Here is a 133,900-nt window from a genome sequence, read left to right on the forward strand (position 1 = left end):
CACCCGGGACCTGCGGTTGCATCTGGGCGCTAGCAAGGATTACCTGAAGTGTTTCGCGGACGCGGACTGGGCAGGCGATGTCAGCGACAGGAAATCCAACTCAGGATATCTTGTATATTTCGGTGGAGGATTGATTTCATGGGCCGCTGTGTAGCGTTATCATCAACCAAAGTTGAATTCGTCGCTCTAGCTGAAGCCTGTCAGGAGTTACTGTGGTTGAAGAAATTACTGGACGATTTTGGTGAGAACAGTGTACCGATCAAGATCTTTGAGGATACCCAAAGCTGTATACACCAACTGGAGAACGAAAGAGTGGAGAAACGCTCAAAACATGGCGATACAAAACACTCCTTCACGAAAGATTTGAAGAAAAACGGAGTAAGCGATGTAGAATATTGCCCTACGGCTGGACAAATAGCCGATATGATGACGAAAATCAAATTACAAACCTTCAGAGACGCATCTGGATTGAAATTGATCAAGAAAACTACGCTTGAGGAGGAGTGTTAAAACATGTGCATCGTATTAACCTTGCAATCCAGAATACTGAAGTTATTAATCATAGTAGTCATTATACATGTTTGTCAGAAATAAATTCATTCCTTCCATTACCGTTAACCTAGCTACACGTATTTTCCTTAATTCTAAGAATTTCTGTAATAAGGGTTGTTTGCAGATTAGAAGGAAATTCTCGGCCTATCTTGATGCATGGAAAATTCCTTGCCTGAATCGCCCAAGAAACCGTTCTTCTATCGTAGTACGCAGTTGCAAAGAAATGATATTTCAAATGGCAGTCACAGTAGAAAGTTTCTGCCAGGAATCGTTCAAGAATTTTCTTTTTTAAACACGAAACTGGGCTATAACCGTAGTGCAGTAAATACAACCTCTTCCCAATTCAACGAAATCTGGTTTTATTTCGTAGATTAGAACAGATTGTAGGTCTAGCCGACAGTGTTTCGTTGAAAGTGGTAATAAACCACAAACGTTTAAACAAGAGCAGTTTTTTTTGTTGGAGTATACACGTGTAACCGTTTGTTACAAATCTTTAGTTTTATTTTAATTCGTGCTTTTGTCCTGGAAACTGTCACGTCTCTAGTGTTAAAGGTTGTTATGTTAGTATAGGATTGGTAGAGAAGCGATAATAAATGTCAGTAAATTGAAATAGTTAAAATCATGTAATTGTAATAGTCAGTTAATTTTTAACTGTCCAGGGTATAAAAAAAACAAAGATTACAAGCCAGAGGGTGAAGTTGTATGCAAGCTGTGGGCAGGGCATAAACGATCAGTGGGTCAGCAGGCGTATTACTGTAAATAGGTGGCAAGTAAATTTTGGTATACCCTCATAGGACCTTTTTCCGTGTCTTGGCTGGTAGGGCGCGCCCCTCCAGCAAGCACACGATTCGGCCTGGTAACGGAAGTCTGCTACGCCTAAACCGTAAAGGAGACCAGAATTACCTCTGACCATACTGGTCCTAAGGAGGTTCGTAGCTCGGGCAAATCCTCTAAAAGTCAATGAGCTTTTCCCCTCTCGGCACGGTCATTCCGGTACCGTCCTGGACCGTGTCGATTGCCGTCAAGGAGGAGCAAAACCGTATAGTTGCCGATAAACTTACCACCTATCCTGTCAGCAGCATCAGCAGGCCCGGATTAAGGATTGTGGGGGCCCGGGGCCCGAGCGGATGTGGAGGCCCCTAGGAGAGATGGCCAAAAATTTTTTGCCTTATTTTTGAACAGTACTTGAGCAATATGAAAAATAAAGCTAATGTTAGTAATTAAAAAAAGGTTTCTGTGGGGGGGCCTAAAATGTAAGGGCCCGGGGCCCGGGCCCCCCGCCCCCCCTTAGATCCGGCCCTGGGCATCAGCGAGCGCTCGCGGGACCTCAGCAGATCGTCGGCCGCCAAGAAGGTGAAGCAGTAGTACCGGTACGTGAAAGCTTGTAAATTCCACACACCCATACCCACAATAGAAGTAGAGCTAAATAAACTTATTCCACCCTCAACCCCACAATAGACTAGCTTGTTAATAAAATCCTAGGTTTTCTGTTCAAATCAATCTTTTAATAACTCTGCACATCTTGTTCGCGTAGCCCCTCAGCTTACCCAGTAGCAAGCCGACCCTGAGACTCAGTTCGAGGGGTCTCCTGTTACTGTGAGATTGTCCGGTTCAATAAATAGTTACACACGTTTAGGAGAAGAAACGGATTTCGCAAAGCTAGGAATCAAGCGACTTTCTTACGACGACGACAGTTATGAAATGTTGAAAAACGAATCGAAGCAACCTATGGCTTGTAAACTAGAATGTCATTGGAAATAAATTTTCACTTTTAGTCCCTGGTCCAACTTTCATCGTGGAATCCGAACCGCAATCTTGCTTCTTCGCAGCTTCGTTCAGAAGTTTCCGCTTGGCAAGGTCAAGGGTTAGTTCGTCGTCCCAACGGCTTTCGAGAACGATTATCAGGGTGTCGTGCGAGCTTGGCAAGCTTCTCGGGATCATCGATACCATGAGATTTTCCTCCATCTGCTGTTCGGCATTTTCCAGGCTACTGATAAACTTCTGAATGCTGAAGATGTGCTCCGCCATATCCTCCCATTCCGAAAAACGTTTGTAGCAGATCCGCTTCAACAACGAGATCTTCGTCGTGAGACTTACCTTTTGGTGAAAAAAAAAAATCTCGCAAGCCGGTAACCTGTTGTAGGTTGCAGTGGGATTGAAAACCGTCTGGTTTAGTTGACAAATTAACAGCGACTAAAGAAAATTTATTTGACTTTTTTAGTCACAGTGATTGCTTTGATCAATTTGAGTTTATTCTAGGTTGCTCCGTTACACGTTACGCTTGACCAAGACGAAAGGCTGGGATCTGCTTGAAACTATAGCCGGGTTGAACGTGGATGTCGCGAACGTTAGCTTCATAAATACCCACCTAAAGAAGGAACGGTGCTGAGTCCAGCGATGTGTTGGTTAGAAAAATGTTCGGATACAATTGTAAGAGCTGCATTTCATATTTTTCAGCATATTTATTATTTTTAATTATTTTATCTAGGCATATCAAAGCACACTACTGCAAAAACTACTCATTTTCAAATTTTTACATTCCTTCATACAATCATTCAGACCTGTGTTCAGACTGCAAATACGCTTTGCCCGTTAATAGTGAATTCTTTCATCACATTCCCTCACACACAGTACAAGTAATCTTTGGCATCCTAATGACTTAAAAGCAGTACCGCGGCTACTGTTCATTTCAGAACACCCTGTATACACTAAATTCTGTTTTTACGCGATGGATGCGTTCGCGCAAAAAAAGATCGTGTAAAAAAAGTTCGCGTAACTTCGAGAATTCGCGCAAAAAAAATCCAAAGGAAATTTTTTTTACGCGATTTGCCCTCCGCAAATGACTAAAATCGCGTAAAAAAAAGTCGCGTGACTTCGAGAAAATCGCGTAAAAAAAGTCGTGCAAAATAAAATCGCGTAAAAAAAAGTCGTGTAAAAAAAGAATTCAGTGTACTCTCACTAAACTAGCCCGAACGGAAAACCTGCACAGGCAGAGCAGAACGCGCACTTAATTTTCCATTTCACCTTTCACTTTTGCATCCAGAGCCAGTGCCAGAATGTCGTAAATTGACTTATGTGCGGTCCTGCGCCAAGAAACCCAGAAGCACACATTATAAGAAAGGCATTGTTTAATCTCAACGTAGCGAATATTTACAATTAATTAGCGAGTGTCGTTTGGCCGTTCATTCTACTATAGGAATAACCATGCGGCCTGAGACATTTAGTATTGCATTGCACTTATTTGAACTATGGCATTTATACCTAACATTAAACATATGAACCGTACGTACGCGCGCGTACCAAAAGATCCAAGAAGTCTGTGACTGGTGCGCGCCACCGTTTTATGTGTGGTTTCTAAGGTAGCGCTGATGTCGTCGCAACCGTCCGGATTGCTGTGGTTGTTCCTGACGGCGGCGGTGGAGGAACCGGCGACACCGAGGCCGCCGATGACGATGATGAGGAAGATGACGACGAGGTCGAAGACGAAGGAGATGCGAACGAAATTTGGTTGATCGGAGGAGCGGCGTGAGGATGATGCTGGTGATGGTGGTGGCCACTTGAAGAGGACCCGAGTCCTCCGGTTGGGCCATTGGCCGCCGTTGTCATGCTGGTAATACTTTGCACGATCAGGTTCAGACAGTCCAGGCTCGATCCATTGGCTGCGCTCGCCGGTGTGTGGCCTGTGCGGGGAACAGAGAGAGAAGACATAAGATATGGAATGCGTACGAGACCGATTTAGAACTAATCACTCCGAGGGGATCTCTCTGGGATAGATTAGCTGCGAGATTTGTTATTGTTTTATTTTTGGTAAATTATTAGTATGGCGGTATGATGAAGAGTTTTGTTTCGGTAATAATTTAGTCGAGATCCCCTAGCAATGATATATAAGTCAGGGTAAAATTAGAACTTTTAAACGTACAGAAATATCCGCTCTTATGAGATCATACCCGTTCATAACTAATCCAATTATTCGCTTTTTCAACAATTATAAACCCCATACAAATCACTACTGGGCTAGAGGAGATCACACACACGGCAAATCCCGACCGAGATAAATCAAGGCACGGATGAGTTCCTAATTTTCTAATTTGGAACAAAATCAACTCGCTTACCGCTTGCCTCCCACTCAAGTCACCCGAAAGTCGAAACGATTGGGGTAAATGAAGGTAAAATGGACAACCTGAGCGATTTTGGTCGTTTCTAGTTTCTTGTGTTGAAAATCTTACCCCCACTTCCCCTACATATAGTTTTAATGACATCACATCACATGTGTACACGATCACCTCTCGTGGTCGTCATCACCGCCGACTACTTCGATGATGATGGGCACCATTATGCATCACGAGATTTTCGCCGTTCGAAGTAGGTAACTAATGTTGGCACATCATTTAGTGACGAAATTTGCTATACTTTCTCGGACGGATCAAGATGCCCATGCCATGGCATGGCCAGCTTGGTTGATGTGAGTAGAGACTAAGGCACTGTGGACTTGCTTTATTTTTTTATGATTCTCCCTTGGATTCTCCTTGAACATTATGAACAGCTAATAATGCTACACTCAAGAAAGGTGTTCACACTACGCCGACATGATATAGCTTGACGTTTATGTTGGCGAGCTAAAAAACAATAACATTGCGCGTAAACTTAGGCTGCGGCCAGAGTGGACGCGTCACGCGACGCGACGCGGTGCGGCGCGTTTTTGACGCGTCTTCCAACGCGGCTTGATAGCCACAGTGAACGCGGTGCAAAGCGTCTGTTCGTAAAGCAAACTGAAAAGTTTTCATAATTTCCGCCACCTTTGCACATAAATACTGACCATAACTATTTTATTTATATAGATTATTTTATTAAACTCACCATAATTATTTTATCTTTCGAATTACAACAAACGGTGAGAAGTTTTGATAAGATTTTTTAGATATTGGAACACTTCACACCATCAATGTACAATTTCTAACTCTGGTTGCAGAGACAGTTTGTGACAGGTTCGCCTTGACAACCAGTAGCACACAATCAAAGTGAGTTATCTCCTCGCTATCGGTTTAAAAGCCATAACATTTCAACAGTTTTCTAGAGTTATCTGATGAAAGATTTCCAGGAGATATGTGATTATTGTGCTCAACCTAAAATTAAAAATGAACCATTTATCTTAATTTACCTTCAACTGCTATTTCTTTCAGATGATTCAGAAGAGGTATACATTTGGGATAATGGTGATTTCCTAACCTCAAATCTACCCGCCCTACAGGTACAAATTTTGAAATTTTATGAACAAGTGAGCTTGCAGTCAGAGCTACCACAGGGTTGTATACGTAAAAAATGGCACCCCTTCGTTTATTTTTAAACAGCAATGCAATGAAACAAGTTGGTAACTCAAAAATAGTATATTTTTATTTTGAAACTATTTTTTAAGCTTACAGCCCTAGTAGAATACTTTGAGATAGTAAAATAATCGAGGGGTGCCAACCGTTTTTGTGCATGAAACATGGGTAGGGGTAATGTGAAAGCTCTGCTTGTAATGGATGTAGAATGACAGAGATTTCGATTATTTCTGTTAAGTCTTTAGTCGTAAATTTGAAGGAATTACTTATTTTGATTCGCAAAATATGTGAAAAGTGAGGTTACGAGACGCCACCGGATAATAAACATGTGATATTATTCATGTTAATATATTTTACATTCACATTTGAATACATTTGAAAAACAATTTCGTAAAATTAGCGCCATGATTTTGTAAAAACGGACGAAATCCACACAAAAATACAAAATTATCCGCGCGAACCGCATGACTTCCGCATCAAAAACAGTGCATGCACTGTTTTGTCGTGCGTCGCGCGGCTAAACGCTTTCCGCTTCGCATCGTTCCGCGCGCACTCTGGCATGTTATGATTGTTTTCCCTGTATTCTAATGAACGGAGTTCTGCCGCGCGTCGACGCGCGACCTGTCAAATGCCGCATTGCACCGCGCCGCGCCGCGTGACGCGTCCACTCTGGCTGGCACCTTAGAGTCTGGTTCGCAGATAGGGAACTCAAAGTGAATTACGAGCAGAGTGGGCAGATTGTTGAAGACAATTTCGAAGAAACTCTGGTGGCATTCTATAAAGAACATTCCGTGAACATTCCGTAACATGATTGCATTCGTGCGAATATCTCAAGGAGCTTCCCTAGATTTTGTCAAGTTCACTGGAAAGTCCTCCTGAAGTTTCCCGAGAATTAGTGTAAGTGCCCTCCAGACATTCTTCCAGGAGTTCCCCAAGAATTGCTCTAGGAGTTCTCAGCCAATTTCTCCAGTAGTGTCCGAGATTTTCTACTGGAGTTCCCAGCGAGTTTTCCAGGATTTCCCACGGGAGAAGTTTCCAGAGAATTCTTTCACATGAATCTAGATAATACTTCCATGAGTTTCCCTGGTATACCTCCAGGAATTCACCGGAAGTCCCTCCAGCGAAGCTACACGGGAGTTTTCTCATGAGTTCTCCACCAATTTCTTAAGAATTTCTCCAAGAATTCCCCGGTAATTAATCAAGCATTTTAATAGGAATTCTTTCAATAGCAATTCTATCAATATTTATAATTTCTCGAAAATTCCTTCAGAAGAGCTTTGGGAATTGCTCCAGGAGTACCACGGAAATCCTTCCAGGAGTTCCCAGGGAATGCCTACAGGAGTTCCTCGGGTATCCCTTCAGGAGTTCATTGGCAAATTCTCTATGAGTTCCACAGAAATTGTTTTACAATTCCTCCAGGAGTTAATTCAAGGGATTCTTCTAGAAGTTTCCTGAGAATTCATCCAGAAGTTCAGCGGAAATTCCTCCAGAAGTCTCCCAGAAATTCATCCAAGAGACCACCGGGACTTCCTCCAGGAGATACTCGGAAATTCCTCCAGGAGTTTCTAGAAACTCCCCCAGGAGCTGTTCGGAAATTCCCCATAAGTTTTCCCCATGAGTTCCCCCGGAAATCCTTCCAGGAGTTCCCCCGGAAATCCTTCCAGGAGTTCCCCCGGAAATCCTTCCAGGAGTTCCCCCGGAAATCCTTCCAGGAGTTCCCCCGGAAATCCTTCCAGGAGTTCCCCCGGAAATCCTTCCAGGAGTTCCCCCGGAAATCCTTCCAGGAGTTCCCCCGGAAATCCTTCCAGGAGTTCCCCCGGAAATCCTTCCAGGAGTACCCCCGGAAATCCTTCCAGGAGTTCCCCCGGAAGTCCTTCCAGGAGTTCCCCCGGAAATCCTTCCAGGAGTTCCCCCGGAAATCCTTCCAGGAGTTCCCCCGGAAATCCTTCCAGGAGTTCCCCGGAAATCCTTCCAGGAGTTCCCCGGAAATCCTTCCAGGAGTTCCCCGGAAATCCTTCCAGGAGTTCCCCGGAAATCCTTCCAGGAGTTCCCCGGAAATCCTTCCAGGAGTTCCCCGGAAATCCTTCCAGGAGTTCCCCGGAAATCCTTCCAGGAGTTCCCCGGAAATCCTTCCAGGAGTTCCCCGGAAATCCTTCCAGGAGTTCCCCGGAAATCCTTCCAGGAGTTCCCCGGAAATCCTTCCAGGAGTTCCCCGGAAATCCTTCCAGGAGTTCCCCGGAAATCCTTCCAGGAGTTCCCCGGAAATCCTTCCAGGAGTTCCCCGGAAATCCTTCCAGGAGTTCCCCGGAAATCCTTCCAGGAGTTCCCCGGAAATCCTTCCAGGAGTTCCCCGGAAATCCTTCCAGGAGTTCCCCGGAAATCCTTCCAGGAGTTCCCCGGAAATCCTTCCAGGAGTTCCCCGGAAATCCTTCCAGGAGTTCCCCGGAAATCCTTCCAGGAGTTCCCCGGAAATCCTTCCAGGAGTTCCCCGGAAATCCTTCCAGGAGTTCCCCGGGAATCCCTTTAGGAGTTCCTCGGGAATTTCTCTAGGCAATTTCTTCAGGAGTTCTCTGGGTTTTCCTGGAGTTCTCCAGGTATTCCTCCAGGAGATACTCGGGATTTTTTTTCAGGAATTCCTCTAGAATATCTCCAGGAGTTCTTCAAGAATTTCTCCAGAAGTTCCCCGGGAGTACCTTCAGAAATTTCGCTGAAATTCCTCCAGAAATTCAACAGGAGTTCCTCAGTTATATCTCAAACAGATTCTCGGATATTATTCTAACAGTTACTCGAAAATTTCTCCAAAAGTTCCTTCATTAATTTCTCGAGAATTCCTGTAGGAGTTACCCAGAAATCCGACAAGAAGTTCCCTGGGAATTCCTCCAAGTTCCTTCGGAATTCCTCCTGGCTTTCTTTAGAAACTCCTAGAGAAATTTTCGAGGAACTCTTAAAAGAATTCTCGAGGAACTCGTGGTGGAATTCTGAAGGAATATATATTACTACTCTAATTTCTAGAAGATTAAGGATTTTTATTTACTCGTGCATTATTTCTTCATGAGCTAATATATTTTTATAATATTCACAAAATGTTCGTAAGAAATCATAGCTGAGCTCTTTTAGAAATAACAGAGAATTTTCTTAATGATTCCCTGCAACATTTTCTGTAGTAGAACATAAAGGAATTTTTGAAGGCATCACTAAAGGAATTCCTAGAGCTATCCCTGGAATAATTCCCGGACCAATCCTTAAGGAATTCCTGGAGAAATCCCTGGAGGAATTCCTGAACAAATCCTTGGAGGAATTCCTGCATGAAGGAAACCCTGAAGGAATTCCAGGAGAAATTCCTGGAGGAATCCCTGAAGGGATTTCTGAAAGTATACCTAGAGAAATTCCAGGAGCAATTCCTGGAAGAATTGCTCCCTGACTGAATTCCTTGCTGGCGAATTCCTAGAGGAATTTCTGCAGAAATTCATGGAAAAATCATGGAGGAATGTCTGGAGGAACTTCTGAAAAAAGTCCTGGCGGAATCCCTAGAGAAATTCTGGAGAAATTCTAAAAGTAATTCCAAGAGGAATTCTTGGAGGAAATCCAGAAGGAATTTCTGGAGGATTTTCTGGAGAAATTCTGGAGCAATCCCTGGAAGAATTTCTGGAGATATCACTGGATGAATTTCTGTAGAAATGCTTGGAGGAATCTCTGGATAAATCTTCAGAGGAATTCCTGGAATAAATGTCTGGAGAAATTCCTAGACAAAACGCTAGAGTAGCCGTTTGAGGAATTCCAAGCGAAATCACTGAGGGAATTCCTGGGAAGTGTAGAATTAGCAGTAGTTAAACTACACAGAAATTAAAACTAAAAAAAGGAATCGCTGAAAGAAATCCTGGAACATCTTCTGAAGGAATCCTTAGAGAATCACTAAAGCAACTTCAAATTGTTGAATGTATCTTTTTGCCAGTGGGGCGCTGACCAACTAAACTGAAATGTAAAACCCACCTCTATTATCATTCACCTTGTACTTTGCTATTGGTCAGTATAATACAGAACACGTTTGTAAGCGCACGTCACGATTTTGCTATGCTCTCCGAATTACTATTTCTCCACGCAATTATTGTTTCCCTGTGCTAAACTCTGCTGGGTGGCCAATTCCGTCTCACAGGAATCCCGGGCGGAATTCCTGGGGAAATTCCTGGAGGAATCTTTAAGGAAATTCTCGGAGGAATCCCTGAAGGAAACCTTAGAGCAATACCTGCAGGAATTCCCTTGAGGAATCACTGGAAGAACTCCTGGAGGAATATCTAGTGGAATTCCAGAAGGAATTCCTGAGGGAATCCCAGGAGGAGTTTCTGAAGAAAACCTACGAGGAAGTACTGAAGAAATCGCAGAATGAGTTCTTGGAGAAATCCTGAAGTAATCCTAAGATGATTCCGTGGAGGAATTCCTAGAGGAATCCCTGCAGCAGTTCCAGGAGGAATTCCAGAAAAATACCCATGAGGAATTTCGATAGTAATCCAATGGCGAATTCCTTAGTAAACCCCAGGAAAGCTTTCTTAATGAATTCGTGGTAATTTCTGGACGAACTTTTAAAGAAATCCTGGTATGGACTTTTGAAGGATTTTTACAGAAGATTTTAAGAATTCCTGAATTGATTTTCAAATGATCTCTGGTAAAATTTTCTAAAAGAATTCATAGAAAAAAAAATCTTGCAGAAATACTACGAATGGATTATTAGATTATTATTGATATTCTCATTAACTATTGGATTTTAGCGGAATTCTTGAAGGAATACATGGCGAAATACCTGAAGAAATCTCTGAAAGAATGCCTGTAAAAATACCTTAACTCGGGTGAAATTCTTTTGGGAACCCTTGGAAAAAATCCTGAAAGAATCCTCGAAAAAAGCACTGGAACAATAACTGGAGGAACCTCTAAAGATATCCCAGGAGAAGTTCTGAAGAAGCACCTTCAGGAAAAACTCAAGACAGAAATTCCGAATGCATTCTTGGAGAAAATCCAAAAAAAAAAAAAGAATCCCTGACAAATATTTTCAACTACTTGACGAATTATAAAAATACCCGGAAAAACTTCGAAAACAAATCCTGGACAATTCGGCACCAACATTTCAAAAGGGCGTAACTGCTTTTGCAACCAATGCCTTATCACAGAGCTGTGGGTCGTATTTCATTCATCTCACGCAATTCACATCCATTAATCGAAAGAGGAGGATTTTATCTTTCTATTTGTGCTAGTGGATTGCTCGAGAGGGATGGGATACGCTCCACAGCTTTGTGAGAAGGCATTGGTTGTAAATGTAATTACGCCCTTTTGAAATGTTGGTGCCGAATTATCAACAAAATTCCTGCAAATATTTTCAAGGGATCATCTGAAGAAATTTCTGAAAGAACTCTTGGAAAAAATCAAAAACAAATCCAAGAGAATTCTCAATTCTCAAAAATTTCTGAACTTCTGAAGCATTTGCTGCGCGAATTTCTGGAGAAATTCCTGTTGTAACTCCTGGAAAAAATATCCCAGGAACTTGTGGAAAGCTTCGTCAAAGAGAACATGAAAGAATTCTCGAAGGAACTTCTGAAGAAATTCTGGTTGGAACTCATGAAAAAAATTCCGAAAATGTCACACAAATGTCTGAAAAAAAAATGCGATTGGCTGCAATCCTTGACCAAAATCCTTCTTGGCATGTTCATGGGTGAGTTCCCGCAAGAACATTCAATGAATTTGCCGTAGGTGCCGAGGTTTTTCCACAGTCATTCCTGGATGAAATCCCAATGGACTCCTGGACAATTCTCAAAAGAATTCATTGAAAAAATTCCGAAACAACTCCTGAACTCCTGAAAGAATTTTTGAAGAAATTCGTGAAAAAATATTCTATGAACTTTTACTGACTTCTTCAAGATCTTATGGAAAAAATCCCTATGAAACTCCTGAAGGGATCGCGGAAGTAACATATAACGAATCCCCGAGATTGTTAGAACTTCTGGAAGAAGCCACGAAGGCATATATTGTGGAATTTTTTTTTATAATTTTATTAACGAGATTTTCAGCCTGAAAACTCCTGAAAGAATTCCCAAATAAATCCGTGGAAGAATGCCTTAACCCTCGAGTGATCGCGCTGTTGTATTTTGTACAACACGTTGAAAAAATCTCGCTTTTTGTACTCAGCATTAGCGTGGTGCTGACGGTAGTGGCCAACCGCGCGAGTTCCGGAAGGTTAAGATTATCTGGATAAATTGCTGAAAGAACTGAAGGGAAGAAATCCGAAAGATATCAATATGTAAATTCCTGCACAAACACCTGGAGAAATTTCTATGGAAACTCGTGGAGGATTGACCAAAAAATCATTTGAAAAACTTTTAGAAATCCTTAAGGAATTCTCAAAAGAACTTCCGGAGAAATATCTAAAAAGACTTCCTTAAGAACTCTCAGCAAAACTCCTGGTGAAATTGACGAGAGACCTTGTGGAGAAATTCCAGAAAAAGTTCCTAGAAAATCATTGAATAAATTTCTGCAGAAATTCCCAGGTAATCCAAGAATCCATGAAATAATTTTAGAATATTCTCACGTAAGATATCTTGAAAGAATATCTTTAAGAATTCTCGAAGGACCTCCAGAAGAAATGAACGAAACACTCCTGAATAAAAAAAAAATACGATTACACTCCTAGAGAAATTCCCTCAGACAAGTTTTTAAAGGTTTTTATAAAAGAATCACGCAAGAATTCAAGGAGGAATCCTAGAAGGATTTGTTGGAGAAAATGGAATTTTCGAAAAAACTTCTGGCGAAATTCCCAAAAAAAAAACTTCTCAAAAACACTGCAGAAATTTCCGAATCTACTCCTGAAAGTACTATTGTAGGAATTTTTGAATATACTTTTGGAGTAACTCTCAAAGGAAAAGAAAGAATTGTAGAGTAATTCTCGAAGACGCTTCTGAAGAAATTTCCAATGGAAGCCTTAAAGTAATTCCTAGAGAAATTCATGGAAAATACAGGAAGGCTCTTGAAGAATTTCTGACGAAATTCTTCAAAGAACTCGAATATGTTTAGCAAAATTATGATGGAACTTCTGAACTGAACACACTTCCAAATAGGTATACTCCTGGAGTTTCCGACACAAATTTTGGAGATTTTTTAAAAGAACTCCTGGAGAAACTTCCACTTGAACTTCTGGAAGAACGAATTACGCCTGGACGAATCGGCTTCTTAAACGGTGTTGAGATAATTCGATATTCTGAATCTGCATGTCAAACTGAGCCGAAATCCAAATTTTCATGAATTTTGGTGCCCGGAAACCTATTTAAACATCATTTTGAAGTTTGTATGGGAGCGATTTGTCGAATCACCCCTCGTCGCAGTTTGTACTGGGTGGATCTGTCAAACAGTTGTCCAGCTGTCGAAAGGTGATTTCAAAAAATCTTTTTGAAATTGATTTAAGGTATCAAAATAAAGTTCTATAAATCTGAAAAAAAATCATTGTGGCTCAGAAAAAGGTGCTCTTTCATATAAAATTAAAAAAAACATTACATTTTTCAAAATTTCAAAACCTAATTCACGAAATACCAAAAATTCGCCAAAGAAATAATGGTGAAGTTGCCTTTTGGATGGATAGTCATAGTCACTTCTGGAGCTTTCTCACAAGAAAATCCCAAAGGAACTCATAGCGGAACTCACACAGGGTTTTGGAGGAATTTTCAAAAAAACTCATGGAGAAATTTCCTCGATAGCTTTGAAGAAAATTTCTCCATGAGCAACGAAAAGAGTCTTGGAGGATTCACCGTGGAAACTCCTGGTTGAATTCTAGAAGAAATTTTTGGAGGATTTTACAAAAGATTTCCCAAAGAAACTCCTGGAAAACGGAACGTCCAAAAGTTCTCGGAATAACAGGTGGAGGAATTCCTAAGGAGTTTTTTACATAACTCATTGAGAAATTCTCTAAATAATCTACTGGGAGAAAATTCCTGTAATTTTGTGGAAATCATGGAAATCCCGTGTCAGTAGTCCACAAACAAGTACTATTGTTTTCTTCTACAATCTTATAACAACTTTCACAAGTTCAAAGATGTTGTTCACTAGCCCTACAGAAATATTTGGGGAGGTTCCGTCAATTTTCAAACAAGCTTAACAGTCTCGTATATTTTTCGAAATAAATTATTTTTTGCTTTAAAATTCTGGCAAATTTACTTAATCTTCAAATTGTTTACATAAATTCATAGAATCCTCAAAATCATTGCTCTGATGATGAAACACCGCGGAGCAAAGAAGACGCGTGAAAATTTTGAAAACGCAACCGCTCGCGCGCACAGCCTGCTAGAAATCGCCCGATGTAGGGCGACAGAGGTTGAATTTGCTCGAAGTAGCTGCATCCTGCCCTTACTCGTTTGTTGACAGATGGGTAAGAGCAGGATGCAGCATCTTCGAGCAAGTTCAACCTACGTCGCTGAACAGAGCTACAGTTTTTAACCACTCTGATACAGCCGATTCTTTTTTGGCACGGGTCGTATTTTTGCTATAACTCAGCCAATTTAGATAATTTTTTTAATGAAATTTTGTACACAGGGAGGCACGGTGAGTACTATCCGTGGACATAAATTCCAGTCAATATACTGCAAATTTTATCTGCTGGTATTCAGCAAACTTTGCTGATTTTTTTTTGTTGATTGCATTCAGCAATTAGAATTTATTGAGTATCAGCAATGATTTTTCAATTTGCTGAGCCATCCAGCAATGTTGACAGTTGATCAGCAACGTTGTGATGAAATTCAGCAAAAATCCAATTTATTTAGCTGATTTTTTTTTGTGCTGGAAGCATTTTAAAAAATTGGTGTGTAGATTCAATAGTAGCAAAAATACGACCCGTGCAAAAAAAGCATCGGGTGTAATCTTAATCAGGTGGTATTATTTTCTCTCTGACAGCTATAACTTTTTAAGGAGCACGTGACAACTTGAACAATCTAAGGCAGCTCCATTAACGCTAATCTTTAACCCTCCCTCCCCCTCCGTAACGCCTTTTTTGTATGAAATTCCTATTTTTTGTAGGCACTTAACGCTTGGCCAACCTCCACCCTTCCCCTCCTAGAGCATTACGTAATTAGTGGACGGCGCCTGAAGGAAAACTTTTCCGTTTAGCTTCCCGGAAAAGCTTGACTTAAACCCTTAATAAAGGTGTAAATGCAACGCTACATTTTAACGCAAACAGGATTTTTCATCCCATTTTCGGTACTACTTTTTTCAATTCTTTCGGGAGTTTTTCTGAGATTTCTTCAGGAGTTCTATTCCAGGTTGATCCAGGAGTTCTTTCAGGGATTACTCCAGGAGTTTTTTTCTCAAGAAGTTCCTCTGATCTAGTCTGGTCCCCGAAGTTCATTCTGGGATTACAACGGTTTATAGCTCATCCTAAGATTCCTCCAGGATATTTTCTGAACTTTCTTCTCAGAGTTCTCCAAGAGTACATTCCAGGCTTCCTCCTGGGTTCTTTGCGTGATTCCTTGGGGAGTTATATTTCCATGAATTCTTTCTTCCCGAAAGTTTTTTCAGGTTTACAGGAACTTCTTCTAGGACTCCTCCAAGAGATCCTTCAGACTATTGTGTCTTGGGTCTCTTCCGGGATTTCATCAGCCTTTTACTGCAGTAGATCTTCCTTCAGAGTTCCTCTGTAAATTCCATCCGAGGTTCCTCCAGGAATTCTATCTGAGATTTCTACAGGAATAGGCTCCTAAAGCCCTATCTAGATTCTTGGTTTAAACCACTAAATATAATCCAAGAGTGCACATTTACTCATATTTTGACTTTTTTATAGACTGTGATTGAAAATATACAATTTTTGAAACTTTTGTCTCGCCCCTAGCTTATAACTAGGGACAATGGAAATTCGCGATTTCGCGGAAGCCGCGAAATCCGCGAAATTGGGCTATGGCTGCGAAATTTGAACGATTCCGCGAAATGCCGCGAAAATTGGTTAAATTGTTAAAATACTATACAAATTTCCAACAATTACAAATATTTTAGCAAAATTGACTGATAACTTTTGACAGTGTAAAGTTTTTTACGAGTTTATTGCATTTTTAATATATATTCGTTTCATTTTTTTTTCTAATTTGCTACTTTTTTCAGTGAATTTATGATTACTCCTCACAAAACCAAGTAAATTATTCATATAACATGCAAATTTGGAGTTTTCTTTGACAAAACGTTCAAAAATATAGGACCGCGAAATTGTCGCGAAATTCACAATAGTAGTCCGCGAAATTTAAGAAATTTTGCCGCGAATTTCCATTGTCCCGAGTGATTTTTATTTCACCGTGTAACTAGAACTATGAACCATTTCAATTATTTCGAATTTTCTCATTATTCCTTCGTTTTTCGAGCTCGAGTGTAGTACAATTACGATTAGAATGATCGAGCCCGATGATGAGAGTCCGAATCTTGGTTTCGAATAGAGTTCTTGAAGGAATCGGGGTGGGATTTCTAGAGGTATCACGGAAAGAACTTGTAGAGGAATTCCAGATTATTCTTAATAGAAACTCCTGGAAGAATCTCAGAAGGAACTTGTGCAGGAAAACTAAATAAGCTTCGAAAAATCTGATAAGGAGCTACCAAAGTATAGTATCTATCTACAGGTAGTTGCATCTGAAAGACTGTAATCTATACCAGCTGGTAGTAGTGTTCTATCTACAGGTCTTAGCTAACGTCTATCTAATACACTTTCGCTGGTATAAATACTGGTGAGCATTGGACCACACGGCAGAGACTGCATAAGGTGCAGTATCATAACGTCCGACGCCATAATGTTCCAGAACTTTATGGCGTATTTTTTCGGGGCATAACGTCCGAACATGCAGATACGCCACGAAATCCAAGGAAAGAAGGCACGCATCCAATCTTTAAGACGTTATTTCGCAAAAAGAAACAACTTAACGACCGGGACAGTATGGCCTCGGACGTTGTGATCCGGCCCCACTGCATAAGCCTTGCACTTATTAACTTCCTCACTCTTCTTCATTTGCAAAATAAAAAAAAAAAACTGAGGAATTCAAGAAAAAAGCTTCGGGAAAAACCCGGAAGGAATTCCTGGAGGAGTCCTATAAAGAGCTGCTGTAGGAATCTAGCAATCGGCTATAGCTATAGCAAGTCACATTTTGAATTCAATCACAATACTCTTTTCTTTTCCTTCACAAATAACTGTAAGGACTTGGCTGGCGCTATTATTGATAAGAAATTACTGTGCTACTAAAAGTTTATTATTATTATTTTTTTCAGACACTTACCTGTAATTGGAGAGTACCGATCGCTATCCTTACTGAGCTGATGTAACCGTTCGCGCAGGTAACTGTTGGAGCAGCAGTTCTGAAAGTTCGATATCCAAAAGATAACAAAAGCAAGGTAAGTTAAGATCATTTTGACACAATCACAAATATATATACGTTGTCATGGATACACATTGTTGTCGTCGTTGTGACCCATGTTGCTCGATCGTTGGAGTAGTGCCTAAAAATAACGAACCGGGCAGAACCGGCTGCAACAAAATTGCCTCTAATGTACATGCTTTCCATGAGATTGTGAGAACGCGGTTCAAAAACTCTCGAATAAGCGAGAAACTTTTCTTCAGTCAGCTCCACGAAACCTCAGCTTTGGAGGGGAGACATTTTTACGGCACTTCTATATCGTCAATTAAAAAGATGACATTCGGCAATAAAATAAAATGAAGTCGTAACTTTTGAAGATGCTTTCCGTCGTCGTTGCCGCGCCGTTGTAAGTTTGGTGTCGCTTGTTGCGGTGGGAAGCGTGTGCGGGATTGCGATTTAGAAAAGTAAGGGGTCGCGTACAAATAGATCTACACTTCAAAAAAGGTACGAACGGGCTATTTTTGGAACATGGTGGCATCGTAATCCGCGTTAACCTGACTGTACGCGATTTGCCGAGGATTTGGAGAATAGTGCAAGATTGAGGTAGAACAAGCTACTTATTCTAGTTTTTGAAATGGTATTTTTTAAAAACCATGGTGTCCTCCGATCTGATGCGTGAACGCTTTCTATGTTTACATTTACATGCAGTTCCCATGGCAATAAAATGTTCAATATCGAACGCACGACTGCTTCGTCGTTTGCATATTTTTGCAATTTACCATGCGTCTCCATTGCACGATGCGATATGACACAGAGTATTGCAGGATGATTTTAACATTTCTTAGCAAAATTCTTGAACATTTCCATACCACAGTAAATGTCCAGCTTGTTCCAAAATTTATCAGCAGAGCAAAGAATTTGCTTCCCGTCAGATTAGATTTCCCGCTCATCTCAAAGCCGCGCAATGCACGCATACTTCAAAAGTTCAAAGAGTTTTACGCCGTCTGCGGCGTCGGAGGCGGCAGCAGCGGCGCAAACTTGCCGCTAACTGTAAGGTCCAATTAAACTAAACGTTTTTCCGCGCCGCGCACGCATCCGATGGAACACGCACGCGGTCGACCGACCGACCGACCGACCCGAACTAATGAGTAAGTGCTAATTGCATTAAACAGTGCCAGAGGGCGTGTCGCAGCAACAGCACAGGAGCAGCAGCCTACTATGAATCCTATACTGTTGCACAATTCTCGCAAGTTTTATGATCCTTTCAACACGCAATCCCATTTGCTTGATCCCGTCGCGCCTCCACGGATTTTATGTAACCGACCGACGACCATCGTCACTTGGCCCCCGCCTGCTCCGTGTGACTTCAAAAGAGAATCTTTTCTGAATGGGGACCCGTCCGTCCGTCACCATGGTGACAACTTCTTACATATATGCTTGACGCTTTCTTTTCGGAGTGGAGGGGTTGCTTGGATCCACTGGCTCTGATGGGCGATCACGCCGAGCTAGTAGCGGTGCGCTACACTGCATTTGATTAATTAGGAAATTAGAACTACACTGAATGCAATTAATTAGTGGGAAGTTAGGTTCTCTGGGTGCTCGTTTTGGCTTGATGTCTTTGAACTGGACTGGAGCGAAATTGTACATAGCAGTTGTAACGTCGCTTCTTGTCGGGGCCGGTGATATGCCGCGTGGCTGTTTGCGCGTCAAAAATTACACCGAATGAGACTTGGTTTCTGTACATAGAGCAGCCAACAAGTTATCTCAATTAGGTAGCATTGCTGCTTCAATCTTAATCGGTTCAGAATTGAATCCCAGTTTTTAATCATATTTTTTTACATCTCAATTTTTGGAACCAAACAAGATGATTTACTGTCCCTTAGGGGTAAATATTTTGACAGTGGTATACGCAAACGAAACCGTCATCGTTTATGGTCCAATTTCCCGCCTACTGTGGTACAAATTAACCCCGTGGGAGCAGAAAACACACATTTGGTTTACACTTTGGGGAGTTGAATTATTTCCTTTTCTAAGAAGCGACATATTTTTCCTCGTGAGTAACATGTATGCAATTGCACATTAATTATGAGAAATCTTTCCGTATCGTTCCGGAATGGAACACTTCCGACGCAAGCTCTATTGATTCTGAGGATGAGGAGTTACATATTTCAGATAACATATTCATGCTCAAATATCTGTTTAAAAAGACAGATGCCTACGACAAATTACGTACTCATTATTATGGTATGTATAAGTATATTTAATCCTCCTTTCACGCCTTCTGCCTTTACGCCAATTCTGTCTGCGTCCACTTTTTCCAAGTCCAAAATTTCAAACAGATTTTTTCTAACAATGCAATTTTGAGTAAAATTTGAAAAGCAATCTAGTGATACCCGGATAAAAATTAACCATAAGGTATTTGGTTAAAAATCATTCCTGTACCATACAGTGTACAAGCTACAATAAAGTGTATTGTAATGGAATGGTTCTCTAAAAGCTGTACACATTGTAGCTACTATACATTTACATCCGATCTTTATGTAACAATATATTGTACTGTTTTTCTTACGTTTGAACCATTCACTATTCCGAAATATTATTTTTACGGCATTTTTAATTATTTATTCAGTTTTAAATTTTTCCGTGCTTTGTTTTGTTGATGTTCGTGACTTTTTTGTTGCAAAGGAAAAGAAAGAGAAAAAAGAGGATAAGTTGAAACATCTATTTAAAGTCAATAAAATGTTTATATAAATGGTAAACCAGGTGTCCTAAGAACTGCAGATCCAAGAGATTTGGCGGGCTAGGTATGTAGAGTGCGATGAGAGGAATACGAATGTAGATGCAGGTCAGATTACCGTAAATCAGTGATGACTTTCTGTATTTGCATTTAGGGGAGTTTTCTCCCCTTCTCTCATGTGAACTTGTTCTTCTACCACAACCGAATCAAATGCGATTTATCTTTGACGTAGAGCCACAGAGAACAGACGACCATGCTCGAACAAAATTGCTTGAAAATCTTGTGTAAAGAAAAAACCAGCTCAGTAGCGACATCGACGGTGACTTTCCCACTCAAAAACTTGTTTCGACACCATGATGGCGCTTTCTGAAGAAATATTTCACTAGCGCACCTTTAAATTTTCCTACTCAGATTCTGAGCTGTGTTTGCTTAAATAACAAGATGTTTATGATTATTTCACTAATCCAGTAACAAAATTTGAGTAACATATTGGTAATTAGTTTCATTATTTGCAATAAGAAAAAAAAATAATAAGAATTCAATTATTGTTTTCCAAGTAAAACCAACCCATTCTCTTGGTGGAACTATACTAGGGTGCACGCTTGGTGACACTAGCGCCAAAAGATTAAACAACGGCAAATTTGTACCCCGATTCGAAATTTGACAGCGCCACGTAATGGCCACATTCCCAGTTATTTCAAAACAACCGTTGCAATGCTTTACACAATAGCACTACACGAGCTTGGACGTCTGTTCTCTGTGGTAGAGCCATTGTTACGGGTATAAACCCGTAACACCATCTGTAACATATGGACTGGACTGGACACTGAAACGACTTCTGATATAACTTCGTCTGCGGGTTCGCTTTTTAACCTAACTTATATTTGAATCGAACTTGACTGTTTTCTTATGAGTTGTTATGTATTTCAAACTTTAGTCAAACTGGAGCCTCAATATTACAATAACGGTTAAGCACGCTGTAATGATACTTATGTACTCGTCACCCACTTCATGCAACTACATTAGTGGTCTAATAACACTTATCGCGCTCGGCATAGTTCCATCATGCCGCTCAAAGTGTTGCCACAAATAATGCTTAGTTTGCAAAACCCAGTTATCTGACTGGTGGGACATGGGAGCCTAAGCTTCAACTGTTAATGCAATCAGAGACTAGACTAGGCTAGAAAGCAACAGAAGAGAACCATTCCAAAACCATTTGATAAAATGTATAGCCAGTAGTGAAATTACAATTAAAAACAATATATTTATGGTACATTTTATTGTTTGAAACTATACATTTACCATGCAATGTACGGTATATTAAAACCCACGTATCAGCATTTCGAACAAATCATTTACAATAAAATGTATGGTTTTGCAAAAATATATATTGGAGAAAAATATTTTTTTTGTATTGTTACGATACTTAACAACCTGTATAATATATTGAAAAAATCTTATTTACAATTCACTATATGGTGTCTACATTAGCTTTTTCGGAATTCGCACTCCGTTCATAGGGGCTACCGATCGATAGAATTTGTGATGAAAACAGAACAATACATAGGCAGTTGGGTGCCTGAAACTTTTGCCAGTCTTGGTAAGGTGGCATGAACTACCAACCAAGCCGATCTGTTTAAAAGCACAGGTCGCACGGCAGAAGTTTCACGCATTCGATGTATTCGTTCAATACATGGCCTACTTGCCTAATTTCACCTTCTATAAAAATTTTCACACTTGTTCGCTACCTAGCGAATTCTATCATATCTATAATTTCATTATCCACTTTGATCTCTACTCCTACTCATAGTATAATGAGTAGAAAGAGACCGATATAGCCACAAAATCATCAAGTTATTAATAGAATACGGTCGATAAATCAGTATATGATAATCTAAGACCTGTAGTACACATGGTCAAATATTTGACCAGGAAAGAACTCAAGAAACAACATCAGTTTGACACTAATGAAAATTCGATCGAGTCAAACAAGATATTTGAGTATTGGTTTCTTTTTGGAAAAATATTTCACCCTGTGTACTAACAGCTTAACAATGGCCTTCTATTATCTGTTAGATTCTAAGGTTACTGCGCCAACATCCCCTCCCTTTAACCACCTTTAACAGAGAATCCTTCCTATTTCAATGGTTCGTCTACCGGCTTCGAATCTGGGAATTGGTATGGCCTTTTTTAGTAAATCGGCTACTTGTTGACGATTACCAACGGGTTATCAATCCGATTATACTTTCTTCGACTTTCTCACGTACGAAATAATGACAGATGTTTTTGTGTATACTCCATGGAGAATAACCGGCTTCTTTCCCAGCTATAGGTGGATCGCAACTTTGTTGATGATCTTCTCGGATACTCCAGATAGCTCCTGTCGTCGTCCTTGCTACCAAATCCTGCTGCCGATACGGCCATGTATTCGGCTTCAGTTGTTGTTGACAAGGCCACTGTTCATCTGCGTGCTTGCTGTAGATGAACTGCAGATCTCCGCTAATTTGATTCACGTGATACAAATGTACGGGCGCGTACCTTGCGCCAGGAACTGGAGACCTCCTATCAACTAACAGAACCGGACCTTCTGTATCTGCCTTCGTGGTTCAGCGGTACAAGGGCTCATATGCTTTGTTAACCTTTGGTCACAGAGAACAGACGTTTAAGCTCGAACAAAAACACGTCGAAATCGTGTGTAAAGGATTTGAGTGCACCTCAACGCCACCAACGGAGACTGCCCCACATATAAAGTCGATTTGAACCCACGATGGCAGTGTTCATCGTTAAAATACACTAGCCCACAAAACGACATGAGCGCCAAACGGCCAAAAACGGCGAGCACTGGAAACAAAAATGACAATACAACAATGTAAGTGATGGGACGCTAGCGCCGCGCAACGGGAGCATAACCACATACTCTGAAATGACCGTTACAAAGTTTTACACAAGGCAGAAAGCGAAGATAGACGTCTGTTCTCTGTGCTTTGGTTGAGGCAATATAAATATGTAGATGCGACAGGTCGGGAAGTTTTCCTGTGAACTTCTCCTCGGGGGTGACTGGTAGACTTTTTGTCGGTGAATGGTTAACGACGTAGGACGTAGTTGCAGCTTCCTGCGCTTAGAATCGCTATCAAAAAGGCTTTTCTGCAGTCCTTGCCAACCTTCACGTCCTGCAGGATTGCTGCCTTGACTACGTCCGCCGTAAGTTTCATACCCGACGACTCCAATCACAGGATCATCGATTGATACTGCTGCATCAGCATACTTTCCAGCCAAGTATCGTACACTCAAAATCCGACCTCAGAAAACTGATGACTCATCGTAAACAGATTGTTCACATAGGGAATCGCGCCACTTGGGCGGTGGCTTCTATATTCGTCTGTTTTCCACTATAACTCAGTCAAGTTTGAACCAATTGCCACAACTTTTGGAATGTGGTGAGATAGGTATAGTATCTACCCGTGTACAACATTTCAACCCTACTCTTCTTGACTTTTGAGTCGTCTGGCAGAAGATTTCTTCATCCAGCTCAGCGCGGACCAATCGAATTCCGACCAGTCTCCATAACAGATTCATTTTCCGAGTGGATCCGTTGTGCTCGTAGGTATCACGTAAACTTTTCCAAGCATCTTGAGCACTTTTGACGTTCCGCACCAGTCCATAGATCTTGGGATCGATACTCAAGAACTTCCCGCACCGGTAGCGATCTCCTTGATACAGCTTGCGAACCATTTCCTTGATCTCCGGAATCGTCTTGATGTCCGTTTCCTACTTCGGGGTTGACTATTCTTGATACAATTCTTGGTATTAAAAAAATCTTGAAGTCCACGTTGAAAAAAAATCTCTCTGTCAAACAAAGTGTGGTTGGTGAGCGAGTACACTATTTTACCACTCTTGACAGATGAATTTTGGCTTATTGTTTGGCTCTGTTTATCCCTATTTGTGTTTCGAGAGTATTTGTTTGCCCGGTACCCTTTGGTTAAAACTGAACTGCCTATAGTGGTCAAATATTTGACATTGGTCAAATTGTGAAACCCTAGCTTTCACAGTTAAAATAAAAATGTAATTTTAAATTTATTTTCATGCACATATTTGGAGCATGAAAATAAACGCAAAATTCAGTTGCACTTTATATTTACACGGCTTGAAAAGGAAAACAAGACGTGTAAATTTAAACGCCGTTGATTTTTACACGAACCGCAGCACGCGGTTCAGCGACGTATTGTTTTGTTTCATTTCTCGTTTGTTCCCACATTGAGGATGTTTCACCTCCCCCGCTCGGTACCACAGAGATCAGCAAAGTGATGCACAACACCGTATAGGATTAGAACAATTTAATAATTTATTTCACTTCAAAATATCGTCACATTTCGGGATCAAACACACGAAAAACCTTGTTTTCTCCGCCGAATCTCATCCAGGGCCATCGAACAATTAATTTGAATGCGGTGGGGACTTTTTTGTGCTGCCTCGAAGTGTGTTTGTGCTGCTGCTGGAGTTTGATGTGTGGGAATACCAAGATCGACTTCACTTCCTGGGAATCCTTTTGAAATCGATCTGCGGGAGGAATAAAATGAAATAAATTATAGAAATTTGCCTTTTGCGTTGATTTTTCTTCCTCCCCGCAGTTGAAGAATTTAAGCCACTGAGTCCAAGAAACTGAACTTTTGTGGCATGATTTTTCTCTTACCTCGATTGAAGAATTGCTCAGTGTAATCGATGATCTTATTCCTCCCTTATTTCTCTCACTCTTACATTCTACATATTTGAAAACCTCCAATTTTGAGCTCACAAATGAACGACAGGAAGGAAGCTGCAGTCTACATAAAAATAGCTCCGCCATGACTGCTTGACCAATGTTAGCTTGACTGATGTTTATGTTCAATCATGTAAAATTCAATCGATTTACGCTTAAATATAAACGTTTATTAATTTATTTCAACATGAATGGTTTAATAATACATTGCAATTGAAACTAAATCAATAAACATGCCATTTTAGATTGAAATACATGTTCCAGTTATGTGCATTTATTTTAATGTAAAACTCAACTAAACGGTAGATTCAACTAGTGTATTTTTCAATTTAGCTCACTTTACAGCTCGTTTAAATTTAATTAATTTTTGCTGTGTTATCAACTGCTACGGCCCATAATCTATTGGAACTAAATAGTAAGAACGACTACATTCTCGGTTAGGTTAGGAAGAGAATGATTTTTTATTTAACCCTTATGTGACCGACAGGGTACCCGGGCACCCAGCGCCCATTTAAAAAGCACGGTGTAGAGAGAAGCAAAAAGTTTGTCGGACACATAACGGTTAAGCTAATCTAATAATAGCTTCCCAGACAACCAGTAATCGTATACGATGATGCATAAGATAATAAAGTTAAGGCCATATGCGTACATGCCTCAATTTAGGCGCACGTAAAATGTACGCATATCGCCTCCACTTTAACACCTTATGCAACGTCTTATACGATCACTGGTTGACTGGGTTACTAAGATCTATCAGATTCTAAGCCTAAGGTTACTGCGCCAACAGACATAACAATTTCTGTTGTCAAGTAGCAACACTGTTAAAGTAGAATTAGACATGTACATTCGAATGTCTATGTTACGTCCTGGAGTTCGGGGTATCCGGGAGACATAGCAGTCTTTTCAACTCCCAGGCGTAGTGAAATAACACACACATAAAAACGTAACTTTATTTACATAAAAGACTACATTACAAAAACGACACGTTACTACACGGAGGCTACAATTCTTCTAATCTCATATCTAAGATTGTGCATCGACCGAAGCATAACGAAATGCTATCGCACGCAGAACGGCGAGAGCATGAGAGCCAATAATCCAGTGGTTCTCAACAGTCTACAATATATTAGACTTTTCAGCATTTTTAAGTGGTACAGATCGTGAACGAAAATTCGATTTAAATGGTTCTAAATTAAATTAGAGCCCACTGAATCAAATTTCAACCATCGCGCAAGGCAATGTCGCAAATTGCATTTGCTGCGATAATTCAGCCATTGTGATCTTTGTCCCTATTTGAGCAGAATATGATAAAGATCGTACACTACGAGTTTAGAGATGAAGCCTTGCATTGCAACCCCCTATCTAAATGGTCCAATCTGAGGTGTGCGGACAAACAATACAAACAATTGCAATCATCCTTCCCCACATTGACCTGCATTCTGACGTAGCAGGCGCCATCAATCAAGCTCAAGCTCAAGCTCTATGGAGATTTATTTCAAATTGCACGCACAAACTACTCCACACAAAGTTCAAACAGATGAATAACAGCAAAAGTTACACTCAAACGTATATATTGAGCTGATTTGGTCTTGTATGGGCTTGGACAATAATTTGCAATTATTGGGCAAGTTTTACACATAATTTTCAAATAACTAAATGTTAGAAAAACATGTTCGTATCTGATGGCAAAGTTTGTGAGTCATTTAACGTTTTACTTGTTTTAGCGTGACTAAGTAAACCGAACTTGTATCCAGGCACACTCTGATCATTTTGGAGGTTTGGCAGCAGCCTGGCTGCTGTCAAATTTCAGTCCGCAATCCTCAGGGTCCAACATCTTAATCAGTGATGTAGCTGTTTGGAATGCGATCAGGGTTTTGATAAATTGTCCCTCTGTTATTGGCTATTTCCGGTCAAAATTAGTTTTAGGCGGAATTACTTACTAGCTTCCAACGTTTCAGCCCTTGGTTTGGGCCTTCCTTAGAAAGGTCTAAAATTGGGTTTATTCATTATGAGGGGCTTATGTTTTGTGTTGTTTTTTTTTTTTTTTAAATACTCACTATAGGCGTACCGCTAGCGTTTCATCGCCCTTTGCTGGGCTGTGGGCTGTCGGAATGGGGTTTGTGCTAGGTTTTGTGGTTTGTCTGCAAGTTTTGTTTCTGTTATCTTTTACGTGTTGTGGTTCATTTGTGTTATTTGTCAGGAGTTTACTCTGATTTTTGATGATGGTGGGTAGATTTTGAGGGTGATTTTTGGCAGAAAAAATCACCCTCAAAATCTACCCATCACCATCCAAAATCAGGTAAACTCCTAACAAACAACACGAATGAATCACAATACGTAAAAGATAACAACAAACCACAAAACGAATTCCGACAGCCCACAGCCCAGCAAAGGACGATGAAACGGTAGCGGTACGCCTATAGTGAGTAATTCTTGTAAAAAAACACAAACCATAATCCCAACATAATATATAAATCCAGTTTCAGACCTCCCTGAGGAAGGCCCAAACCAAGGGCGAAACGTTGGAAGCTATTAAGTAATTCCGCCTAAAACTAATTTTGACCGGAAATAGCCAATAACAGAGGGACAATTTATGCAGTGAGCATGAGTATATATTGTCATTTTGAAAATGCCACTCAATATTGACTCAATCAAATCAATCTGAAGTACCATTTCGATTACAAACTTAACGACATCGTTAAATGTTTGGCCCCGAAACTGTCATAAAATTAGTCCTCTTAAAAGTAACCTTCTGGAACGTACACAGCGTTTTAGAAAGCACAACACTATCCCACAAATATCTTACTCGTCGTACACAGCATGAGTTAGGTGAACTTTCAGACGCCAGTTGTCGCGCGTCCTGAAAGGTTAAAGTCGGTGACAACTATGAAGTGTTCTGTGGAGCAAAACAAGGCAAGTTTATGACCTGCAATAAACAAGAAACGAAAACTATTACCGCAAAACAATTATTCACCATTTGGGTGATGTTTTAATTTTTGCTACCACTTTATTGCCACGTGGTAGTCATGGAGTTCTCACAGCTATCTGCAGTCTAGACAGGTTGGAAAATTCTGTGGTGGTAAGTGACCTTTGAAAACCTGGCCGTATTGAATGACGACACAGCAAGCTAAACCAAATCAGACGTCTGTCAACGCTGCCTGAGTAGCTTAACTAGACGTACGTATCTTCGTTACCGTGACAAACCCCACAAGACGCGCAAGTGTAATCGAACACCCGCTTTTGGCTGGATGGTTGCCCAGCTACGCCATCTGGGATCTTCTCTCAGTAGGCATATATGCATGCACAAATGTAGCAAGAAAAACATGATACATGTTCCGGACGGAAAACAGGCAATCCGTCTTGCGTATCCTCAACAGGCGAACGATCTGTGACAGTAAGAGTTTATGATTTGCTCGCTCTGCGACCCGAATCCCGATGATGCGATGGCAAATAAGCGCAGTTGGCGTTGAATTTCTTTACCATTCGTTGATCGCCGCACCGCCTGCTGATGTTCTTCCAGGGCGGGGGAAGCCATCGATCACAATTAAGAAGCGATATCCTCTCCGTGTGTCTCTCAATCCAAGTAAGCTCTTGCGGATATGGATCAAAAGCATCAGGCCTTGCGCATCTTATATACTGTTGGTATGCTGTCGCAATCGAACAAATTGGACACGCGCGACCGGCAATGACACTCCGTGGACATTCCGAGTGGGTGCGGAGGTGCGGGCGTAGAAGGCGAAAATTGACGGCTGTCCAAAAAGTCAAAATGTGCTCAAAATTACAACAAAATTAAACATGCTCTGATTCCGCTTTTTCGCCAACCGCGCACTCTGCAGCATCCAGCCAGCGCAGCGCCGTCACCATCATCATCGCCCGCAAGGGGTTAATTTTGGAAGTTTGGTCGTTCGAGAGGACATGGCAGCGATGGGACGCGAACGCGAAGCGGTCGGCGACGAAACATTTGCAAGTACACGTTCTTTAATGAATTTTAATTGCATGTCTCAATAAATTTTTCCGCCCATGCGAAACAGCTTATGGTGGATCGGATCTCAGCAACCAGCTGTAGTAGATTGGTCTCTTCAAATTGTTAATGCGAAAAACGCATATTCTGCGATCGCCTGCTACTGTTGCACTGTGGGTCACGAATCAACATTTGGTGTCATTATTTATTTGGCCTTGCCTTTTTTTAAAGAATCGCGAAACAACCGTTGCTACTACAAAACGAGAATATCCACGATTTTCTCGGGGAGGAACTGGTGTCATATTGCATCTTAGCAGGCCGCGCTGAGGGCATACCACTTGATCTTCAATGATGACAACGTTACACTAGATTAATGATAGTTAGCCTTGGAAATTACACTACCACCGTACGTGAATTGAATTTCTCGTGGACAATTCGCCGGCTCTGTCAGCGTCGGGATACTTCACTAGATCCTAATTAGGATCTCCTTGGTTGTAGCTTGAGGTACTGCTCCTGGGCTCCTGTGTCCCTTCCAAGAACCGCAGGACGCGTTTAGCAGCGGTCCGGTCATTTGGGCCAAGCATGGTCGCAGCAGCCTAGTTATGATTGCCATGAACTGTAGCCCTCCAACAAGACAACGGCACTCGGTAGTATCTTTCAACGGCGCACTTGTATCTTCGGTCTTCGCAGGTCGAACGTCCACAGGAGACATGGTCGTAGCCAGAGGGTGGCAGGGGGGGGGGGGGGGTGCGTGCCCCTCCCCCTGGCCGCCAGATCTTTTTTTTAAATCGAACCAATTCAAAGATTATCAATAACTCGGAGTTCCAGAATATCTAAAAAAAATAAAACTGTCCTAATAATTAAGGTTTTTATCCACATCAAACCTTTTTTACTAGAAATCCACAGGAAATTTCGCCAAATATTTCTCCAAGAGAACCACTTCAATCTTACCATAGAATACCAAAAAACCAAGTAACAAGCTTGGTTGAATGGCAAAATTTTGTGGTGTTTATTCACGGAATACAAAAACAGCATGTCAAATTTTCCAGATATGCCGGAAACGGTTAAGGTAGGGTAAAGAAGGACTTTGTAGAACCATATACTGCTATAGAATGCAGTTATGTTCTACTCCTACACGAATTTGCACTAGTATTCAATTCAAACGCATATAATTCTAAGAGCAAAATACCTGGGATTCGAATTCCTTCAAGGACCTTCAGAAATTCCTTTATGCATTTATTAAGGAACTGAATTTATTCTTCAGGGATTCTTTCAAAAATTCCACAAGGGACTTCTCCAGGAGCATCTCCTTCGTGAATTCTTCCAAAGGCATCTTGCAGGGTTCCGATGTTGATTGTTTCAGGGTTTGTTTCAAAAAAAAAATGCTTCAAGAATTCCTCCCACGATTCCTTCAGAAATTTTTACAGATACTTCTGCAAGGATGCATCGACGAATTCCTCCTGGATGTTTTCCTTCAGTGATTCCATCATGGATTGCTCCAGATTTTTTTTCAAGAATTTCTCTTTTGTTTTCATCAGACATTCCTCCGGGAATTTCTCCTGGGATATCTATAGAGGTTCCTCCAGTGATTGTTCCAGTGCTTTTTTCGAGAATTCCTCCAGGAATTTCTCCAGGGATTCCCAAAGAAATGTCAACAGAAATTCTTTTAGGCATTTCTGCAAGTGTTCCTTCAGAGATTTCTTCGGGGATTTCTCCATATATTCCTTCAAAAATTCCACTAGAGATTACTCCAATAATTCAATCTGGAATAATTCGAAGTATTTCAGCAGGAATATCTTCCAGAAACCCTTTCAGGAAATTCTACCAGAGATTAGCTAAAAACTAATCCAGGAGTTCCTTAAAACATTGTACAAAACATTCTTTTGTGAATCCATCCAAAGATTCCAACAATAATTCGTCCAAAAATTATTGCATACATGGATTCCATCATATTTTTCTTCCTACCTCCAAGGATTCCCCCAGGAACTCTTTTTAGAATTCCTTAAGGAGTTTCTCTTGGAATTCTTTCAGGAACTCCTCCAGGAATTATTTCAGTACTTTCTCCAAGGACTGTTTAGGGATTCTCTCAGGAATAGCTCGAGGAATTGCTTTCGGTATTCCTCCTAGGGTTTCTTCAGGAACTGCCGTAGGCATTCCCCCATGTACTTTTATTAGAATTTTCAGGATTTCTCCGAGGACTCCATCTGCAATTTCCTCAGGAATTCTTCCTGGGATTCCTCCAGGAATTTCTCAAGGGTTTCCTCCACGGATTTCTTCAGAGATTATTACAGGAATTATTCCAGGGATTTCTCTGGGAATTTCTGCAGGAATTCCCCTAAAAATTCATCCAGGGATTCCTTCAGAAATGCCTCTAGAGATTACTCCAGAAATTCTTCCAGGAATTCTTCTAGAGATTACTCCATAAGCATTTCTAGAGGTTCCTTCGTTAATCCCTACAGGCATTTCTCTGGAATATCCTCCAGGGATTTCTCCAAGAATTTCTGCAAGGCTTAACTCGGAAATTTCTTCTGTGATTCTTTCTGGAACAACTGATTTAAAAAAAACCTCCAAAGATTCTCCGAGGAACTCTTCTTAGGATTCGTTCAGAAATTTCTCCTTGTATTTTTTAAGGAACTAGGGGAAATTACCTATTCTCGGTAGTTTTGTTCTCTTCGTCTTTGGGGTTTTTTCGAAACCTATTGAACTCAGAGTTGGTCTCAAATCCTTCCTAACTAAGCTGAATTATATGGCCAAGTTTCAGGCCATTTGGCTGACAAAAACCCCCCATGACGAAGAGAACAAACCTGCCGATAATACCCATTGTCACCCTACTTCAGGAATTAATTCAGTACTTCCTTCAGGAACTGTTTTTGGATTCCATTAGGAATTCCTCATGAAATAGCTTCCGGGATTCCTTCTGGAGTTTCTCCAGGAACTCTTGTAAGGATTTCTCTAGAATTCCTCCACGAATTTCTTCAGGAATTCCTCTAGGATTTTTTCCAGAGATTCCTCTGGGAATTACTGCAGGGATTTCTCTTAATTTTCCTCCAGGAATTCATCTAGAGATTACTCCAGAAATTCCACCATTCCTTCAGGACTTCCTCCAGGCATTCCTTCAATAATTGTTTCCGGGACTCTTCCAAGAATTTCACCAGGAATTCCTACAGAAATATATCCTGGAAATCTTCAAGTGAATTTTTGCCGAGACTCCTACAGGAATTTCTTCTAAGATTTCTCTAGGGATTCCTCCAAGAATTCCACCAAGAATTCTCCTAGGTATTCTTCCAGGTAATTTTCCAGGCATTTTTCCCGGGATTCCTCCTTGAATTCTTGCAGAGATTTTTTCCAGATTTTTTTCAGCGATTCCACCAGATATTCCTTCAGAAATTGCTTCAGGGACTCATCCCGGAGTTTCTTCTGGGATATTTCCAGAAATTCATGCAGGCATTCCTCCAGGGTTTCATCCTGGAATTCCTCCAGGGTCTCCTCGAGGAATTCCACTCGGAATATCTTCAGGGATACCTCCAGGAATTTCACCAGGAGCTAATCAAGGAATTCCATTATGAATTATGTCAGCAATTCATCTAGGAAATTATCCAAGAAATCCTCAAAAAGTTTTTCCAGGATTTTCTCTAGGAATACGTTCTAGATTTTTTTCAGAAATTCCTCTAAGAATTCTTCCAGATTTTCCTCCAGGAATTGCTGCAGGGATGCCGCTAGGAATTTTGCTAAAAAATCCTCCAGGAACTTCTCCAGGGATCTCCAAGGATTTCTCCACGAAATTTTCCTATGATTTATCTAGGGATTCCTACAGAAATTCCTTCGAGGATTTCTCCAGGAGTTTTTCCAGAAATTTCTCTAGAAATTCCTCCAGGAATTTCTCAGGGATTTTTTTCAAAAACTCATCCAGTAATTGTTGCAAGAATTCCTCCAATGATTCCTCCAGCAATCCCCAAAGGAAAACCTCTAGAAATTCCTCCAGGATTTTATCCAGGAATTTCTCCAGGAAATCCTCCAGGAAATTCTCCAGAAATTACCCCAAGAATTCCTCCAGCAATTTCTCTAGGAATTGATCCAAGAATTGCTCGGGAACATCCTTCAGAAATTATGTAAGCAATTGCTTCAGGAATGTTTCCTGAATCTTCTAGAATTTTTTTCAGAAATTCTCCCAGGAAATTCTCCAGGAATACCCTCAGGATTTTTTCAGGGATTCCTCCCGGCATTTCTCCAGGGATTCTTCTGAGACTCCTTTATGAATTGCTTCAGGGATTCCTCCAGAGATTTCATAACAAATTTCTTCAATGGTTCCCCCAGAGATTCCTTCAGAAATTCCTTCGAGGATTTTTCCAGAAATTCCTACAGAAATTCCGCTAGAAATTCCTCCAGAGTTTTTGCAAGGGTTTTTACCAGGAATAGAAAAATATTAGAAATCTCCTAGATTTCCTCTAGAGATTTCTCTCTAGTAATTCTTTCAAGAATTCCTCTGGAGAATCCTCCAGGAATTTCATCATGGCTTCCTTTAGCAATTCCCACAGGAATACCTCAAGGAATTCCCCCAGTTATTCCTCCAGGATTTTATCCTGGAATTTCTACACAATATTTTTCAAGGATTCCCCCAGGGATTTTTTCAGGAATTCCTTCAGAAATTCCTGCATGAATTTCCTAAGGCTAAGGGATTTTTCAGAAATAGAAATAGAAATCTCTCAGAATTCCTCTGCAGATTACTCTAGAAATTCATCCAATAATTCTTTCAAGAATTCCTCTAGAGATTCCTCCAGAAATTTCACCGGGAACTTCTCCAAGAACTTCTCCAGGAGTTCTTCCAGGAAATACCCCAGGAATTTCTTCACGAATTCGTCTAGGAATTTATACAGGAATTGCTCCTGGACATCTTCCAGAAATTATGTTAGCAATTCCTCCAGGAATTTCTTCAGAAAATCCTCTAGGGGTTTCTTCATAGATTCTTCCAGGAAATTTTCCAGCAATACTTTCAGGAATTTATCAGGCATTCTTCCAGGAATTCCTCCAGTGATTTCTTCACAAATTTCTCCAGGGATATTCCCAGAGATTCCTCTAGGGAATCCTCCAGAAATTTCTCCAAGGGTTCTTTTAGGAATTCCTCCTGAAATTTCTCAAGGGATTTTTTTCAGAAATTTCTCAAACAATTTCTCCCAGAACTTCTTTGGAGTTTGCTCCGGGAATTCCTCCATAATTTTTTTCCAGGAATTGCTCCAAGAATTCATCCAATAAATTTCTCCGAGAATTCCTGCTGGGTCTTTCCAGGAATTACGCCAGGAATTTGTTCAGAAGTTTCTCTAGGCATTCCTCCAGGATTCTCTCTAGAGATTTTCTCAGTAATTGCTTCAGGAAATCCTCCAGCAATTCATTCGGAGATTTCTCCAAGAATTCCTCCAAGGATTTCTTCTAAAATTTCTCCAAGATTTCCTCTAGGAATTCCTCAAGAGTTTTTTTTTCTGAAATTTTTCTAGAGATTCCTCCCAGAATTCCTCCTCTCCAGAACTTCCTTCAAGGAATCCTCCAGAAAGTTCATCTAGGATTTCTTCTAGGTTTTCTTATTGAGATCAGAGACGAACCAATCAAGGGCTGAAAGTCTCTTAAATAAAGACAAATCAATCAATCAGTTATTGAGATCTTTTCAGATATTTGTCTAGGTTTTCCTCCCATTTAAACAGGAATTCCTTCAGGTAGACTTTCAGAAATTCTTCCAGGGATTCCTCCAGGAATTCCTCCAGGGGTTCTAAAAAACTTTTGCGGGTTTTCAGCGACTTTTTTGGACTTTCAGCTTTTTTTGAGGTTTTTTGGCTTGGCAAAACTAGTGTCGCTCCCCCTGGTAGAATCACTTGGCATGATAAGGAACCTCGCGATGCAGGCGACTTGCTCCGCCAAAGCTCCACTCCTCAATGAGGTAGCATCACACTGCTCACCTCGTCATGGTCATGATGCTTGCTGTCACCGGTACTTGCTAGGGGAAGGACACCCAAGGGGAATGTCACTAATCTTTATTCACAATCCACATAGACATTGGTTCGTTTCCGATTTCTTGAATTCGTATCTCAGTAACACCCTTGCGACTCTAACACCAACACCGAGCAGATTGTCGAAGTCCTGAAATGCTCCGTTTCATCAGCATAATCAACGAGTACGATCCTCATTCCGGAAGCACTGACGATGACAAGGACGCATTCTACGTTCATCCACTACACCAAGAACATCATTGGAGACCTACACGCTGAGGTAGACCAGGACGAGGAATTCAAACTGACGATAGGCAAGTTCATCATCCACTAGCTGAATAACGAAAACGGCCTACTACTCATCGATTTCGCCGCCTCCAAGAGCATGTCCATACGTAGCCCCTTTTTCCAACATAACCTTCCTAATCGGTACATGCCCGGATCATTTCTCGTCGTCTATCACCTAAAGTAAATGAATTCGTGGGAAGTGACCATGCCGGTTTCATCAACGGTCGGTCGATACCAGGCCGGATATTCACCGTACGGCAAATTCTTCAGAAATGCCTTGAATACCGGATTCCAACGCATCACCTGTTCATCGATTAAGCTTCACTCACACTGACACGAACAATTCTACCTGAATCCGGAGGCGTGCTGCTTACAAAGTTTCTCGTTCTTCAGCAAAGCTGCTAGATACCTTGATAAAGTGATCTTCACGCAAATCCAACCTCTCCTATGTTTGAAATTAATATCACTTACTTCATGGTGTCGCAAATTGCTCAAAGATCAAACGACGACCATTTGAGAATGTCATCCGAACAAAACATGTAGACCACAGTCCGCAGTGTCCGCTCGCAGTCAGTGATAAAATTGCTACAATAATGTGTGATGACATCTTGGATGACATTTTAGCCGAGAAGCTTGCCCCGTGCCGAATAGAGAGCAGTTCAATATCGAATCACGACGCGAAAGGCGGTCGCCTCACCACGCCATTACCTATTGCGTTACCGACTCGACTCGATTGTAGCCATCAGCAGATTTAGTCTGACTTGAACATGTTCATAAAAGTGTCACCATTTATTTGTTTATTTTCGGCAGACGCTACGTAAAAGATGTTGAAAATTAATATTAAAAAGTGATACTTTTAGCAGGCTAGGAATACAAAGTTGAGCGATCTCACGTGAAATCCACGGGCCCAGTGAGTTAATCAAAGTAACCTCTGCCGGTGGGTGATGGATTGTAACGAGCAGACCGCACGCATACTGCGATGATTCGATGCGATGAGCGGAATGCGATAATCCACATTCCGCGCCTGACACCACCGATGATGGGAGTAGATGGGTGGCGGCAGGAAAATTATGTCCGCGCCTGCTTTGTGTGAGCGGATACAAGCGTGAGTTGTGATTCGCGCAAAAAATACGACAAATTTAGACACCTTTTTTTTGCAGGTTTGTAAATTCTCGTCTTCTCCCTAGGGCAAGGCCTACTTGGCTGCATTTGAGGCGAAAAACGCGTTGCTAATGGGGGAAATGTCACTGTCTTTCTTTCTGGCAAGAGACCTAAAGTGAAATATGGCTATGCCTTGCAAGGTTTGCTGATCTTCCTTGAAAACATTATAGGGATCCGTACCGAACTACCTGAGCGTGGTTTACAACAAAACTTGGAATTGTCATGGCCTTCTTGTGGCGATTTTTCCACTGCTAACAGCTAACTAAAACTGATAGATTAAAATGACTTTTCAGATGATTAACAAATTATGACCCAATTAAATCGAATTAATCATTCATTTTCGGATGACGTGATGCTTTGATCTTTTCAGCAAAATACACCTTACTTTTTGGGACCCGACCGACTGTGTTGCCAGCATCTGCGGCACTCAGCGCCAGCACTCAAGCCGAAATGGTGGCGACCTGTCAAAAAACACGGCCCCGATGTTCACACAATCTCGTAGTTTTATGATCCTCTGCCTGCTGCCGCCTCGACGATCAGAAATATTATTACTAATGCTTGATCCATTTTTATGATTCATCCCATTTGATCCCCTTTCCGCGACGACGTGACACTTTTGTAGGTTTGACGTTTCATAGGCGGCCATTTTTGCAGCGTTGGCTGGCTGTGTCTCGCCCCTCGGGGTATTTTAATCCAGAAATGTGCGTTGATATTTTACGATTGCGGCACACGGATGGCTTCTTCAAACAATAAATTAATAGTCGTCGCCATAAAATAGCATAAACGTGAGCTCGGCCAAACGGTTAAGCCGAGCCAAAGCCGTGGAAAATATTTCGAAAACAAATAAGAGTTTTCCGTTGTCACGATCCCGGGAGTGTGGATTAAGCGAGCGTGCGCCATTTTTAAATAAGGGAGTTTTGTATTATGTTTTGTTTGAAGAGCCTACTACGTTACCCAGGTTCTATTTCCCTTTTTAATAAACGACTAGTTTATGAATTCCGGAGCCCTTTTTTTCATACACTCAACGGTGGGTATCAATCTTTGACACGTAACCGTCAAAAATCAGTTTTCCCGCCCGCTAGCTGCGATCGCAAACAGATGAGCGAAGAATCGAGGGAGATCGGTAGCAGCGCTATAGTTGTCACCTCAAATTTCAAGTGTTGTAGCCTCAGAAGCGCTTGAAATGATGAGGGAAACGACACAAAAAAAAACAGAACGAAGGCGCGGAAGGGAGTAGAACGGGAACCGCTGGCTGCCGAAGATACAAATAGCTGCCTGTCCAACGGATACATGATTTTGTAATATGCGATCTTAAATGCCACCCTAAATCTTATGTTAAGTGGTCCGTATTATGGGTGACACTCTGCACTTTTTTCGTTTTGGTGCGTGTTTCGTTTTTCCAAACTTTACGACTTTTTCCTCACGGCTTCTGTTGGTGTCGCGGTCGCCTCGCTGCTTCGTTGTTGAGGTGAGGACAAATATTTTGAACGGTTTCAAGACGTCGGATCGGTGTATTTCCACCCTCGCCGCATTTCCAGCTTGTTCGGAGCTCCTGAGGGAGCAATTTCTCCTCCTTAAGTGGATGGTGTGTGAGTACAGGAGAATGTAACATAATGCCACTATTAGAGCTAAGTGATCTTTAATAGCTGACAGCCTACTTGAGTATAGGTTTTGAAGTGCAAATGTGGTACAAAGTATTGAAAGAACATCAGATAAGTTTAGACTGGAAAAGCAAGTTAGCATGAGCAGCAAGTCGCGTAAATTTATAGGTGGTACAGTCCTATACCGCTTTATGAGGGTTGCCTACTTTCCATCCGTTACCACAGCACCAAAGCACCAAAGCGAAGACCACTTTATCAAATAGACTTGCAGCACTGCTGGAAATCGGGAGTCACTGTTAGCAGCGCCACCACGGATGAAGGTGGCACTATTCATGATAGTGTGTGTAAATTTTCATACTCGCACCAATACACTCTTACACTTTTATACAAAGGTACCACCTTAGCTCAACAGGCGGCGGTGCCGTTGGTGACGCATGCCGGTAGTATGGGAAAATAACAGAGTTCCATGTCTTCTTGATAAAGTAGTTTTCGACCAAAGATAAGATTGGCGCAATTCTCCATCAGTGGAGGATTTGTTTTGGCCACGTCCTTGCGACATGTGAGGAATGGGAAACGAATATTAATTGGATACCCCAGAAAGGTGTAGAGATCTCTACGTCCTATCAGCTTAGGTATCACGGGTATTTGGGTGTTACCGTATTACCCCGCTAATACGACACCTACTGTTGTCGAATAACCGGGGTAAACTTTAAATTCGCCAAACTTGTCACCCTACACCACCTTTTTTTTTTTCTGTTCGGGTGAGCCACTGCGACCAGTATTTAGATCTTTTGTGGCATTACCCGTATTACACCACCTTGCTCATTGAATTTGTTTTTGTTTTGATGTCCGAATTTGTTATGAAACATAATTTCAACAGATATTGCGGTGCTGCGATTGAAAGACTCGTTCTTTCTACGATTGTTGCCTTTCTCAGTTTATTCCGGTTGGTCTCCAGGCAGTTTGGGTGCCGAATAGCACCAACTCAGAACTTCCGGAATTAGCGGCTGTAAGAGGAGCTGCTGCCGGTGCGAGTATAAATGCAACATCAAACTGTTTTGCATTTACAGTGTACATCGCTGTGACATTTGAACACTTTTCAAATCGACATATGTTGAATAAGCGGGGTACGAATCAAAAAGTGTCCTATTAAAACGTGTCGAACCAGCGGGGTAAGACGATAGTTGAAGGATACGTTTGGTCAACGTTTAGGCATCAATGTTTTAAAAAACGGAGGAACAAACTCACCAAATTATACGAATTTCAGTGCTCTTGTTGACTTCCATTTGCATCCCTCGGACATCCAGCACCAATGTCGTCCTTAATTAATTGGAAATAACGCGAAAATGAAGATACCCGGTACCTTAATAAGAATAAGACAAAATCTGATAATCTGGGTAATTGCGAATTACCCTATTCAACACTACGTATCCGTACTAAAATCGTCATGTAACACCGAAAGTCACTTTACAAGCACTTTTCCAGGTAAAATTCACCCTAGGCGATTCATTCGGCAGACCATATTCAAAACAACTCGGAACAAATAAAAGATGTAACAGACGGTTTTAAAACGTGTACCGTAAACCGGGGTCAAATTGATCTCCGGGTCGAAATTGATCAGACATTTTTCCATTGGATAACGTTTACTTTAAATAGTTTTGATGCAAATATCGTTTAGTATCTGTTTCCAACAGAACAATACATAAAAAGAAACTATGTAAAACATGCTCCACCTAACTGAAAAACGTCTGATCAATTTCGACCCGAGGATCAATTTGACCCCGGTTTACGGTACCCTCCGCACAGCCTACCATGATCCTTGGAACTTATAAATTTCAGTCGGCAGTCCGAAAGGCCGCTTGGAGGGCCTCGGTCAGCACTCACCTTAACTGCTCCAAAATCGATACCCCAAGATTTTCCACTAGTAAATTGAATTAACATATTTTTCCTATAATAATTTGTAATATTACTTCATTTAAAAACTAGCAATATAACACTACAATTCAATTTTACAATTTGCAACTAGCTGAAAGCACGCGTCTGGTTCAGAAGAAAATTTTCTTCGATTTGAATTTCTGCTCGCAAGCTTTGATCGCGAGTCGCACGTTGGCATGGTAACCGTGGACGACGTCGCCACGCCAAGATACCCGAGCAAAACATCTATGTAGTTGGAGCTACTGTTGGCAACATTCTCCGAGCCCAAAGACGAGCTGATCTTGCTAACAGGCCTCATGAACGACGATTTTGTAGTCTTGACGGACACAGTTCTAACATTTCCATCTGGACCCTAGAAAACCTTGTCTACAACTCCTTTTGGCCAGCATCCTCGGTGTAAATATTCATCCACTATCATTACAACATCGCCGACATGATACTCGTGGTAGCTTCGGTTGTCTGGCCACTGGCGGCTTCTGATTAACTCCGGTCTGTAGGATGACAACCATTTGCGCCAGAAACGATCTGCGTAAATTTGATCACTCTTGTAGGCTCCATATTCCGCTCGTTGAAATCGCGATCGAACTGTATCGAGTTGTTTCTTCCCAATAGCAGCATGTTCGGAGTTGGTGGTTCAGCCACAGAGAACAGACATTTAAGCTCGAACAAAATTACGTCGAAATCGTGTGTAAAGGATTTAAGTGTACCTCAACGCCACCAACGGAGACTGCCCCACATAGAAAGTCGATTTGACCCCACGATGGCAGTGTTCATCGTTAAAATATACTAGCCCACAAAGCGACACGAGCGCCAAACGGCCAAAAACGTCGAGCACTGGAAACAAAAATGACAACACAACAATGTAAGTGATGGGACGCTAGCGCCACGCAACGGGAGCATAACCACATACTTTAATATGACCGTTACAAAGTTTTACACAAGGCAGAAAGCAAAGATAGACGTCTGTTCTCTGTGGTTCAGCATCAAGAGGATCGTCTGAAACGTGCGTGTTGCTTTGGTGTTGCTCGATTATTGGACCGAGGGGGAATTTCTTTCGTATAAATAACCTCCAGAGCATATTCGGTTTCGGTTCTGTATTGAGAGATTATAAATTTCCTTTAAGATAAGTTTTAAACGAAAGAAGAAAATCTGCTTGTACAGATACCCGACAGGTGGGTCCTCAGGTTATGTGGGGTCGACACTAAAACCTCTTCCTCTCTCTTCCTTACCTTCGTGGTACGCCCGTTAGGGATGACTTCGGGAAGGGGGATGACTTCGTACAATGAGTACATTCTAATGGTAAGCGTTCCACCTGCTACCGCCTTAAGTTCTTCGCTCTCCCCGGAGGCTCGGACCCTGGCTAGTATTTAGACTACCCGTTGGGCTCAAGCTCCTGGATGGGGAGGGGGAGCCAACTCAACTAGCTGTTGTTCAGCTCGCCATTTTCTCTGTAGTTCAAGCACAGACAACAGACATTTAAGCTCGAACAAAAATATGTCGAAATCGTGTGTAAACGATTTAAGGGAACCTCAACGCCATCAACGGAGACTGCCCCACATATAAAGTCGATTTCACCCCACGATGGCAGTGTCCAACGATAAATTACACTAGCCCACAAAGCGACACGAGCGCCAAACGGCCAAAAATGGCGAGTACTGGAAACAAAAATGACAACACAACAATGTAAGTGATGGGACGCTAGCGCCACGCAACGGGAGCATAACCACATACTCTGATATCACCGTTACAAAGTTTTACACAAGGCAGAAAGCGAAGATAGACGTCTGTTCTCTGTGGTTCAAGGACGATTTGAGATACCGTGGAAGAAACGGCATCCCACTTGTCCTCCCCCGTACACATCCTTTCAACAATGTTGTCAGGAGTGATATCTCTACCGCATACCTCCTGCATACTCGACCTTTGCTCCACGAAGCGTGGGCATTCAAAGAGCACAAGCTCCGCGGTCTCGTCGCAGTCTGCACACTCCGGATACGTAGGAGAGTCTGCATGTCCGAATCTGTGACAGAAATTGTGTCAAGTGAAAATTCACCTCGCCATGGGGCCTGTTGGCGAATTCACACCACCGCGCCTTTACTGCCTTCTTTGAACCACCCTAATGTCTGACGGCACCGAACTACAATCGAGACGGTCATCTGCACTGGGTGGTATTGAACACAACACGGAGTGACAGTCTTCACTGTCATGCGGTGAGTCAACGAAAAACGTACCTAAATGATATGTCAATTGTCATATAGTGTAGAAATGCTAAGACTCGCCAAGATTAAGTGCATTTATTTTGTGCAAATTTACTACAGATTATTGCTTAAACAAAGTGAATTCCTTATTATTCTTACAAGGTAAACTACGCTCTAGAACTGTTTCGAATTTGTATAAACTTATAGATATTATTTACGTAGATACGTTGAAATCCAACACCAATAGTTCTATAACCTAAAAGTCGCATACACAGAAATTACATCTGCTACTACTGCAAAGGTAAATCTAGCATTATCTAAAATTCATGCAAACTTAAATCTAGTTCTACTAACTATAGTACGGCAGGTTAAACAGTCGACTGTTGCGACTAAGTACGGAACGTGTTTTGCACAAAACAATCGATGCCCAGGACACAATACGAGTAGATTTGACTTGACTTGACACGGAGGGAAACGATACAGCAAATTGGGACTAAACGTAAGTTTATTTACAAAAGAACATGAAACAAGTACTTATAACTATTATTATCTACACACACATGAATTCACACGTTAAAATTGTATAATTTCTCAGGATAATAATAATTCATCCGGATTGTAACCAAACCATAAGCTGCGGTTGTTTCATTTCCGGTATTATTATTGCGGAACCTCCTGAATCTGTTGGCAATTTCCAACAATTTATTATTATCGTTTAACACGCAAACTACAGTCATGTCGAGTCGAACTCTACGATCAAATCGGTCCGGCAAACCGAACCAAGTGGTTGGTGCGAAAAATAGTGCAAATAGTGGGGTGCAAGTGGTGGTTACGGGTGATCCAGAGGAGTCCCATCCCGGACGGACATGCCAAGTGTGCCGAGGAATGGACACGGACGAGATGGTTCAATGTGACGACTGCCAGAAGTGGCATCACTTCCAGTGTGTGGGAGTAACGCAGCAGATCGAAAATTTCCCGTGGAGTTGTGCCAAATGTGGAATAGCAAAAGGTGTCCAGGAATCAATTTCAACTGCAGGTGCTCATCAAGGAAGTGGCGGTGTATCGGTGCGGTTGTCGGAAGTCGACTTGAATTCGTTACCAGTATTACCACACCAGCAGGTCGAAACGCAGCCGCAGACTAGCAGAGTAACAGATGGGACCATTCAAAAGAAGGATGTGAATAAAACTCCATTCGTGACTTCCTTGAGATGGGTAGTCAATACTAGCAGAGAGCCGTCTAGAAATGCTTCGAGAGCTTCTTCGGTATCGTCAAGTCACTCCTCGCAAGCGCTCGCTAAGTTGAAACTACAAAAGTTGGAGGAGTTGAGGACTATTGAACGGCGTGAAGCAGAACAGCAACGAGCACTCGTAGCTGATGAAGCGAAGAAGGAAAAGGCTTATCTGGATCAGAAGTATCATCTACTAGAGCAAGCCATGTCTGAAAGCGGTTCTTCTAGGGACGATTCAGTGAGCAGAACTGAACACTGGGTAGCAAGCACGAGCCAGCCGAGACTGCTGAACACCGGGGATCAACTTGACCTAAACCAGCGCTTTGGTAAGATACAACTTGCTCACACGACCAGTGTAAGGGTCGGTAGTAGCCGCTCCTCGCTACCAGAACCAAACCCACCGGATCCATTCCCAGTGCCGGAGTCCTTGCTAACTTACTCCGTGGATCCACCAGCCACGGACGGTAGGATGCAGCCATTGACAGTAGGATCGGTAAATCCAGTTCTACAAGGCAACCAAACTGAACCGGTCACTTCTATGGAAGCCCAGCGCCGAGTTTCGATTGCGCAAACTCCTCACTCCGGAGCATATGGAGTGTTTCAGTCCAGTCGGTCGCTGGATGCAACACGCTCGGCACCGCATTCTGCACTGCGAGTTCAACCACGCAATTCAGTTTCCCGAAACCCTGAAGCGAATCAGCCTTGTCAATTTTCTCAAGGTGTTTCAACTCCGGAGTATCAACAGTTTGCTCCACATCCGATCCAATCACGAGTTCATCTTCCGAATGCTCCCCATTCTTCTACCATGCGAGCCAGTCGTGTCTACGACCATGAGGAAGATATGGACCCATGCCCGATTTCTCGAAAGCAACTGGCTGCCCGACAAGCGATTACGAAAGATCTACCTGCATTTTCTGGGAACCCAGAGGAATGGCCTCTGTTCTTCTCAACCTTCAACAGCACGACAACATTGTGTGGCTTTACCAACGAGGAGAATATTGTTCGCTTGCAGAGAAGCTTGAAGGGCCGAGCATATGAGGCAGTAAAAAGTAGGCTGTTACACCCGGCAAACGTGAATGGGGTCATATCAACACTGAAGATGCTCTTTGGACAGCCTGAGTTAATCGTACATACTATGATGTCCAAAATCAACTCTCTTCCGTCATTAAGAGAGGACAAATTGGAAGCCCTAGTGGATTTCGCCGTTAGCGTCGAAAACTTCTGCGCGACAGCGGATGCGTGTGGATTAGAGGAATACCTTTACAATATTTCCTTTCTTCACCAACTCGTCAGCAAGCTGCCACCATCGATAAAATTGAACTGGGCGCAATATAGGCGAACACTTCCAACGGTTAACTTGTCCTCCTTTAGCAACTGGTTGTACTCACTTGCTGAAGCTGCTAGCGCCATCACCATCCCGAACGTGACCTTCGAATCCAAGACAGTACGTAGCGACTCACGCACAACAAAAAGAAACAATCCGTATGTGAATGCCCACTCTGAAGAAGCCTCTTCGGGGTTTCACTCTGCAGCCCCATCCAACGTGGAAACTGCGACTGGCCGCTGCCCAGTTTGTGAAGAAAGCTGCACATCGATTGCCAAGTGTAAAGGCTTCCTGGAACTCTCTCGAGATGCCCGCTGGGCAACTGTTCGAGATTTGGGGCTATGCCGCAGATGTCTTCGGCAACATAAGGGATGGTGTCAAGCAAAACAATGCGGGAAGAATGGCTGTGAGCTCAAACATCACGAGTTACTGCACAACGAACAGAAAGGCGTACAGCTGCCGTCGACTACTTCTTCGAAAAATCCAAACGAAGCCTCGCCGGCTCAGGGCCAATACTCCACTCCACATCCAGTGCCAAGCTCGTCCGAACACGGGTGTCACGCTCATCAGGTTACTTCTAGCCAAGTGTTATTCCGCTATCTACCCATTGTGCTACATGGAAAGTATCATTCGATTCAGACGTTCGCTTTTCTTGATGACGGATCGGAACTCACATTGCTAGACAACGAATTAGCGGATGAACTGCAGCTTGAAGGAGAGCCGATGCCATTATGTCTGCACTGGACGGGAGGAGCGAAACGTCGAGAAGAAGAATCAAGGAGCGTCAAACTAGAAGTGTCTGCAAAGCATAATGAATCGAAAACGTACTCTATAACGGGTGTACGAACAGTAGCGGAACTGCTCCTTCCTTCGCAAACGCTGAATCTCGAAGAGTTATCCCAACGATACCCGCACCTAAAGGGTTTGCCAATCAGTTCTTATCAGAATGTTCGGCCGAGGATTCTCATTGGCATGAAGGACCAGCACCTCAGCTTAGTCCAAAAGAGCCGCGAGGGTGCTCTGCATCAACCGATCGCCGTGAAAACACGTCTTGGGTGGACAGTTTGCGGAGGAGGAAATCAAGACAACTCTGCTAATCTTGCTCACTCAGTATTCCACGTATGCGCTTGCGATTCGTTGTCGGATGTCAACCTGCATCAAAAAATGAAGGAATATTTTGCAGTAGATAGCCTGGGAGTAGCTCAGCCGTTGAAGACACTTCGCTCTACCGAGGAGGAGCGAGCCATCTCTCTTCTGGAAGCTCGCACGGTTTTCAAGGGGGACCGTTACGAAACCGGTCTACTATGGCGATATGACAACCCACGTCTGCCTGACAGCCTTCCAATGGCACTCCAGCGACTTCAGTGCCTTAAAAAGCGAGTGGACAAGAACCCGAAACTCGCCGAGGCCCTCAATCAAAAAATCTCCGATCTCGTCGTGAAGGGGTACGCTAGAAAGCTAAATGAAGAAGAGCTGAACCAAAAATATCCAAGGATATGGTACCTTCCAATATTTCCTGTTACGAACATAAACAAACCTGGAAAGATTCGAATGGTCTGGGACGCAGCTGCGACCACACACGGTGTATCTCTGAACTCTGCCTTACTCAAGGGACCCGATCAGCTTTCTGAACTCTTCGCCATACTGGTCCAGTTCCGTGAAGGCCGTATCGCGTTATCCGGAGACGTACGTGAGATGTTCCTGCAAGTGCTTATGCGCGCAGAGGATCAGCAATGCCAGCGTTTTCTATGGTACGACCAGGATGGAACCCTGCATGTCTACGTTCTGCAGGTGATGAGTTTCGGAGCATGCTGTTCTCCTTCTAGCGCACACTACGTCAAAAATTTGAATGCCAAACGGTTCCAGGGCGATTATCCCGCGGCCGCTGAAGTGATTATAAAGCGCCATTACGTCGATGACATGCTGGTGAGTGTAGCCACAGAAGAGGAAGCGATCAAACTCGCCCAGCAAGTGAAACAAGTGCACGCAGAAGGCGGTTTCGAGATCCGTAATTGGATAAGTAACTCCAAACGTGTCGTACAGGCCTTACAAGAAGCTGGAACGGAAGAAAAAAATCTCGACATGTCGTCGGAAATAGCCACGGAAAAGGTCCTTGGAATGTGGTGGTGCACAGAGTCGGATACCTTCACCTACAAGGTTGGATGGGATCGTTACGGTCGAGCGTTGCTGGAAGGTCGACATCGTCCAACAAAAAGGGAAATGTTGCGCATCCTTATGTCCATGTTCGACCCACTTGGGCTTATTGCGCAGTTTCTTATGTACCTAAAAATCCTTCTGCAAGAAGTCTGGCGTTCTGGGATAGACTGGGATGATCAAATTGATGATGTTCTGTACAAAAAATGGCAAACGTGGCTAGAAGTGTTGCCGCAAGTCGAGCGGATAAGTATTTCTCGAAGCTACTTTCGTCAACAAACTGCTGCAAACGGAGACGTCCAACTTCACACATTTGTTGATGCGAGTGCGAATGGAATTGCCGCTGCCTGCTACCTACGTTTCACCCATGGCAATATCGTGGAATGTAGCTTAGTGGCAGCTAAAACTAGGGTAGCACCATTGAAATTTCTTTCCATCCCAAGGCTGGAACTCCAAGCAGCTTTGATTGGCGCAAGGCTGGCCAGATCGGTATTCGACGCTCTCACGATTCCTATATCTCGTCGGATATATTGGTCTGACTCACAAGATGTGCTGTTTTGGATCAAATCCGACCACCGCCGCTACTCGCAATTTGTTGCATTTCGAGTTAGCGAGATCCTGGATACGACCGAGATGCACGAATGGATGTACGTTCCCACCAAGCAAAACGTAGCCGACGATGGAACCAAATGGCAAGGGCTGCCAGACCTGACTTCTCAGTCTCGGTGGTTCATTGGACCCTACTTCCTGTATTGCTCAGAAGAGGATTGGCCCCGATCGCCACAGAGCAGTCATACTGCCGAGCTAGAACTCCGTCCGAGTGTAATGTCTCATTTTATTGCACCGACTTCTGTGATTTGCGTCGACGAATACTCATGTTGGGATCGGATTGTCAAGGTCGTTGCTTTGCTTCACCGCTTTCCAAGCAACTGCAAACTGAAACTTCTGAAGAAACCAACAATAGTCGGTCCCGTTTCAAGCCAAGAACTCAAGGTTGCTGAATCATATCTCTTTCGTCAAGCTCAACAAGAAACATTTCCGGACGAAGTAGCACATCTCAGAAGATTTCAGGATACCAGTGAATCATCTGTAACAGCAGTTCCCAAATCGAGTCCACTTCACCAGAAATCTCCATGGTTAGACCACTACGGGGTAATGAGAATGCGTGGCCGAATCGCTGCTTGCGACTACGCAACCGAAGACGCAAAATATCCAATAATACTTCCCCGTGACCACCATACCACACGATTGATTGTTGCACACTACCACCACAAGCTCCACCATCAGAACCACGAAACCGTGATCAACGAAATTCGCCAAAAATTTAGCATTCCGCAACTTCGTTCGACGTATACTAAAGTGAGAAACAACTGTCAACGCTGCAAAAATGACCGTGCCGTTCCACGTGCACCAATAATGGCCGACCTACCCTTAGCACGCCTGGATGCATTCACTCGCCCATTCACGCATGTTGGTGTCGACTTCTTCGGGCCATACGAAGTCGTCGTCGGCCGTCGAATAGAAAAGCGCTGGGGGTTACTGGCCACTTGTCTCACGATTCGAGCAATCCACATCGAGGTTGTGCACTCCCTCAGCACAAACTCATGTATCATGGCTCTACGCAATTTCATTTCACGGAGAGGTAAGCCGCAAACCTTCTACAGTGACCGCGGCACTAATTTCGTCGGTGCGAATCGGGTACTTGAGGAAATAGATAGTATCATTAAAGAAGAGGAGCTGATGAAAGAGTTCGTGGACACCGATACTAGTTGGACGTTCCTGCCGCCAGCATCACCGCACATGGGCGGTAGCTGGGAACGCTTAATCGGTAGCGTAAAAAAGAACTTGATGGCAATTCTGCCAGCTAGGAAGCTGACGGACGAAGTTTTGCGTAACCTTCTAACAGAAATCGAAAGTACTGTCAACTCGAGACCGTTAACACATGTTCCTGTGGACGACGATTCAGCCCCCGCCTTGACCCCGAACCACTTCCTGTTGAGGTCAACCAATGGGTCCAAGCCGTTGAGTAATGCTGATGACAGTGGTAGTGTCCTTCGTCAGACCTGGTTGCTTTCCCAGGTCCAAGCCAACCGGTTCTGGAAACGGTGGGTTACAGATTACCTTCCAGAGATAACCCGCCGCACAAAATGGTTCGTGCACACCAAACCGATAGAGATCAACGACATAGTGGTGATAGTTGACCCTAAGTCTCCACGAAACTGCTGGCCCAGGGGCAGAATTATCAACATCCATCTCGGAAAGGATGGCCAACCGAGATCAGCCACGGTGAGGACTACATCCGGAATCTATGAGCGACCAACAACCAAGTTGGCCGTGTTAGATATACGGCGCGAAACTAAGTAAGCTGGCCAGATAGCCCGCGTACCTGGGGGGAGTGTTGGCGAATTCACACCACCGCGCCTTTACTGCCTTCTTTGAACCACCCTAATGTCTGACGGCACCGAACTACAATCGAGACGGTCATCTGCACTGGGTGGTATTGAACACAACACGGAGTGACAGTCTTCACTGTCACGCGGTGAGTCAACGAAAAACGTACCTAAATGATATGTCAATTGTCATATAGTGTAGAAATGCTAAGACTCGCCAAGATTAAGTGCATTTATTTTGTGCAAATTTACTACAGATTATTGCTTAAACAAAGTGAATTCCTTATTATTCTTACAAGGTAAACTACGCTCTAGAACTGTTTCGAATTTGTATAAACTTATAGATATTATTTACGTAGATACGTTGAAATCCAACACCAATAGTTCTATAACCTAAAAGTCGCATACACAGAAATTACATCTGCTACTACTGCAAAGGTAAATCTAGCATTATCTAAAATTCATGCAAACTTAAATCTAGTTCTACTAACTATAGTACGGCAGGTTAAACAGTCGACTGTTGCGACTAAGTACGGAACGTGTTTTGCACAAAACAATCGATGCCCAGGACACAATACGAGTAGATTTGACTTGACTTGACACGGAGGGAAACGATACAGCAAATTGGGACTAAACGTAAGTTTATTTACAAAAGAACATGAAACAAGTACTTATAACTATTATTATCTACACACACATGAATTCACACGTTAAAATTGTATAATTTCTCAGGATAATAATAATTCATCCGGATTGTAACCAAACCATAAGCTGCGGTTGTTTCATTTCCGGTATTATTATTGCGGAACCTCCTGAATCTGTTGGCAATTTCCAACAGGGCCTGCTCGTCAACTTGGACACGCTCGGTATGAGTTATCTACCCTTGTTGGAGGATGACCAATCCCTCTGCCATTTCAACATCGACGATGTTCTGGCAATCCGTCTCGCTCCTCTTGTGCCACGTCTCGCGAAGCACTCCTCGTCCTCTGACACCACAATTTCTATGGGCACCATACCCGCCAGCACGCATACCGCGTCCTTCGATACCGTACGGTATACGCTGATGACCCTAACGGCGGTGACATAGTAGAGAGTTGCGTGAAGCGAAGCGCAGCGCGACGCGTTTGCGATCGAACAGTTTTTGTAAGCGCCAGTGCAAAACGCATGGTGAGACGCGTTGACCAGTCAGAGTGAACGCGAATCACAGCGTCGGCAGCTGCGTCAAACCATTCCATCGAGTGCTTTCACGCGCGTGCATGCACAAGTTGCTGTACGGGGAACTGATGGTTGCTAGGACCGTCTCATGATTCTGTGCGCCTGGTGTGTGGTGTGTGCTGTTTGAGTGAATTCGTCATGACGGGGTTGAGTCAGGTGTGAGTTTGGTCGTGGTTTGAGAGTTCTCATTATGCTGATGGTTGTGATTATGGTGTTAGGCATCGGTAATTTTGCTTCGGATACGCGTCATAAGGCGCGTCACTGTGTCATGCTTCGCGTTGCACGACGCGTGTATGAAAGCTGATCGACAAACGCGTTGCGCATCGCTTCGCCTTACTATGTCATCGGCCTAAGGCCCATCAACCTGTGCGTACTTTCTCGTACCATAGTACCAGGCCCAACCCAAGTAACGCACATGTCATAAAATAGTTACGGCAGCGCAAGTTTTGGTTGTATAAAAGTTATTTTGACGTTATTTTAACATTATGTTCAAATTACGTCAAATTTACCTCTATACAACCAAAAGTTGCGCTGCCGTATCTATTATATGACATGTGTGTTGCTTGGGAAGATTGACCCTTGTGGTACTCCCGCGGTGATGTTGTACCTCTTTTCGCCCTCGTCCATGTCATAGAGTAGCACCCTATTCTGGAAATAGCTCTCCAGTATCCGGCGTAAGCTATCCGGGACTCCTAGGTGTTGAATGGCGCATTCAGTGGCTGCCCAACTGACGCTATTGAACGCATTCTTCTCATCCAACGTGACTACCGCGCAGTAACGAATTCCTCTACGCTTTTCTGGAGCGCTATCTCGGCCGTTTCGGTTACGGCCTTAATAGCGTCCACCGTCGATCGACCTTTCCGGAAGCCAAACTGGTTATCCGAGAGCCCAGAGTCGTCTGATTTCTTGGTATAGACAATTGGTCGGCATTCAGTCAGAGTGGACTACGCGGTTTTTTGGATAGGTAAAGACATGCGAAGGAATTCGAAAACTCTGAAGTTTTCGTCATTCTTTTGAAGCAGATGTTTCGCTGCATAAAGGAACTATAGTATTTCGGACATAAATGCACTCCATTTGATATCCCAAGTTCTTGCAGGGCATTTTCTCGAAACCATTTAAAAACAGATGGTCCGGTCTGTCTTAACACCGACCAATTAGCCTCGACAGAATGATTGGCTCCAACAGTTTCCCGGAGGTGTCCAGAAGCCCATGGTCTGATATCGTTGCAGCACCTCGGGTGAGCGTTCCGGGGGCGCTGACGCTCCTTCGTTTTGGGCATGACTACTCTGTAGGCATCACCCCAGGGTGTCGTGTTGGCTGCCTGGAGATTTTCGATTTTCGAAGCACGCTCGTTTTCGTGTCTTAATCTCCTTATTCAGTGCCAGTTTAGCCACTCTGTAGGCCTCACCTTTTTCCGCTCTACCCTCATCGGTACGAGTTCTTTGCATCCTCCTCCTAGCTCTTAGGCAGGACACTCTGAGCTCTGCGATTTCTGGACATCACCAGTATACCGGTTTCGTCTATTTCTGGGTAGTGCACGCCTATGCATCGCAGCATCGCACGCACGGCTTAGAGATCCGACTAGATCTTCACTGGACACATCGTCGGTGTAAACCTCTATAAGCAGTCAGCGCGAGGTCAGCCATCCTCGATGACTGTCGGTGACCTTCGGCTGCGTCCTCCTTCCACCATGTTCCACACTATATCGTACTGCCAGGTTGTCACTGTGCGTGTACCCATCGTCGACCCTCCAGTCTGAGCTAGGGTTTAAACCCGGGCTCCAGAAGGTCACGTCCAAGGTTGCGACCATTCATTTGCAAAAATTTACATTCATTTGCTAATATCTCAGTTCAGAAGCATGCTATCGAAAAACAATGTATGGATGAATTTAACCTTGTAGTTTTATCTGAAAGTTTGCCGAATATCATTGGGGTCGCAAACGTATACCAAAGTCGTGAGCGAGCTGTGAAGGCAACTCTCCACGCGGTGAATGTAAATTTCATTCACGCTGTGGAAAGTTGCCTTCACAGCTCGCTCACGACTTTGGAATGCGTGTGCGACCCCAATGATATTCAGCAAACTTTCAGATAAAACTACAAGGTTAAATTCATCCATACATTGTTTTTCGATAGCATGCTTCTGAACTGAGATATTAGCAAATGAATGTAAATCTTTGCAAATGAATGATTGCAACCTTGGTCACGTCAATGATGGACTCTGCACCGTTCCAACTGTAGGTCATTTTTTCACCTACGTTCGCGATATCCACATTCAGTCTTGCCATGGTTTCGAGCAACCTCCTGAAGAAAGCGCTAGTTCTTGAAGCCACCGCCTTTGGTGGGGCGCCACAGGTTTGTTTACGAAATTTCAGTCTGCTGACCAATCTGCTACGTGCGGAAGCGAACTTTGTCGTGCGAAGATAAATTCGTGAGCGAATGGGTTCAATGTTCTTTGTTAAATTTACAAGACGCACAAGTATGAAAATACATTTAACCCATTTAAAACAACACTAAAGTCAATTAAATTTGAATGTCGCACCTCCTCCAACAGAAAAAATCACTGTGTTTTCTATTGGTGTGTGAGAGCTCTAGTGAAAGACTACTTCTTCAGTTAACGGTTTATTACAGAATGAAATAATTTTCTACACGCTATGACAAGTGCCTTAACATTAGGTTGCTTCGATTGTTCAGTAGGACCGTAGTGTTGCTTCGATCCACGAACACTCCTCCTCAACACGGGGCCTCTATTCCGCACATCGCCCGAAGTTTGACCATCCGTACCCCTCCTATTGGTTTAGTCAGCAGATCAGCGGCCATTTCTTCTGTGGGGCAGTACGCGAATTGGACCTCACCTTTCTCCTTTATGCTCCGTGCAAAATGGAATCGTGTAGCAATATGCTTCGTCTTGTTGCTGAATTTTTCGGATTCCAACATCTTCAGCGCACTCTGATTGTCCTCGTATATGACGGGGTTCTTCTGGTCCTCGTTGAAGTCCTTCAGGAGACGCTTCAGCCAGATCAGCTCCTGTGTGGCTTCCGAAAGGGCAACGAACCCCGCCTCAGCAGTTGACAGGGAAACACAGGTCTGCTTCCTGCATGCCCAGCTGATGGTTCCACCATTGAATTTCATTACAAATCCGGTATTGGACTTCCGATCTTCTCTGTTTTCGGCCCAGTCAGCATCCGAGAATCCAACCAGATCTTCCGTCTTCGCATTGTTGCTTACTCGCAGTCTGTAGTCCTTCGTACTCTTCAAGTACCGGGCAACCCGCTTCAGCTCGTTCCAGTCGTTTTGGGTAGGATGACTTGTTTTTCGGCTAAGGATGGAGACGGCTGCCGAAATGTCCGGTCTAGTGTTCACCGACACATACAGCAGTTGTCCAATTAGCTTCTGGTAGTTCTTGTTATCAGGAAGTAGCTCTTCTCCGTCTTGCTTGAAATAGCCAATGTCGATAGGGATTTTTGAACCTTTAGCATCTTGCAGTCCGTTCGTCCTCGAGATTTCGTCGATGAATCGCTTCTGGTTCAAGTGGAAATCGCCGTCCTCGTCACGTTCCACTTCAATTCCGAGATACCAGTGTACGTTCCCCAACGAGGAAATGTTGAAGTGCATCTGTAGTCCTTCGGCTGTTCTCTGGATGGTTCGTTCGTTACAGCAGGCAATGATGAGGTCGTCGACATAGACGAGAATGTAGCACCAATGGTTACCTTCTTTCTTCCGATAGATACACGGATCGGCATCACACCTCTGGAAACCCATCCGTAGCAGCTCCGTGTGCAGCTTGTGATTCCATGCTCGCGCGGCCTGCTTCAGTCCATAAAGGCTTTTCTTAAGACGATATACCTTGTTCTCCTGTCCGCGTTCGATGAATCCTGGCGGTTGACGAAGGTAAATCTCCTCCTCAAGATTGCCGTATAGAAAGGCAGTCTTGACATCATATTGACGCACCATCATACCTTGTTTAGCTGCAACCGCCAGCAACGTCCGGAATGTCGTTTGACGAACCACGGGAGCAAAAACTTGGTCGTAATCGCTGCCGTATTGCTGGCTGTACCCTTGCGCAACCAGTCTAGCCTTGAATCGGGTGACTTCAGCTTGAGCACCTCGCTTGATTTTGAAGACCCATTTCGATCCTACTGGTTTCCGTCCGGTCGGTAGGTCCACCAACTCCCAGGTATCGTTGTCTTCAATGGACTGCAACTTCTCCTGCATGGCAGAACGCCATTCATCGTGTTCGGTACTCGCTATCGCCTCGGCAAAGGTCTTCGATTCTACCAGCTCATCGTTTCCAGCACACAGGAACAATCGTTTCGGCGCAATACCTTTGGTTGACCTTAGGGATCTTCGTGGAGTCTGCATGGCGTCCGCTTTCGAAGCAGCACCAATCACATTATCGTCCGGTACGGCAACTGGATCTTCCTCACCTTCACTCACCCGTTCGTCATTTGCTTGCTCAACAGGCAAATCTTGAAAATTGTCCTCGATAACCACTTCATCGTCCGCTGCATCGTTGCCGGAAGCCTCTCCATTCAACTTGATACGCAGTTCCATTTCACTCGGTCCGTCGTCAGGCTTCATACTGTTGTCGATTACGGAAGTTTCGTCGAACTTGACGTCTCTGCTGATCGTGATGGTACAGTTTTCCGGGTTGAGTAGTCGATAGGCTTTGCGTCCCTCAGCGTAGCCTACCAGCACCATCCTCTCGGCTTTTCGGTCCAGCTTCCTTCGCTTTTGACTAGGAATGTGCACCCATGCTGCTGATCCAAACACCCGGAGATGGGTATACGATGGTTTTTGATCGTGCCATAGTTCATACGAAGTCGCACTCGCTGCTTTCGTAGGTAGGATGTTCTGCAGGTAATTCGCTGTTGTGATAGCTTCACCCCAAAACTTCTTGTCAAGATCGGATTCGGTCAGCAAGCAACGCATCATTTCTCCCAACGATCGATTCTTCCTTTCAGCGATCCCGTTTTGTTGAGGACTGTACGGTGCCGTTTGTTGCAGAAGGATGCCGTTGTCCACCAGATATTTCTTGAGTTTTGCGCTGGAGTACTCACCACCGCCATCAGCTCGGATAATCTTCGGTTTCCGACCGAACTGATTCTTGATCAAGTTTACATACTGCTGGATCTTTTCGTACACCTCCGATTTGCAACGTAGCAGATACAACACTGCGTAACGCGAATAATCGTCCACTAGCACCATACTGTAACGAAGTCCACTCGGCGTTGTTACCTCGAACGGACCAGCCAGATCCGTGTGGACAAGATCTCCTACCGCTTTGCTCGTTGTTTCGGATGCCTTCGGGAATGGCAGTCTAGCCATCTTGCCTTCATAGCACGTTCCACAAATCGTTCGCACATCACAGTCTTGTATCGAAATTCCGCTGCATAGCCCTTCGCGTACGACTTGCTTGATGGCGTCCATGCTCCGGTGTCCCAACCGGCGGTGCCACAAATGAATGCATTGCTTCGGATGAGTGGCGGTAGTTAGCATCGTTTTCTCCGATCGTTTCTTCAACTGGTACAGGTTGCCTTTCCGTTCTCCGAGAATATGGGTCGTTCCGTTCTTCTGAATCTTGCAGGATGTCCTATCGAAACACACCGAGTAGCCTTGATCAGTGATCTTGCTCACCGAAAGAAGATTTCCTGCCAGCGTCGGGACATGATAGACTTGCGACAGCTTGATGTTCATCGGGTTTCCTTCTCCGTCGACGCCTTGGAACGTGCCATCACCGATACCGTTTGCCTTGATTTGCTTCCCATCCGCTACCGTAATGCTTTCCTTGCGGGACGTATCCAGAGTCTCCAACAATCCAATATCGTTGGTCATGTGTGAAGTCGCTCCGGAATCGAAAACCCAGCATCCACTTGATCGGACATCGCTTGCAGCCAGACACGCTTCACCGACTGTGGCCATCTTCACCTTCTGCTTCGGTTTCTTCTGATCAGCATCCTTGCTATCCTTGGCGAGCTTCTTGCAATCACGACGGTAGTGACCTTGCTTGCCGCAGTAGTGACACGTAACCTTCGCTCTTGCAGATGACGACCCCGCTGGTTCACCACTGGTTCGCAGTACTTTTTCTGCCGCCTGGCGTTCCTCCCGGCGTCTCCACTCATCCAGTAACTTACCCTTGACGAATTCGAGAGTAAGATCCTCCTCCGGTCGGGACTCAAGGGCCGTTACCAAGCTGCCATAGGATTCCGATAGACTTGAAAATAACATCGCCACGACCAAGTGTTCCTTGAGTTCTTCTCCCATCGCTGTTAGCCGGTTCGTAAGCGCCGTTACCTCGTTCAGGTGATCCGACATACTTCCTCCTTCCAGTAATCGCTGCGAGCACAGCTTCCGCAGCACGTGGACCTTACTTGACAAGGATGACCTCTCGTGGTATTTCTTCAGGGTGTCCCACATGTCCTTCGCTGTTCCGGCCCGGATGACGTGACAAAGTTGGCAATCTTCAATCGACAGCCCAATAAGCGCCCGTGCCTTCGCGTCGTTTGCTGTCCAGACGGCATCCACAACAGTCGGCTTGGGTTCAGTGACGACGGCTTGCAGACTTTCCTGGATCAACACCAGCTCCATCCGGAACTTCCAAACTGGATAGTTGGAATCTCCAAGCTTCTGCAGCGACGACTTGAATTCGCTCATCTTGAAAACACGTTGGAAAAAGTTTCTTGATTCTTGAATTTCCGCTTTCCTGAAGTCTGCTGGTGCCCACAACCTATTGGTGTGTGAGAGCTCTAGTGAAAGACTACTTCTTCAGTTAACGGTTTATTACAGAATGAAATAATTTTCTACACGCTATGACAAGTGCCTTAACATTAGGTTGCTTCGATTGTTCAGTAGGACCGTAGTGTTGCTTCGATCCACGAACATTTTCAGCCTTATGCAACCGCCGATTCAAATCAGCACCACGTCCAGCACCATATTTTTGGCTTCAATCCAGTTGTATGTGGATGACAGCCGTTTCATGGGGTTGGTTTCGAGTAGTGCCCAGCCTCTCGCATTAGTCGATCGGCTACTCCACTCAATAGCCCAAGCGTTGAAGTCTCCGCCGATGTCCACGGAACTCAACCTTACTACGCGTTTGTTAACGCCTCTTGCATCGTTGAGAACTGGTCCACCTGGGTGGGGCATAACAACTACAGTAATACACCCCATTGTTCTTCGCTATTGCGGAGCCCTCGTGCGACCTGGAAATTATTTCCTGGATCGGGAAACGATCGGTTGTACAGATCGCTGCCAGATTAGCTCGTATATGCTGAGCGGGCACACTGACCAAGCTACCATAGGAGGAAAAATCTGCTCAACAAACACCCTAACAGGAAGGTTAGAGTAGTATGGGTTTAAGGCCGCCTTCTGCAACAATAGTAAAAGCAAGGACTACTCTCTTCTCGACCCACTAAAACACATTCCTATGGTCGCCAAACCCTTCGTCTCTCCGGAACCACCAAAAAGGCGTTGCTTCAGAGAGGGGCTAGTGCACATCGCACCCTCAAGATTAGCTGCGTAGCCTGCAGCAACGAATATCGATGACTCGCTTTGGAGAGTCCATCACGGTAGCATGCTGACGCTTAGCCAGTTTCCCGAGTGGTCTTCACTACTCCCTTTATCCTCGGAAGGCGGGCAGGGTCAACCCCGCCCTCGCCAAACTGCTTGGCAGACATCAAGAACTGATGCCCACGTGCAATCCGATCTGATGTGCTGAAGGCAAGGGTATTACTACTCTCCAGGTCCTATCAGCTGCACCAGAAGGTTGCTGACAGCAGGGTCTCCACCTGCCCCGACTCTTGCCGGGGATCCCTTTCCAACCGTGGGCTCGGATCCAACCCAGTAGACTGACGCCACGACAGCACCACTACCGGGACTTCCTCTCTGCGGCCACTTAATCGCTGTAAGGGTCGATTTCGACCGCAGGGCACCGGTATGACCTACGAAGCCGACTCCGAACCCCTGGACCACCTCTTGTACTGCATCTGAACTAGCCATTCTCCGAGTCCACGCGCCACCTCTTCTGCAGCTCCCAGACGATATGAGTGATAGTCGTTGAAACGGCGTCCCAGCCAAACTCATCCCTACACGAACAAAACGTGTTCCGCCGTTTCCTCTAAACCATTGCACACTGGGCATTCGGGAGAATTCGCATGCTTGAAACGGTGTAGATACTGTCGGAAGCAACCATGACCTGTAAAGACCTGTGTGGAATGGTGGAATGTAACTTTCCCATGGCGCCTATCAATCCTACTATCTACCCTCGGTATCAACCTATGGGTCCACCTTATCGTCGATCATCACGCCCAAGTGTTTGACGGAGCGCTTTGACAGGATAGTGCACTCACTTACACTGATCTCCGCTTGATGCTCTGACTTCCGGTTGTTAACAACCGCCAGTCTTGTGGTGAGCCAGTTCCAGTTTCCTGGACCATCCACGCCTCCACAACCTTAATCGAGTGGTCGGTAGTCAACTTCACCTCCTCGATCGTTTCACCGTAGACTTCGAGCGTAATGTCGTCGGCAAATCCGACAATCACCACTCCCACTGGGTACTCTAACCTCAACACCTCGTCGTACATGTCATTCCATAACACCGGACCCAGGATGGAGCCTTGCGGGACTCCTGAGGTTATGTGTGTAGGGACTACGTCCAACCCGGTACAAACGGTTCTTTATTATGACATAGTACACTTATTTATTACAGCAAAGCCTACTACATGTGAAAACACTTCCGACCCACCTCCGTGTCGTAAACCAGTACTCGATTCTGAAAGGAACTTTCGAGAATCTTGTACAGGTACCCCGGTATCCCCAGACGCAAGAGCGTATGGGCAATAGCAGACCAGCTGGCGCTATTAAACCGAAGACTACTTTATCAATAAGACATGGAACTCTGTTATTTTCCCATACTACCGGCATGCGTCACCAACGGCACCGCCGCCTGTTGAGCTAAGGTGGTACCTTTGTATAAAAGTGTAAGAGTGTATTGGTGCGAGTATGAAAATTTACACACACTATCATGAATAGTGCCACCTTCATCCGTGGTGGCGCTGCTAACAGTGACTCCCGATTTCCAGCAGTGCTGCAAGTCTTTTTGATAAAGTGGTCTTCGATTAAACGCATGCCTAACATCCAGAGTCACTACCGCACAGAAACGAATTCCCCTCCTCTTAGGCTCGAGTGCTTTCTCGGCGGTTTTTGTAACCGACAAGATAGCGTCTACGGTGGACCTCCCCTTTCGGAAGCCTACGGAGAGCTTGAACGTAGCAATCTGCGTACCAGACGGGCCCTTTCGCAGGTGGATCGATGCACTTTGTACATCTATCTCGCACTACCGCTTGAGTACGGCTGCGAGCTCTTCTGCGTTGGCGATTTCGTCCAGGTTTTAACACTGGAGAGTTGCCTCCGCTGTTAGAGCTATTACCTGTATTTTTTCTCCAAGTACTTCCTGGGCTAGTGCTTTGTAGGATGCACCTTTCTTGGCCGCATCCTTCTTCAACACTACCATCATCTCTCCGTTCGCGCTTGCTTGTTTCACTTTTCTCAACATATTTCTTCTTTCAACCGTAATCGAAGGGTTCTCCTTCCCTTGGTCTGGTTGGCCGCCACTCTTCTTGGGATTGGCTTGCTGGGGCTTGGTTTCCCTGCACCTTGCGCGTTTCGCAACCGGCTTGGTAGCCTGGTTACTCGCGCTGGCCGCTCCCTTTTCCTCCCGCTTTAGCTTCGCACCTGTTTCTGTCGGACGCCAAGGATGGGAACACTCACTTGTAAAGAGTTACCCTCACTTGCAGTTTTCTCAGCTCAGAAGCGTTCAATCAAAAAACGATGTATGGACGACTTTTGCCTCGTGATTTTGTCTAAAAGTTTGTCGAATACAGTAGGGGTAAAACACGCATACCGAAGTCGTGACGGAGCTGCGAAGGCAACTCTCCGCGAGGTGAATGTTAATTACACGTTAATAAAGTGTATTTCAACATTTAGCTAATTCTACACTTAGTCCTAAAAGGACTGCTATCCTTCATATTTCGACAAATCATGAAGTTTGAGTTGTCACACGGCTGATTTTGACAATATTTGAGAAATGACCACTTCCCTGGGGGCATCCGGAACATTCCGGGTATGGCCAGACTGATTCCAGGGGGGCCATAATGGCCCCGGAAGGACTATTTTCCTTTATGTTTCAACAAATCATTAAGTTAGAGGTGTCGCACGGTTGATTTGACAACGTAGTGGAAATGGCCACTTTTGTCACATCCCTGGGAGCAGCGGAACATTCCAGGTTTGGCCAGGCCGTTCCCGAGGGGTCTATTTTTCTTCATGTTTCGACAAATCATAAAGCTCGAGCTGCTGCACGATTGATTATGACAATGTTGCCAGAATGGCCACTTTGGCCACATCCCTGGCTCGGGGCACCCGGGACATATCCGGTTCATGAGACTGCTTGATTGCCTCATTTCAAGTCAATGATTCCTTGCAGTTATATATTTTTTGTATTCCTGGCGTATACTATGTGCAAATTTCCAAAATAACAACAGATGCAGAGTAAAATGCATTCATGTGTCATTTTCCGGCCGGTCCTGACCCCAACGGAATCTGGAATAACTCCGGAACGTATAGGTGAACCGGTTTCCTATGGTGGTCCTTGATTTGTACAAATCTGGAGCGAATGCCATTGACCATGGTGTACAGAAGGTGATATATTCCCGAAATCTGACAGTTTTTTGATGACGTAATTCAAATCGTACATAGGCGATCTAGTACTCCATCTGATTTGATCGACGTGAAAGACGATAAGAACGACGTCACATGTTTACATCCAAAATATATGTTTACATAGGTTACTAGCCTGCCTTGTGATATTTACGCCGTGCCATTGACTTTGTGGTAGTTTAGTGCTCATCAAGTAGGCTAAGGACAGGATTCAAGACATTACTAATCAACTGTCAGTATGTGAGTACGCAACCCACCACAGACTTCAAAAAAATCAGTTGGGAAATGCCTTTTTCATAGCTGATTCTAGATTCGAAAACTATCCAAAATAGACGTTGGGTACGCGAAGTTTTTAATATGGAACGATCACATTCCTCCTCCTTTCATTGAGATAGAACCCATGGAACACATTGGACAGAATCTGAATTCTCTAAGGCCACATCTTTACACACTGCTGCTTCACCCAGAAGTATCTTGTAAACAACTGTCTTCCGCCTTCTCCATTGGGTTTGAGTCGCCTGACCACCATCGTACACTCGTACGTCTAGGTCAAAACCGTCATCAACCTCGAACCAAAACATCTATTTCTCAATTTTCATGGTTCTGTTGACTCGCACGCACGGGACAAGACATGATCGAAGATCGCACTCCGGTCCGTGTTGTCCAAGTCTTCGAACCCAAACAACAACGCATGATCTGACATAATAATATCGTCGTCTGCTCACAAACTATACATCCAATTGTAACTGTCCACCTCGTCCCAGTACCACCCACTTTGACATTTGTCCCACCGCTACGGTATACCGAGGCTACTTGGAGTCAGCCAGCATGACAACGTGACATATTATGACTAGCGGCAAAATAAATGGCTCGAAATTTTTCAACTGAGCCCCCCAAATGCCCCTCCTACTTGAGGTTTCCTCCCAAAACGTTGTGCGTTCCAGACCCACCGCCGTCTATTCAGCATCGCATCGCATCCAGGCATGCCATGCGATCGCATGACGTCGTCATCGTTGTCGTCGTCGTCGTCATGGTGATCCAATGCAAAAGATTTTGGAGTAGGTATCTGTCGTCTCCCACCACAGCAACCGAATGCTGCCAGTCTTAAGTCAAGTCAGTGAAAACGTGATGACACCAGATCACTGCACTTAGAAACTAATTATGTTTTCAAATCTGGTCCTGTGGATGGTGTTGATGCCACGGTGACACGATGTCACGAACTGCTCTGTCAGCGGGCGTTTGCGTTTTCACTAATTGAGATTTCTGTTTTCCACACCTTTTCCGCGCGCGACCGCGCAAGGCGAAGTAGGCTCTGACCGGAAAGGTCCCTGAATCCGACAAGCGCGATGATTAATCTTATCGTCATGTTCCTTGTTGTTTGACAAAAAAGGAAATTGCGACAACCGCCCAACAACGATTGCTGGAACGGAATTTTGATACAAAGTATGAACGCTTAATTTTATTTTTCGCCTCCGATCATCTTCTGCAAACGATTAATGATCACCCGGAGCACTCCATTCGTCAACAACATTAATCACAGCTGGCGACTTGAGTCGGTTACAGAAGCAACAAATGGCAGAGCTATTCGAAAACAAAAATTCGCGGGCGAGTGAAAGAACGGAACGCAAAAGTCGCAGTAGGCGATGATGGAAATTATTGCTTCTTCGCCATGCGGACTAACGACAACGTTCTGAACGAAACATGAAAAAACAGGCACTGTCGATAGCATAGTTCAAAATACGGCATTACTGACAACAAAAGAGAAAATTAAAGAAAATCCGAGGAAAAACGTGAAAGTATCAAAAAAAAAAAAAAATCTTCTACAACATAATAAAATGTCTAAATGACATCGAAACGAGTTATAGTTTTTATGCACATACTAATCAATAAAGGAAAAACTAAAAACTTATCAGTTTTTAAATAAATTAAGTTTCGTGAAAAGTTTCTATGGATGTATTTTTAAATGTATACTTTATCCTGCAACATTTATACTTCTGCCGTTGTCAAATTAGCACTGGAGCTTAAGCGCAATACAAAAATGTCTTGGGATGCTTGGATTTCGGTGGACATCCGCGTGTGGTGCAGCTTCCCGAGCGCATGTTTATCAACAAACACTTAAACGACAATATATTTTTCTCTCACAGCGCTGCCCACCACAGTGCACAATGGATCCAAAGCTCTAATTACGTAGACAAAAATGTTTGTGACTAAACCTTCTGCCTCCATGATAGTTTTTTGTGATTTAAGTTATTTTTTAACTATTTTCTCGATATTGTGCATGGCTCCTCTGATTTGATCGAAAAAAAAAAAACAATATTCGATCGATTATACGTTATGGACATATTAAAGTAGCGTGATCTTTACCAAAATATTGATAGGAATAAATTGTAAATTCGTCTTTTAGGCTAACATTTGACAGTTAACTCTCTAATACCCAACCCCGCCTTTAGACGGGGTATAGTTTGAGCATTTTTGTAATTTTTGTTTTGTGAAAAATCAAAGCTTTTATATTTTTGGCTGATATTTAGGACTGTTCTGTATATCTCAAAATGATTTTTGGTGTATTTTAAAACGTATTTACATTTTTTTAAAATCATTGAAAAATTGATGTTTTAGTCACCTTTCAGAAGTCAATGTTTATTTTGTATTGATTCGCTACAATTCACATATTTTAAATTTTTTTCAAATCATTCTATCCTAGTTTAATAGTTTAAGGGAGTCGAATAAACTCTAAAATTATTTTCCTTAAAATTACACGGAAAACAAAATTTCCCATGAACAAAATTTAAAATTAAAATGTTTTGACAATAATCATTAAATCTTCAAAAAATCCGTACCCCAAAGAGGCTTCCAGGAAAAATATAAAAGTGTGGGGATGTTCAAAAACAAAAATTAGAAAAATCAAAAACCGAAATGCACGAAATCGAGAATTGAAAAGAATCATCTTCCAAGACATGTTTAAATCGATTTTAGATGACGAAAAATGATATTTAGATTAAAATCAAAAATTGGGGTATTAGAGGGTTAAGTTTTGATTAAGGTGTACTGGGCAAACCAAAATATTTGTCACTCTCTAAAAACGAAGAAGCACAAACAGACCTGAACATTTTTCTAAAATTTATATGTCAAAAGTGGTAAACTGCCGTCTGGGCAAAGAGTGTACGAGCACCTTTAGTCAAAACAAGCATTGTCTTATTACTTTCGATGATATTGCAGATCAAGAATAACGATTTGTGACCGCCTCTCTGAACCACTGTGCTTCATCAGGTGACACATCCGTACACTGAACGGCGGCTTGCGGTGAAAATTACTATTCTGAGGGTCAATTTAAATGCACAACGCCACTAAATTTGTGCAGACTGAGTTTCGTTTTAATTCAACAGAACTATGTTTTCAATTTTACCATGGACTCGATTTTCAATTGAAAAAAGATTCTGTTGGCAACCGGATTCGAACCAAGAGCCTTGACATCACCAGGCTCGCACGCTACCACTCAGCTATCGAACCGGTTGATGTGAGAAGAAACAAAACGCACACAAGAAGCGCTGGTGGGTCGATGATCATATTTTGCCATGGTAAATTTGAAAACATTTTTATGCTTGTCATTACTGCAAGGCTCCTTTCAGTGTAGCTCGAGTATGCCACCCACCTGCCCACTTCTGTGCGGTATGCACGATCATCGGCGCCTACTGAGATTCAACCGCACATTGCGTTGCCTTGAGCAACGCGAGCGATACGTAGGTACAACAAGGCGCGATCAAATGGTCGCACACCCATCAGCTAATGGAGCGCGAGGTGTGAGCTGATACGACGAGAACAGAAGCTAATAGGAGCTAATGTTCGAGAACATTAAAGTCAATGTGCGCATTTCACTCACTCACCATGTAATCCTGGGGTGACGAAAAACTGGACGCCGAACTGCTATCGGTGAGAATGTCATCCGAGCCGGGTCGAAGTGGAGGTGTTTCCTGCGGGGGAGAAAGGAACAAGAAGAAGTTTACGAGTTTCGAGCGAGTTTTATGCAATCGGATCGGAAGTGATGATGGAGTTTTCTTTTACCTCTAGAAGTGCTTGCAGGCTGTCGATATATTCGATGGCGTTTCGTAGAATTTCCACCTTCGGTAACCGTTGGTTCGGGTTTGTGCTGGTGCGACGCTTCAGGACTTCGAAGGCTTCGTTTACCTAGAAACAAAGCAATCTCTTAGTAAATTAAATGGATCAGTGCGGTATTTACTCAATTAGTTCAGATGACCTGTATTTCAGGATTTTTCATACTTTTGCCAAGATCCACACGCCGAGTAATCAGCAAACAGCTATTTTGCCGTTCCGGCAATCTTGACAGTTCATGACCGTGATTCGCAAAAAATTTTCCATGAAATCCCTTATACCACCCTAGAAACGCTTAAAAACCCCTGGAACGTCCATGGGACCCCATGATATCTCCTGGAACGCCCCTGAAACACCCTAAAACCAATCTAAAACTCCCTGAAAGATCTCCGGCCATTTGGCCGAATGCAGTTTAGACGAATTCCGTTTGGCCGAATTATAGAGAAAATAATTTAGAAGCATGGACAAACTTTGGTTTACATTCCAGCTTCCAACATGATCATCAGAAATAGCTCCTTCTTTTAATTAGCCTATGATTCGTTCTAGTTTTTTCATTAAGGGATGAGGTGGTGTTGATACTGCGAATATTTTGTCAGAGTTGTTGCCTTATTTGTATCATAGGTTGTTCTTTCGAGTTATACTGATATAGGAAACAGTGGCATCATCACTCAACTTCTGCATTCATTCTTCGGCCAAACAGCATTCAGCCAATCGGCGTTCGGCCAAATGACTCAGAGTCCCATGAATGTCCATGTAATGCCCGAAACTCCATTGAACGCACATGAAACACATTGAAACACTCCTGGAACTCCCCTGAAACCCCTAGAAGTAAAAATTCTTGTAACCCCTTAAGGACATAGTTGCAGGAATTCCAAAATGGCAGTAAATATGTCTGCCACTAGCCCTCTTACCTCTTCCTCCCCTCACCATAACAATCGTCAATAACGGAAGGTTGACGAACAAATTCTTTAAATTATAATGTCTTACCTGCTCAAAATACGCAGTCTTACACCAGTTGTCATAAATTTCATTGTCGTTGCGAAGTATTTCATTGAAGTATTCATCACAGTTTTAAAATTTCGTGCAAAAACGCTGCTTCCTTTTCACATTTTTCTTCAATGAGCGCGACACGACTTTTCTTGAAATCACTTTTTTATTCACTCACGGATTCCCCAGCACTACGGAAAATTGATCGTATAGAGGAAAAACTGTCTACTTTCGCCTGGTTGAATGTAAATCACCGGAAAATCGCGCGTTTTCCACATTCGTGGTCGAATACTCGACGTGATTTCGATCGCGGTTAGCAGAAACTGAAAAGCGTACCGTGAAACTGAGTGTTGTTGTTCAGCCCGCATAAATTGGGTTAAATTATTGTTCCCTCACATCACGAAATAACAACATTCCTTTTGTCAGTAATTATAATAAATTGAAATAAAGTATTCAAAGCGCAAGCCAACGTCGTTATATCACGTAACCGATTATTTTGCTATTTATGATTTTTTATTACATGAAATAGTGTCACCCCATACAACGGTAGTTGCCTACGATTTGAGAGAAGAGCTGCGAGAGAAGAGAGGCTAGAACTGTCAAACACAGAACGTAAATAAACGGCGCATAGTGTGACAAACGTTGTAAAGATTGGGCAAAACAGAAAATACATAGAGAATAAAATTGTGTTTTGGAACTAAGTTGTAGCGGTTATCTAATAAAGTTGATATTGAGTATACCGAAGTTAAAAAGTGTCAAATTTATAGTATTGACTTGATATAGCTCATATTGAAATACATAATTATTTTTCATTTATTTGGCCAACAAGCATTGCACTGTGCGTCACCTGGTTTGTTTGGCTTGGGTGGTAAGTTTGGGTGGTAGACGGTATAATTGTTATGATCTCGAGCAACCTTCACCTTAAAGCACCCCTGGAACGCCCTTGATACTTCCTGAAATACTCTGGAAATCCCTGGAACGCCCATGAAACCCTCTAGAAAACCGCATTTAACGCCCATGCAACCCGCTAGAACTCCCTGGAACATTCCTGATAAACCTTCAAATCACCTTAAACCACCTGGAGCACTCCAAAAACACCTCTAAACTCCCTGGAACATCCATGGACGTCTCTAAAGCCATATTAAACCTTCTGAAACAATCTCGCACACTCCTGGAACGCTCCTGAAACCTTCAGAAACCTTCTGGAACACCACTAGAATGCCTCTAAAACCCCCATAAAACACCGTGGAACGCCCATGAAACCACCTGAGACACCCCTGAATCACCCCTAGAACATGCCTGACACTCTAAAAGCTAGACTCGAACTCACGACCCCTACATCTACTCCTACTTGAGTTCGAGTTTCACCGAGAGGACGAGTAACTTTTTACGTAAATTCTACTCCAATTTGTCCATTTCTCACTCACGCCAGCATTTGTAAAGTGTAGGTTTTGGAATAAAACTTCCACTCGGCTGGTTAAGCCACAAAAATCGATAATTAATTAATTGATTATGTATCTGAAACACTCATGAAACCCCCTGAAGACAACGGGAACCTCCTTGTCACTTCTTGGAATACCTCTGAAACGCCCCTGAAGCCGCTCAAAACTGCCTACAGGGCTCCTGAAACCTCCTGTAATACCTCCGGAACGATCCAGGAACCCCCTGGAGCGATCTTACATACATGCATAGGTACATACATACATCTGTTTGCTTAACCTCACATTAACCCTCCTTGTGCATCAGGGATTTTTAACCCAAGCCGTGCACTACGCCAACGAGCTGGTCTCAACGTGACGCACTAGAAGTACCTGGCGTACCGCCACAACACTCGGTTCGTGGCTGCGGCTATCCATCCTCGGTGACGCGCAATGCTCGCCATATCACGATCTATCTGGTCCGCTCATCGTGTACTCTGCGCTCCACGCCTGCTTGCACAAACCCATCATTAGAAAACACCAACTTTGCACGGTTGTTGTCCGGCATTCGTGAAACATGTTTTGCCCATCGTATCCTTCCGGCTTTGGTCTACTTCTGGTTACTGAGCTCCTGGTTCATCTTTCTCCACCATACACTATTCTCATGCACATCGCCGAAGATCGTCCTTACCACGCGTCGCTTGATAACATCGAGTGCTAGCAGATCTTTCTCGAGCATGGTCCTCGTGTCGTGTCCGTAAAGGACCACCGGTCTTATTAGCGTTTTATACATGGTGCATTTGGGCCCATATAGCCCAGGCGGTAAACGCACGGGTATTCAGCATGACCATGCTTAGGGTGACGGGTTCGATTCCCGATCGGTCCAGGATCTTTTCGTTAAGGAAATTTCCTTGACTTCCTTGGGCATGAAGTATCTTCGTGCCTGCCACACGATATACGCATGCAAAAGCTGAGATGCAGGCTTTGTCCCAATGAGGACGTTACGCCAAGAAGAGAGAGAGAGAGAGAGAGACATGGTGCATTTAGTTTATGGGTGAATCCTTTCAGACCGCAGCTTCTTCTGGAGCCCATAGTAGGTACTTACAACATCCACTGATGATGCGCCTACGACTCACGAATTCCTTCACCACCTCGAAGGAATCCCCGTCTATTGTGACATTACCTAAACGAATCCGGTCGCATTCACTACCAGTCCGACCTTTGCTGCTGCTTCGCGTTTCAGGCGGGTGTACAGCTCTGCCACCGTTCCAAATGTTCTAGCGATACTGTCCATGTCGTCCGTAAAGCACACAAATTGACCGGATTTTGTGAAAATCGTTCCCCGGCTGTTGAGCCCGGCTCGTCGCATCATACCTTTTAGAGCGATAGTGGAGAGTAGGCATGAGAGTCCGTAACCTTGTCGCAGTCCCCGACGAGATTCGAATGAACTGGATAGTTCAGCCGAAACCCTTACGCAGTTTTGCACATCGTCCATCGTTGCTTTTATCAGTCTAGTCAGCTTCCCTGGAAAACCGTTTTTGTCCATGATTCTCCATAACTCTGCGCGGTCGATACTGTCATATGCCGCTTTGAAGTCGATGAACAGGTGATGCGTTGGGACCTGGTTTTCACGGCATTTCTGGAGGATTTACCGTACGGTGAAAATCTGGTTCGTTGTCGACCGGCGACAGACGACGGAAGATGACCTGGGATCTTGCCTGGAATAGAACTTTGTAGGCAGCATTCAAAATGGTGAACGCCGCAGGTGCAACGAAAAGGGAGGTTGTGTTGGAAAAAGGTGCTACGTATGGCCATATTTTTGGAGGCGGCGAAATCAATGAGTCGTAGGCCGTTTTCGTTCGTTTGCTGGTGGGCGCTGAACTTTCCAATCGTCGATCTGAATTCCTCCTCCTGGCCTGCCTGAGCGTTTAGATCTCCTATGACGATCTTTCACTTTAATACATTGAAACCGAAAAATAGCGGGTGAGAACAGGTACAATACAAGTGAAAGCAGGAATAAGATGCACGAGTTTTGTCGGGGAGATGGCTTGGTTTGATCTTAAATCAGCGGAAGATCCTTGGGAAGATCTGCTTAGCGTAGCATGGCGATTGTTCTTCGGAGCAGTATACACTCAGCGAAAAAAAAAATATCGAAAATCATGAAAATACCTTATGAATTTTTACTATAAATAGAAATTATGGATGCCACACACACTTAATTTAAACCGCCGACCTCAGCAAACGGATGGCCGAGAATCCAACAGCTGAGAGTCCGGTAATTATTTTCACTGAATCTCGGTAAAAGTTTTACCTTTGCTACAGCGTGACACAATTTTTTTCTTATTTTTCATGCGTGAGCACTGAGCAACTGATCTAGTAATGTGTCGAATCGACACAAATTTACTTTGGTTTTAAACTCATGGGCAGAAAAAAGAAAGGCTTACTGCGTACTTTTTCCCTGCATTACTTCAGTGACATAGCTGTGAACCCGTCTGAAACGCAAAGTCCGGACTGGTGGAGAATGCTCCTATACCCTTCTTCGTGCATTAGCTGACGCTCACCTCGCTGACGCTCACCTCGCTGACGTAGTGCACGTAATGGGGTCATAATGATCCCAATGCACGACTAGGGCTAACCAAAGAAGGTACATGCTGGAAGTCGGAGTGCGGAGTACAAAATTTGACGCTAGGGTCTGGGACCATTTTAGGCAGGAGCACCTATTTTGGGCACTTGCTGCCATAACTCATTTAAAGTTGAACCGATTGACTTGATTTTTGAGATACGATCAGATACGCACAGTATCTGGAGGAGCGCAGTAGGCGTAGTCGCGTGCAGACGTGTTTTGGTTTACTCGTCGCGTTTCTTTCGCGTTTGCCAATTTTTTTTAGTGATTCTGCTGACGGTTTGGCCGGTGCTACGCCATCCGGATAGCTTCCGCATGTTAAAGAGTGCTTGTTCTGTGAGAATTTTAACAGTGGATTTATTGATTTCGAAAAAAAAAAAATAATTTCCAAAGGACTCTTGCGATAGCGGAGGGTTTCAAAGATTGTGTGTGTTTGAATGCCGCTGCTAAAGTAGTTCGCTTTCGGAGACGGTGCTGAAATTCGTTTCGAGAGTGTAGGAATGTGTGTTTTCACGTATAACGGTCAATGGCGCTACGCCTTCCAGAAGTTTTCCATTGAAAAGTACCTATTAGGGATAAATGGGGTAAGATGCTATTTTTCAAACTTTCATCGTTTTCAATGATATATGAGGGGGTTAGAGGCAGAGGGGTGTAAGTGACCAAAAATTCAAAATTGAGATATATATCCTACGTGATTCTACGAGATCAACTTTGTTTGTTGCCGAAGACCCGTAATTTTTAAAAATGTTTTAGCATGTTTTCACATTGAACGAAAAAATGACGCTTAACCATGGATGAGATTTGTTTGGAGGCAAAGGGGTGTAAGTGCAATATTATATTAATATTATTTCTAAAAAATCAACATATTATACTTTATCACGAGTCGATGTCCATTTATGATCCCTTTGTATATGCTTTGAATCATGTCTTATGTTATGGGACCACGGCACGTGCCGAAGGTAGTTTGCAAAGTAATAACTTTACTTAGTTTCAATTAGTTATTTATAGTTCCAAGTACTTGTTGACAGTGATGGTTTAAATATTTTGGCTTTTGGTTCAATTTCCAGCATACAAGTTTTCCGAAGAAAACAACAGTTCTTCACAGGTGAGCAATGGAAAATTACAATACATCATAATTTTCGTCGGTAGAGTAAAGTGGGGCAAAAGTTCGAGTGCGGCAAGAGTTTCTTTTGAAGTTTTTAAGCTTAATTCAAATTATATCTTTCAGGTGTCAAGGTTGTTCGAAGTCTTTTTGAAAAAGAGTCTATAACTCCAAAAATTATGAAAATTGATCAATATTTCGAAAAGTTATGACAAAATGTTGGTTTTTGATCAAAAAATTGTAATATGCGATGGTCCTTCCAACGCATGGAATGGAATTGTAATGAAATCGAATTCGATATTTTATTTTGGGGCGCAACTAGGTATATTTTGAAGATGCTTTACCATGTATATATACATATAGTTAAAACTCTGAAATTCTGCAAAATGTACATATTATCTCTAAAAATGATGGAATTAGTGAGAAAATCCGATCAAAGTTGAAAAAAAAATTGTTCTATCTGAATTTGGCGGAAAACTACTAGTTTTTGGTGAAGTAAATTGAACTCTGATTTGGGTAAAATACAGATCGAACTTTAAAGTGAATTCCAGTTCCAACATCAAATATTAATTGGTTTTATGTATTCCAATTATCAAAGTATCGAAATAGTGTGCTACGGTTAGCGAAATATAACAAACACTAGATTCGAACTTTTGCCCCAGTGGTGGGGCAAGAGTTCGAATTAGACACACCCATACAAAAAGTGTTGTAACTCAAAATTGAAAAGACATTTGGCGTAACTTTGTTTAGCAAAATTTTAGCTCATGGATGGTAGAATCATCACACGGTATTTATTTATTTATATCTGCTTCGATTTCTTGAAAAAAAAATTGAATTTTCAACTAGAATCGAACTTTTTCCCCACCTTACTCTATTGAGATTGATGTAATTCACACAAGTATTGCGTTATTTAGTTTTTCTTCATATTTTTTTATCAATAGTAATCAAACATCAAAGTAATACAAACAGGAGAAATGGCTCCTGTTATTTTGAAAACATACCAATGTATACATACAAAAATATTACGCAGGATGTGCACTATGGATTCATGTACGCAGTATACCTCAATGAAAGTGCGTGATTACGTCAGATCTGGTTCAAGTCTTGAACGTTCAGTTTAATTTTTTGGTATGATGAATAGGTGTGCGTAAAATCGACAAATTCGTTGAAGTTTTCAAAGAAGATTTCTTGGAAAAAAAATGGTTTGCAGTCTACACGCTTAAACCACTCAGCACATAGAATGTGTAAGCCCTAGAGTAAGGTGGGGCAAAAGTTCGACCCTAGTCGAAAATTCAATTTTTTTTAAGAAATCGAAGCAGATTAATATAAATAAATACCGTGTGGTGATTCTACCATCCATGAGCTAAAATTTTGCTGAACAAAGTTACGCCAAATGTCTTTTCAATTTTGAGTTACAACACTTTTTGTAAGTGTGTGTCCAATCCGAACTCTTGCCCCACCACTGGGGCAAAAGTTCGAATCTAGTGTTTGTGGTATTTCGCTAACCGTAGCACACTATTTCGACACTTTGGTAATTGAAATACCTAAGACCAATTAATATTTGATGTTGAAATTGGAATACACTTCAAAGTTCGGTCTGGATTTTACCCAAATCAGGGTAAAATTTACTTCACCCAAAATTAGTAGTTTTCCTTCAAATTCAGATAAAACAACATTTTTTTTCAACTTTGATCGAATTTTCTCACTAATTCCATCATTTTTAGAGATAATATGTACATTCTGCAGAATTTTAGGTTTTTAACTAAAGTTGCCACATGACTCGAACTCTTGCCCCACAATTCGAACTTTTGCCCCACTATATGTAAAATATGATTTCCAAATATTTTTTGCAAAAAGTTATACATGCTAGAGCATCTTCAAACCATACCTAGTTACGCCCCAAAATAAAATATCGAATTCGATTTCATTACAATTCCATTCCATGCGTTGGAAGGATCATCGCAAATTACAATTTTTTGATCAAAAACCAACATTTTGTCATAACTTTTCGAAATATTGATCAATTTTCATAATTTTTGGAGTGAAAGACTCTTTTTACAAATGGGTTCGAACAACCTTGACACCCGAAAGAAATAATTTGAATTGAGCTCAAAAACTTCAAAAGAAACTCTTGCCCCACTCGAACTTTTGCCCCACTTTACTCTACTCATATGTGCATAATTTCCAGACCACACAAAAATGTGTTACAGTTACACATTCTGAAAAACAGCTCGTACACTCGTCCGGATGCGAAATGTCGATATTTTTTGTTTTCCGAGGTCACTAGTAAACCAAGCTAGATTTCTGTGCAAATTTTTTTGCGAATTTAACGATTTTGCGGACACAGGAGCTGATTTTGTGAATGTGCAAGGGTTACACATTTTTGGTGTAGTTTGGAAATTATGCACTTTAGTGCTGAGCGGCGTTAGCGTGTAACAAATTATGTTGATTGATTTCTTATTATCGCCCACATTTTGTTCCGGCTATTGGACCATCTTTAGGACTCGATACATAAATCAACACAATTTTGTATAATTTAAAAACTATCGGGTTGAAAAGGGTAACACTGTCTGCCACACGTTTGTGTCATTCGTTACATCTGACATGATTATTTCCAAATGAAATAACGAGGCTTCCAAATAAACGAATATGTAAAAAAAAGTTGAAAAAATTGACTCATTTCTTGGCTTAAGGTGAAGATCACCAGCGGTCACTTTCCAAAAAAAGTATTTTCTCAAGCACAAGTTTATAGAGATACCAGTGTTAGTTTTAGTCTGAAAATGCTACTCAGTGTTCACTAAGTAATCAAGCAGCAAGAAAAAATTTCTAATCAACTTGTTCGATGGATTCCTTGATTACTGCTCAAGAAAATCGAGAAGAATAAAAGACGGCCATTGTGGCGGCCAGCTTGATACTCCAGCAGTCTTGTCCATAACAAATAAAACATGTGTTAGTAGTACACAGTTTCCTTAGTTTTACATTTTTTTATCAAATCAGTTTGAAATGTATTTTTTAGTTTGCATTACAAACAAACAAAACATTATACTAGGTGGCCTTTTTGTCATATCAGGGTTACATCGAGTTAGTCCTTCAATATCAAAGAAGACTTCATAAGCTTTTTTGATTTAACCTGTATTTTCAATAAGGAACAAATAATATTGATTTGAAGTCATCTTGCAGTATCGTTAACTTACGACAACATTATATTTTCAATTTTGGGACACTTAGCATAGTAATATTTGAGTCCACATATAGAGGTGCATCCTTATTGAGGATTTGTTTGGCGGCAAAGGGGTGTAAGTCAGTAGTTTAGTGGTAAAGGGGTGTAAGTGCCATTAATAAAAAAAAAACAATTTTCATATTCGAAGAAAAACAACGTATATAATGTTTCTGTGCATCTCCAATGGTGGAGTTACTTGATAGTAGCATATTCGAAGCGATTCCGATCTTTTTCGATTGTTGTTGATTTTTTTATAAGATGTCAAAGTTTACGTCCATTATTTCAAAATCAGGTTTTGGTCACTTACACCCCTCTGCTTCTGACCCCCTCATATAGCCTTATTCGTTAGGCTTTCAAATTCAAATTATTGCATTTTCATCGATTTTTAGCAATTTCAAAAACTGGTTCGTAAAACGAAAGTGGTGGGGAAAGATGCCACTTCATGAATTAAAAAATTGCGTCCATCAGTTTTTAGGCATTTTCGACTCTGTCACGTTTTTTCGTATACTGTAAGTGTTGGTTATTTTATGTCGTACCAAGAATTTCGTGATTTGTGCTGCGTGAATTGTTAATAAGTTAAATGGCAGGTAATATTCGTGTTTAATGTAGGTCCCACCCAGCTAAAAGCTCCCGATAGGTTAGATAGGACAAGATCAGGCTCCACCACCCTAAAAGAACCCATCATTACGCTACATTCCGTAAGGCAAACCCCCACCACCAGAGGGACAGGTTACCATCCACTGGGCGGCCATGAGGGGTGGCCTAAGAGGCCATTAAGAAACGGGACTGTTCGAAAGGGCAATGACCGAGGAACGAGGTCATGAACCTCGAGGCCATCGACGACTTCATGATCAGGCACTTGCCCAGAGTTCATCGACTACTAGGCTGACCATACGTCCCGTATTCAACGGGACAGTACCGTTTTTATGACCTTTAAGAGTTGTTCCGTCGTATTGTGGAAAAAGGTCAAAATGTCCCGTATTTTTCGGAAAACGAGCATCGTAGTTTTAACAAAAAAAAGTTAAGTTTAACTTATTATGATATATCGACATATTTTCCTATCATTACTCTTTTCAATCAACCAGATATTTCTTGATTAAGAAGTAAAGGTGATGAAAATTTCGAGTTAACCTTCGCCGTGCATTGGGATCATTATGGCCCCCAAACGTGCACTACGTCAGCGAGGTGAGCGCAAGCTAATGCACGAAGAAAGTTAAATATTAATGATTTGAAGTATCAGAAATGTTTCCTAAGAGCTTACTGAAATTCACAGATAAATAGGCTTTTCGTGCTTTTATTCAAATTCTTAACAAGTTTAAAATGTAGTTTGTGAAGTGGTAATCTATAATTTTGTATTACATTAGAATATACCCCAAGATATACCCTTCAGATTCTTCAGCAATTCTATAGGAATTTACTAGAATAAAATTGTAATTGTAATTAATGGAAATTATTAAGTCATGCAGTAGAAGTTCAAGATAAACAACAAAATCATTCCAATAATGTGATTTATCGGAAGCTTTGATGACACCAACACTTTTTACTTTATTAGAGATTTCAGACTTAAAATACGAAAAATGAAAATATTTGTTGAAAGGATCTCATACATGTCTCCTAAAATAGTTGCCCATAAATATAAGGAAATAAAAAAAAAAGAACAAACTACGACTACAATGAAACATATTGCCCATTTTACTGGCATTTTACCAGATTAGCTGGTATGTCTGAAACATACTGGAAAAACTTGTAATTAGAAGGCACGAAATGTTGCTAATTGACAAATTGAGAGATGAAATTTGTGAAAAAAAAATCGCGTTCTGGTTATAGACACTATAGATTCCATAGACTCGCGGAGGCACGGTTGAGCAATACGATTTTAGTGTGTTTTGCCGTGAATTTAGAGTGTACCGAGCAAATATGACGTCACGCAATCCATTATCGCTATTGAAATCGTGACGTCATGCTCGTTTGGCTACACGAACTGACAGTTCATTTGGCTACAGTTGTCTTCGCCTCCGCGAGTCTATGGAATCTATAGAGTCTATAGTTCTGGTGGGATTCGAACCCACGACTCCGTATTCGCTAGACCGGCGCTTTAACCAACTAAGCCACAGAACAGGTAATGGTTCTGCGGAATAGAAAGCCAAACTGACTCCGAAGCCGCACCGTGAACACTCCTATTTCACAAACTCATCTCTCTTTTCGGCTTAGATGCCAATCCACAACACACTCCTATTTGTGTACGGAGTCGTGGGTTCGAATCCCACCAGAACGCGATTTTTTTTACAAATTCATCTCTCAATTTGTCAATTAGCAACATTTCGTGCCTTCTAATTACAAGTTTTTCCAGTAAACTACGACTGACTATTATACAATAATTGCATTCAAAAATAAACATACAGAATTTTTAGCATTTTCAGTCTTTCAATTTAAAAAAAAATAATGAAACAATAAAATCAGGCCAAACATTTCAATAGGTCCTATCTGCATTTTAGAGGCTCTCTTTGATCACTTTCTCTTTCAATTATTGCAATGTAATGGTACACTTTTCAACTATTTTTGCAGTACAAATCAAAAAACGATTGTTTTGACCATCGTTCAATGCAAGGAGACAATCATAATACAAATAAGCAGCTGAGATATTAACGAAAGAGAGGGAAACCAAAGAGAGCCTCTCTTCTGCAGATTGGACCTTTAGACATGTTTGGCCTGAAATATTATAACTTCGAGACATATTCTTATGAATGTTTTGGTGCGACTTAAATTTCGAAAGATTATCAGATTTGTATGCTCTTAAGGTTTTAAATCATATAAAAATGGCTTCTCTAACTTTTAGCCAAAAATAACAGAATTAAGAGGCGTTGAATAGAATGTGACTACGACAACTTTTATTTTCTAACCGGTTATAAATCTTCAAAATTAAATTTCTTAGTAGTTTGTTGAAAATCATTTTTTAATACTGCGGAAAAAAACATCTAATTTCTTTGTCTTTTCCTTGTTTTATAATTATTCAACTTTTGCACGCTTCAGCTTTCTTATCAAGTAACACTCTAGGTAACAATAACAACTTATTCAGCCAAAATTTTTAAAATCAAGTTTAAGAGCGGCTTATTCGTCTGTTGTACAGCAATAATGTCTGTTGCGTTATCTTTTAGCGTAATTTCGAAGATAACTTTAGTGGTTTCAAAACTTTGATCACACTCGCCGGTTTTTATTCTTATATATTTCGCTTTTATAAGAGTACACGAATTTGTATATCTGAGAACTTTTGAAACATAATCGTTCCCTAATGTGTATATGAAACAATTTATAATTTCAGCCTTAAACATTTTGTATGTCCCGTTTTTATCTTGTTACTATCTGGTCAGCCTATCGACTACGACAGTTGATATTTGAGACAAAAAGTTAGTTTGAAGTCGGAAAAGTTCGAGAAGTTGAAGACCAGAACGTGAAAGTTGAAAGTAGGTGAAGTTGCTTTTGAGAAAGTTGGTAGAAGTGGACAGAGTGAGTGCGAAGGGGACTACAGGTAATTCTACCACCACTTCTCGTATGTAAACTCGTTAGTAATGCCCTCCCCGTATAACAGAACCCCGCCGTTTTTGACTTGAAAGTGCCCGACCGATTTCCCTACGTCGTCTCCGTGACCATCTGGGCGACTTCCGGCACAGAACTTGCCGAAGGCCGATCCGTCACCATATCGGCAGGACCGAGACGCGTAGGAGGTTCAGGAACCCGTGTAGTGCCACCCCAAACCAACCAAACCCGAAGGACGTTACCGTTGTTCATAGCGGCGTAGAGTATCGTACGCCGCCATCGCGTTCGCCAGCTGTACGAAGGCCTGCGCGCCGCCATCGCGCACAGTATTTAGGACGCAGTGGTGACCAGGAGTGGTGGGGTGCTGCAGAAGAGGAGCCCCTACGATAAGGTCAGGTTAGCTTTAAGGTAGTGTGAGATAAAGGGAGAAGGAAGTGCCAGAAATATACAGTGTAAAACCTGAATAAAGTGTAGTTGTCCATGAAGTGCTGTTGTGATTATCTATTTCTAAGTGCGAGAGTTCCCTGCCCGCGAGTTACGAAACGTGAGCGTGCCGACCCTGAGGCTATTGAGTCGGGGAGTCTCAGTACTGCTCCCGACCGACTTACCCGGTAATTACAATACTCAATACATGGAGTGTCACCCCCTTCTCCGCTAAACGATGGTCGTCATATTTGAATGACCCCTAACATGGATAGCGTAGACATCAACAACCATGCGCCTCCATGGGTGCCTCAATCTCCTTGGAAACACATGACTGGTAATGGGTAGTACGCAGATCGCAAGAAATTTTTTGGCCTATCTCGATACGTGGAAATTTCAAGCAAGGAATCGCTCAAGAAATGAGAAAGCGTCGCTTTATTCCGGATCCTAGTACGTGGCTGAAACGAAACGTCAAATCAAATGGGGCTTGCTGTGTTAAATTTCTTGACCATTCCGGTCACGGAAAAATAATGCACTGAACAAAAATTACTTGAGCGATTCCGTTTGAAGTGCATACCTCGCATAATAAAATCACCTAAAAACCTTAATTGCAAGCACGAAAAACCGGAAGATGCCCATGTTCATTGCGAAATCAAAATATTTTCCGTGGGTTTGGCGGCCTAGCTTCTAGAAGAATGTTTAATGCAAACATATCTTGACACCATTCACCTATAGCAATGATCAAGTTCCATTCAGGAATGATTTCATGAGTTGGGCCATTTTACCCCATCTTGGCATTTTGGGCTCTGTTCCCCTACTGCAGTTTTGTTCCGTGTTTTTTTTTACGTATGTGGCTATTAAACTACCGCCATGCCATCAGTTTTTCGCGAGGGATTACAGATTCATCCCGTGTGGCTCAACATTCATAATTTCGTGGGTAACGTGTATTAAAATGATAACTGCAAGCGCAACGGTGGCGAGAAGAAGAGGAAGCCTGACTGCATAATGAAGACGTTGCCATGGTGATGGCAGCGCTACCTTGAATTGGATGGATTCCGGTGAGAATGTTCTGATCAATTTTACTACAACAAAATGAACTAAATACGCGCCAGTTTCAAAGATTCTCTTTGAATCAGGAAGTGTGTTTGCATTATCATTATCCAAATGATATCGGTAATGTACACATGCTTATTGTAAGTGAACGTGACTTCTGAATGGACGTGCCTCTCCAGCCATCCTGAAATAGGTCTCTGAATCTGCAATAGAGCTATCATATCAATTGGCGTAACCGGGCTTGTTTTTGGAGCCAGTCTGGTTTTGATGACATGACAGGAAAAGCTTGTTAGGATTTTTTTTTAAATTTTATTTCTGTGTATTTTAACTATTGCTTATTCTACACTGGCTTGTTTGAACTTTACAACACGGTTTCTCACATTTTTGATGTTAGGCATTCGTTGTTAGGAGAACTTGTAGCAAACAAGTATATCTTTCAATTTGTGCTGGAAGAATTAATTTTGACAAGTTTTAGTGTAGTTATGATTTTTTGAAGATCGAAAATAGGCGAAAACACAAAGTTGATATGATGCACCTCTTTATTTTATTGGATTTGGCTAAAATTTTCACCAACTACTTCTTTTAGGATTCCATTAGGATGAGATTCAGAAAAAAAAAATCAAAAATTGGACAGGCCTAATGAGCATGAGTATAGATGACTTGAAACCAAGATTACGAGTTCTATTGGTTTTTCAGGAAGAATTACTGACCTTCCTCAACCGCCGCCTTTCTCGCAACGTGGCTGCTTTCCGTCGATCTACCGTAACACCCTTCTTCTTACAAGCCTTGCAAGCCCACGCCAAACAAGGTCTGTTGGGGCTAGCCATGCATCCGGAGGCAGGCGCCAGCACATGTGTATCCTCCGAACTAACACTGTTATCATCGTAGTCCTCGTTATGCAACTGCAACTGCTTTTGCCTAATCTGCAACTGCTGTATGTTCAGCTTCAACTTCTGCTCCGCTGTCAATGCCGCACCGCCACTAGCATTCCCATTATACCCACCCCCACACATAAACTCACTATCACTGACACGCTGCTGTTGTTGCTGATGTTGTTGCATTGCCCCCATAAAACCAACCCCACCCATGAATCCCCCACCACCGGCTGCCAATATGCCCAAGGCCGCACCACTTTTATGCTCCATTTCAAAACCCGGCTTCATCGATACGGGTTGATTCGTCTTCCTGCACAGATTCTTGTTGAACTTGGTCATGGCCGATCACGTTGCCCCCACTTCAGGCGCTTGATTCGTACTCTCACTCCCTAAGCTTCTTCTTAAATTTCCACGCTTCAGCCAAGGTGATCGATATTTCACGTACGCACGCTTGCTTATTCAAAGACGACACACCACGCGCTGCCACCACTTAACATCGACGAAATCCACGAGCAGACTAGCGTTAGAAGGAAAACCGCTTGCTTTGATCCTACCAGACCTGACGCGATCGCAACACTTTCCCGTGCGGTGTTTGTCACCACGCCACGACGATGCCGGTCGCGGTGACAGAAAATTTGCGTCGCCTACTTAGCCAAACCAACCGAACATCCCGCGCGTCGAGCGAGCGCAGCAAAAGCGTTTCCTGGCTGACGATTTTCCCGATGTCGTCGTGCGTGATGCACCATCCATTGTTGCAGCTTATGCTGCGTTCGGGCATTCGAAGATTTGTAAGGAACATTGTAATGTGACACGTTTCACGAGTGTGCGACAAATTTTCAGTCGTGCTTCTTAGTCGCGCCTGGGTTTTCTTTTATTTTTCCCGAAGGAGGCGGGACTAGAGAAGGATCCTCCCATTGACGCCGAAGTTGAAAATGTGGCACATGCGAACCAGCGCGTGATCCGGAAAAGTCTTGTAGGACTTGCGGTGTGCATAATTTAGGGCGTCGTCGAAAAAGAAAAGCTTCCAGAGGTGATTTTCCATTTTACATTCACTCTATTTGTGTCACTATGCCAAAGAATTTTCCCGAAGCGCTGGCAATTAATTGGAAAGTAAATAGGGTATCGCGCCACTTGAGCGGTGGCTTCTATATTCGTCTTTTTTCCACTATAACTCAGTCAATTTTGAACCAATTGACTTGAAATGTTGTACACGGGTAGATACTATACCTATCTCTCCGCATTCCAAAAATTGTGTCAATTGGTTCAAATTTGACTGAGTTATAGCGGGAAACAGACGAAACTAGAAGCCACCGCCCAAGTGGCGCGATTCCCTATTGCTAATTTGATTTTATTAGCATAGTAAGCGATGAATTTTATGTCGAGAAATAATTCACTCTAGGTTCGCTCCTCTAATCGATCATTCGAGTTTACTCCACACTAGAACCTCCATTTAGGTAGGATCCATTTAGGTAAAATCTATTTAGGTCCCTCCATTTAGGTAACGTTACCTAAATGGAATTTGATTATGTTCAGATCAGTTGGAGTACTCAAGAATACAGATATAGTTGGTTTAAAATAATAAGCAGAATTAAGAGTTAAGGTACGCTTACGGAGTGTTTAAGGGTTAAAAGTTAAAGTATGTCCGAGAACTCCTGGAGTTTGGGCCATCTGATCTACAAGCGTAATCAGTAAACAATAGGAGCATTATGAATGAAATTTAGGCTTGCATAGCCTCATGCCGCTATGTGCTGTCAAGTGGTGAGTTCGTTGTCATTTTGAGGATCTCCAAGAACTTACTTCAGTGTAGGTCATCGGATCTACTAACGTATTTGATTGTCTCTAAGAGCTTCACGACTAAGGTTCATACTCACAAAACCCCAAGTAGATATGATCTATCAAATGGTGAGTTCGATGGTTCGTTAAGGTTCTCCAAGAATACCCTCGAGCATAGCTCATCGAATCTACGAGGGCCACTAGTTGTATCTAAGAACGAGGTTTATACTCACACAGCCTCAGGCATCTATATTCTATCAAGTGGTGGGCTCTATGATTGTATAGGAGTGTCCGAGAACACCCTGGAGTTAAGGCCATCTGATCTACAAGTGTAATCAGCGATCTATTGGAGCATTAAGAATGAAATGGATGCCTACACAGCCTCATGTAGTTATGTGCAATCAAGTAGGGAGTCCAATGCCAGTTTGAGGATCTCCAAGAACTTCCTTGAGTATAGGTCTCCGGATCTACCAACGTATTTGGCTGTCTCTAAGAGATTTACGACTTAGATTCATACTCACACAACAACAATTGCCAGTTTATGGATCTCTAAGTACTTATAGTAACGTATTTGGTAGTCTCTAAGAGATATACGACTAAGGTTCATACTCATACAACCACAGGTAACCATGATCTACCAAGTTATGCGTTCGAAGATTCTTTATGAGTCTCCAAGAACTCCCTTCAGCACAGGTCTTCAAATCTAAGAAGGTTACTAGTTGTATCTAAGTATATTAAGAATAAGTGTAAATATCTACACAGCCTCAGGCATCTATATTCTATCAAGTGGGGGGGTTCTATGATTGTATTGCATATCCGAGAACTCCCTGGAGTCATCTGATCTACGAGCGTAATCAGTGATCTATTGGAGCATTATGAACGAAATTAATGCCTACACAGGCTCATGTTGCTATGTGTTGTCAAGTGGTGAGTTCGTTGTCAGTTTGAGGAACTCCAAGAACTTCCTTGAGTATAGGTCTACGGATCTTCCAACGTAGTTGATTGTTTCTAGGAGCTTCATGCCTAAGGTTCATACTCACACAACCTCAGGTGGATATGATCTTTCAAGTGATGAGTTCGATGATTCGTTAAGGTTCTCCAAGAACTCCCCTGGGTATAGGTCATCGAATCTACGAGGACTATTAGTTTTAAGAGCATTATGAACGAGGTTTATACTCACACAGCCTCAAGCATCTATATTCTATCGAATCTACTAACGTAAGAGTTTTACCACTAAAATTCATACTCATACAACCTCAGGTAACCATGATTGATCAAGTTGTGGGTTCTAAGATTCTTTATGGGTCTCCAAGAACTCCCTTCAGTATAGGTCATCAAATCAACGAAGGCTACTAGTTGTATCTAAGTGCATTAAGGATGAGGTTTATATCGCATCTATATTCTATCAAGTGGGTGGGGGGGGGGGGGGGGGGGTGAGGGCGGGGATTCTATGAGTGTATAGGATATCCGAGAAATCCCTGGAGTTAAGGTCATCTGATCTACAAGCGTAATCAGTGATCTATTGGAGCTACTATTTGTATCTAAGTGCATACGGAATGAAGTTTATATCCACACAGCCTCAGGCATTTATATTCTTTCAATGATGGTATAGCCTATCCAAAAGCTCTCTAGGGTTAAGGCCATCTGATCTACAAGTGTAATTAGTGATCTATTGGAGAATTATGAATGTAATTTATGCTTATACAGCCTCATGTAGCTATGTGCTGTCAAGTGGTGAATTCATTGCCAGTTTGTGGATCTCCAAGAACTTCCTTGAGTATGGTCATCGAATCTACTAACGTATTTGGTTGTCTCTAAGAGATTTACAGCTAAGTTTTATACTCATTCAACCTTAGGTAACCACGATTTATCAAGTTATGAGTTCGAAGATTCTTTATGGGTCTCCAAGAACTCCCTACGGTATAGGTCATCAAATCTACGAAGGCAACTAGTTGTATCTAAGTGTATTAAGAATGAGGTTTATATCCACACAGCCTCAGGCACCAATATTCTATCAAGTGGGGGGAGATTCTATGATTGTATAGGAGTATCCGAGAACTCTCTGGAGTTAAGGCCATCTGATCTACAAGCGTAATCAGTGATCTATTGGAGCATTATGAATGAAATTTAAGCCTACACAGGCTCATGTTGCTATGTGTTGTCAAGTGGTGAGTTCGTTGCCAGTTTAAGGATCTTCAAGAACTTCCTTGAGTATAGGTCATCGGATCTACCAACGTAGTTGATTGTCTCTAAGAGCTTCACGACTTACACAATCTCAGGTAACCATGATCTACACACCAAAATTTTTAAAAAGCTTCCAGCACGCCAAAAATCAGCAAAAGAAATTGCTGAATTTCAGCAACATTTTCGCTGAATTTCAGCACAACTTTGCTGATCAATTGTCAAAATTGCTGGATGGTTCAGCAAGTTGAAAAATAATTGCTTATACTCAGTAATTTGTATTGCTGAATGCAATCAGCACGCCAAAATCAGTAAAGTTTGCTGATTACCAGCAAAAATATTTTGCACTGTATCAAGTTATGAGTTCGAAGATTCTTTATGGGTCTCCAAGAACTCCCTTGAGTATAGGTCATCGAATCTACGAGGGCTACTAGTTGTATCACACAGCCTCAGGCATCTATATTCAATTAAGTGGTGAGTTCTATGATTGTATAGGAGTATCCGAGAACACCCTGGAGTAAAGTCGATCTGATCTACAAGTGTAATCAGTGATCTATTGGAGAATTATGAATGAAATTTATGCCTACACAGGCTCATGTTGCTATGTATTGTCAAGTGGTAAGTTCGCTATCAGGAACTCCAAGAACTTCCTTGAGTATAGGTCATCGGATCTACCAACGTAATTGATTGTTTCTAAGAGCTTCATGACTAAGGTTCATACTCACACAACCTCAGATATGATCTTAAGGTTCTCCAAGAACTCCCTTGAGTATAGGTCATCGATTCTACGAGGGCTACTATTTGTTTCTAAGAGCAATACGAACGAGGTTTATACTCACACAGCCTCAGGCATCAATATGAAACCTACGAAAAATTCACTTGCAAGCCTCTTAAGCCCCATTAACCCTCCTGAAACCTCTTAAGACGCCCTGAAACGCATTGAAACCCCTTGAAACGTCCTGAAACGCTTTGAAACGCCTCAGAAAGCCTTACAAAATCTCCATGAAATTTACCTGATAGCATTTGAAGCCCACTAAGACCCCTGTAAAACGCCCTGAAACGCCTTGAAACGCTCTGAAACGTCTCTGAAATCCCTATAAAACTTTCGTAAAATTTACCTGAGATCCACCAGTCCCATAAAACGCCTGTGAAACCTCCTGAAACGCATTAAAACGACCTTAAACGCTTCGAAACGCCTCTGAAACTTAGACGCTCTGGAGCGCCTCCGAAATCCCTATGAAACCTTCGTAAAATTTACTTGAGATCCTCTGAAGCCCCCTAAAACGCCTAAGAAACCTCTTGAAACGCATTGAAATGACCTTAAACGCTTCGAAACGCCTCTGAAACCCTCATGAAACCTTCGTGAAATTCATCTGCGAGCCTTTTAAGCACTCAAATTCACCGGAAACCTCCTGAATCGCCCTGAAACGCATTGAAACGCATCTGAAGCCTTCATTAAACCTCCGTGAAATTCACCTTGCGAGTCCCCCTAAAACCCTGAGAAACGCCCTGCAACGCATTGAAACGTCTTGAAGCGCTTTGAAACGCTCTGAAGCGCTTCTGAAATCCCCATGAAACCTTCGTAAAATTTACCTGAGATCCTCTGAAGCCCCCTAAATCACCTATGAAACCTCCTAAAACGCATTGAAACGACCTGAAACGCCTTGAAACGGTTTGAAACACCTCAAAAAATTTTAAAACTTTCGTGAAATTTACCTGAGAGCCTCTGAAGCCCCTTAAACTCCTGTGAAATCTCCTTAAATACCCTGAAACGCCCTGCAACGCCTTGAAACACTTTGAAACGCCTCTGAAACCCTCCTGAAACCTCCGTGAAATTCACCTGCGAGCCTCTTAAGCCCCCTCAAATTCACCGGAATCCTCCTGAAATGCCTTGAAACGCCTCTGAAATCCCCATGAAACCACCGTAAAATTCACCTGAGAGCCTATGAAGCACCCTAAAACTCCTGTGAAACCTCCTGAAATACCCTGAAACGCCCTGAAACGCATTGAAACGCCTTGAAACACTTTTAAACGCCTCTGAAACCCTCATGAAATCTCCGTGAAATTCACCTGAGAGTTTCTGAAGCCCCCTGAAATCCCTGTGAAACCTCCTGAAACGTTATGAAACGCATTGAATCGCCGTGAAACACTTTGAAACGCCTCTGAAATCCCTATAAAACCTTCGTAAAATTTGCCTGAGATCCTCTGATGCCTAATAAAATGCCTGTGAAGCCTCCTGAAACTCTTCGAAACGCCTCTGAAACCCTCATGAAACCTTCGTGAATTTCACCTGCGAGCCTCTTAAGCATCCTCCAAATCACCGGTAACCTCTTGAAATGCCCTGAAACGCATTGAAACGCTTTGAAACGTCTCTGAAACGCCTCTGAAACCCTAATGAAACCTCCGTGAAATTCACCTGCGAGCCTCTGAAGCCTTCTTAAGGCCCCCCAAACCTCCTGAATCGCTCTGAAACGCATTAAAATGACCTGAACGGCTTGAAATGTTTTAAAATGCCTCTAGAAGTCCTTTTAATCCTCCGTGAAAGTCACCAGAGAGCTTCTGCAGCCCCCTAAAACCCTTATGAAACCTCCTGAAATACCCTGAAACGCCTTGAAACACTTTAAAACGCTTCTGAAACCCTCATGAAACTTCCGTGAACTAAACACTACGAACCTCTTAAGCCCCCTCAAACTCACCGGAAACCTCCTGAAATGCCTTGAAACGCCCTGAAGCGCATTAAAACGCCTCTAAAACTGCTTTAAAACCTCCGTGAAGGTCACTTGAGAGCCTCTGAAGCACCCTAAAACTCCTGTGAAACCTCCTGAAATACCCTGAAACGTCCTGCAACACATTGAAACGCCACGCCTCTGAAACCCTCATGAAACCTCCGTGAAATTCACCTCTGAAGCCCGTTAAAATCTCGGTGAAATCTCCTGAAACGCCATGAAACGCATTGAATCACTCTGAAACACTTTAAAACGCCTCTGAAATCCCTATAAAACCTCCGTGAAATTTACCTAAGACATCTGAAGCATCAAGTGTGTCCGTGTCTTTTTACAACAACCGCTTGCGCTCCCCTAGCATTTTTCTCAGCATCGTCGACGATGAGGTGCAGCGTGAGGCTGGTTTGCAGATTTCAAGGTTACTTACAGCAGTGTCTTGCCTTGAGATGAACGAGGACCAGGGCGAGGACGAGTTTCACAGCCCTGCGCTCCCAAATGCAATTCACAATTGGGCACAGTGACTGGGAGTGCCCAGTCCAAGGCATGCTAGATTTTTCTTCCGATAATAGCCACCATCTTTCGCAGGAATACATTCCGCAGTTATCCAGCGACCCTGACACGCTGCAGGAAGCGTCAAGCCGGGACGACCGGGACCGAAGGACTGGAGGCAGAATTTGATGTGTTGAGCGCGAACGAGACGTAGTGTCTGATGGATCTTCCGCAGGGACGGAATGCTCTGAAGAAGTGCGAGTCTTCAAGGTGAAAACCAATCCGGACGGCATCATCGAACGTTACAAGGCAACACTTGTGATAAAAGGACTTTCGCAAGTGAAAGGAGTGGACTACAGCGAGACGTATTTTGCTGTTGTCCGCTACGCCACCATTGGATACCTCCTTGCGCTGGCCACGTAGCTGAATCTCTTCATGTACCAGATGGACGCTGTGACGGCGTTCCTCCAAGGCGATCTGGGTGATGAGGAGATATTCATGGAGCAGCTGAAGGGGTTTCCGGAACGAATCCGCACCCCGGAAGGTCTGCCGAGTGAAGAAGACCTCAGGAGGTCTGCAGTTCATCGCAGAGTGCTCGGGGTCAGAGTCACGCGATAAGCATGATGAGTTCCTTCTTAAGCGATCCGTCCCTTCCATACTGAACACCGGCCAAGAGAATTTCACGACACCTCAAGGGGGTCAAGCAGTGCAAGCAGACGTATAGGAAAGATGCGACGCGATGCTGACTGGGAGAACGACCCAGCGACGAGGCGATCTGTCAGCGGTTACGTATTTCTGCAGTGTGGCGGAGCGTTTTCTTGGAGTTCCATAAGGCAAGCAACTGTGGCTCTTTCGACCACGGAAGCGGCACACATGGTCCATACTTTCCACGATCACTCAAGAGGCCGTCTGGTGGCGAGGGTTCATCCGTGAGCTGTACGGAATCAGCGAGTTCATTATTATGAAGTGCGGCAATTTGCCTGACTGAGAAGTGTTGGACCACGGTTGGACGATACATTATGTTGTGCAAGATCAAGTTAGCCTTGGATTATGCTGTTTGACAAGTAGAGAGAAAAATACATTTCAGGCCAAACATGTCTAAAGGTCTCAACTGCAGAAGAGAGGCTCTCTTTGGTATCCCTTTCTTTCGTTAATATCTCAGCTGTTTATTTGTATTATGATTGTCTCCTTGCATTGAACGATGGTCAAAACAATCGTCTTTTGATTTGTACTACAAAAATAGTTGAAAAGTGTACCATTACATTGCAATAATCGAAAGAGAAAGTGAACAAAGAGAGCTTCTCAAATGCAGATAGGACCTATTGAAATGTTTGGCCTGATTTATTCCGTTTTGAATCTCCGAACAAGATAGTTTGATTTCCTGTGTGTTATCACGTATCTGCTCAACAGATTATGGTGCCCAGAGTAGCAGGGAATCGAAAATAATGCTAGAGTGTTGAATCTTGTTGGTGAAAGTTTTGAGTAGTAATACCTGTGATTTGATACAGCATTCAGAAGCTTGGAGTTCTTGAAAATGGGTTTCCAGAGACTCGGCTACGATAACTACGAAACGTGGAAGTTGCGTGCGTGGCAGGTTTTGACGCGTGAAGGGCTATGGCAGCACAGAGAACAGACGTCTATCTTTGCTTTCTGCCTTGTGTAAAACTTTGTAACGGTCATATCAGAGTATGTGGTTATGCTCCCGTTGCGTGGCGCTAGCGTTCCATCACTTACATTGTTGTGTTGTCATTTTTGTTTCCAGTGCTCGCCGTTTTTGGCCGTTTGGCGCTCGTGTCGTTTTGTGGGCTAGTGTATTTTAACAATGAACACTGCCATCGTGGGGTCAAATCGACTTTATATGTGGAACAGTCTCCGTTGGTGGCGTTGAGGTACACTTAAATCCTTTACACACGTTTACGACGTATTTTTGTTCGAGCTTAAATGTCTGTTCTCTGTGATGGCAGTACGTGGAGGACGACTTGCCGGACATGGAGTTTAGGTCATCGGAATGGAAAACGAAGAATGAACTGACTATGCAGACCATCGGTTTTCTTGTTGAAGGCGCCCAGTTGCGGTTGATTCAGGACGCTGTAACTGCCAAGGGTGCTTGGAGTAGGCTGCGGACCTATTACATCATGGACACATCGGTGAGCAAAGTTGCTCTGACCACGGTTGGACGATACATGATGTTGTGCACGATCAAGTTAGCCTTGGATTATGCTGTTTGACAAGTAGAGAGAAGAATACATTTATTCCGTTTTGAATCTCCGAACAAGATAGTTTGATTTCCTGTGTTATCACGTATCTGCTCAACAAGAAGGAGATAGGTTACTCGGCGAGGACAAAGCATATCGACGTGCGACACCACTTCGTTCGAGAGCAAGTTGAAACGAGGTCGATCAAGCTGGGACACGTGGCTTCCAATCTTTAGGCGGCAGATATCCTGACCGCATTACCTGGACCCTGGAGCTGCAAGAAGTCAGGATTTTTTAGGTTTAATACAAATACTCACTAAAGGGGGATGTTAACATAGTAAGCACTGGATTTGTATCCCCTCAGTAAATCATTCCTTGTTTGTCACTACACCTGGTCAGACGCTTTTCATTCTATCAGCATTTTCGTAGACAGTGCGTCATATAGCGGATATTTCGTAACTTCTTGTAGACCTGGTCTAGCCGCACAAATGTTTCATATACCATATCTTTCAGTACATCTTCTGAAATGAGCTGTATGTGATTGACATAGGCGGGGACAGCTTTTTCTTTTTTTCTTGCTTACTATCCTAAACATACACAAGAAAGAGCAATATGGAAGAGGAGGCAGCTTGCTTGAATCAAGATATGTCGAAATGACATTTTCAGCACTGGCTGAAACACTCAAAATATACGTACTCATTTGGAACGGTAAGCTCATCCCTAGCCTCATTTGTTAATTCGCTGTTCATTTTGACTACTGTAGTCAATCACATCGTGCTTATGCTCATGCTCCTCCAGGTATCCCTTCTAATGGTATTTTTCCTAACATGTGAGTTATAAGTATAAACGACTAGGAAGTAGATTAATTAAGATACAAAATATGATTATTATAGGAAAAATCGAACTGCTTAGCGCCTCAAATCCGCTTCTTGAATCATCGGTTTGTTGTCGATCAATCTGATATGCGATTAATCATCATAGAAGGCTTTGATTCACCACTCGCCCAAGCGTGACGGCGATGCGTTGAAGCGTTTGCTCACCAACGGTGACGAATATAACCACTAGCCTGGTACACGGTTTATATGGGAAAATACAAAAAATGGAAAAACTCAAGTTCCTGTATACTTTTTGAGTTCCACTTTGGATCCATATCAACTGTACAAAATTTCAGATCGATCGGAAAAACTATATTTTAGCGCCCGCCATTCTTAGTTTTCCATACGATTTACTATGGGGAAATTTTACTCCTGCAAAGAAAAATCGCTAGGAGTCACCCCTAGATCCCTAAAAATAAGTCGACGAATGATTTCTGTAGAAAATTTCACTAGGAATCAGACCTCTGAAGACAGCAAATCGATGCAACGTTCGTGGAAAAAGTTATTAGGCCTCACCCGATCGATAAAATAACGAGATTTTATTATTTATTGTTATTCCTTACATGTTAAACAGCGTTTGCATGGCACTCGGTTTTCAGTCAATAACTTTTTTCACATGCCTCAGATCGCTTTGCGGTCTTCGGAGGGTTGATTCCTCGTAAAATTTCCAACAGAAATCATTCATCGATTTATTTTTAGGGATTAAGGGGCAACCTGTGGCGATTTTTCTTAGAAAAAGTTATTTTCCCCATACTAAATCGTATGAAAACTTTAAACGGCTGGCGCTAAAATATAGTTTCTCCGATCGATCTGAAATTTTGCAAAGTTGATATGGGGCCAAAATGGAACTCAAAAAGTGCACAGGAGTAAAATGTCTTTTTGTGTCCCATGCTAATAACCACGTGGGCTGTCTGTATTCAGTCAGGCTGTCAGTTTAAATGGTTGAGAAAATGAATTTTAATGGCATCATCTTCATTTTCTCACAGATTGTTATAATGAGTAGAAAATTAAGACACTCTCTTGGTGTTGAAAGTAGCTCTTGTTATTGCATCAGATTTTCGATGTGCATTTCTGTCCATTCTCTTGCGTGAACTGCAATATTCGTAGCTTGAACAATGTATAGTATTAATTTTAAAAACATTCATTTTTTAGAAAGATTATACATCAAACTGGATTGAAAGTAATTAAACATATTTCTTGTACGTGGTGGAAAACGATCTCGCTCCCACTATCAAAAATTGCATTCATTCTCTCACTCTCTTAACTGCAATTTACGTGAGTCATGAAACGCACGCTAAAACTATATACACCTAAACCTTGATTTACGTCCACTATTGGCTTAGCGAAAAAAAATTCTACCGACAAAATAATGATCAAAATCCACATTTTTATATTTTTGTACACTTCTCCTAATCACGAAGATGTTTTAAAAAATATAAAACTGTTGAGTTTGCTCATTGTCTTAGCGGTAGATTTTTTTGTCGCTCAGCCAAGCATGGACGTAAAAAAAGGACAAGGTGTAAAACACCTCTGAAGATACCGCTATAATCCACCAACTTGCTTTATTTCCTTTCCATACAATGCGGCATACAATCTACAAATTCTACAGATAACCTGTAATCTGAGTTCAGTCATGTCACACAAGTCAGATAATCGTTTCTTCGATCACAAAGTTCTTATCCGTTGAGTATCTACAGTTGACCGTGCATATCGCGTGCTTCCGAGGTTCGTTCAACCATCTCCGCAAGTAAACAACAGTGGAACGTTTCATAGAAGCAACGCATGCTTTGTGGCTCATTCATACTCCGCAATTCCGTCTTCTTCAACTGACTGAGATTCAGAGAGTCGTCTACCAGCCTACCCCAAGATATCCGAAAGACATTCATTTCGTCTTCGGTGCAAACGCAGCACGCGCTCTCGTCGAAACCGCACATGCTCGCTCACCAAACCATATCTAATCCGCGAGAGGTCAGCGGTACTTTTCTAGTCATTCACCGCCCGTCTGCACTGCCAGTTGCAGTTTTACAACCCTGTGTAGCAGTCCTACGTTGCTCGCGTGCGTTCGTTCGTTCGTTCGTTCGTTGACCACGTCGCCGATTTCGTCGCAGCCGTCGTCACCGCCATATATAAAATCCCTACAACATATTGTGTGTGCCTACGTCTGCGCACTTTTGCATTTTGCGTCGCCCTTTTTAGGCCAAAAAAAATCACATTCCAAAACCGACAATTTCATTCCTTGAAAAGTGATTGTCTCCGTCGAGTTCAGAAGAAACTCCCGTTTCGAAGCAGGCGGAATCGTTGTTGAAAATTTCTGCACCTCAGTTGGCCCTGGTTTCTGGTGGTCCGGTTTTCTTGAAAAAGGAACATAAGTGAAGTGAAAATTGCTTTGTATTTCATTCGACCATTATTATCTTCACATCATGGCTTGCTGTTGTGGTTGTTTCTAAGGCCAGGAGGGCACAGAGGAGAATAAATATTTGGCAGGCACCAGACAGCGAATTGAACGTAAGTAGTGACTTGAAGGGATAAGTTTAGGGAAATAGATGATAGTCGATTTGTAAAACAACTTTCTATAAGTTTGTAAATGGAATGTAGCGTGGAATATAAGCTTATCACATCCGTCAACTCCCACAGGGGTGATTTTTTATTACTGCGAACTTTCGAACCCCGTAGAACACTAATCAAATAGGCCGGATAATAAATTTTGTCCAATCAAGGTTATTCCCAATATAACTAATTAATTGATAGTACAATGCTAAAGGGGGTAATAAAAAATCAAATACTTGTAACTTATTGATAATTCTACTAAAAAACTGTAAACATTTCTACAATTATTGCGGATTTTGATAAAAAAAATCTATCATGCGGTAGCCGCTGAGTTCTACCGCACAGCAGTCAAAGTCCTACCGTAGCCTGACCGTCGCATAGAAAATCATGCTATCATTGAAATTGCCAAATCACAGTATGCGTGCAAGCTAAAATGCTCTGAAAACCATCAACAAATGGTCATCGGCGTCGCATCCAAAGTATCCAAGGGATCGATGATACCTCAGTGAAAATCATTAGTCTGACAGCTGCGGTAGCTTTTCGTTGCACCGTAAAACGTAAAGTTTTCTCTAAGGGCATTTCCAGGAGCGTTATAAAATGTATGGGAGTTTTAAAATGCATCTGGAACTGCATCTTGACCATCTTCAGCAGGCGTTTCAAATGTATAAATTCGAACAGTTTTGTTTCAAAATTTGTAACTGGCATACGACCCCGTTATATTTTTGCACAAATTTGAAACAAGATTGTGACGCGTTCTATTTATGTTGCTGCAATGGCAAATCATATGTATGCCCTCTGGGAACATCATTCTACCGAGTCCAACGGGGTTTATGATTTATTAGGTCGTTAACAAATAAATTTACCGATTTCCGTAAGAAGTATGCAGGATTTATAACTGCTGCTGAAGACACCCATGTTTGAGTTCTATTTTTGACAGTTGCAAATTTTGTAACCGTTTTAAAAATATAACTAGAACTGAAACGCTCCTGGAGATGCCCTAATTGGCTATTGATGAAATGGAAAAGAAAAACAATCAATCTCTAAGGAGCGATAATTGTTCAACAGGTCACTAGCAAATTGATTGATTTTGTAATAGTCAATAAAAACAAGATGCACGTCACCACTGAATCAAACAATTCATGAATAGTGACGCAAGTAATTCGTCGTTTTTGTCTTGTATACATTCTTGATACGGAGCATGCTGTATGTACCATATGGATAAATAATGCTTGAATGAAAACATTACCAAATTTTGACGTAGGACTACACTGCTGAATCGCAAGAGAATTTCACAGGAGAAAAGTAGGCATTAACATTAGGACACTGAAATTAAAACTCATTAAATTAATATATGGCCATATTTTGTGAACTTAGTTTTGTTTAATCTGTTTTAACGAGATTTTTAGTTCTAGGCTAGTTTATCGCGGGACCCACGCCCAAAGTAAGAGCTCACAGCATAAGGGGATGTCCTAAAGTGTTTGAGAAAGCTTACGCGCCATAATGCGCATTTCCCACCTCACTGGACCTCTTTCGCAGTTAGAGCAACATTAACGGCGGCTACTATTCGAGCAACCCGCGCAGCGCTACCATTTTGACTTAACCACCCTTTTCCACACCGGTAGCAATCAAATTAGACACCCTGATTCGTATCGGGAGGGCTGTCATATTCCCATAGAATTTTTAGCAGCGCAACTGTCCCGCTACTATATTTGGTCACCCACCCATAGCGCTACTATTTTGCGAGCGCATCCAGCAGCGACCGGTAAAGTTTGCTGCAATGATGGAGGGCTGCCAAACGGGGTATAGAAGCGCACCGTTAAAGGTGCTCTTAGCATAAGTGCGGGATCGTGAATAAAACTGCGACTTTGCATCGAATCCCGTCGGTGTCTTCTGCGCACATATTCAGCACCTTGTAATGCATAAGTGCGCAGAAGACACCGACACGATTCGATGCAAAATCGCAGCTTTATTCACGATCCCGCACTTATACTAACTGCGAAAGGGATCTAGTGGGGTGGGAAATGCGTAATAATGATTCAATTCAATACAAAAAATCTTACAAGGAGGGGTGGGGGTGTCGAAAAATCATGAAAATTGCTTTACGTAATAAATGGACAGTCCCTTAATGAGTTTATCGTTATTGGAATGTGATCCGGGATCCTCGGGATGAACTTAATTGATATATCGGTTTTGCCTTTAACAACAAACGAAGAATCCAATAAAAAAGCATAATTCACAAAAATGTCAGATTTGTATCTTTTAGACAGATGTTCAATTTGAAATATTTACTATATTTATTTATCAAAAGGCACCTTGGAAGGTACATAATTGTTGCAAATTGAGAGATGAATTTGTGAAAAAATCGTGATCTGGGATTTGAGCCCACGAGTCCGCATTTGCTAGACCGGCGCCTGAACCACCCTAGTCAACCAGTGATCGTATAAGATGTTGAATCAGATGTTAAAGTGGAGGCGATATGCGTACATTTTACATGCGCCTAAATGGAGGCTTGCACGCATATGGCCTCCACTTTATCATCTTATGCAACATCTTATACGATTACTGGTTGTCTGAGACAGCCATGAATACTTCCTTTTTTACAATTTCATCTCTTTTTGGGCTTAGGAGTCATGGGCTCGAATCTCACCAGAACGCGATGTTTTTCATAAATTACACAGCATAACAAAAATTAACTTTTGGTCTGTCTCAAGAGCAAACTTATGTGTCTCTGACAGATTTTGGGCCGCTGAATCCGAATCCGGGCTCAGATTTGCTCCAACACGTCACATTTTTGAGCTATATCTCAATTTATAGGGCAAAATATGCGATTTTGGGCTTTTTGACTGCAAGTTATTAAGCATGGAAATATTTTTTTTTAACAATCAAAAGGTTAATTGGTCAAATAACATCTAAATTAACGACTCATGTAAAATATTTCGTTTTACCAAATCGAATTTGACAGTTTTTAGCGATTTATATTAGGTACGATATTTCCCATATAAGTAACCCTCCAAAAGTTGCATGCTAGTTTTCATACTAACATAAAATGCTTAAATCTATCAAATTTGATTAAGTAAAACGAAATATTTTGCATGAGTCGTTAATTTAGATGTTAATAGGAAGCAATCAGTGAAGTACTAGATTGAAAGTAGTGAGCTGGATTTTTGTATGGTGAGATGATCAGTTCTCCGTTTCTCCAATGAAATGGTGCAAACAGCTTGGGTTATATGATTCCTTGCCTAATTTGATGCTGTTTGAGCAAAAGTTTGGGTAACCGTGTTGTTGAAGTTGCTAGAAATAAATAATACATCAACACAGTTACCCAAACTTTTGCTCAAACAGCCTCAAATTAGTCAAGAAATCATATAACCCAAGCTGTTTGCACCATTTCATTGCAGAAACGGAGAACTGATCATCTCACCATACAAAAATCCAGCTCACTACTTTCAATCTAGTACTTCACTGATTGCTTCCTATTAACATCTAAATTAACGACTCATGCAAAATATTTCGTTTTACTTAATCAAATTTGATAGATTTAAGCATTTTATGTTAGTATGAAAACTAGCATGCAACTTTTGGAGGGTTACTTATATGGGAAATATCGTACCTAATATAAATCGCTAAAAACTGTCAAATTCGATTTTGTAAAACGAAATATTTTACATGAGTCGTTAATTTAGATGTTATTTGACCAATTAACCTTTTGATTGTTAAAAAAAAATATTTCCATGCTTAATAACTTGCAGTCAAAAAGCCCAAAATCGCATATTTTGCCCTATAAATTGAGATATAGCTCAAAAATGTGACGTGTTGGAGCAAATCTGAGCCCGGATTCGGATTCAGCGGCCCAAAATCTGTCAGAGACACATAAGTTTGCTCTTGAGACAGACCAAAAGTTAATTTTTGTTATGCTGTGTAATTTATGAAAAACATCGCGTTCTGGTGAGATTCGAGCCCATGACTCCTAAGCCCAAAAAGAGATGAAATTGTAAAAAAGGAAGTATTCATGGCTGTCTCAGACAACCAGTAATCGTATAAGATGTTGCATAAGATGATAAAGTGGAGGCCATATGCGTGCAAGCCTCCATTTAGGCGCATGTAAAATGTACGCATATCGCCTCCACTTTAACATCTGATTCAACATCTTATACGATCACTGGTTGACTAGGGTGGTTCAGGCGCCGGTCTAGCAAATGCGGACTCGTGGGCTCAAATCCCAGATCACGATTTTTTCACAAATTCATCTCTCAATTTGCAACAATTATGTACCTTCCAAGGTGCCTTTTGATAAATAAATATAGTAAATATTTCAAATTGAACATCTGTCTAAAAGATACAAATCTGACATTTTTGTGAATTATGCTTTTTTATTGGATTCTTCGTTTGTTGTTAAAGGCAAAACCGATATATCAATTAAGTTCATCCCGAGGATCCCGGATCACATTCCAATGACGATAAACTCATTAAGGGACTGTCCATTTATTACGTAAAGCAATTTTCATGATTTTTCGACACCCCCACCCCTCCTTGTAAGATTTTTTGTATTGAATTGAATCATTATTACGCATTTCCCACCCCACTAGATCCCTTTCGCAGTTAGTATAAGTGCGGGATCGTGAATAAAGCTGCGATTTTGCATCGAATCGTGTCGGTGTCTTCTGCGCACTTATGCATTACAAGGTGCTGAATATGTGCGCAGAAGACACCGACGGGATTCGATGCAAAGTCGCAGTTTTATTCACGATCCCGCACTTATGCTAAGAGCACCTTTAACGGTGCGCTTCTATACCCCGTTTGGCAGCCCTCCATCATTGCAGCAAACTTTACCGGTCGCTGCTGGATGCGCTCGCAAAATAGTAGCGCTATGGGTGGGTGACCAAATATAGTAGCGGGACAGTTGCGCTGCTAAAAATTCTATGGGAATATGACAGCCCTCCCGATACGAATCAGGGTGTCTAATTTGATTGCTACCGGTGTGGAAAAGGGTGGTTAAGTCAAAATGGTAGCGCTGCGCGGGTTGCTCGAATAGTAGCCGCCGTTAATGTTGCTCTAACTGCGAAAGAGGTCCAGTGAGGTGGGAAATGCGCATTATGGCGCGTAAGCTTTCTCAAACACTTTAGGACATCCCCTTATGCTGTGAGCTCTTACTTTGGGCGTGGGTCCCGCGATAAACTAGCCTAGAACTAAAAATCTCGTTAAAACAGATTAAACAAAACTAAGTTCACAAAATATGGCCATATATTAATTTAATGAGTTTTAATTTCAGTGTCCTAATGTTAATGCCTACTTTTCTCCTGTGAAATTCTCTTGCGATTCAGCAGTGTAGTCCTACGTCAAAATTTGGTAATGTTTTCATTCAAGCATTATTTATCCATATGGTACATACAGCATGCTCCGTATCAAGAATGTATACAAGACAAAAACGACGAATTACTTGCGTCACTATTCATGAATTGTTTGATTCAGTGGTGACGTGCATCTTGTTTTTATTGACTATTACAAAATCAATCAATTTGCTAGTGACCTGTTGAACAATTATCGCTCCTTAGAGATTGATTGTTTTTCTTTTCCATTTCATCAATAGCCAATTAGGGCATCTCCAGGAGCGTTTCAGTTCTAGTTATATTTTTAAAACGGTTACAAAATTTGCAACTGTCAAAAATAGAACTCAAACATGGGTGTCTTCAGCAGCAGTTATAAATCCTGCATACTTCTTACGGAAATCGGTAAATTTATTTGTTAACGACCTAATAAATCATAAACCCCGTTGGACTCGGTAGAATGATGTTCCCAGAGGGCATACATATGATTTGCCATTGCAGCAACATAAATAGAACGCGTCACAATCTTGTTTCAAATTTGTGCAAAAATATAACGGGGTCGTATGCCAGTTACAAATTTTGAAACAAAACTGTTCGAATTTATACATTTGAAACGCCTGCTGAAGATGGTCAAGATGCAGTTCCAGATGCATTTTAAAACTCCCATACATTTTATAACGCTCCTGGAAATGCCCTTAGAGAAAACTTTACGTTTTACGGTGCAACGAAAAGCTACCGCAGCTGTCAGACTAATGATTTTCACTGAGGTATCATCGATCCCTTGGATACTTTGGATGCGACGCCGATGACCATTTGTTGATGGTTTTCAGAGCATTTTAGCTTGCACGCATACTGTGATTTGGCAATTTCAATGATAGCATGATTTTCTATGCGACGGTCAGGCTACGGTAGGACTTTGACTGCTGTGCGGTAGAACTCAGCGGCTACCGCATGATAGATTTTTTTTATCAAAATCCGCAATAATTGTAGAAATGTTTACAGTTTTTTAGTAGAATTATCAATAAGTTACAAGTATTTGATTTTTTATTACCCCCTTTAGCATTGTACTATCAATTAGTCAAGAAATCATATAACCCAAGCTGTTTGCACCATTTCATTGCAGAAACGGAGAACTGATCATCTCACCATACAAAAATCCAGCTCACTACTTTCAATCTAGTACTTCACTGATTGCTTCCTATTGACCAATTAACCTTTTGATTGCATAAAAAAATATTTCCATGCTTAATGGCTTGCAGTCAAAAAAGCCCAAAATCGCATATTTTGCCCTATAAATTGAGGTATAGCTCAAAATTGTGACGTGTTGGAGCAAATCTGAGCCCGGATTCGGATTCAGCGTTTGCTCTTGAGACAAAAAAATGTTGCGCTGTGTTATCTCTCAATTTGCAACAATTATGTGCCTTCTGATTACAAGTTTTTCAGTATCTTATAGATCTGTGCCAAGAAAACCCATTAGGTAATTGAAAACTAGTTTCGCTTGTAGGTTCTGCTTGTAGAAGTAGGCGACGGTGATGCATAGCACCCTTTGCAACCCTATTTGTTATACATTATCAAGAATGAGAAAATTTAGTTTATTACTGTTCTGAGAGCCAAACTGATCAGTTCATTTAATTAACGCTCTACGGCCAACTCCCCAATAGGTTATGGGCCTATTGAAGTAGTTCACAAAGATTATTTTCTAGTCGTCGAAGTTCTATACGATAGTTGGATTTAAAAAGACAGTTACACCATCTTCGACCTTACGGGCCTCTACAGACTGAACAGTACAAACATTTGACAACGGACAACACATATAATACCCAGTGGCCCAGTGGAGAATTTACCGTTTGACGAAAAGTTTCCCCGACTGAGCGGGAATCGAACCCACACTCCGAGACACCTAAACGACTGACGCCGCTAACCGCTCGGCCACGAAGCCCACTTACCGGAAGAATTCGAAGAGGTCTACGCTGTAATTGGATTTACCAGAGGACCACAACATGGACGAGAACAAGTTCGTCGACTAGAAGTTCAGCAACAGCTATTTCGAGAGCTGGAGATTCAACGTTCAAATGCTCCTGATTCTTTGATTCCGCTAACTGATGTCTGGAAGAAAGGTGACCAGAAGACGCGGGCGACCATAGCTCTACTAGTCGGAACAACCCAGCGAAGATTGATCCAGAAATACACAACCGCGAAGCAAACCTGGGCCGCTTTGGTCAATCATCATCAAAAGTCAAACATCACATACGGAATGCGTCGACCTGGAACGACACCTGATGTAGACGGAAGACCTGTACGAACGAATTTCAATCGCCGGGCACGAGTTGCCACCCAAGATAACGACGCTGATGGTGTTACGAAGCATGCCGAAGTCCTACGACAATTTAGGAATCGCATTGGAGAACCGCTGCGATACCGAACTAACCATGGAACTGATTCATGGAAGGTAGATTGATGAAGCTCTGAAGCGACGAGATAACGCTCGAGGAGAGTCATTGCTGAAAGTACAATCCGAATCGAAGCATATGGTGTGTCATCAATGCCTGCCACAAACCGGGACACAAGAAACAAGATTGCCGACAACTGAACCAGAAGAAAGAAGTTTACCCAGTCAAGGAACGCAAACCGTTCAAACCGAAGGCTCGCGTTGTGAAGGAAGAAAACAATTGCGTCGAATTGGATTTTGCACCCGGATTGAAGAAGACGTTCAGGCCCAACAGATGGATAGTCGATAGTGTGTGAAAACGAAGATTTTTTCGATAAGATGATACCGCTTTCCGAAATAACCGTTACACTCGCAGATGGAAATGTTGCAGCAGTGAAAGCCAAAGGAAGAGGACGATTGATTTGCGAAGCCAAGAATGGGATGCCGAAGACAATAAACTTGTCGCAAGTTCTGCTAGTTCCGGAGTTGAAAACGAGCTTGGTTTCTGTTAGCAAGGTGACCGAGAAAAAAAGCTGAAGTCGTATTTGCCCGAAACAACTGTGAAATTTGGCACAACGGGATGCCTGCAGCTACAGCCGTGAAGTCTGGAGGATTATGCTACGTCAAGCTGATCAAACCTGAAACCGTAGCAGCAGTCCACACCAACGAATGTCTCCATCACTGGCAGAGGAATTGGGACACCGAGATCCAAACGCCACTCGTCAAATGGTGAACAATACTCCGATATTCCGATGAAGACACCGACACCTGGAGTTTCAAGATATTTTATGACCATGATAGATGACAGATCAAGATTCACGGTGGTGTATTGTTTGCAACGGAAGTCAAAAGCGGTTGACAAGATAATGCAGTACGTCAGGATGGTAGAAACGCGTTTTGGGAAGAAGCCTTCAATCATAAGATCGGACCATGGCGGTGAATACAAGTCCAAGGCACTCGGAAGATTCTACCGCGCAGAAGGAATTACTCCGCAATACACTGCTGCCTATTCCACGCAGCAGAATAGAGCCGCCGAAAGGAAAAATCGCGGTCTCGTGGAAATGGTCAGATGTCTCCTAATGATGCGAGGCTTGGATAGCTGTGGATAGCGAGCCGAAAGCTGTCAAGTTGATTTTCATTGGATACTCAGACTATCGAAAGGCGTACGAGTTTATTGGTCAGGTCATGATACCGACAAAGTTGTGATCAGCAGAGATGCTCTTTTTCTCGATGAAGATGATTGCACGAAACAGGCTACCAATCCTGAAGTTGTTGCGTTTGAATGCGATCCAAAAAACACCGGATGAAATCCCAGATAAACTACCAATCCAAGTCGAATTTGAAGAAGATCTGTCGGAAGCGGAATCTACACTCGTTCATGAGGAGGAGCAGTCCGAGTTAGGTGAAAGCAGCATCGAGTTTCTCAGCAGCACCGAAGAAGTTTCTGATTCACCACTGCCCCGTCGATCGTAAAGAAGTACCAAAGATAAAACACCCGCACGGTACTCTGAGTCGCTGAACATCGTTTACAATCAGCAATCCGAGCCGCGAGCGTATGAAGAAGCTGTAACTGGTCCTGAGAGCGAGATGTGGATAGCAGCAATCGAAGACGAGCTCAAATCTCAAAAAAAGAATCACACTTGGGATTTAGTGAAGCCACAGCTTCTCTGTGGTGAAGCTTCATGCCGGAAGAAAAGCAATAGAATGCAAGTGGATATTTAAAAAGAAACTGGACGAACAAGGCAACGCGGTGCGGTATAAAGCAAGACTTGTAGCTCAAGGATTCACACAAAAATTTGGTATTGACTACGATGAAGTTTTTGCACCGGATGTCAAACCTGTTACCTTCAGGAAGCTTTTATTGAAACACGCTGATATCAAGACAGCCTACCTACACGGAAAACTTCAAGAAACTGTCTACATGAAACAACCTGCAGGAAAAGCCTCAACTGACAAGAACGGAGTTTGCCACCTTCGCAAGAGTCTCTATGGTTTAAAGCAGGCTGCACGAGTGTGGAACACCACGTTCGATGCTGCGTTGAAGAAGATGGGATTCACGCAATCGAAGAACGATTCCGGTCTTTTTTACCGTGGGACAGCCACCACTAACACACCCCACCCCTCGGGTGGGAATTCTCGTGGGCGTCATGTTTTATTCCCCCACCCCTTTCCCTCGTAGACTTTCCTCCATACAACATTTTCGAAATTTGCATGGACCGTAGACTTTGACCAGATCCCTCCCTTCCCCTCTCAGAGTCTACGTAGTTTATGGACAGACCCTTTGCTGGCCATAAACATATTGTGGTAAAGTAGTTTTTGCTAAACAAACCTCAGTACACCAAGTTAATGAAATAAACTTCTAAGAATTTGAAAGCTCCAATAAAGCTCGGAATAGCATCTTAAGCGGCTTTAAAGCTGCTTAAGAGGCTAACAATGAGCCTTGCTGGACTAATGTGCGAAGTTCCAGCAAGGCTTATTGCGCATTGCGCGGTTATAAGTGCGACGACAAAGTGCGGAATCTCAAATAAAACTGCGATTCTGCGTCAGATCGTTCCGGTATCTTCACCGCACTTATTCATTAGCTCGTGACGAATAAGTGCGGTGAAGACACCGGAATGATTCGATGCAATATCGCACTTTTATTTGAGATTCCGCACTTTGTCGCAGTCCAGTTAGCAATGCAATAAACTATATTGTTGAGCAGCCAGAAAGTTCCGTTCGGAACTTTATCTGAACTTCGTGGAACTTGAAAGTGCATTCCCAACTAACAATCGCCAGCCGCAAACAAGCATGCATGCTGAATTGTTGCTTTATAATAGTAATTATAGCTGAACTAAAATTATGCTGTACACATTACTGTACAAATGCTATTTCAATTGAAAAAGTAGCCAATGTTCAACTTTTCGTATTGGTATTAACAATGATAATTTAAAACACTTTTCAAGCGTTTGATAAGATTTTTATTCGACTCGCAGTAATTCCTTTACAACATAGTTTAACAAGACTTTTTTCTGCTTCTTGTTAAGTTCATATAAAAATTAGGACATTTATCTGTATAATGTGTTTTTCACTAGTCAAATAAGCGCTTTCGTTTTATCATACTTCAACTCAGACTACATGATGAAAAACACGTGTTTTTTACTGAACAATAGCTGAATTAATCTGTTGTTCAGTCATTAACCATAATGTTGTGCTAATTCACCACTGCTGAATAGGAGTCGAAGTCTGATCATTGTTAAACCACGGGAAGTTTATGTTTTGATTTGAGCGCTGCAATTCATCATCTCTAGGATGGCACAGATAGGAAAGCATGCGGCTGGCAATCGACGGATCTCGAGTTCGAATCTGGATTTAGGTAAATTTATGTGTAGTTATTATTTCACAATATTTGTTCACAGCATTAAGTTCCAATCATAAATTCTTGTGGAAATTGTAATATTTTTCATTTTTATAATTTTTAATCATTATTGCTAAAGCTGAATAACAGCTTTACTATATAGCTGTAAAACGATTTAACAACAAACAGTTCAGTTGGCACACAACACTATGCTTTATAGTTTCTCCAAATTTGTGTGAACTAAACCCGAACAAAGGTTGTGCCTGAAAATTATCCAAGTGTTATTCAGCATCATGCTGAATCAATTCGTCGTAAAGGTGCTTGTAAAATGAGTGATTGTTAGTTGGGTTTTGTCATGAGAGGTTACTTATGGGTAATGCATTCGTATGTCGTGCGGTGTGGCTATCACGAAGAAGCTCTAGAAAATCAAGGAAAATTGTTCCCCGATCTACCGATAAAGAAACCAAGACACACTTAGTATGGTTTTGTTGCGTTTAATGAATCCGATGTTAAGGTTATGGACCCGTCGATTAAGTTATGAAATGATTAACTAGCGTGACGTAGTCCTACGCCAATATTTCACGCATCCAAAATGGCTTGCGAAAAGTGAAAGTCGACGTGCAATCCCACGTCCTCAATTAGGGTTATTGCATTAATTTATTTTATTCTAGATGGATGCACAGGTCTCATTCATTCCCGATAAAGCCAGCATTGCTCAGGTGTGACGTCAAAATACATTCATTCACATTCTTAACCGCGTCGGCGAGAACGCTCTCCTCCGCATATTTGTTCGACCGACCACCCAAAACAGGGAAGCGAATTATAGCGGCGGGTACCTAGCCGCGTCGAATCGAATTTATCTGTGTTTTTCTTTTTCTTGCTTTCAATTATCGCGCGCGAGCTCCGCAGTTGTTTACTAAAGTCACGGCCAACTAAGGGGAGGGCACGTTTCTAAACAGGGTTTTGAATGCGCAAAATAACATCAGCAGCAGGCGAGATTTTTCGCGACTTGGCCTACTCTATATGCAAAAATAAGTAATAAAATTCAAATGGTCCCACTAATACAAGCGCATCAACGCGCGCAATCGCGTGTTCGCGGTGCCAGCGCGCTCATCACGCTGCGTCCGCGTGATGCGTGGTGTGATTCACACAAACAAGCGCACGGGCACAATTTCACGTACACTGTCATACTCACGTCCCCTGTGTGCCATTAAACGCCTATATACCAACATCTTACCTAATCATTTTATCAGCTGAAATTGATGTGTGAAATTACTGATTTCCATCTAATATAAGCGATCCTTTTCTCTCGTTCCCGTGTTTTTTTCCACACTCGGGGTTCTTTTTGCAGAATATGAGACCAACGGCAGCCAGTAGTCGACGAGAACGACGACAGCGAGCAGCAGCAACAGCAGCAGTACTAGCGATCACCGCTCAACGACGAGCGACATCATCGACCGCCCCAAAGCTAGCGGCACTTCCGGAGCAAAGATTCCTAGCCAATCTGGTTCCGCCGACGTCGATTGTCGTCGTCACTAAGAAGAGCCACTTCAATCATCAGCGAATGCATTTCCCGTTTCGTTTGCGCGTCGCGGCTACAGTGCGCATTAAATCGTGATTAGACTCCAATCGCAGCAACCGGTTAGTTCCAGCTCATAGAACGAAGAACACCGTAGCAGGTTGCTTGGATGAGTGGGTGCGCGCGTGAATGCAATTGATTCGAAGTGCGCATCATTAGACAAAGGACCTTATTTTCCGTTGCAAACATAGGAGTGAGTGATCTTCGTCATCGCGCTAGGCGCGTGAGCGTTAAGTAATTCGAAAACAAAAAAATTGAGTGACTTTGTTGTGATTTTCCGTTGCAAACATATTGCTCGCTATAGATTGGCCAAAACAAAAACAATTTCGTCGTCCGTCGTCTGGTGAACGCGCGCGCGGTGGTTCGTTGGCATCCCCTGAACGTGCCAATTTCGCCGACCTTCGTAGTGACTGTGACTTTCGCGCGACTATTTTTAAGCCATCGGGGTGAGCGTGCCGAGAAGAGGAAGCCCCGTGTGTGCTCAGCTGGTGGATTTTTCCTGTATTGATATCCGCGCCGAAACAAGTGCGAGAAGAAACAATGGCTGCTGTGCAAGTTGACATCAACAACAACAACAACAACAACAACATCAACAACAACAACAACAGCAGAAGCAGCGACAGTGGAGTGGAGGCGTCGGTGTGGATCTTCGGCTACGGTAGCCTGTGCTGGTATCCGGGTTTTGAGTACGACAAATGCATCACTGGCTACATCCGGGGATACGTGAGACGCTTCTGGCAGGGTAACACGACCCATCGAGGAACGCTGGAAAAGGTGAGTGGTTTTGTGGGAAACGCTTCGATTAGCAACTAAGTAGGCCGTTACCGCAGTCGCGTCGCCGCCGACGACATTCTCTGTCTTATGACCGATCGCAGTAAGCATAGAGCGCAGAGCCGCAGACAGACAAGCGGTGTTGTCTGTCATTACATCGCCTACCACGTTGCACGTGTCGCAGAGGCGAGGCAAGGTGGCTATAAATAGAAAAAAATAGTGTTTAGATTGAATTTTTATTTAGAAAGCCGGTTGGCGTCTCGCCACTTGCCACATCACTGACGCGATACGATACAATGTAAGCGATACACTAGTCTTTGAGATGGATTTTGTCAACTCGATAAGAGCACTTAGTTGATATTGCAAAATCGACTTGGCGTTTGTTCTTAGTAGTGTTGATAAATGTCATGAATTTAACGTGGCTTACAATATTGAGTGGCTACTTAAATGTCTGTTCTCTGTGCTAATATCACGCTCTCCATTGTGAAAGCGTGAAAGCTCATCAATGAACTTTTTTCGTACACTTAGGTGTACCGCAAAGCTATCACTCGGCAAAGATGTAGATGGTCCAGTCTTAATATGAATCAAATAAGCGACGATTTGTATTGCCTCTTTATGGTTGATGAAATGTGTCAGTCCGAAAATATTAACCGAAAAATCCAAGCTGGGGGATCAGCATTCAAGATGGCGCCTATTTCATCCAGATTAAGGTTATAAAGCCTCGCAATATATTTGATATGGGGAAAAATGTCCACAGATGCCACCTACTTTGGAAAATCGTAACTCAAGAACGAAGCATTGTAGACGCAATATACAGTAAAACCTCCATGAGTCGATATTGAAGGGACCATCGGCTCAAGGAAATTCAGGCCAAACATGCCTAAAGTTCCAATCTGCAGAAGAGAGGCTCTCTTTGGTTTCCCTCTCTTTCGTTAATTTCTCAGCTGTTTATTTGTATTATGATTGTCTGCTTGCATTGAACGATGGTCAAAACAATCGTCTTTTGATTTTTACTGCAAAAGTAGTTTAAAAGTGTATCATTACATTGCAATAATTGAAGGAGAAAGTAAACAAAGAGAATCTCTCAAATGCAGATAGGACCTATTGAAATGTTTGGCCTGAAATATCGAGTAGTTGAACAAAAATCCTTTGGGAAGCTTTTTGGGGGGAACATCATTGTAACCCAGAAATTATTTTACAGCATGGAAAAAAATACCTCCATTAGTCGATATCGAGTCAAGGAACATCGACTCATGGAGGTTCGACTGTATTTTTATGAAATCATAAGCAAATTTCCAGCAATCCAAAAAATGAAACACAACATGATACGTTTCCAACCAAATTCTCTTGACAGTGAAAAATATCGTGGAAATCAATTTTCATGGTTTATTTTTTTGATTCATGTGAAATTTTGCTTTCATACTTGCTTTGATTTCACAAAAAATATACATCTGCATATGAAGGATTTCATCCCAGGTAACCACTAAGCATTTGAATAAGCCATGCAGCAGCCCGTATTATGCATTTAAAGTGTTTGCTGCTGTACAGAGCTAGAATGAGGAATTGTGCTTGTAGTGATTCCTTTTTTTTAGTCATTGAAGAAATACACTGGATTTTATTTCTCTGTTAGTTGTCATTTTTATTTGTTTTTCGCGAAACGACCAATCACGTAAAAACTGAGTCCAGTGTATCACCATAACCTATAATACTACCGTATCTGATAACAATTACTAACAATATCCTTCCCTCATTCTCCTTTCCCATATTTTTCGGTTACATGAGAAAATAACTACTCCAAGAGGTTATATCACCACGCCCGGGCCCAGCATCTAGGACGAATGTGAAGTAATGGAAGACTACACGACGAGGACTAGAAACAACTAACTATTACTGGTTCAATGTAAATTCTTCTGGACATGTCGACATGTCGTAATCGTATTGGCGGAGGAACTGCCATCCTAATAGCGAAAATGATTTTCCAGGAAAAGAAATTCAGGAGATTTAGTGCGAACACCTGCTCCTACCTGGCGGATATACTGGGTGAAGAGGTCCTCAACATCTCGACTTACACCAGAGCAGAAAAACAAAAACAGAAATCCGAGAGTTTCAAATACTATTCAGGTATATGACGTGTTTTACCCAGAGTATCAAGAACAACGTAATTACTGTGGGAGACTTCAACGCCCACATCGGCAAAAAGGACCTAACAGCAGAACAGCAGAAGAGCATGATTAACAACGGCCCAAATAGAATAAAATATGACCTGGAAGTACTTGAAAGTAACCAGATTCTAAAAGCTGAAGCCAAAGCAGCAAGAAAGGAGAAAAAACAGGCATACGCGGACCACTTCAACGACAAGGTCAATAACTTTCTGATCGAAATCGAAAACGAGAATCCGATGGCGCAAATGCTAAAGACATTTAAATTTATCAAGTACCATAAGAGGCAGAAAGGAAATGACAATCGTCAATGCATCCAAATCCGAAAGTGGAATCAAAAACTGCAAGAATCGGCAACATGTGCATCGAATGAAGAAATACTTACCTTTACGTGCCAGAAGGGTGAAACGCTAGTGACTGCTGTAGAAGCAAGACCGGATGAAGACCTCACTCTCAACTTAATCAAGGGTAAATTGTTAGATGAATAGACGAAGCGGAAGAACTAAATCTAGGGTGAACGTTCGGAGATGATTCTTCCGGCTGGCTCTAAGGAAACAAATCGTCATGGGTACTACTTCTGCAAGTTACCCGGACTTCAGAAATCCAAATGCGAAAAGTTCTAAAAGTGGAAAGTCGAGAAATCAAAGCAGACGGTTTCAAAAAGGGAGAGAGCCAATGCTGTTTCGAACGAAGATCGTGGGCCAGTGCTGGAGAATTGGGCGTTTTTATCCGGAAGTTCGACGAAGTCAGACATGTCAATGGATTACTGAATTCCGAAGCAATGTGTCACATCGCAAATCAACGAGGATTCTCCTAGAAGTTTGACGTGAACTCCCAAGAAGACGTTTGGGTGGCCAACGGAATGAAGACAAGATCCAAAAGCCGTGGATTAGGTACCATATGGTTGTGCTAGATGACAATGGAAACCGCCAAGTAATTACTTCGGATGATGTTTTGTTTGTGTCTTCATGTTCGACAGCCTAATCATCCAAAGTGGAGGCGATATGCGTGCATTTTACATGCGCTCAAAAGAAGGCATGTACGCATATGGCCTCCACTTTATCATCTTATGCAACATCTTATACGATTACAGCTGACTGCGAGTATGGTGCAGCAAAACGGAGTGGTAGAACCACAGAGAACAGACATCCAAGTTCAGTTCCGAAACTGTGTAAGGCCATTAGAAATCGGCAACACAAGTGGCAATAGCGTGGCGCTGCAATCGGTTAATTTCCTATACTAATTTATTTCACCACTTGAAATGTTTCAATTCACCACTGACTGTGGCAACATGGTGTTGGGGGCGTTAGTGTTGTCATCGTGTATTGGTTTGCAACCTTACTCAAGTAAAGATTCAAATCCTTACACAACTTTCCGAATGAAATTTGTTCTAGCCTGGATGTCTGTTCTCTGTGATGCTAATGCTTGTTAGTGTGTTTTTGTTAGTGAGTTTAGTTAATGGCAATGCTTCACAGCTGACAGAAGAGCTAGACGCAATGAAAGCAAACAATAAATACTTGGGGCTTAGTTTACCCGCTGGAAGGAGCCCAATCGATTGTAAATGGGTATATAACGGCAAGCGATATCCGACAGGAAATATTGCGATGCACATAGGAATAAATCATATCAAAATCTGATCATAAGTGGAAAAACTCAAAATGAATCAACTGGGTTTTCCGTTGTGTTTTGGTCCAGTGCAGTTCTCATGTAGTCGTCAGACAGCTAATCAATGTCCGAAGGTTTCGTTTACACTCATCACAAGGGGTTTAATGAGGCCGAGTTTTAGCCGTTTTCCTTGGTATTCCAGTGATATACTCACAGTGTGGGCAAATTTTGATCGTACAAAGTGCAGTTTGTTGAAGAAGGTTAGTTTTGTTATTCTGTTTATTTAAAATACAAACAAATTGATATTTACTTTACCATACAATATATGAAAAATATTTTTAAAAAATCTTTAATTGGAATCCTTCACCGTACCACAGATACCGTGTTAGTGCGCAATCTAGCGATTTGCTGTATCGCATAAGCCTTCGTTGGGACAACAAGTAACGAAAATTTTCAGTGAAAAAAGCAATATCTTGGACACGTTGTTGACCCCAAAGCCCAGTTCTAAAGGAATCGCTCAAGAAATTACTTGACCGATTCCTGGTAGAAACTTTCTACAGTGACTGCTATTCCAATTGGCTTCTTAAACGGTGTTGAGATAATTGCATATTCTGAATCTACATTCCAAACCGAGCCAAAATCCAAATTTTCATGATTTTCGATGCCCGGGAACCTATTTAAAAATCGATTTGAAGTTTGTATGGGAGCGATTTGTCGAATCACCAAAAGGTCAAAAGGTGATTTCAAAAAATCTTTTTGAAATCGATTTTAGGTGCCAAAATAAAGTTCTAAAAATCTGAAAAAAATCATAATGGCTCAGAAAAGGGTGCTCTTTTGTATAAAATAAAAAAAAATCAATACATTTTACAAAATTTAAAAACCCAATTGTCATTTCCTCACAATTACGTACTGCGATCGAAGAAAAGCGAATTTCTCATGCATCAAAATAGGTCGAAAATGTGTTTTGATCTGCAAACATCCCCTAAAAGGAATAGGTACGTCCAGATCCTGCTGAATCTTCCAAGACCGCAATTTACAGCAGCATTTCGTATTGAAAATCTTTAGTGTAGACCTTAGTCTTGACCTTCAACTGATTTTGGGCCAGGGAATGTTAGGGAAAAAATGCTGATTAACAAAATTGGAATTTCATGCCCTTTTCAACTTCTTCTTCTTCTATCGTTTTTCTTACAATTGTTCAGCTATTTCACAAAAACCACTTGTTTGTATGATGTATTGCTTTTTTCACTGAAAATTTTCGTTGCTTCGCTAAGTTACAAGACGTTTTGTCCCAGCGAAGGCTTACGCGATACAGCAAATCGCTAGATTGCACACTTGCCGTTTTTCTTTTTGATCCAGTTCCAACCTGGGTTGGAACTAGAAATCCTCTATATAGAGATTAGCGGAAGTTGGCAACACTGTTTGTTTTGTTTACAACAGCTTCCAACACTTGCCACAAAGCTAGATGTTCAAACTTTGTGGGTGACTTTGTTGTGGTGCAAGTTGTTTTGTTTACGTTTGCTAATTACAGTCAAACTTTTTTTTTTGCAAAAAAAGCAAAAGTAGGGCAAGGCACATTAATTCAACAGCAACAGACCAGGAAATCCGAAATGTACAAATTCAATTAATTGCTCTGCACATACCGTCTACCCCCGTTGGTTTGAACGACAACTCATGCAAACCAACGGGGTTCATTTTTTAATTTGAACTTCTAGTAACACTGTGGGCATCGAAAATCACGGTGATGGTAACCCTTTTTGTTGTTTTGTTTTGATTCTGTGTTCCGTTTCACCCCGTTCCATGAGCAGAATGACGTTTGAACCATTTTTAGTTTGAACGATGTGCAAATTAGCGGGGGTCAATTTAAAAATGTTCAGATTAGATGCGGTCAAACCAACGGAGGTAGACGTTAAAATGAAGTGCAGAGTATATCCGAGCTAGAAATCCTCTATATAGGGGAGACTCGATCCCTTTTCCTTAATTTAACTGAAACTTTAAGAAAAAACACAAAACTAGATCCGATTTCCATACAAAATGGCAGGTAAACATCTATTGCAAGTTAATACACAACAAAAGGCCTGGGTGACACTTGATCCCCCTTTGAGTACATGGTTTATTTAAAGGGAAAATAACGTCAGAGTCTTGCTATTCATTTTCTTTTTGAGTTTTCTTGTATTTTCGATGAATATGGAGTGTTTGAAATTGTAAGATTTCCTTAAATTTTTAAGGATATGCCGTATTTTCAATATGGGGAGACTTGATCCCCCTTTTCTTGGTTTGTACTAAAGTTATAATTATGACACATTTTATTGAATAGACTAGAATTCCAAGTAAATACGGAAGCCTCTATTTTATAGAATTTTATTTTTCACATGTATAATGTGTGTGTAATCTTCGAGGGATCAAGTCTCCTCATGTTATTGTTGTGTATACTAAGCTGAATTAATTAACACATGTTAACAACAGCCTTATTTGAATAAATAAGTTTGAAAAAAAATTATTTAAACTATGTGCTGTGAAATTTTGACACGATTTGGTTTAATTTTCACAAAGTTATTGAGATTTTTCGGAATTACCTAAAAGATTTCTGTAGGACTGAAAACAAACCATCAGCCGTTAAAAAATAATGCAATGTACAACCAAAATCACTTGTAGCCAAAACATAGTCGTTTGTCCAGGAGTATACTATAGTTTTGAAAAATTATGCTAGAAGATACATGTTTTTGATTCCGAGCAAATATGGGGGGAACAAGTCTCCCCAGGGATCAAGTCTCCTCAGTCTCCCCTAGAGATTAGCGGAAGTTACATATGTCGATTTGGCAACGCTGTTTGTTTTGTTTACAACATACATAGGTATTTTCCGCCAATCCAGTTCCAACCCAGGTTAGAAACTTGCGCGCCATCTACTGTTGGTTCTAATTTGTAAACATTTGAGAAAAATAATCGCCGAGGGAGATTTGAATTTTTAGCCGATTTTCGCTTTTCAAACAAAGCAACAACAAAAACAAGCGAGAGTAGAGGCTAATATTTCATAATGGTGAAAACAGAACACTGATTTTTTCGGAATGAAATTTTTGTATCTAATATGCTGAATATATTAATCTTTATGTTCAAATCACATACTGACTTGCTTTTAGCATGATGAAACGGTATTAAATTTTGTTTTGTAATCGAAAATTGAACTTTTATTGTTTGGTAGTTACGTCTGGTTCTAAAACATGATCGAGGGTAGGCGAAATTTGTTCCCAGTTGACAGTCAACTTACACCCCTGGGCATAACACGACAAAAAAACTGTCAACCAACACTTAACTCACAGTGAAATGTTAGATTGCATCCAAGTATAGATGACAGTTCTCTTAGGCATGCTAGATCCTCCCTTGCATCAGTAGTGGTAAATATATTTGCACAGAGCTCAAATGGGATTTCATAACTATTTTTCATGCACCTATGGGTGAAAAAAAAATGGCGATCTAGCATACCTTAGCAGCTGTCATCTATACTTGGAGATTGCATGACAACAATCGACTCACACAACCAACGAATGATCACCGTCAAATATCAGGATTGCCAACTATCCGACTGCTGTCATATTTCTTTGTCGCCGGATCTGGCGCTGGGTTATCGGTGCGGAAACGCAATAATGGTGGGAATAAAATTTTGGGGTTTGCGCGCAATATTGAAACCAACCGATAGTAAGTCTTTGACGTTTCGTGGCCTTTTTGTTTGCGATTCGGACATAGAAATTTTTTGTCAGCTTTCGGATTCCTCCAAAGAATTCTTTCGCGATTTCTCATTTGTTGCAGAACTCCTCCAAGTGTTTCTTCTGAGATTCCCAGGGCGTTCTTGATGAGATTCTCCCCAGAATTTCTTTAGAGATTCATTCTGGGACTTCATGGGGTTTCTTTCGGGATTTTCCAAGGAATTACGGAAATCCTTCAGGAATTCCATCAAAGATTCTTCTAGTATTATCTTTTGGAATGTCTTCAGAACTCTAAAGAGAAATTCCGGAAGAAATCCTAAGAAGGAATCTCAGAAGAAATTCCTGTTAGGATCCCAGAGGGAATTTCTGAAGATAAAAACCAAAAAGAATCTCAGATGTAGCTCCCTGAGAAATCACAGACGGAATCTTAGAGGGATCATAGAAAAGAAAAATAATGTGGAAAAACCACGGAAAGAATCTGTGGAAGAATCCCGGGAGTTGTTAGTGAAGGAATTCTGGCAACAGCTTTTGAAGGAATCCCAGACGGAACCTCTTAAGGAATCTTAGAAGAAAGTTTTGAAAGAACTCCAGAGGGAACTTCTGAAGAAAACATAAACCCCCGAAGGAATCTTATCAAGAGCTCTACGAATCCTAGAAGAATGTCGTAAAATTTGTGAAACCCATGAAAAGCTGGCGACTTTTATACCAAGTCCGAATCGTAAACCATAAGGACACGGAACGCCAAAGGCTTAGAAAAAAATACCTTAGCAACCACGGCTTGCATTGCCCTATATCTACAATCATCTCTCAATACCTAGTATACATTTGCCATTTCTTCAACAATACTACCAATGCTTGCTCATATCTGAAGGTTCGTCCCATTTTTCAATAAATATTAACTAAGATTTTTCCTCTTTTTTCAGCCCGGTCGTGTAGCCACTCTAATTGAAGACAAAGAAGTAAGTATTGTGATGGGTTCGCAAAAAAAAAACAAGTTAAGAATCATACATTTACGGCCTGTTCAACTGCGTAAATACATTCTTAAAATTACGGATAAGGGGCTATCAATGAACCACGTGGTCATTTTTTCACCGAGAAACGGTGGGCTAGCGAATGGGCGTAGTAGGAGACTGCACTGTACTACATAGTATGTGACATTCTATATGAGCGTCATTGATGTACTGGATGTTGCGTGACATATTTAGTTGCGACAAATTCATAAAGCTTTTTTATCACTCATGTACCACGCATCGCTAGAACCAGAACATTTTCTCTCCTCCTTATATACACTCCTTGTCACCTGGCATCAGCCGGGTAGCGTGGTTCTTTCTAGCTCAATTCTCGTGGTTACATACGAGTTTCTGATAACTCACTTCCGTAGCATTCATTGCTCACCATGGGTAAAGTCCCCAGGCCGAGGACAGAAAGTGTCAGGATCTAATGCTTTGGGTCCCTATTGCATGGTTACCAGTTATGACCGTTGCAAAAATGCCAGATCACAACATAGTTATGTCTGAGAGTGTCTGGGTCGCAGAATGGCAGAGCCGTGGGGGTTACCCGCTGGTTTAGCTGTCGGCTTCTAGGCCCGGTCACAACACAATGGGGCTTACTAAGAGGGAACTTGCACACTACCTTTTTTGCTCACATCTCCCATCTTGTTTTTTCCAGGGCATCACGTGGGGCTGCGCGTTCAAGGTGACGGGTCAACTGGCCCTGGACTACCTCAAGCAGCGGGAGTGCACCCTCGGCGGTTACCAGACCGACTACATCCGGTTCTACCCGCGCAAGGCCAGCGAATGGTCCGGCATCAGTGGGCAGGCCTTCCCGGCTCTCGTCTACATCGCCACGCCGAAGAATGACCTCTGGATCGGGGAGGAACCGCTGGTCGAGACGGCGCGCCAAATTGCCGAATGCCAAGGTCCCAGCGGGCACAACGTCGAGTATCTGATCCGGTTGGCGATCTTCATGCGCGAAGAACTGCCCGGCGCATGCGACGAGCACCTGTTCGAGCTGGAAGGCCTCGTGCGGCGGTTCGTGGCCGAAGCGAACGTAGCGATTACCAGTCTGCTGGGGAACGCCCCACGACGGATCCGACGGGATTCCCACGAGGAGGTTCGGCGGCACGTTTCGTTCGAGTTCACCGCGCGGGTTCCGGAGAAGAAGCTGAGATGCTTGCACATTTAGAACCGCTTCTTTTCCGCCGGATGATATTCTACTAGCATTGACATTCGTTTCTACACGACCATTTCGATATTTGCGACAACTTTTTGTTAATTTAGTTTTAAGATTCCGTTCTAGGCTTAAGTTCGATCGTGTAACTCTCATTTTTTGACACTAGGTATGCATTAATGGTCGCCGAGGTAGGCCTCTCGTTTTATTTATTATAAGAAAGCGATATAGACTACAGGAATATACCAAATAAACCAACCAACGTTGCACAGTGGGAAAAAAACAGTGCAAACCTACACTAAATTCTATATCTCACGAACGCATCCGGCTTTTCTAATGAACAAAACGGTTTCAGGCGTAAAATTGTCTGGAGAATCGAATGGAAGTGTTTAAACAGACCGCACGGATTATTATCCTGCTCATTTTGCCCAAATTCCCCAATTTTTTATTGACATTTATATGAAACTAGCTCTAAAACACTTATGAAACATGAATGCGGTTTGCCTTGAAGGACTTTTCTGATAGATTAAGATGTGGAAAATTGATTCGAAGTGATTGCAGTGACCGCATGCATGTATTTATGCTCATTTTACCCTAATTCCCCTCATATATTGAGTTTTGTATGAAATTAGCTCTAAAACTCGCAAGGAAATTATGAGTGGTATGTTAAGAACGCTCTCTTTAGTGAATTATGATTCAAGGAAACGATGAGAAGTGCTTGTAGTGATCGCGCGATTGTAATTATGCTCATTTTACCCTAATTCCCCGCATATATTGAGTTTTGTATGAAATAAGCTCATTACTCGCAAGAAAATTATGAGTGATATGCTAAGAAGGCTTTCTTTAGTGAATTATGATACAGGGAATCGACTAGAAATGGTTGCAGTGACCGCGTGAATGTTATTATGTTCATTTTACCCTAATTCCCCACATATATTGAGTTTTGTATGAAATTAGCTCCATAACTCACAAGAAAATTATGAGGGGTATGCTAAGCAAGGGTTTTTTTTAGTGCATGATGATACAAGGAATCGATGAGAAGTGATTGCAGTGACCGCGCGAATGTAATTATGCTCATTTTACCCTAATTCCCCACATATTGAGATTTGCATCAAATTAGCTTCATAACTCGCAAGGAAATCATGAGTGGTATGCTATGGAGGGTTTCTTTAGTGGACGACGATACAAGGAATAGATTAGAAATGATTGCAGTGTCTGCGCGAATGTAGTTATGCTCATTTTACCCTGATTCCCCACACATATTGAGTTTTGTATGAAATTAGCTCCATAACTCACAAGAAAATTATGAGTGGTATGCTAAGCAAGGTTTCTTTAGTGGATTATGATACAAGGAAATGATGAGAAGTGATTGCAGTGACCGCGCTAATGTTATTATGCTCATTTTACCCTAATTCCCCATATATATTGAGTTTTGCATTAATTTATCTCTAAAACTCATAAGAAACTTAAGGGTGGTATGCTAGGGAGGGTTTCTTTAGCGAATTATTCTACAAGGAATTGATTAGAAGTATTGCAGTGACTGCGGTTGCTCATTTTATCCTAATTCCCCATATATATGAGGTTTTGAATGAAATTAGCTATATAACTCACAAGAAATGGGTGGTATGTTGTGAAGTATTTCTTTAGTTTAGCAGTTCAGCAGTGATCGCGTGAATGCTATTATGCTCATTTTACCCTTATTCCCCACATATATTGCATTTTGTATGAAATTGGCTATATAACTCGCAAGAAACTTATGGGCGGTATGCTGTGAAGGAGTTCTTTATAGAATAAGGATAAAATGAGCATAATAACATTCCGCAGTTACTACAATCACTTCTAATCGATTTCTTGTATCATAATCCTTCTTGGCGTATCACTCATAATTTGCTTGTGAGTTATGAAGCTAATTTCATACAAAACTCAATATATGTGGAGAATCAGGGATTAATGAGCATAATTACATTCACGCGGTCACTGCAATCATTTTCAATCGCTCCCGTGTATCATAATCTACTAAAGTATTCCTTGCTTACCACCCATTATTTCCTTGTGAATTACGGAGCAAAACTCAACATATGTGGGGAATTAGGGTAACATGAGCATAATTACATTCGCGCGGACACTGCAATCACTTCTAATCGATTCCTTGTATCATCATCCACTAAAGAAACCCTTCTTAGCATTCCACCCTCAAGTTTCTTATGAGTTATGGAGCTAATTTTATACAAAACTCAATATGTGTGGAGAATCAGGGTAAGATGAGCATAACTACCCAAGTAACTGTTTTAAGTCAAATAGTCTAGAAGATGTTGTTAGAACCATCATAAAACTAAAATAAAAGATGTAAAGTTTTATGACGGTTCTAAAAATCTACCAGAATAATTGGTCATCAAAATGTTACTTGAGTACATTCGCGCAGTCACTGCAATCACTTCTAATCTATTCCTTGTATAATAATCCACTAAAGCAAACCTTCTCAGCATACCACTCACAATTTCCTTGCGAGTTATGGAGCTAATTTCATACAAAACTCAATATATATGGGGATTTAGGGTAAAATGAACATAACTACATTAGAGCGGTCACTGAAATCACTTTTCATCGTTTCCTTGTATCATAATCCACTAAAGAAACCATGCTTAACATACAACTCTTAATTTTCTTGTGAGTTATGGAGCTAATTTCATACAAAACTCAATATGTGTGGAGAATTAGGGTAAAATTAGCATAACTACATTCGCGCAGATACTGCAATCACTTCTGATCTATTCCTTGTATCATTATCCACTAAAGAAAACCTTCATAGCATACCACTCATGATTTCCTTGCGAGTTATGAAGCTAATTTGATGCAAATCTCAATATATGTGGGAAATAAGGGTAAAATGAGCATGATTACATTCATGCGGGCACTGCAATCACTCCTCATCGATTCCTTGTATCATCATCCACTAAGAAACCCCTTGTTTAGCATACCACCCATAATTTTTTGTGAGTTATGGAGCTAATTCCATATAAAACTCAATATATGTGGGGAATTAGGGTAAAATGAACATAATAACATTCACGCGGTCACTGTAACCATTTCTGGTCGATTCCCCGTAACATAATCCACTAAAGAAAGCCTTCTTAGCATACCATCCATAATTTTCTTGCGAGTTATGGAGCTAATTTCATACACAACTCAATATATGAGGGGAATTAGGGTAAAATAAGCATAAATACATTCATACAGTCACTGCAATCAATTCAAATCGATTCTCTACATCTTAATCTATCAAAAAAGTCCTTCAAGGCAAACCGAATTCATGTTTCATAAGTGTTTTAGAGCTAGTTTCATATAAATGTCAATAAAAAATTGGAGAATTTGGGCAAAATGAGCAGGATAATGATCCGTGCGGTCTGTTAAAACACTTCCATTCGATTCTCCAGACAATTTTACGCCTGAAACCGTTTTGTTCATTAGAAAAACTGGATGCGTTCGTGAGATACAGAATTTAGTGTAGGTTTGCACTGTTTTTTTCCCACTGTGCGTTGTATTAACAAACTACAAGTGTTCATTATCTATTTTTGGGAATCTCCAAACATAAGGATATGTGGCAAAATAAAAACCATATAACTTTTCCATTAATATAATCGCTAACCTTTATTTTGACGTAGTACAAAAATTAGTTTCAATATTTTTCATATACGGATGAGGCAAACACTTCACCCATTCAGTTCGTGAGGATTTCGCTCGCCCGGCTCTCGATCAGCTGCTCCATCGAGGTAATGGAAGCCATCCAGGTGTCCAGGGTGGAGGCCATCGCTGCGACCTGCTTCCGATCGAGCACCCGCGGTTGCACCCAGGTCATGTTAACGACTCCGGCCACCTCGTCGATGGCTCCCTTCACCAGTCCCTGGGCCAGGGCTTTCATGATGAGAATTTCCACCTCCTTGATGGGCAGTTTGGCTTCCTTGGCGATTTCCTCAAACGTGATGGTCCGTTTGTTGGCCGGCCGCTTGAAGGTCATCTCCATCAGGCAGAGAAGGGAGATCTTCTGGCGCAGTTTCACCTCTTGGGCGGCCAGGTCGGCGATGGTGCTCCACTTGGGCTTCATTTGTTCGAACCTGGAAGGAAGATTATAAGCGGTAAGGATATGTTGGCTAGAGAGAAAAGTACAAAGGGACTTACTTATTGATATCACCAGAGTTGAAAGCCTGGAGCAACTCTACTAGCCACTCGTTTTCAGTTCCCTTCAAGGATTCCAGAATAGGGTGCGCCAGCTGAAATGAAAGAAAATAACTTTATTGTAACGCATAGCTTAAATTACTCAAACGCTTTCGACGATCGCATACACAACAAAAACACGTGTTCGATAGACAAAATGTTTTTTTTTTTTATATTTAAATTTCAAAGTGTTTTGCGGATTCACAAACAGAAGAGGTTAAGCCCTCAAAACAAAGATAATTTATTGTAGTTTCATAGAAAAATATTATTGGAATTATTCAATATAATTTTTCATAAATTTTCTCATTTTTTCCGTGTTAACTTAAAAATCTGCACAATGGTAGTGAATTTTAGCATCAACTCCTTCGGCGTAGGTATTTATCTCACAATCGGGTCATCTCTGTAGTGTCCTGACACTCTCAACCATTCTGATTAGGATTCCAAAGAAACTTTGCCAAACATTTCTCTTCTTGTGAAATTAAGGGCAATTCAGTGAATTCCAAAGAGGCGAAATTCGAGTGTTTTTTTTTTCGTTAATTAGCACTATAGCACAGAGAACAGACGTCCAAGCATTTGGGCGCAAGGAAAACATCTTAGCATCATCATTTGCAGCAGTCGTATCGGGATTACTTCGCATGCTAGGTATCACACCAATTCGTTTGTCACGCTCGATCCACGAATGAAGTTCCATGACACTGACTTCTTCAGTTTGCTTACCACCAATCGTCGCTTGCAAACAAGAATCATCGTCTTGGAACTGAAAATCTTGAGATGTTGTGATGTTGATTTCCTGCCACTCCACGCCTCTTCTGGCGTTACTGACTCCAACGATCGTGCGGGACATCTACGAGGGTCCGGTTCATGCGCTCGGCCACGCTTTTCTGCTGAGGAGTGTACGTCCACGTTGTTTGATGTATTATGTCGCCTCTCCGCATACACGCTTCCATCGCCGAGTTTACGAATTCCGAGCCATTGTCCGACCTCAAAATCTTCAATTTTCTTCCAGTCTGTCGTTAAGTCATGGATTTGAAGTTTTCAAACACATCTCAAAGCTGCTCTTCGACATCATGAAGTATACCAAAACCTTTCGGCTGGCATCGTCAACAAACTTCTCTTTTGGTCCACGGAGATCCCTGTGCACCAAATCCAACATTCCGTCTGCTTTCGTTGTGCTGGACTGAAAAGGATCACGAGCTTGTTTGCACATGTTGCACAGGTCACACAATCGAATGCCACTTCCTTTCAAAGTTCCAAGTTGTCCACCATGGTTACAAGTTACTCCATGCTGCATTGGTTCAAGTGTCCTAGTCGCCTGTTCCACACTTCTGCTTCTGCTGTTAACAACGATGTTTCCTGTTTCTTACAGTTGAGTCGATACCTACAAACCATCCATTTCGGTACCAGATACGATCACTAGGACAGATCGGTGAAGTGCTAGATTTGTAATAATGAGCTGAATTTTAGTATGGTGAGAAGGTCAATTCTCCGTTTCTGCAATGAAATGGTGCGAAAAGCGTGGGTATTATGATTCCTTGCCTAATTTGATGCTGTTTGAGCTAAACTTTGGACAACAGTGTTGTTGTTTTCTCCATTTCTTGTAACATAAACAACATAGTTATCCAAAGTTTTGCTCAAACAGCATCAATTTGGCTAGGAATCATAATACACACGCTGTTTCCAGCATTTCATTGCAGAAACGGAGAATTGACCTTCTCACCATACTAAAATTCAGCTCAATACTACAAATCTAGTACTACATCGAACGTGCCCCCTTCTCCATCTTCGTCATTGACTTCACAGGAATCCGCAGTAAACGTCACCGTCAATCTTTAGCGGTAAATCTGACTAACTGATAAAAGGTTTGTTGCCAGATACGGAACATGTATAGTACCTCCTGAACTTCAATGAGTCCTTCTTGCAGCTCGAGGTTCACCAACCCTTATGCTGTGCACTGGTTGTTCGCCGTATCAATCGGAAACTTCTTGCTTTGAGAAATTATCTTCACTTCTAGGAGCTAGCTACCGAATCGGAAAACCATACCTCTGCGTTGCCCTTGCCAACAGCCAACATCGCACGCAAAGCCTTGTTCTTCGGTTTCGAATGATTGTCCGATTTTTGTTTATGGGGGCAATCAGCTGCAAAATGTCCAAACTTGTTACAGTTGAAACACGATTTGTCCTTCTTGTCCTGTACTGGTATAGTCCGTCTGGGCTTGTGCTTCGTATAGAGAGCGCATTCACTTTCCGAACTTGAAATAGGCCATTTCACGTCTTGCAGTATATTCGTTTTGGCAGTATCAGCCGTCAACGCCAAGTAGGACGCCTGCACATCCATGACCATGGGATGATAGTACTCTGGTAGGCCCTTCGTCAACAGCAACGTCGGCCACTGGTCATTCACTTCGAAGCCAATTTCACTTAGATCGTTGGCGTCGGACACCAAGTTGTTCACGTAATCCTCCACGGAACTGTGGTTCTCCAGCTTCACCGAAGTGAACCGATCCAATAATCCAAATCTGAAATAAGTCCGTCGTATTGAAATGCCTTCTTTCATGCGTCTAGAGCACTACTGGTCGCAGTTTCGACGAGACTGAAGTTGTTCTTCTCCAACGTTAAACAAATCGTTGCCATGAGGAGTAGTTTCTGACAACCCTTGAGTTTTCAATCGCCGGAAGTTTTACTGCATTCTCGTAGGCACGAACTACACCGGCGGTTCACACACGGTATCTTAATTTAGCCGCAAAGTCGCCTCCGGATCCAGTTGAACCGCTTCTAGTTGTATTCGTCCTACTGCTGCTTGACCGCTTGCGCTTGAACTGTCTTTCTACGTCCCTCGGAATCATGACTGCTTTATTCAACAAATAAACTTGTCTGTGACATGAACAACTATTACTTCAAGCCATGCCGCCATGCTTCAAGCTTTGGCCGTGTTCTGGGCCCATAGCCACTTGTGAGCCAATAAAAGAACGACTGGTTTGGTTCAAGCTTGAACATATATCGCTAATTTAGAGAAAATTTTCTGCTTTACAGAAAATTTAAAGGCTGCAGCGGACTGATGATTTTCTTGAAGGTATCATCAATCAATCCAAGAATATCTTGGATCGAGCCTTCGATACCCGGGTAGAGGTGAATGGCAAATCAAAATCAAAATAATAACAAATTTTATTATCACAACTTATTTTGACATTCATGAGTTCTTCATAAAGAGCATAGAGTAACATGTCAATAACATAAGATGATATCATATCAAAATATGCCATTTGTTTACCATTTAGTAAATGATTTAAAAGTTAGTGGAATAACTATTGGATGTAATTTTGCTATCATAACTAATTATTGTTCCGTTCTCAATAACTCAATTGATTACTGCACGAATTTATACTGGCCTGCTTACTCTCACACGAAATGTGACGTTTGAGCGGTGTCGACACCTCACAAACGTCAAATTCTCTGTGAGAGTAAGCAGGCCAGCCCAAATTCGTGCAGTGGACCATAATGGTATATTTTGCAATTTCAAACCTCCATTTTTTTGTTCCTGGTTTGCTATTGTAATGTCAAAATTTGACATTTTATAATTATTTCATCGAAGAATGTCAGTTATTATTTTTGCTTTTTATCACTTATTTCAAACAAACCAATAGTAAAATTTGCCATTTAGTAATTCTGTTTAAACGGAAAAACTTGCCACTATTTTGCAATTCTCTTCTACCCGGGTACGACACCAACGATCATTATTTGTTGTTGCTTTACAGAACATTTCACTTTGCAAGCATGCTTTGATTTGACCAAACTTTTCAATGAAACGATGATTTTGATTGTGCTACCTTTCCCCGAATGTCTTTTCGCCGAACACCGGTTCCCCAAATGCCGTTACCCCGAATGACCCATTTCCCCGAATCACACCCTTCTTTATTTAATAGGCGGTTCTTTAAGTTCTATTGCTCCTCAGACCTTCTGAAACACTACTTCATAATGAATGGTGTTATGACTTCTTCTTTCCATTGCTGCCCGTTCTTCCTAGAACCAAATTGACCCTAAAGAATTGTCAACTTATGGTCGATTAACTAGTCGGTTGACAACCTAGGCCTCATGATCACGAACATTTTGTGGTAAGTGATCATCTCGAACAAGTATATTGTATTTTTCGGGGAAACGGGTCATTCGGAAAACTCACTTTCGGGGAACCGGTGTTCGGAGAAACGACATTCGGGGAAAAGTAGCACAATCGATAGTTTTCATGGCTGCGGTAGAACTCGGCGGTTATCGCAGACTGGAATTTAAAAAAAAAAAATGCGCAATAATGAAAATTTATTCTATCTAATTTACACCTGCTAAACAATCAGGTTGCTAAGGTTTCTAAGGGTAGTGAGCAATATGCAAAGGTAACTACGCTATCACAACACATTAGCATCACTACCAACAATTAGCGGAAGGTTTTTGGAAATGCAGTATGCTGCAACCTGTAACCGATGGTTCCAAAATTTAATTTGTGACTCCATCACAATTATCGACCAGCATCGCCTGAATGCGACCCTGGGCTATGCTCACAATGCGCAAGAGAAAAAAAAAACTTCTCTCACTCTCCCAATCCCACTCCCTTCCAATGGCACCACTCACGAGCCAACCGACTGTTGACAGCGGTTTGATAGCCGGCCAAAAGATACTCGGCCGAAGTAGCAATCCAGAGACATGGCCAGGGGGCGGTGACACTCATGAGGGCAATAAATATGCAAATACGGCAAAATCGGGTTTGTTCGTAAACTTAGGGGAAAATTTCAAGTTCGAGCTTGGCTTGCTAGCTCTCGCCAATTCATAATTGCTCAGAACGTCCAAGCGAGCAGTAAGTGCGCGTCGGGTGTTAAATTCGTAAGGTCTAGTAGTCCAAAAATAATTAAAAATCTTAAGTTAGTGTGTTAGTGTGTGTAGGTCCAGAGTAAAAGTGGGTAGTTACACCTATTGTTGTGAACGATACAGCAACTATCGTCGAAGCAAATTATAATTGTTCAAGAAAAAGGTCCACAAAGGACCTTTTTCTTTTGTTTAATCGGCAGCATTATCCTGGGTGAGCACGCCATTCACATTCACCCTGAGGACAACAAAGGACAGGTGGCCCTCCTATTCAACCAAGGTGGGCCATTTTGGAACGAAGTGGTATCCAGAAGGAAGAAAGTGACCTGCACATACCGCTTCTGTCACGTGCGAGCAAGACCTTAGGACGAACGACTGCAAACCCCTAGGACACCTGTGGTTCGAGTGGTAATCCAGTTCAGGAACGATTCTCGGCTGCCAAAGCGGCCTATTTGAACCGACCAGTTACACCAATAACACTGGTTTCGCCCCGTCAACCACCCCGTAGCCTACCGATCCGCCTCAGAAACTTCATCCAGTGTCAGAGAGTGATTTCCGGCCAAGGGACGGTCAAGGACATTGGAAGCCTCGGTGACAATAGGTACAACACCCCTATTCGTCCGCCGCCGCAAGCTGCTAGCCGTGTTGCAGTCCCACTCCACGAACAACGCCTGTGTGTCATCGTTTTCCTACGCCGCACCACACCACTACCACCACCACCACCATTCGTAAAACCAAAACCGCAAGTAGCATATCTAATGTGACGTCACACTAAACTAGGTTAAGCCAGGGCCCATATACAACCCAATCAATGTAAATTATTAGAATATACAATGTGCACGTAAACTCCGGTTGTTTTAGGATCATTCAGAGAGTTGAAGCTCCACTACTAGTTTTGTTGATTTGTTTCGTAGTTCCGGACTCAAAAGGAGTCTCCATACCTACCTCACTTTGCGTTCTGTTGCATAAGTGAATTGGCAGGGTGGCCTTTGAGCATACTCACCCTTAAGTAGTTGCTTAGTGATTGCCACCTAACTAAAGCATGCTTATGGATATGCTCTTATAGCAAGTTCCCACTGGAAGCAGATCGGTGAGTTACGTTGAGAATTATGTACCGGTTCCCCCTCATTCCGACCCTGCAGATCCCCTTATTCCGCTGAACATAGCCGAGGGGGCTACAAACCGTAGGGGATGGTTCATTATGCTATTATTGCCCGTTGTGAAGATTTATAGATTCCGATGCAAATTAATGATTGGGCTCATTTTCAGCGAGGGTGCGTTATAAATGTTTGTTTATAATGCAAAACTGTCACCAAATGTGTACCGTCAAACGGGGTGACTTGCAACACTTTTCAGCTTCAATTAACAAAAAATGTTGATTAAACTCAATTTTAAAATTCAAACTATTTGTAATAGTTTTAATAGCCTGCCCCTCTATAAAATAGAGTGAACAAGTTATAGATTGATTTATTTTTTCATGTTGAAAAGGCCAAATAAGGTCGTTTTTGATAAAAGACGTCGTGCGGGGTGACTTGCAACACCCAATGTAAATCCCTTTTCAAACACGCAGATATTAATTTTTAGTTTCAAGCATATTTGATAAGTATTCTTGCTACTATTGTGATATCGTTTAGGCTGACATGCTTATTTTTGCATTTATTTTTACATAGGAAATTGAATTGTGAATTTTTATATGGAAATATTGGGCTCAAATACACCAAATTACTAATTGTTAATTTACCATAAGTTTTAATGTATTTTTCAGTTCATATGATGATCCTTCAGACATTTGCTGGTGAATTATTAGTTAAACAACAATATTTCGTTTTTCTGGACTTTGAATTGTTAAGAAAATGAGTGTTGCAAGTCACCCCGTCTAGGTACAATATTTCAAAACATATGAATATAACAAAGATATTGTAATATTTTTATAAAGTAAAATGGAAATTCATATAGCTCATTATGTATACAATACGCATATAGAATATTATTTTTGAGAAATTTTGTTTTCATTGTTTTGCAGGCAACGATTTGAGGCTCACGTTTTTGTTACTTTTTGAGACTAATGTTATATTTATGAATATTTTGTTGGAACTATTTTCATAAAAGTAAAAATCGTGGCTACTACTCAGATAGTATGTGCACTTTATAGTTCATCTGAGTTTTGGTATGTAAACGTCCGATTTTTATGTTTTGTTGATAAATATAGACAGAAGACATCAAGTGTTTCAAGTCACCCCGCCGTTGCAAGTCACCCCGTTTGACGGTACCTAACAAAACAGCGTAAAATATTTACCAGGACCTGGTTTTACATCTGTGGGCTCACGCAAGAAAAATCCACGCAACTATTTTTCGCGCAGGAGTCTAAACAGGTGGAATCTCCGCAATATTCCAGCTATTATTTATTTCTTGCAACTTCAACAACACAGTTACCCAAAGTTTTGCTCAAACAGCATCAAATTAGGCAACAAATCATATAACCCACGCTGTTTGCACCATTTCATTGCAGAACTGGAGAATTGATCATCTCACCATACAAAAATCCAGCTCACTACTTTCAATCTAGTACTTCACTGATTGCTTCCTATTGCGTTGTTGACAAGCACACAAGCTCGAGGCATGACACGCGAGTTTGCAATTTCATTTTTGCTGAAAATAGCAAACACCAGGCTCCCAAGGTTTTCTACATAGAACAATTCACGAACACACCTTCAGTGTGTTGAAGTATTGAACTCAAGATTAAACTATTGTGTGCGATGATGTGGTGAATTTGAGAAGCAATAAAAGAGTTCAATGGGGCACGTTCGATGTAATACTAGATTTGTAGTAATGAGCTGAATTTTAGTATGGTGAGAAGGTCAATCGGGTTTTTAAATTTTGAAAAATGTAATGATTTTTTGTTTTTATACGAAAGAGCACCTTTTTCTGAGCCACTAAGATTTTTTTCAGATTTTTAGAACTTTTTTTTTGGTATCTAAATTTTATTTCAAAGAGATTTATTGAAATCACCTTTTGACAGCTGGGCAACTGCTTGACAGCTCCACCCAGTACAAAATGCGACGAGGGGTGATTCAACAAATCGCTCCCATACAAACTTCAAATTGATTTTTACATAGGTTCCCGGGCAGCAAAATTCATGAAAATTTGGATTTCGGCTCAGTTTGGCATGCAGATTCAGAATATGGGATTATCTCAACATCGCTGAAGAAGCCAATTCTCCGTTTCTGCTATGAAATGGTACAAAAAGCGTGGGTATTTATGATTCCTTGCCTAATATGATGCTGTTTAAGCAAAACTTTGGATAACTATTTTGTTTATGTTGCAAGAAATGGAGAAAACAACAACACTGTTGCCCAAAGTTTTGCTCAAACAGCATCAAATTAGGCAAGGAATCATAATACCCACGCTTTTTGCACCATTTCATAGCAGAAACGGAGAATTGACCTTCTCACCATACTAAAGTTCAGCTCATTACTTCAAATCTTGTACTTCACCGATCTGTCCTATTGAATTATGACAGCAGAACCGTACGGTTTGGTCAGTTGTTCTGTGTGATGCGAATGTCTTTTAGAATAGTAACTCCTTTTACGGAAGTAAAGTTCTTAGACTTAAGCCACTTATGTTGTACCATTTGGCTTAAGTCCGCAAAGATTGATCATTGCAGTTATTTTATGACGAAGATTGATCTGTGATCAATCTTTCGTGGCCACTACCCGAGCTAGCCAAGATTGAACTCTTAACAATCACAGCACAAATAAGAACAACAAAAATCAGATCGGTATCGATTTGAAAACGCCAAAGGCGAGAATGCACAGAATACACAGTGTAAATCGCATAATGCGAAGCCATATACCTACCAAGGTGGAAATTTAAACTAATCACCAACAATGATACATATTGGCCTTTACTGGCCTTTTACCAAATTTGCTGGTATGTTTGAAACATGCTGGAAAAACTTGTAATGAGAAGGTTTGTGAAAAAATCGCGCTCTACCGGGATTCGAACCCACGACTCCACTTTAACCAACTAAGCCACAGAACAGGTAATGTTTATGAGGAATTACAGGGCTGCAACAAAGGTGTCGATTTGAAATCGATTTGCGAAATCCGCGCCAAGCCATATGAGATCCGTGCCAGTTAAAAAAACATAGCTTTATATGAATCAAACTCATTAGCCAGAATTTTACAGAGAAAATCAACTATTCGTGACATTTGTTGTAATACATATAAAGAGTATTTCTATTTTAAAATTTGTGAGAAAGTAAATTTTCCGTTTCTGCAATGAAATGGTGCAAAAAGCGTGGATATTTATGATTCCTTGCCTAATTGAATCCTGTTTGAGCGAAACTTTTGGTAACTGTGTTTTTCTTTTCTTCATTTTTTGCCTTTTTAATTTTAACCATACAGTTACCGAAAGTTTTGCTCAACATTATCAAATTAAGCAAGGAATCATAATAACCACGCTATTTGCACCATTTTATTTCACAAATCGCAAACTTACCTTCTCGCCATACAAAAAATCAGCTCATTTATACAAATCTAGAACTCCACAAAAACGTGCCCTATAATGATCATTTAGCAATATCTTCTTAATTGACTTACCAGTTCTCCAATGTTGTAGATGCCTTCGCCGAGCAGCGCGGCAAGTCCCAGGAAAAACGCCTGCTGTGGCCACTGGTCTTTCGGGTAGCTGTCCATCGAACATCCCAAAAATTGCAATCCACACCGATAGTAGTCACTGTGCTGACCGACCAACCTAAAAATAAAACCATAATTTAAATAAAATATTCCATAGTTCTGGCAACACTGACGAAAGCTTTTGAATCGTTAACATTTGTAGCGTTTCGCAAAATAGAAATGTTGCATCTGCTTTATCGACTGTTTCATTGCGTATACAACCATCCTTCTTCCAATAAGAAATGCACTCACCTATAGTAATTTGCAGCCAGCATATAATACTTTCCGTGAACCGGCGTCACATTCCCTGCCTCCTCCAAAATATCCTTCAGGTCCAGGATGATCTTTTTCGTCTCGTCCAGCTCGTTCAACGACTCCAGATAGATCTGTCCCTGCAGCACCTTGCACATCCAAAGGGCTTCGTCGCACACCTTCACCTTTTCCTTCAGCTTCTCCAGGAAGGCGATCGCTTCCTTCTTGTCCGCAATGTGGGACACCACCACCGTCAGGATCTCCACCAGACCGTACGGGTTGATCCTGGAAACAAAATACACTCATCAATCCCGCACAAAATCAACATTATTATGTGACAAACTTACTTCGTTTCGAAAACGCAGATGAAATTGTGGTACAACGTGAGCAGGGCATCCTCATTCTGCAAAGCCGGATTCTTAACGAACGTATTCAACTTAATGGTCAGTTCGTTCCACAATCTAAAACAAAATCAACAATGTTTAGCAAACTCCCATCAGAATTTAGATCCCCCGCACGATCCAACTCACTTCTCATTGTACAGCTCCTCGATTTGTGTCCACTCGGTAGCCAGCTCCTTGTCGGTGGTTTTCTTCTGCTCGGCCAGATAGCCGGCTACATTCGGAAGGCCCATCATGATGCTGGAGGAAATTCTTCACAATAGACACACTTTTCTTTACTGAATTTCACCGCTTTTCACGTAAATTTGCTTTCTTTTCCAAAAGTCGGCGTGCAGCTGCTCGCGATGATGGTGCTGTTTGTGATTTCGGTGCTGATGTTTGACAGTTGACGATGAGTTTGCAACAAAAAGTGACGTTTCGCGAGTTGTGTTTCAGGGGCTCGCCGACACGCAGCGCTGGTGAGGCGAAATCGCGGAAAACAGGGCCGAACTCGAGGTGTACGCAATTATTATATAGGGCACTGCACTGTTTTGATTGTGTATGGGATTTAGACGTTTCTTGGCCTTGTTGTTTACAAAATTTATGTAGGAGTGAAAGAGAAGGGGAGAATTTCATGCAATGCCCTATACTGGGGGCTGCGAATAGGAACGGTTTTATTTTTCAAGCTAGCTAACCCGGATAAAAAATTACCATTCATTACATGGTAAATATTATCACAGAGAACAGACGTCTATCTTCGCTTTCTGCCTTGTGTAAAACTTTGTAACGGTCATATCAAAGTATGTGGTTATGCTCCCGTTGCGTGGCGCTAGCGTCCCATCACTTACATTGTTGTGTTGTCAAATTTGTTTCCAGTGCTCGCCGTTTTTTGGCCATTTGGCGCTCGTGTCGTTTTGTGGGCTAGTGTATTTTAACGATGAACACTGCCATCGTGAGGTCAAATCGACTTTATATGTGGGGCAGTCCCCGTTGGTGGCGTTGAGGTACACTTAAATCCTTTACACACGATTTCGATGTATTTTTGTTCGAGCTTAAACGTCTGTTCTCTGTGATTTAAGTGTACCTCAACACCACCAACGGAGACTGCCCCACTTATAAAGTCGATTTGACCCCACGATGGCAGTGTTCATCGTTAAAATGCACTAGCCCACAAAGCGACACGAGCGCCAAACGGCCAAAAACGGCGAGCACTGGAAACAAAAATGACAACACTGTTGAAGGCTAGTCCACCATGGCCACGCAGGCCATAGCGAGGCTAGCTCCATCGATGCCTGTTTCTTAATAATAAATAAAAAGAACTCAAGACATCTTCCATCAAACTAGACGGCTGCCGACTGATACCTCAATCAGCAACCGCTACACTCTTTATTCATTCCAGGTATATACAATTTGTCAATCTTCTTCAGTAACAACATACCTACGCCAACAAATCTACCTCGCTTCAACACTCCAAACTCGTACCTGAAGGTTCGACGCTACCCGAGCGTTCAACGCTACCTAACTTCCAACAAACACAACAATGTAAGTGATGGGACGCTAGCGCCACGCAACGGGAGCATAACCACATACTCTGATATGACCGTTACAAAGTTTTACATAAGGCAGAAAGCGAAGATAGACGTCTGTTCTCTGTGCCGGAAGGATACGACGGGCAGGGCATGTTGCAAGAATGCCGGACAACAACCCTGCAAAGTTGATATTCACGACAGATCCGGTTGGCACAAGAAGGCGTGGAGCGCAGAGAGCACGATGGGCGGATCAGGTGGAACGTGACTTGGCAGGCATCGGGCGTGGCCGAGGATGGAGAGCGGCAGAAATATTGGAGAAATATTGTTGATTCAGTTTTATCACAGAGAACAGACGTCTATCTTCGCTTTCTGCCCTGTGTAAAACTTTGTAACGGTCATTTCAGAGTATGTGGTTATGCTCCCGTTGCGCGGCGCTAGCGTCCCATCACTTACATTGTTGTGTTGTCAAATTTATTTCCAGTGCTCACCGTTTTTGGCCGTTTGGCGCTCGTGTCGCTTTGTGGGCTAGTGTATTTTAACGATGAACACTGCCATCGTGGGGTCAAATCGACTTTTTATGTGGGGCAGTCTCCGTTGGTGGCGTTGAGGCACACTTAAATCCTTTACACACGATTTCGACGTATTTTTGTTCGAGCTTAAATGTCTGTTCTCTGTGGTTTTATCTTGAATTTGATGTAATATTAAATAAATAAATAATAATCCACTGGAAGCCCCTGAGACTCTCTGGAACTCCGCAGGAACCTACTGAGACTCCTTGAAACACTCTTGAGAGACCCCTGAAATGCCCCTGAGAACACTGGGACGTCTTTGGAACCCTCTGAAACCCTTTTAAATTCCTTGAAACCTGAGACTCCGTAAAATCACCCCGGAGGCTTTCTGAAACACCCAGAAACACTCTGAGACCCTCTGAAATGCCTAACCTCTTGAAACTCCCATGACAATGAAACTCCCTGAGACTCATATTTGGAACACACCTGAAACACTCTGAGTCCTCCTGTAACCCCTCTGATGTATCTTGAAACGCCCCCAATATCCGCTGGAATCCTCTGAGATCTCCTAAAATGCCTCTTGAATTCCATGAGGACTCCTGAGTGCTCCTGAGATCCCCTTAACCCTTTGGAGCCGGAGGGGTCATATATGACCCCAACATAGAAACGGCTGTATAAATTCAACCTTTCGATAAAACAGAATACAGTCTTTGGCAAAGTTGTTGCAAATTAAGTCCTCTATTAGGGAAAAAAGGGCATAGGGGCCGTCCATATACCACGTGGACATAAAATTCATGATTTTTTACCCCCTCCCCCCTCCCCGTGGACAAGCGTGGACTTTTCATTGACCCCTACCCCCCTCCTCCACTGTCCACGTGGACATAAAAAAAATAAACTTTTTTTTTATATTTCAAAAATAAATTGAAAAAAGTGATTTTGAAGTTTTTTTCTTCGTAAACATTGTCTTAAATATAACTAATAAATTTATGAACTCCAAAGCTTTATATAGAACCCAAAAAATAAGGCTGATACAAATTTAATTTTGACTTTTTGTCTCCCCCCCCCCCCCATTCAAAATTTTGCAAAATTCATATTTGGCAGAATTTTGCATTTTGAGGGGGCAGACAAAAAAATATTTATCAAAATATCGGGTTTTGCTGAAAATTCTTCAACAAATCCGATGAGTTTTTAATATTTTTTAGATTAAATGCTAAATTATTTTTATCCCCCCCCCTCGACCAGCCAAAGAGTGGTGGGACAAAAAGTGAAATAAATATTTGTAACGGCCTAATGCAAAAGTGGAAACTTTTTTGAGTGACTTCTTTTTAAAGTCTTTTGCAAAGAGGCAAAAAATAGTTACCTACAAGTTATCAACATTGTTTTTAATTGAGCTTTTTGGTTGTGGGAGTGTGAGTTCGGTTCTTACTCCAGTCGGTGAAAAAAATTCGCCAG

The 133,900-nt window shown here is 42.1% G+C and overlaps 5 protein-coding genes across 6 annotated transcripts; 3 read left to right on the forward strand and 2 right to left on the reverse strand.

The window, feature by feature from the left end:
* Positions 1 to 3,045: 3,045 nt before the first annotated feature.
* LOC109406231 (transcription factor SUM-1) lies at positions 3,046 to 80,928 on the reverse strand. The gene is made up of 5 exons (XM_062847459.1): positions 80,026 to 80,928; positions 64,908 to 65,030; positions 64,730 to 64,816; positions 17,144 to 17,222; positions 3,046 to 4,232 (listed from the first exon to the last, which is right to left on the reverse strand). Exons 1-5 carry the CDS (start codon positions 80,527 to 80,529, stop codon positions 3,907 to 3,909), a joined length of 1,119 nt encoding a protein of 372 aa, XP_062703443.1. The 5' UTR covers positions 80,530 to 80,928; the 3' UTR covers positions 3,046 to 3,906.
* On the forward strand, positions 41,874 to 45,845 carry LOC134288256 (uncharacterized). The gene is made up of 4 exons (XM_062852548.1): positions 41,874 to 41,992; positions 42,053 to 42,131; positions 42,190 to 45,759; positions 45,827 to 45,845. Exons 3-4 carry the CDS (start codon positions 42,566 to 42,568, stop codon positions 45,843 to 45,845), a joined length of 3,213 nt encoding a protein of 1,070 aa, XP_062708532.1. The 5' UTR covers positions 41,874 to 41,992; positions 42,053 to 42,131; positions 42,190 to 42,565.
* LOC134287942 (uncharacterized) lies at positions 45,777 to 49,744 on the forward strand. The gene is made up of 3 exons (XM_062851246.1): positions 45,777 to 49,226; positions 49,287 to 49,365; positions 49,424 to 49,744. The coding sequence occupies exon 1, from the start codon at positions 45,935 to 45,937 to the stop codon at positions 48,899 to 48,901; it is 2,967 nt and encodes a 988-aa protein (XP_062707230.1). The 5' UTR covers positions 45,777 to 45,934; the 3' UTR covers positions 48,902 to 49,226; positions 49,287 to 49,365; positions 49,424 to 49,744.
* Positions 80,929 to 92,426: 11,498 nt separating the features above from the next.
* Positions 92,427 to 116,310, forward strand: LOC134285831 (glutathione-specific gamma-glutamylcyclotransferase 1). Of its 2 annotated transcripts, XM_062847447.1 has the most exons (5): positions 92,427 to 92,931; positions 105,414 to 106,204; positions 106,235 to 106,415; positions 114,798 to 114,833; positions 115,543 to 116,310. In XM_062847447.1, the coding sequence occupies exons 2-5, from the start codon at positions 106,182 to 106,184 to the stop codon at positions 116,056 to 116,058; spliced, it is 756 nt and encodes a 251-aa protein (XP_062703431.1). In that variant the 5' UTR covers positions 92,427 to 92,931; positions 105,414 to 106,181; the 3' UTR covers positions 116,059 to 116,310. The 2 variants fall into 2 exon arrangements, with proteins under 2 accessions (XP_062703431.1, XP_062703430.1); XM_062847446.1 differs by having other exon boundaries at positions 105,414 to 106,415.
* Positions 116,311 to 119,665: 3,355 nt separating this feature from the next.
* On the reverse strand, positions 119,666 to 130,793 carry LOC134285834 (26S proteasome non-ATPase regulatory subunit 13). The gene is made up of 6 exons (XM_062847455.1): positions 130,561 to 130,793; positions 130,378 to 130,491; positions 130,031 to 130,315; positions 129,704 to 129,857; positions 120,220 to 120,311; positions 119,666 to 120,155 (listed from the first exon to the last, which is right to left on the reverse strand). The coding sequence occupies exons 1-6, from the start codon at positions 130,665 to 130,667 to the stop codon at positions 119,762 to 119,764; spliced, it is 1,146 nt and encodes a 381-aa protein (XP_062703439.1). The 5' UTR covers positions 130,668 to 130,793; the 3' UTR covers positions 119,666 to 119,761.
* Between the last annotated feature and the right edge of the window lie 3,107 nt (positions 130,794 to 133,900).

The sequence above is a fragment of the Aedes albopictus genome, chromosome 1 (genome assembly GCF_035046485.1).
Source record: "Aedes albopictus strain Foshan chromosome 1, AalbF5, whole genome shotgun sequence".
Classification (NCBI taxonomy): domain Eukaryota; kingdom Metazoa; phylum Arthropoda; class Insecta; order Diptera; family Culicidae; genus Aedes; species Aedes albopictus.

Coding starts and splice junctions, on each gene's coding strand:
- LOC134285834 (XM_062847455.1), bottom strand. CDS start 130,667: ATGATGGGCCTTCCGAATGTAGCCGGCTATCTGGCCGAGCAGAAGAAA. Junction 130,492..130,560: donor GAGGAGCTGTACAATGAGAA/GTGAGTTGGATC, acceptor ATTTTGTTTTAG/ATTGTGGAACGAACTGACCA. Junction 129,858..130,030: donor CTGGCTGCAAATTACTATAG/GTGAGTGCATTT, acceptor TTTTATTTTTAG/GTTGGTCGGTCAGCACAGTG.
- LOC134287942 (XM_062851246.1), top strand. CDS start 45,935: ATGGTCTGGGACGCAGCTGCGACCACACACGGTGTATCTCTGAACTCT.
- LOC109406231 (XM_062847459.1), bottom strand. CDS start 80,529: ATGACCAAGTTCAACAAGAATCTGTGCAGGAAGACGAATCAACCCGTA. Junction 65,031..80,025: donor AAAGGCGGCGGTTGAGGAAG/GTCAGTAATTCT, acceptor CTTTGTTTCTAG/GTAAACGAAGCCTTCGAAGT. Junction 4,233..17,143: donor TCGGTACTCTCCAATTACAG/GTAAGTGTCTGA, acceptor TTCCCCGCACAG/GCCACACACCGGCGAGCGCA.
- LOC134285831 (XM_062847446.1), top strand. CDS start 106,182: ATGGCTGCTGTGCAAGTTGACATCAACAACAACAACAACAACAACAAC. Junction 106,416..114,797: donor ATCGAGGAACGCTGGAAAAG/GTGAGTGGTTTT, acceptor CTCTTTTTTCAG/CCCGGTCGTGTAGCCACTCT. Junction 114,834..115,542: donor CTCTAATTGAAGACAAAGAA/GTAAGTATTGTG, acceptor TGTTTTTTCCAG/GGCATCACGTGGGGCTGCGC.
- LOC134288256 (XM_062852548.1), top strand. CDS start 42,566: ATGTCGAGTCGAACTCTACGATCAAATCGGTCCGGCAAACCGAACCAA.